This window comes from Monodelphis domestica, chromosome 3 (genome assembly GCF_027887165.1).
Source record: "Monodelphis domestica isolate mMonDom1 chromosome 3, mMonDom1.pri, whole genome shotgun sequence".
NCBI lineage: Eukaryota > Metazoa > Chordata > Mammalia > Didelphimorphia > Didelphidae > Monodelphis > Monodelphis domestica.
In genome coordinates, this window is record NC_077229.1 from 143,794,493 (window position 1) to 143,938,671 (window position 144,179).

At 36.8% G+C, this 144,179-nt stretch overlaps 1 protein-coding gene across 2 annotated transcripts; it reads right to left on the reverse strand.

Moving 5' to 3' along the window:
* Positions 1 to 13,337: 13,337 nt before the first annotated feature.
* On the reverse strand, positions 13,338 to 83,981 carry COLEC10 (collectin subfamily member 10). 2 transcript variants are annotated; one of them, XM_001380969.4, is made up of 6 exons: positions 83,498 to 83,981; positions 50,110 to 50,181; positions 46,769 to 46,840; positions 29,576 to 29,629; positions 25,533 to 25,628; positions 13,338 to 16,899 (listed from the first exon to the last, which is right to left on the reverse strand). In XM_001380969.4, the coding sequence occupies exons 1-6, from the start codon at positions 83,643 to 83,645 to the stop codon at positions 16,511 to 16,513; spliced, it is 831 nt and encodes a 276-aa protein (XP_001381006.1). In that variant the 5' UTR covers positions 83,646 to 83,981; the 3' UTR covers positions 13,338 to 16,510. The 2 variants fall into 2 exon arrangements, with proteins under 2 accessions (XP_001381006.1, XP_007488315.1); XM_007488253.3 differs by lacking the exon at positions 25,533 to 25,628 and having other exon boundaries at positions 83,498 to 83,778.
* Positions 83,982 to 144,179: the final 60,198 nt, after the last annotated feature.

Consider the following 144,179-nt stretch of genomic DNA (forward strand, 5'->3'; position numbering starts at 1 on the left):
TCACCAAAATTTATATACCACCTATTACAGCAATCCACTGGGTAGGTGTTATAAAATAGCCTCCTGAGAGAGCATTGGTCAAAGACCTAACCATGGCATGAATCTAAAAAAATCATTATTAGGCATTATAACATCATATTTGACAGTATCTGAGACAAGTCATAATTTCTAAAAAGATCATAACTTTTTGCCTTCAAACCTTCCTGCCACCCCACCCTCACTTAGCTATGACTACTGGGTAAGATTTAAGTCACAAACTAAGCTTTTAAATGGGATTCAACGTAACTAAAATGTCCATATTTTAGAACCATAGATTCTAGTAGTAGGCATTTGCTCTAAGGAAATCAAAGACAGAAAGGTCTCGTGGACCAAGATAGTCATAGCAGCACTTTTTGTATAAGCTTCTGATGGAAAACACAGTATATACTCATTGTGGGATGGGAAAGAATTGTGATATAGTAATGTCATCTTATCCATGTTTTTGCTTTCCACAATTTCAGTTGCTCATGATCTGGGAGGGTGGGAAGGGGCAAAGGTCTCCTCTCTCTCTGCCTAGTAGCCATCTTCCCAGAGGTTGAGCATATAAGTTATCTGCTTTCACTTGGAGAAATTATTTTTAAATTATTATTATTATTATTATTATTATTATTTTGGTGAAGAGGCTGCATAGTGCCTAGTGAAGGGACAAGAGCAGGGAGAGTGATCACAGTACTCTACAGTAAAAGTCAACATAGATGTTAAAAAGTTAAAACAAGGGGCAGCTGGGTAGCTCAGTGGATTAAGAGCCAGCCCTAGAGATGGGAGGTCCTAGGTTCAAATCTGGCCTCAGCCACTTCCTAGTTGTGTGACCCTGGGCAAGTCACTTGACCCCCATTACCTAGCCCTTACCACTCTTCTGCCTTGGAGCCAATACACAGTATTGACTCTAAGATGGAAGGTAAGGGTTTAAAAAAAAAAAGTTAAAACAATACCTTTAAAGAAATGGGTTCAAGCTGTGGTTTCAGACATCCCATGGAGGTCTTGGAATAGATTGCCCACTGATAAGGAGGGGCTACTGCACACTAATATAATGGGATATTTCTGTGCTGTATGAAATATGGATATGAAGAAAATCAAATAATGCAAAAGAAAATAAGCAGAAGGATATGCCACAACTATACAGATGCAAATGTGATTAACATTGGCAAATTGAAAATGTATGCAGGGAAAGTAGGTGGTTCTGTGGATAGAGATAGGAGGTCCTGGATTCAAATTTGACTCAGACACTTCCTGACTTTGTGACCCTGGGCAAGTCACTTAGCCCCAGCTGCATAGCCCTTACTACTTTGGAACCAATATTTAGTATTATTTCCAAGACAGATAGTAAGGTTTTTTTTTTTTTTTAAAGAAACCTAATGCAATGGAATTAGAATGATAGAGCACATCTGGTTAAGATATTGACTTGAAAAGTCATAGAGAAGCCAAGCTTTCCTGACTAACCCCTTAGTAACTCTCTGAAAGGGCAACAGATGGAAGAATTATGAGGAAAGTTAAGGAGAACCACCAGTTAGATCATCTACCCAAACCAGAATTATACAAGAAGAACCAAAGCTCCTGAGTGCGAGGAACAGGGATATACAAAGGAGGTGGAAAGCAACACGAGCTCTGCTAAATGAGGCTCCACACCACTGGAATCTTGTTTCTGGTCCCCTGGAAGAGCAGCAGAGGACAGATCCAGTCCCCATAGGTCACAGAGCAGGAGACAGGCCTGGGAAGAATATGTAATTATTGAGGCTCTCCAAGATTCCTGGAGTTCCCCTAAGAGACAGAATCAGTACAGCATTCAGACCACCTGCACCTGGAGAGGCAGTCCTCCAGGAGGCCTGAAACCATGAAAATCAAAGACATCTGTTTGGGACTTTTCTGGATTACAGCAGGGAACAGAGTCAATTCTTCTTTTGGCAAGGAAGAGGCAGAGAAAGGGTCAAGGCAAGCACCATGGAGGGCTACCAGGAGACAGATGCAGGAGGTACAGGCAAGGATCATAGAAGAGAGGGGAAACTTGTCCTGTCTACCTTTTATAGAAATGCAGTAGCAGAGATGTTCAAAGTATGGATGGGAAAGGCCAAACAAGGCCTGTCTGCTATCCAGTGATGTGAGAGGGGGGTTAAACCTGTTTCTGGTCCAAAGTATCAGTCCAGGGACTCAGAGCTAGAGACATGAACAAACAGAAGATTCAGTATGATGAGGAAATTCTATGGGTTAAACACAGTCCAAGAAATAAACCTGGGAGAAGAGAGCATGTCTAAAATAAGTGCAAGCCAAGCTTTAGAGAAAAGACTGACTAGTTCACAAGAACTCCAAGAGTAGCTAAATAAAACAAGAAATTTTAAAAAATGGAATTGGAACTATTGCGAAAATAAGGAATAAATAACTTAAAACATAACCTATGAAACAAATGGCGGAAAAATATTTTTTCCAAGAAACACTTGAAACAAAGATTCACATGGAGCTACTATGTACTATACTTTAGACAATGTAGCAGTAAATTAGACAGCAATTAATGTAGTTGGGTGCAGTCAGGTGGTCCAGAGGATAGAGTGCTCAGACTGAAGTCAGTAAGACATCTTTCTGAGCTGAAGTCTGACCCCAGACAACAGCTATGTGACCCTGAGCAAATCAGTTAACCTTGGTTTGCCTCAGTTTCCTCATCTCTATAATGAGCAGGAGAAGGAAATAGCAAACTACTCCCATATCTCTGTCAAGAAAATCCAAAATGGAATTGGACACAACTGAAACAACTAAACAATAGCAACAACAGGGTAACCAAAAAATTAATTCAAAGAAACAAAAACAATTATATTATGCTAAAAAGCACCATAGCCAAGGAAATGCTACCACAACTTTATATATTTGTACTGAATTACATAGAACCTAAATACTTAAAGGAAAAGCTAATAGAATTGCAGGAAGAAATAGTAAAACTATTTTAGTTCAAAACTGATTGCTTCCTTTTAGAACTAGATAAAATTAAAGAAAAGACAAACAAGAAGGAAGTTAAGGTCCTGAACAGACTTTTTAAAAAGTAAGAGATGATAGATATTTAAAGATTACTGAATAAACAATAAGGACACATTTTTGACAATGCAAATTCACATGTATGACATTTGTAAAAATTCAACATGTATATTAAACACTTTTTAATCTACATGACAATAAATATAATGAAGAACTCCAGGTAGACTTTACAATTCCCCACAGGATATGTAGACCTTAGTACCTTTTCTGTAGCAAATCATTTGTATATCAGAGAGAAAGATTTGGCAAATGTATTGTGTAATCACCATAAGTTAGTGCAATGTCCTTAAATGAGGGAACTCTATTCTTAACCAGGAAGACTAGTCATAAAGACCATACCTGTCTTACTTTTTGCCTACTAAATGATAAAGCTTAGAAACAAGAGCTTGTTGAAAGATAACTAGAGTGTCTCTATAATTTCTTTAAAAACAGAATAGGAACCTAGTTAAAAAAAAGCCTAAAACCAGGGGTTGTAGAGACTAGCTTCCCATCAAAGAGCCAGCCCAGAGAGACTAGCATCTCAACTCATCCAGTGAAGAGGAAATGCCCTGTGTGGACTGGCCAACCCAAGAACCAGAGGAGCTGTTTATCCAAACTCAGTAGTGAATTTTCCCATCTAGCATGAATATATTTTACTTTATTACTTTATATGATAGGTTGAAGCCAGAAATATTTACATAATGATTGGCATTTATGCAATGCTTTCAATTCTGTGAAGTATTTTACATATATTATTTGGTTTGAACCTTACAACAACCTCATGAAATAAGTGACATGGATATTATTTTCCCAGAAAACTGAGGCTTAGAGAGGTTAATCGATTTACCCAGGATTAAAGGTAGTAAACACCAGAGTTGAGATTTGAATTCAGGTGTTTCTGTTTCCAAGTTCAAAGAATTATCCATGATGCCTCACAGGAGGAGGTAGCTCAGTAACATAGCAAGAACAAGACTCACAGATGCCCCATTATGGGTATTACACTGCTAAATAAGAAATAGTATTAAAAGAACCAGAAGACCCTCACAAGTACATCAGATCTACCTAATATTGATTATCATCATCATCATTAAAACCCTTACCCCATATCTTAGAATCAATACTATGTATTGGTTAAGTGACTTGCCCAGGGTCACATGGCTAGGAAATGTCTGAGGCTAGATTTGAACCTAGGAACTCCCATCTCTAGACCTGGTTCTCAATTTGCTGAGCCACTTAGCTACCCCTCCCCTCCTATAGATTATTTATGAGAGACAAGAAAGGAATTTTATGAGAGGATATGAATGGGTTGCAATCTGTGTCAGTAGAGGGACTCATTATGGATGCATCAAAACATTCAAGCATAATTATTTGTTATTGCCTAATACATAGTATCATGTACATATATAAATTTTCTAAAAATAATGTTGCAGGAGCCTAAGCAATGTCTTATCTAGAACTTCTTAATGAACTTATTGTTTTTTTAAACTCTTATCTTCCATCTTGGAATCAATACTTGGTATTGGTTCTAAGGCAAAAGAGTGGTAAGGGCTAGGCAATGGGGGTTAAGTGACTTACCCAGGGTCATACAGCTAGTGTCTGAGGTCAAATTTGAACCCAGGACCTCCTATCTCTGGGCCTGGCTCTCAATCCACTGAGCCATCCAGGTTCCCCCCCCCCCCCAACAAACTTTTAATGCTTATCATGTTCATCAACTCTACTACAGCAGATGCTTTCACTCTGCTCCAATCCTCAGCACAGAAGGAAAGTGAGAGCACAGGCTCTCATAATCTATGGCAGGGGCACTCAGTTCTATCAGGCTTTACCAGACTGGAAAGGCTTTGAGCCCATATACATGGACAAACTTTTGCTGGAGAACCATATTTGGTAGTTTAGGAGAGTCTCATCACCAGTTTGGTTGCAAGGTGATACATTGCTTTGTTTTGGTTTTGGCCATAGCAATACCCAAAGTTACTGAGAGTATCAGTCAATGGATGGAATTATAGATCATTGAAATGTTGAAGAAGTCACAAATGGCCTCATTTAAAATAAAAATCAGACAATGCTTCAAAAGCAGAGTGGATTTTTAAAATTAATGCTAGTGAAGGTGTATTTGTTCGATTCTTTTGGCATGGGGACAAACTAGATTCCCAAGCATCTTTTCTCAATCAATCAAGCAATCAATTCATGATGATTAAATAGAACTCACAATGGGCCAAGAACTGTGTTAAGCACTGGGGATACAAGGAAAGCAAAAAACAATCTTTGTTCTCAAGAAGCTCATAGTTAAATGGAAGAGACAAGTTTATATAACTATGTATAAAAAAGATATAGGCAGGATTCATTGGAGATATCAATAGAGAGAAGGCATTAAAATTAAGGATTTAAATTAATTTCCCTGAGCAAAATGGACTGCAGATTGAAAATGTCTTAGGACCATTACTTTAAAATATTTGATATCTTTCCTTGATCAAATCAAAGAAAAAATTCTAAAGCTATTTCCAGCCAAGAACTGTTTGTTAGTTTGAGGTACAGATCTATGATTTATTGACGTAGTGGACCCCTGGTATGGGATCTCCTTCTTCTTTAGGATTTTCCAGTTCATTCTACTTTCAATTTATTTGCAACTTCAGTTTCACAATTATAGGGGTCACTGAAGGATTACATGACTCATTCCCTGTCACCTAGCTAGTGTGTAGCATTCAGAACTTCAATCTAGGTCTTCTGGATGCTAAGGCAAGGGTTCTTTCTACTACTTCAGCCTATCCCTTAAAATTGTCCAGCAATAATTTGATCAAGTTTTGTATTGTTCAGCCTGGTATTTCCACAGCAGAGGGAGCTGAACACATTCAGAATCCCAAGTGGAAAAGCAGGTCTCCTTCCCTCTTGGTAATACATTCATTTATATTTTTCCCTGAGAGCACAAAAGGTGCCCTCAGAAAGGAGATTGTACTCTTTTATTTTCCTTTCACATTTCGCTCCCTAAATCACAAAAGCTGGGAGCCAAGAGTCTAAATTGCACAATCTTTCCTGTCTACACCAGGGCACAATTATTTTTCATCGGTTATTCCTCAGCCTTCCCAGTGAGTGCCCCTATATTGTGTGCAGTGTTTGGACTTCCACAAGTTTCCCTGTCAAGCTCTTTTATCAGTATTAGTATTATTTCCCATTCTCAGACTTCATTTTCCTTGTCTTCTTGAAAAGACAGAATGCAACAGTGATCTCAATTTCCTAAATGTCTAAACCTTTCTTCCCTCTTTGAGGACAGTCCAAACTGCTCTCTGGTTTTAAGGCTATCCAGCAGCCCTGGAAGTGCTTTATAGCAGCATGATTTAGGTGGTCCCATTTTTCTTCTTCCCCACACAATTGTATTTATGGATGTTGGCTTTAGAAGAATTCAGAGAAATTAAATGACTCACTGGAGACCAAATAGCAAGATGGAAGCAAAATCAAAGCTGAAATTTTGAGTTTCTTCTTTACCCATAAAATCACCCTTAACCTCCATTGAGTTCTCTTGTCTTAAATAGTCATTCCTAAATGACCAGGGCCAAAGAAATGCCCCAGTAAAGGAAACCACAAGCCATCTTTACAACATTGTGCCACTAGACTTGTCAACCACGTTGGAATCCTCAAATGATGCTCATCAAAAAATGCAGTGAATCAAGACCAATATTATTTCATACCTTGAGTTCTAGAGAAATAACTCAAATCAGCCATATGGAAATTAAATGCCAAATTTTGTGAGCTATGCTAATATGTAAAATCATTTAACGATCCAGAATGCTTATGTTTTAAAACTTGATTATTTCCAGTATTTTCTGTAATATTGACTATAACAATTAACATTTAGATGCCTACTAGCTCTGTGACCTTGGACAAGTCACTTATCCCCATTTGACTTGATTTCCTCAGCTGTAAAATGAGCTGGAGAAGGCAGTGGGAGACCACTTCCTTTTCTTTGACAAGAAGACTCTGAATAGGAAGCAGCTAGGTGGCACAGTAGACATAGGGCTTTGCCTGAAATCAGGAAAACCTGGGTTCAAATCTGGCATCAGACATTTCCTAGCTGTGTGACCCTGACAAGTCAAATAGTTTGACTTTCCCTTCTGTCTTAGAGGTATTACTAAGATTAAAGTAAGAGTTTAAAAAAAGAAGAAAAAGAGTTGGAGATGACTGAAATGACCAAACAACAAGAATAACAATTATTATGGAGATATTTGTTGAGTTAAGGATACAGCTTGGTGGCATAGTGGATAGAACACTGGTCCTGTAGTCAGGAAGACCTGAGTTCAAATTTGACCTTAAAACATTTATTTGATATGTGACCTTGAGCCAGTCATTTAACTTTATTTGCTTCATCTATAAAATGAGCTAGAGAAAGAAATGGCAAACTACTCCAGTATTTTTGCCAATAAACCCCCAAATGGTGTTATGGAGAGTGGGGCACAATTGAAATAACTGAACAACAGCAAGAAAACACTGGTGAAGAACAAAAAAAAAACTGTGACAAACAATTTTCCATGAAGAATTTATCTTCCAAAAGAGCAAATGAATGAATGAACGAATGAATGAATGAAAAAGCATATGTTAAGCATTGACTAAGCACCAAGACCTGGGCTAGTTGCTGAATACACACATAAGAGAGCAAAGACAATTCCTCTTGTCAAGGAATTTATATTTTAATATGCTTTAATTTTAATTAGTTTGCTAGGAAAGTGGGGGCCAGTGAGGGGTAGGTTCTATTGGAAATTTGTAAGGATGATGAATGGAGTAGAAGAGTAGCATAGCATGTCCTTGATAGTGGCAATTACAGTACTGATTTCATTCTGATTCAAGAACTGGAAGAGTGGATCACATGAAGATTTCACCAGTTAGGAAGGAAATTAGGGGTTGTATTTTATAGCTGAAAGGGCCAAGTTACTCTTACACATTGCCTCATGTGTGAGGGAGGGCAATACCACTATAGGTTCCCAAGAACTGCTAAATAAAATATCTGCTCTGTGACAAAAAGTACTTGGGTACATTCCTCAGTTGTATCCTGCTCTCAAGGAGCTTATATTTTACATAGAAACAAGTACAAATGAGGTTCTTAGAGGAAGGAGAGAGCAATGATGAATGGGGGAGGTATAAGAAAGGCATTCTAGGGTAACTAGTGTCTAATTCCATGATTTTTTAAAGGGAGATACGAACTCTAAGAGGTAAAGTTTAAGAGGATAATTCTAGGCTAATGTGGGCACTCTTTACAATGCACAGAGGTTAGACATAGAGCAGTGAGTTTGGGAAATAACAATTAGACTAGTTTGGATGGAGCACAAGATGTATAAAGAAAATGTGGGGAAAAAAGTTTTGACCCTTTTTATTTCTTGATCATGATAAAGGACTACTGTAAGCCTCCTGGCAGGGGAAGAAGGCCCACTTTCCTCAGCTAAGGCAAATATTTGGCCATGAGCATATATTGGAGCTGTTTTTCCATCTCTTCTTGTGATTCCACTTTCCTGCTCTGAGTTGAAGGAGCACTGGGGGTGGCTATTACCTTGTGAGCTTTTTAGGTTGGAAAAATGAGCTTCCTGAGGTGTAGGAACAGTAGTTCAAACTAATGTTTGCTGGAAGCCTAGCCTAAGGTGTGTTCCTGGCCTTGAGATGGCTATTGGACTCAGCCCAGCAACAGATCAACACTGAGACTAGAAAACTAGGAGTGAGCCTCGATTTGGATGGAATTTGGTGGGGTACTTTCTTTGTAGTAATGACTTTAAATTGACCCCACCTCCTCCAGGGACTAAAATGATAGAGATGGTTGGAGTATATACCCCTGGTGTTGAGGAGAAATGCTTTGCAATTTCAGTTCTTGTTTTACCTTTTCAGCAAATTCACCTCTGCAAAATATAAAACAAAGGAAAACTATTTTAAAGCGTGGAAAAAAAAACTAGAACCAGATTATGGAGAACCTTATTTATTTATTTAAAAAACTCTTACCTTCTGTTTTAGTGTCAATTCTAAGAGGGAAAAGCCCCAAAGGTTAAGCAATCAGGGTTAAGTGAATTGCCTAGGGTTACATAGATAGGAGGTGTCTGAGATAACATTTGAACCCAGGTCCTTTCAAATCCAGGTCTGGCACTCTATTCACCGTGCTAACTACTTTATCTATGGAGAATTTTAAATGCTAAGTTGAATTTATATTTTATTCTAGAGATAATAGGGAGTTACTGAAAGTATTTGAGCAAGGGTGCTATGTCAAGAGAATCTTTGACTTCAGGTGGTGATTTTGACTTCTGTGTGGAGAATAGATTAGAGAAGGGAGAGACTGTAGAGGGCCCAGTTAGGAGGTTGTTGGGATAGTTTAGGCAAGAGGTGATAAAGGCTTGATTTGGGTGGGAGGTCCTCAAGGCATTAAATATACTTTGGGGGAGTGGTATTTGTTACCTCAGAAGTAATGTGACAGAGTAGGAAGCCTGAACCTATCATTTACTACCTATGAGAAGAGTTTCATTGCAAATTGTGTTTTACTATTCAGGCCCTTGTCCCCTTTTCCTATTGCTTGCTTACATAGCTTGCTAAGGCAAATCCCTGTAATATTCCCACCATCTGCTTCCTCTGTTATATTCATGGGCTGCTTAACACCAAACTGTACTAATTGGCTCCATTTCAATTTATGTTATCTAATCTCAACTGGGTACTCACTGTAGCAAGGCCATCTTTTTATTTCTCCCTAACCAATATCCTACTCACTCTGGTGTCTTTTTCAGAGGTCCTCTTTGCTCCACATGCCTCTAACATAATTATTTCTCCATATTCTCTCAGTTGAGCACCTTATCTACTAGTTCACTGAAAAAAATGAGCCCATTCTTAGAAAACTCACATCCACTTGCCATCATGCCTCAGTATCTCCCCTTTTACTCTAATCTCTAATAAAGAGGTGACTCATTTCTTATAGTTAGAAAATCTTGAACCCCTAAAACTACATTACCCAGAGTGCTTTTCCCTTTGTGCATTTTGTGTGGTCACAGTATTGTTATATAAGTTCTGTAGCTCTTCCCTCTTCCTCTCTTCCCTAGAGACTGGGCTGGGTTTAGGTAGGTACTTTAGTTTTTAGTAATAAACTTTTAAAAATATAATACTTAGTTTTTGTATATCAATTTTATTCTTTACATCTCCGTTCCAAGTCTAACCTTGTATTTGAACTTTTGTTCTCATTTCTTCTGGTCTTCTCCAGTAGACTGTGCTTACTACAATCTTTTCTATTGTGATCGTTTTCAGTCTTCCCTGTGTACTGTTTTCTTTCCTGTTACTTAAGAATATGACTGGATCTCTATAAACCTTTTAAAAAAAACTCATTAGATCCTATCTGATAGACAGAAGATATTCTGACAACTATCAGTCAATATCTAGCATTTCCTTCTTAACTAAATGGGCGGGTGGGGGGGGTCTTCTACATTTGGTGATTCCATTTCTTCTCATCTCAGTGTCTTCTTAATTGAAAACTAATTTCTGGCCTCATCAATACACTGGAACTATTCTCTCTCAAGATTCTCATAATTCCTTAATTAGCAGGTTTAACCACCTGGCCTCAGTCCTCATCCTCTTTGCAGCACTTTACACTATGGATTACATTCTCTTGGATAGTCACTGTTCTATAGCTTTTACAACTACACTCTTTCTGGCTCTTCTTTTACTTGCTGACTGGTTTTCTTTTTTGGACCTTCATCGGTGTTATATCCATTAATTGTAAGTATCCACCAAGACTCTGTCCTGGTGTAACCTCTCACTTGATGATCTGTCCCATTGGTTCAATCATTGTCTTTGTGTAGACAACTCCCAGATCTATTAATTCAGCTTGAGTCTCTTTCCTGAGCTCAGTTGTACATCTCCAACTGCCTATTGGACATTTCACATTGGATATTCTGTAAAATTCAACAAGACCAAACCAAAACATGCTCTCTTTTTCTCTAAACCTATCCCTTTTTTGGATGTTCCTAGTGCTGTTAAGGGTACCATTTTCCTTCCAATTACTCAGGTTCACAACCTTTATGTCATCTTTGATTCGTCACTCTCCCTCACCCCACATATTCAATCCATTTTCAAAACTTGTTTATTTTTTCCTCTTTCCATGACATTTCTTATATATCACCTTCTTTCCTCTTACAGAGCCACCTCCCTGGTTCAGAGTCTCATCACTCTCAGGTGAACTAATGCAACTGCCTCAAGGTCCTCCTCTCTCCAATTCATCCTCCCTTCAGGCAGCCAAAGTGATTTTTGCTAAAGTTCCCCTGACCACATAATCTTCCCCACCTGCACACAATAAACTCCACTGACTCTGTTTAACTTTAGGATCAAATGTAAAATTTTCTCTTTGGCATTCTAATATCTTCACCACCTGCCTTCTTCCTACCACTCCAATCTCATACTCATCTTACTTCCCCACTCAGGTTCTATGGTGCAGATATAGGGTTAATTGCTGTTCCTCACAAGTGAAACTCCAGTTCTCATCTCTGTCCCTTTGTAATGGCTGCTCATTCTAGAACACTCTTCATCCTCACCTCTAGTTTCTAGAATCCTAGGCTTTTTTCCAGTTCAAATATCACTTTTTCTAGGAAGTCTTCCCTATTCTGCCCACCTGCCCTCCCTAAACTGTTTCTACGCCCCCCCCCACATAACTTTATCTATGTTCTATTTATCTTGGATATATCCAAAGAAGTGTATGCTGTCTCATTTTTTAGGATGTAAATTCCCTTACATGCTCTGAAGCTCAGGAAAGAGACTCAGGCTGAATAAATGAATCTGGGAATCATCTGTATAGAGACGATGATTGAAAGATCACCATGGGAGTGATCTCCAAGAAGACAGAGACCATATAACACAGCATCTGGGACATAGTAAACAATGAATAAATGGTTATTGATTGATTACTTGGTCTTGGGCAAGTTACCTAACACCTCTGAGCCTCAGTTTCCATATCAGTAATGAAAGAGTTTGTATAGAAACTATCCCTTCAAGCTCTAAATCTCTGATTACTCATTTTTCAGTGTTGGAGTAATACTCAGAAGTAACCATCTGTGAATATATTCCATGTTCCAGATAACAAAGTCTTTTACAGAAAAGATGCCTTTTTTTTTATTCTACAGCAGAAATCAGGTCTGGCCTGCTGTCTGTTTTAATATGGTCTGAGAGCTAAGAATATTTTATTTATATTTTTCAATAAATAAAACTTTAAAATTTTTATATTTCAAAATAAAATATTATTTATTTAAAAATATAAAAATAACTATGCTGAGCTGGCAGGTGATTAAAAAAAAGGTTGCAGGTGGGTTGTTGTTTGCCTGTAACTGCTATACAGTCTTTACTTCATGATGATCATTGATTTCTTTTTCCTTTTTAAAAACTTCTGTCCCTTTTGCCAGATATCTCTATGCTAGCATGATCAGACAAGCCATTCTGATGGATTAGCCTGATTTTGTTTAGTGTCTTTAAAAATTCCTTTATCCTTCCTTTGACCATTTATCAAATTATCGGTCACTTTTTATAGAGTTCTGCTAACATTTCCCTAATTTGATGATTGACAAAATGAACTCTTGACTATGGCATGGGTTTAGCTTGTGCCAGAGTTTTTTGTTATATATTTTAATTTTCTAACAATGAGGCTCATGCCTCTCCATATCTCACTTGGTTGTTCTACCTTGGGATTTCTCTGACTCCACTATGTCCCAAGAAGTTAATCTTGGAATAACCTCATTATCTTGTAAAAAAAAAAATTAAACAACCAAGAAACTTTTAAAAATCTGCTTTGATACTCTCTCTATATCATCACTACCCTCTGCTTCTTTGATTAGACAGTGTTACCAACAAATTCCAAATTGCCATTTAAAGAGAGATCTCAGCTCAGAAATCCCATTTCTAATCTGTTTGCACTACCTTGAGATTCCTCTGACTGACATATCTACCAATGATTGCATCTCTTATCCCCTTCAGCTTCTTTTTATGCTTTGTTTCCCTCATTATATTATAAAACTTCTTGAGGGTAAGAACTATCTTTTTTTGGTATTTGTATCCTTCAGTGCTTAGCACAGTGCTTGACTCATAGTAGTAAGTGCTTAACAAATGTTTATCACTATTGACTATACCTGTACACCAAAGCATGTTGACATAATAGAATAAAAATCTTATGAATTTTTCTGGCATAGCCTCTCTTGGCTAGTGATTGGAGACGTGAGTCACAAACTCAGATGAGCTAGATGTGGCTATGCCCCTAGCTGTTTTTCTTTCTTTCCAACTTTAACTTTTACTCTCTAATAAATAATTATAAATTACTATATAGTCTCCAGAGTATTTTAATCTTAATAAAACAATAACACAAAAAATGTCATATGATTATGAGGACTATGTCAAGAAAGTGAAATCAGAATATGAACCTGTCAATAAACAAAGAGTGATGATTATTTTAAAAGTTTTTCAGATATATTCAAATGGATTAAAGTAGACGGTATATAAAAGTTGTTGGGCAACTAGGTGGAGCAGTGGATCTAGTGCTTGGTCTAGAATTAAATCTGACTTCAGATGCTTATTAGTTGTGTGACCTTGGGCAAATCACTTAACGTTGCTTCATCTGTAAAATGATCTAGAGAAGCAAATGGCAGACTACTAACATCTTTGCCAAGAAAACTCCAAATGGGGTCACAGAGTTTGGGGCATAACTAAAATGACTAAACGACACTTCTGGGTACAGCTGGGTAGCTCAGTGGATAGAAAGCCAGGTCTAGAGACAGGACGTCCTAGGTTCAAATCTGGCATCTGACACTTCCTAGTTGTGTGACCCTGGGCAAGTCACTTAACCCCCATTGCCTAGCTCTTACCATTCTTCTGCCTTAGAACCAACACAAAGTATTGATTCTAAGGTGGAAGGTAAGGGTTATTTAAAAACAACAAAAACAAAACAACACTTCTATGTAATTAAGGAAGCAATGAAAACAAGTTAAAAATGTTAACTATAAATAAATTTCATTTCTTTTTTCCCTCCTCACCTGGGTGATGCATTTTGGTGAAACTGGCACATAGGCATCACTAAATGAGAACATAGCTGTATCTTTCTAATATGTAGTCCTACTCTGATGTCTTATTAAGCATGGAGGTGACCCACAGGGTTTGAAGACTTGACTTGCAGAGTATATACTTTGCAGGATGGGCAGGCTATGAGGATGGATGGTCCAGTGATAGACTAGGTTGTCCAAGAACCAGCTCATCAAAGAAGCATCACCAGGAGTTGGGTCTCCTCCTGGTGAATATTTTCTGCTACAGCATGGAGGGTATAAATTGAGAGGGATCAGGGTCATTCATGATCTATACCATCAGAGGGAGGGTCCACACTGATGGAATAATAAGCCTTTAAAGTACTGAACAAAAACAATTGAATCATCAACTCCTACAACTGGAAGAGAACTCAGGGGACATCTAGACAACCCTATACCCCCCCACCCCCCAAAAAAACCATCCCTCCAAACGGTCAATCAATCTTTGCTTCAAATTCTCAATTAAAGTAAAATTTGCTACATCTAAGTCATTCGCTACATCAGCTTGCTTATCTAATCATATCTTATAACCAGGTTTTGTATCCTTAACTATAGCCAAATGGTTTAAACTTAACATAGGGTATCCCTGGTACTGCATATCTGATTAGCCTATAGAAATGTCACTGACATTGGTTTTAGTCAAAGATTACAAGACTTAAGGTACAGTTTAATTGTGCTTTCTGTGTCTATGTTCCATATGAAAGTGTTTTACTTATTTGCTTTCTATTTCAAAGCATAATTTCCAAGATTCAATAAATCATGTTCAGACTCTCTCCAGGTATATTTTTGTGATGCAGCTTTGATTAGGAGGGCTATTTGTTAGAAGATAAAACATTCCATAGTCATAAATTAAAAACCAAGACATTCTATTTGTTTTAATGGGGATTAGGTTAAAGGAATGAAGGAGGAGGCTTGGTCACTGTTTGCTATTCCTTTACTCTTGGCATGGGGCATCTCTTTTTTTTTTTTTTACTAGAATATAAACTCATTGAGGGTATAGATTGTCTTTTTTTTTTTACATACAAAGAATTACAAATCAATTTTCCTCATCAGGAAAATGAAGGGATCAGGACTCCTTGACTTTGATGATTCTTTTCTGCTCTGGATAAATGGTCCTATGAATTTCAAGAGAAGGAAAGTGATCTTCTGAAAGTACAGGTATGACCATGTTACCCCTACTCAATACATTCCAGGGGCTCCTTCTGTCCTTTAGGATCAAATATAAAATCCTCTCTTTGTCATTCAAAGCCCTTGCTAACCTGTCCTCTCCTCCCAGTTTTCCAGTCTTTACTCCCCCAGGTACTCTATGATCTGAACATGATAACTTCTGACTATGGGCATTTTCACTGGCTATCTCTCCCCATGCTTGGAATTTTCTTCCTCCTTATCCTTGCCTTTTGACTTTTCTGGCTTACTGATATAATCCAACCTTCGAAAGGAAACCTTTTTTGATCACCCTTCATTATACTGCCTTATTGCTGGTGATTATTGAAAACTTATCCTATATTTAGCTTGCGTGCCACCTGCATGTCAGTTCGCCACCCCACCCCATTAAATTTAGAAGCAGTCTATGTTTCTTTGTATTCCTAGCACTTAGCACAGTGTTCAGCATATAGTAGGCATTTAATAAATGTCCATTGATTGACTAACAAGTCATTACAGGGATCAAGAGAGAATTTGTATAAAACATGGCACCTGAGCTTAGCTTTGAAGGAAACTATGGATGTAATGAGTCAGAGGTGAGGAGAGGATTCATTCCAGACCAGGAGACTGAATTTCAAAGCCAGTGTGACTAGAGGTATAATATGATATTAAGCTATTTTGACTGCATTGAAGAGAGTGAAGGGAAGTAATAGGAAAGGAATGATTTGTAGAGGGTCATTTAATGATGGTCTGAGAATTTTGGATTTTATCCGAGAGAAAACAGGGACTTCAAAGTAAAATAACAAAAAAAAAATCAGTTTGCCCCCTATTTGGAGAATGGATTGGTGAGGAAAGAGTGAAAAAAGATAAATCAATTAGGAAGCTATTGCAACAGTCTAAGTGAGGGGTGACAGGAGCCTGAACTTTGGTTGAGTCAGAGTGAGTTAATGAATACTTGGAAGTTCACTGAGCATTTGCTCAATTTCCCATGAGACTCCTCTAAACCCCCTGGAAGGATAAAATGACAAGAGAAATTCTAACCTAAAATTATAGATATACAGGAGCCCTCCTTCCCCCCCCCCCCCGCCATCCCCTGCAGATGCCCATGTTATCTGGTGAATGTTTTTATTTAATAACAACAATTTTTTAAGCACTGTAGAATATCCCAGACTTCAACTTGACATTGCTTACAATTGGGAGATCAAAATATATAGAGGCAAAAGGTTATTAAAAATGTTTAGTCATAATCACAATCATGAGGAAGTGGCATCAGAGGATCACTTTTTTTTCACAAATTCACAGACAAAATACATGGTGAGGTGGCATTCTGTGTCATTCCAGTGGCCAGAGCTCAACATCTCTACGCAGTCCTCGTGGCCATTGGGGTCATTGGGCTCACCCTCCTTCCAGTTGCTGTAGTTCTGCAGCGGAGTGTTGTCTGTGAACACATACTGCCCTTCTCGCTCTAGGTCATTCACCCCAATGAACACCCTGAAGAAACCGCTGTCTGAGACATACTTAGCAATCACTTGATTGGCCCTCTCATCCTTGGGCATAGCTAGCATCCCTCCACGGATTCGGCAATGGGTCAGAGACTCCCTGTAGCTCTTCTCCTCTTGAACAATGTAATAGAATTTTTCATCTGTTTCCTTAATCCCAGCTATGACTTTGGAGGGAAGAAACATTAAGAGGGTTTACTCATGGTGATAAGAAACAACAACAAACACTGCTAACAATAATGACAAAATCATAGTGGTAGTTTTGTTCAGCTCAGAATTTGCTAATTTGACTTAAGAAATAAAGAGAATACTACTATATTTTCCTCTTTATGTCCTCCTGCCCTCCAACTCTCCCACTGAGCTCCAGCTGTGAACCTTCCATCTAGCCTTATAGCTATGAGCCCTCTCATCTAGTATTCCAGCCACAAGCCCTCCCATCAAGAATTCCAGCTGTGAGCTAAGACCAAATGAATGAATGAAACAATAGAGTGTAATGAGGCACATGACTGATCACCTGGGGTGTCCACTTCTGGCCAGACACAAGAATATTGATCTGGATTTAGGCAAGCCATGACCATACACTTAGAGATGATTATTCTCTTTCAACACAGTCATTTTCTGACCTGCTTTTGTTAATGTTGTTGTTGCTGCTACTTTAGCCTCCGATGAGATTTGCAGAAAAAAGCTAAGTATAAGCAGGAAATAGTGTCTGTGAAGAGCAGGTCATGTTCTTCCTGAAGAGAGCAACTTAACAGAGTTAATCCATATCTGAAGTGCAAATGCGACAAACAAGCAAAAATACCAACTCTTCTGTGAACTAAATGCTTTTAACTTCCCTAATTTCATCACTTAATTCTAAGTTTATGAAATAAGAGAGTCACTAGGGAACATAAAAAAAAAAAAAACACCTTTACCTTCTGCCTTAGGTATTGATTTTAAGGCAGAAAGAAGAGTGGTTAGGGCTAGGCAATGGGGGTTATCTGACTTGTCCAGAGTCACACAGCTAGGAAGTGTTAGAGACCAGATTTGAACCTAGGACATCTCATCTCTAGGCCTGGCTCTCTATCTATTGAGTTACCCAGCTGTCCCCTCCCCCCACTAGGATTTTCTTAGGCAGATCCCTATCCATATTTACCCTGTGGGCCAAATTATTACCCCATGGCACAGAATCAAAGGATTCTAGAATTTGGAACTGGAAGGGACCAATTGTGTATCAAATGAGTTAATAAGTATAAAATGCAGACATTAAATTTCTATATAAATGTTAGCTATTGTTATTATCATTATCTAGTAGTATAACATTGGAAGCCTATAACAAATGTGAAGAAAACTTAAGTACCCCTACTTAGTACCTTACTAGTCACTAATTATGAGAGTTCACAAGTCACTTGCTAGAGTGGGTGACAACTCCTGAGCCCACTGCCCCACCCGTCCCAGCAGTGCTAGGCAAATTGAAAGACTGTGATTGGTTCCCGTAAAGTGGGGAAGGGACAGGAAGTGACTTGGAAAAAGGACTATAAAAAGTTCTAAACTTCCTGTCCAGGGAATTTTTCCTTTGGAGGCTCTGTTCCTTGGTACTTCTCCTTTGGAGTTCCTCTTTGGAGTCTCTGCTCCTAGGGAGAAGACTCCTTTGGACTTCTTTGGAGGATGGCTCCTTGGGGTTTTAAGACATTGTCTTTTACTTGGAGCTTTGGACCTTTCAACTGGAGTTTTCAGCTGTGGGACTTCAAGTTTTGGCTTTGGAGTTTCTTAGAGTTGGGGACTTTCTTGTTGGGTTCACTGCTGTCTCAGTGAGCTTAACGCGCAAGGGTTTTTCTGCATTGGGACCTTATGCCTGATTTGCTGGTAAAAACTAAGATTCCCTCATGGAGACTGGAACTCTATCAGGGAGCAAGCTTCACTTCATCAGATCAGCATTTAGGGTAGGCTAGGCAGTCTCCTTACCTCTTTCCCTCCACATTTCCTACTTTTTTAAAATTAATATTCCAATTAAACAAAAATTTTAAAAGGTGCTAATAGTTTTCCTGACTTACGGTATAATTACAGTGACCACTTTTTTATAACTCTCTTATTTAGTCAAAATCCCAATTTAACCATTATATGAAGTTGTTACTCTGTTTTTTTTTCTCTATCATTGATATAATAATGATTCTACTGCATTTTGAACTGAATTCTCTGCAGTGCATAAATCCCTGCTCTTTAAAAAGTTAGGCATGTGAAGGAAGCTCATTAACTTTTCCAGTCCACTAGGGAACAATTACTGGGTTGTAGATTTAACAGTTTCTCTGTAAGTACCTAACTTGATGTCAGGAGGTACTGTACTCTCCAGAACAATAGAAACCATTTGTAGGTCTTTTAATAAAGTGCCTTGGAAGTTGGAGTCAGGAGTTCTGGGGAAGAAGGAAGGAGGCATTAATTTCCCCAATTTTATAGGAGGACATAATAAGGCATTAAATATTTAAAAGACTTGCCAAAGGCTAGATAACTAGTCCATGCTAGAGTTGAGTTCAAGGCCCAGACTTCCTAATTCCTAGATCTCCAGTTCTTTGTACACTTAAGAAGGCTTTTAAAAGACCTTTCCATAGAACTATGATGTTCTATGAAATGATTGGACTTTTTCACAAGTGAAATTAGTCCTCAGGTGCTTCTGTAAAATTGCTGATGATTTTCATTTTCTTAGAGAATATTATTTCTGAAACCAGTTCCTTCCTATTTGATCCCCAAATTAAAGTCATGTCTTCACCTTGCAGAATTGTGTTATGTTTCCAGGTATAACCGGGGCTGAGCCAGAAAGAGGCCAAAGATGAAAATAAATGACATTTGTTTCATACTGATCCAGACAAAGAACATCATAAAAAGTAAAGAGAAACACATGATTATATTTCCCATAGCCTCCAGCCTTAACCCCTTAACCACTTCAATAGTCATTATTAGCCCATCATTTCCATTATTTCAATACTTTTGCAAATTTTCAATATTAATATTACATCATATTATTATTCTCTATTTTTTCCTCTTAGAATTTTTAACTTCTTTTGTGACTCAGCTAAAACACCACGAACTATAGGAAGTTTTCTCTAATAACCCAATTAAAAAAGTATTCTCTTAACTCTCATATTTATTGTTTTTACTTATGTGTTCTATATCCAGTAGGGAAAATTCCTCAAGCCCCTTAAGAGTAAGTAATTTTTCATTCTTTGTCTTTGTTTCCCTAGTGTCTTCCACATAGTAGGTGCTTTAGTAAATGATTGTGGAAGTATATTAATTACTCCAAGGATCCATTACATCATTCACAGACTAATTCCATCATTGTTATAGATCATGATACTCTTTTCACTTTGCTGTTTTTCTATGATCAAGAAATTTTATCACTTGGTGGCACAATTTCTGGTGATAACTTTCCTTAAACTTACTTATACTGATTCTTGGACAACAGACAAGCTCAGTCAATTCAAGTTTCAATTCAATAAACTTTTATTAAGCACTTACTATGTGTCAGGCACTATGCTAGGCACTGGGGGACACATAGGAAAAAAGAAAGATAGACCATGCCCTCAATAAATTTAAAATCTAATCAGGGAAGACAAAACAAAAAGGAAGCTGAAAGGGAGGAGGGATAGGAAAAGGTACTAGATGAAAGGGTCAATCACCAGGGCTTTCTGGCTTGGTAAACAACCACAGCTTGTGCTTCACTAGCATAAACTTTGAGAACACAAGATTGACCCTATGCCAGGATGGATTATTTAATATTGGAAAATAGTTATGATTATTTCATATTTCTTTCAATGTTATTCATTAATTCCAAAGTGATAGAAATTATTTTACCATTCATCCTACACGTCACTAACATTTTACCTGCCTGATAAAAGATTTCCTCTGCTAATAATAGCTCACATTTAAGATTTTTGAAGTGCTTTGCATACTCTATATTATCTCATTTGATCCACACAACTGTGGAAGGGTAATTTCAATTATTATTCCTATTTCACAGAGGAGGAAACTGAGGCTATAAGAGTATAAATGACTTGCCCATGGTCACAGAGCTAGTAAATATCTGAAAATGTATTTGAACTCAGGTCTTCTTGACTCCAAGTCCAACACTGTATCTACTACTAGAAAAACCAAAATCAGGTCTGTTATCAAAGACTGTGCTTTCTACTATAGCAAATGAGCAGCATCAGACTGAAATTGTATTTTCTGGTCATACCAGTGATTTCTCAATTACTGAACCAAATAACCTTTTCTTAGTCCTCTTTCTTCTTGATTCATCTTCTACTTTTGACCTTGTCAATCAATGTGTCCTCCTTGCCACTCTCTCATCCGCAGGTTTCCATGACATCATTCTCTTCGGGTTCTCCCACTAGCCTACTTTGCTGGTAGATCTTCATCCAGACCATATCTACCAATAATGGATGTCCCTTTTGAATCTGTCCTGGCTCATTTTCTCTTTTCATTTGATACAATCTCACTTGTAGATTTAATCAAATTACATGGGTTCAATTATCATTTCTGCACAGATAATCCACCAGGCTATATATATATCCAGTCTCAATCTCTTACTGGAGGTTCAGTTTCACATCACCAACTGTCTATTAGATACCTTAAAAATCTCATAAACATCTGAAAATTAATTTGTCCGAAAAGGAATTACTTTCCACCCCAAATCTTCCTTTCTCTCCAATTTTTCTATAATGAATTAGGGACCACCATCCTCACAGACAACTAGGTTTGCAATCTAGGTTTCACCTCTCCTCCCTCCCCCCACTCCTAAATTGCATTTACTATCCATATCCAATTTGTTGTCAATCTTTTTCCATCTACCTTCAAAATGTTTCTTATAAATGTTTCCATTTTTCTCCCCACATATAGTTAGCATTCTAGCATAGACCCTCATTTCCTCTTGTCTGAATTGTTACAATAGCCTTCTAATTGGACACACTACCTCAATTTCTACTGCCTTAGTGATTTTCCTAAGCCACAGGGCTGAATATGTCATTCACCCCCTTTCTTTCCCACCAAAATATCAATGGATCCCTATTACTCTAGGTTTGAATTTAAAATTTTCTGTTTGGCATTTGAAGGCCTTCACAACCTTGTCCCTTCCTATCTCTCCAGTATTTTTACACTTTATATACCATATTGTCTAGCCACTCACCCTGCATGGGGGAGTCAGTGGCAGAATTATTGATTGCCATGCAGGAGGACTAGGTTCTATTCCAGTCCATCCAGATATATATATATATATATATATATATATATATATATATATATATATATATATATATATATATATCCACAGTTAGGCACAGTGGATAGAATGCCAGACCTGGATTCAGGAAGATTCTTTTTCCTGAGTTCAACTCTTACCTCAGACAGGTACTAGCTAGAGGATCCTGGGCAAGCCACTTAACCCTGTTTACTTTGGTTTCTTCCTTCATAAAATGATCTAGAAAGTGTGACAGAGGCTGGCACTAAAAAAAAAATGTCAGGCTGAAGAGTGCATGAAATTGATCACCTTGACAGGGGAGGGGCCCAGGAGTTTGGAATCATGAGGAGGAGAAGACTCAGGCTGGTAGAGGAGTTGGTGGCTCTTGGTCTTGAGAAGCCAAAGACAGAAAGTAGGAAAAAGACTTTCTCCTGAGGATTACCCACTTTTCCTGCTGGTGACTGGAAATCTTTCCCCCACCCAACACTTACCAATTGAAGGGACTTCTGAAGAGAAACCTAAGCAGACTTACCTCAGCTCCTGTTGCCCAGGGGTGAGTCAACCTGACTTTCTCTCTGAGGACTCAGGCTGCCAAGGCCTGAGTTTCCCTCAAACTCAAGGAGGGAGGGGAAAAGGTTTATATAGAGAAAGGGACCCCCTTTTCCCACTTTCCTTTTCCCATTCTTCCCTGCCCATTATTCCTTTTATATCACCTGATTGAGTTGATGTTAAAAGTTATCTGTTCCCCAAGCTCAGTGTGAGGGAAGAGATAAAGGGGAGACCCTTTGGTCTCGAGTAGTGGAGGGAGAACAAGAGGGATAAGAGTGAATTGGGGAGAGCAGCTTTAGCTAAGGAGGGAAGGCAGAAGGTGGAAAATCTTCAAACCCCCTCTTCTATCTCTGAGCCAACCCTGAAAATCAGCTGTCTCCCCTGAACCCCACTTTGAGAAGGGAGGTTCTCCTCTCTTTCCCCCTCTCTATACTGAAAGTCTTAACTCCTCTAGTACAACTTAATCTTCTCTACCTTCTGTCTTCAGCTTCTCAAGACCAAGAGCCACCAACTCCTCTACCAGCCTGAGTCTTCTCCTCCTCAAGATTCTAAAATCCTGGGACCCCTCCCCCATCAAGGTGATCAATTTCACACACTCTTTAGTCTGGCACTTTTTCTTTAGAGCCAGCCTCTGTCACAAGAGGGAAAAGGAAAACCACTCCAGTATTTTTGCCAAGAAAACACCAAATAGGGACACAAAGAGTTGGACCTGACTGAAAATGAGTAAACAAAAACTAGCAATACTGGTCACATTTTTTCCATCTCCTTGCTCCATATATTTACAATGTATATTCCCCATTTCTTCAATGTTTTTCCTCCTGTTCTCTGCCTTATAGTTTTTCTGACTTCCCTTAAGAATAAGTTGAAGCCTCTGTAGGAGGCCTTTCCTCATTCCTGTTGCTGCTAGTGCCTTCAGTATGAGATTACCTTCCATTTATATGGTATATAAATCATATACTTCGTGATCCTGACCATTAGAAAGTATTCTTGAGAGGGAAAAATAACAACTATGTTTTTGCCTTTCTTTGCTTAGCAAAACTACCCTCACATATAGTAAGTACTTAATAAATGCTTGCTAACTGCCTGTCTAAATATGTCTCATGTTTTGCTAGGTGAATAAACAAGCTTGCCACCTGACTTAATTGTAGGCTATTTATCCATCAGTTTCTAGTGTTGCAACCTTTTCTGTCCACTAATATCCCAATCTGATGCTTCATTTATTTTTTTTGGAAGAGATCTTAATGCTATTTATTTTTTTGAAACCATTGTCTTTTGTCTCAGAATCAAAATTTAGTGTTGGTTCCAAGGCAGAAGAGCAGTAATGGCTAGGCAATTGGAGTTAAGTGACTTGCCTAGAATCACACAGGTAGGAAGTCATATTTGAACCTAGGACCTCCCATCTCCAGGCCTGGATTTCTATGCACTAAGCCTCTTAACTGCCCTGACTTTAATATTATTCAGTTAATCCTCCCTTTTATTCAGGAGGCAACAATGGCAAATAATCATCCATTCTTCCATTTGAACAATTCCAAGGTGTTCTGGGTACTTATTAGATCTCTAGGAAAACCACTTCATATTTATATTTATATAACAACTCCAGTTGTACAATGTTTTTCTTTATATTGAACCAAGAACTTTATAGTTTGTAAGAACACTGTAAATTTACCCATTTAGCCCAAATTCTGTCTTATGGGATAATACTTCATTGTCTTGGATGCTGTTCTGACTCTTGTTTGAAATATTTGCAGAATGACAAAGGAAACTTGATAATCTAGCTGAATCCACTACCATAAAAGATTTCCCACAATAACATACCTCAAAAGTGGTTATCCAGTCTTTGGTTGAAGACCACTAAAAAGAGGGAGCCTATCAATAAATTTTACTTTTTTTAAACCCTTACCTTCCATATTATAATCAATACTTTGTATTTGTTCCAAGGCAGAAGAGTGGTGAGGGCTAGGCAATGGGGGTTAAGTGACTTGCCCAGGGTCACCCAACTGGGAAGTGTCTGAGGCCAGATTTGAACCAGGACCTCCCACCTCTGGGCCTGGCTCTTAATCCACTGAGCCTCTTATCTGCCCCAATATTTTATTTTTTGATAGCTCTAATTGTTAGGAAATTTTTCCTGTTATCAAGTCTGACTAGACCTTTTTTTTTTTTCAACTTCTATACTTTCTAATAGTATGGAGGCACCATTGGATCCTAGACAACCATTTCTGTGGACCCAAACTCTGGCAGTTTTTCATCAAAATGGAAAATATTCAAGAATGGAACCAGAAAGGAAATCTCAACAGAGAAATAGCCTTGTGAGGCTCAGAGGCTCAGAACCAAATTTAGCATCAGTTGCTAAATTTAGTTTGAACACAAAAGTTCATAAACCACCTATCTATGGAAGAATAATGTATATATTGAAGGAGGGATTCCCCACATTATTGATAAAATACAGGTGTTTTGAAATTGGGAAATGTCCTAATATTTCAGTGATAATGGTTGTCCATAGCTATTGCCCAAGAAGCCCTTGCTTTATTGCGACCCATAGAAGGAGAGTATCTTTTGCGATGCTGTGGGAGTTCATTTTGGGAGCATTAGTCTTGAGGGGGTCCACTCTGCAAAATAAATATGCTGAGGCATACATAATTTCACCTTTTGCTACTGCAAAATCATGACAATTGAAAATTTTGAAGATCTCAGGATGGATACCTAAGCATTTCCTTTAGGCACTGTTAGTGAGTTGAATGTATTCAAATTACTCCAGCTTTTAAGGGCTGTATAGCAAGTAGGCAATAAAAGTATGGTGCATTCAAAAGTATATAAAACACTCACCATCGGGGAAAAAAAAAACCCTTACCTTCTGTCTTAGAATCAGTACTGTGTATTGATTGGTTCCAAGGCAGAAGAACAGTAAGGACTAGGCAATGAGGGTTAAATGACTTGCCCAGGGTCACACAGCTAGGAAGTGTCTGAGGTCAGATTTGAACCAAGGATTTCCCATCTCTAGGTCTGGCTCTTAATCCACCGAGTCACCTAACTGCCCCCTACACTCACCATTTTTAACAAATTTCATGGATGTCTTGAGTCGTGCAACACTGATATCCAGCTGTCCTACAACCTTACGATATCTTCCACAATCACAGACGGTACCTGAGTCATTTACAGGGAATTGTGAATAAAGAGGGAAGAGAAAAATAGATATATTAAGGCAAAACTATTGTTTTATACGAATATTATCTCTTATTTAAGCTTAATCATCCTGATCACTAATTTCCACAGGAAAAATTTTAAAACCCTTATCTTTCATCTTAGAATCCATACTAAGTAGCAGTTCCAAGGCAGAAATGTTGTAAGTGTTAGGCAATTGGGCTTAAGTGACTTGCACAGGGTCATATGGCTAGGAAGTATCTGAGGCCAAATTTGAAGACCTTCTATCTCCAGGCCTGGTTCTATACACTGAACTACCTAGCTGCCTCTTCACAGGGATTATTACTTACATTTACAGCTAAAAAACCTGAGGCTTAGGTTGAATGGCTTTGTTTCTGATCACATAGTTAACAGGTGATTCCACTTTTGACAATTTTTCGTCTACACCCTAGTTTAATCTGTTTTGGCTTCCATCACCTCTTGAGATAGCCCATTCTGGTTTTGCCACTTCTAATTTTTATGAGTTTTTCAGTTCCTTGAATATCAATTCTCTTCCCTGCTTTTAGTTATACCCTTTGTGGCCAAGAAAAAATCTAAAACCTTTTCCCTGTTTGCCAACCTTCCAACTAGTGGGAGAAAGATCATATGTCCCACTTAAGTACTCTTTTCTTGGATATAAATATTCCCAAGGTTTTTTTTTTTTTCAAATGATTTTTATATGAGTCTTTTCACCATCTGAATTTGTTGCTGTCTGGATCGGTTAAGTTTCTTAATGCTCTTCCTAAAATGTGGTTGTGGTGTTTCTAGAGGAAAGTAAATATGCTGAGTGAGGCATATTACTTGTCTTATTCAGTACATGATGCTTCCATCAATGAATTGAAATCGCATCAGCTCATTCGGCTGTCTTGTCACACTGATGACCTGTACCGAGCTTGTATAAGCACTAGAAAACCCTATTTTAGCTCACTGTTGCCAAGCTATGATTCCTATGCTTGTGCAGTTTTTTTTTAATTTAAATATAGGCTTTATATTGTCAAAATGTACTTATAAGATGCAGCTCAATAATTCATAAGATTGTTTTAGCTTGCTGAGGAAAACTATTCTGTCTATTGTTCAGTGCATTACCTCTCTTCTAGATTTGTGTCATCTGCAAATCTAATAAGGAAGACATCTCTTCTTTCACCAAAGTCATTGACATAAATGCTAACCATGTGAATGAAACGCAAAGTTCTTATCCAATTTAGACCTTACCTAAACTTCTGAATTGTTCCTGTGGTTTATATTGAATAGTTCTTTGGCTAGAAGACACTCAACTCAAAATACAGATTTGTTTTAATAGCTTAAAATTGCTTGGAGACATCTGGGACGTGTTGTTTTATATCATTGTTCAATCACATGTGATTCTTCGTGACCTTGTGGACAATAACATGTCAATATTGTCCATGACTTTTTCTTGACAAAGATATAGGAGTGATTTTGTTTTGTTTTTCCTTCTGCAATGGATGAAGGCAAACTGAGGTTAAGTGACTTACCAAAGGTCATCCAGCTAGTGAAGACAAATTTGAACTCAGGTCTTCCTGACTCCAAGTGCAGTGCTCTATCCACTAAGCCATCTAGCTCCTTTATAATGGCTTTAAGATTTGGGGCTACTAGTTGGCACAGTGGATAAAACACTGGACCTAGAATCAGGAAGACCTGAGTTCAAATTCAGTCTCAAATACTTACTGGTTGGGTAACCCTGGGCAAGTCACTTAACCCTGTTTGCCCCAGTTTCCTCATATGTAAAATGAGAAGGAAATGACAAACTATTCTAGAATTTTTGCCAACAAAACCCTAAATGGGGTCACGAAGAGCTGGAGAAAACTGAACAACAACCATTAAGATTTTAATAAAGCTATGCCTTTTGGGGCATTTAAGGAATTTGAAAATGTATAACTCTTCAGGTGAATTAAGGTCAGATACTTGGAGTGTGAACTCTTTGTGCCATTTTTTTCTTCTATATCTCCTTTATTTCTCATGGGAGCCTGAAACCTTTGCTCCTAGGCAGAGGAGAAAGTCTATTTATCTTTCTTTAAAAAAATGTTTACTTTGTCTTTATCAACAGTGTTTACCATAGGCATATGCTAGTCTGAGAATTTTAGCTGGGAATGAAATTAGGAAAAGGCAATTGCTGAGAGGGATTTTACATGGAGGTATTTCATCATTAGTGCTGTCTCTGACTGGGGGAAGGGTTGTGGGGCTAAAGTTAAAACTAGAGGAAGTTGAAAATTCTTTGGTTAAAACGTTTAGAGCAAAAAAGAATGTTTCTACCTATCTAGCAATTAACTCAGGTGTAGGGTGATGAGGTCAGATTAGATTCTTTGAACTTCTGCAAAAGAAGGAACAAGCAGCGACATAAATCTTAGTGGAGTCAGAGTTCAACCAGCAATGCTTGTTGAGTTGGCTTAAATACTCTGACCCTCTTCCATATCCCAAAGCTTTTTCTATATCTACCAATCCCATCTAAACATATCAATCTCTGGGGCAGCTAAATAGTTCAATGGATTGGGAGCCAGGCTTAAAGGTGGGAGGTCTTGGGTTCAAATGTGTCCTCAGATCCTTCCTGGCTATGTGACTGTCCTTGGGCAAGTCTCTTAACCCCAATTGCCTAGCCTTTATCTATCTTCTGCTTTGGAATTAATACTTAGTATTGATCCTAAGATGGAAGGTAAGTGTCTTAAGAAATTAAAAACATACCTACTTCCTGACCTATTGCCTCACTACTCATCTCTGCTAAATAATGAGTAGTAATCTCGTACCATAAAGAAATTCTGATCAATGGATGTGAAATAACTTACATATGATTATGTTAATGCCAGTTAATGGCAAAGTTGTAACTAATAGCAGCTTCTACTAGGAATCTCTGATTCCCAATCTAAAGTCCTTTGCATTAGCCATCTCAAACTGGAGGGGATTTCAATGACTACATTTTGGCTCTTTGAAGGGTTTTCAATTAGATAGCCTTTTTAATAAAATCAATTTGGGGCATGGCAAGAGAGACTAGTAGAGCAGAGGCAAAATTATTGACTAAAATGATTTGTCAAATTTGTTTATTAATGCCCACAGGTAACCCAGATAATTAAATGCTGTCTTTAGTCTGAATTAAATTTTTCATTAGTCTCCCATGAGAAGGAAAAGATGAAGCTACAATGAAGCAATTCAAATACCTTTCATTAAAAATACTGCCAATGAAATCATCCCCTTGAAGGAGATCTTTTTGAGAAAAGTGGGCATTTTCCAAATAGGTAAAGGCTTGATTTAAGTAAGTGGCAATTCATATTTGTAAAAGATCTGGTGAGTCTGGAAGCCAGGGAGACTTGGGTTCAAATTCTACCTCTGTCAAAATCTGGCTAAATGACCTGGACAGGTTACTTAATGATACCAACTTGCAATGGTAAAAGTCATTTCTTCCAATGGAAGTTCTCAATATCAATGAAATCATAGTTCTAGTACTTATTGCTTAAGAATCTGGAAATCAGAAGGTCAAAGAAAAACAAATTTAAAATATAATTTTGTTCTTAAATTGAAATAAAGTCTGGCAGGCCTTTGGATGAAAAGTCCTTGAGGTATATGAGGGATGCTCAAAAAAGTGCTGCTGGAATACTTTGGCACTTTCTTCCCCAATATCTTTATTCAAATGTGTCTGGGATGGCTTCTTTTACAGTTTACTTGACAGGTGTGGATTGCACTGCTCTATTTCACCTGCCTGGAAAATCAAGTAATGGTCTAAGAGGAAAGTTTCCATTTCTCCCACTGGCTAATAAAACTCACTGACCCAGTCTAAGGAAAGTGTTACTTTTAGAAATATGCTACCGTATCCTTTTAAAATCCTATTTAGTAATGAATTATCAGCATCAAATTGAGGGGATCTGGAAAGTTGGTGAGAATGAAGAGAAGGAAATATACCATACCTGCTCTGCCCTTTCCCCCTGAGGCACCAGGCAAGCCTTTCTGCCCTTTGTCACCTGCATGAAAGTGAAACAAAATCCCAAACTAAGTGAAAAACATAGACGTGAATTATTTCAAGACAGCCATTGAAGAAAGGGAAAGGGAAAGAAAAAATATTTAAGAAGACAGCTAATTTCTTGGCTCTGTATTCTTGAATCATTCCTAGTTGACAGTGCATACAGGTGTGACTTATTGAGCATTTCACTATTTTTTATTCTGTAATGGAGTATTAAAAAGATGGCGAAGGGATGGGTTGGACACTTTGTAGCTCTATGGCTTTTATTTCATCAGATGCCAATACTCAGGGCAGTATATATGGTACAAGATCTATTATTAAGTTTTAAAAGGGTCCAAAATTTTCCCAATTAGGAATCAGTTAGGGAGTGAATGCTTGTGGTTCAGAATTCCACCTGCCTCATGGTACCAGTGAATTCATTAAACCCCTGGATTTGCTGGGTGTGGCCTTGCCTTTGCCAACTACCAAACCACATTCTAGGATTTTATATCATAACCAAAACCAGTGGAAGTAGTTTGGCAAAAATGAATATCCTTTGGTCTTTTGTCTTTTATTTATACTTTCTGAAAATAGGGAAGAATCGTTGAGGGTCAAAGCTGGTCCTAGAGCCAGGAATACCTGGGTTCAAGTCCTGAATCTGAAATATTTTGACTGACTCTATATAAGCAAGTCACTCAACTTTTTGGTCCTCTAGGCAGCTCTCTAAGACTCAATGTTGTAGGGAAAGTCCCAGATTGCACTGTTAGAAGGAAATTTCTTCATGTGTAAGTTCTCTGTATCAATGAAATCACAGGTCCAGTTTCCATCTCAATATGAATTGAAATGTCTGAAAATGTTTAGTAAGAACAAAGAGCTCTGCAGATAGATATGTGATTAATGCAAGCTGCTATTAATAAGTGAAAGGCAAAAATATTCAATATATTGCCAAAGGGCTCCATTAACATTATTGCTTCTTTCTTTTTAACATGTAAAAAAATTCAAGTTCCAGTCCCCCCTACTGAAAAATCTCCTCCCCCTACTGAGAAAGCAAGCAATATATCAATCATACATGAAAATTCATGCAAAACATATTCCATATTAGTCACGTCACAAAAAAACAAGAAAAAAACAAAGAAAGTTTAAAAAAAGTTGAATTCAATTTTCACTCAGTTTATCAGTTGTCTTTTTGGAAGTGGATAATATTTTCATCCCGAATTTTTCATCCCCAATTCTTTGTAATTGTCTATGTGTGTGTGTGTGTGTGTGTGTGTATGTGTTTTGTGTCTTTTTTTATAATTGTCTTAAGTTGTGGAGGAACTGGTCAGAAGAGCTAAAAATTTTCAATGGTGATCATCATTACTATATTGCTATTACTGTGTATAATGATTTCCTGGTTGTGTTCACTTCATTCTGTGTCAGTTCATATAGATCTTCCCAGGTTTTTCTGAAACTATTCCCTTTGCCATTCCTTGTTGTTGGTTAGTTATTTTTTAGTTTCATCTGACTCTTTGTGACCTCCATTTGGGATTTTCTTGGCAAAGATACTAGAGTAGCTTGCCATTTCCTTCTCCAGCTAACTTTATAGATTAGGAAACTGAGGCAAACAGGATTTAGTGACTTGCCCAGGGAGACCCAGCTAGTTAAGTGACTGAGGCTGGATTTGAAATCAGGAAGATGAGTCTTCCTGACTCTTAGACCAGCACTCTATCCATCTAGTAAGGCCTGTCCATGAGAATCATATAACAGCTTATTCAGTCATTCTGCAATTGATGGTCATTCCCTCAATTCTTTGTCACCACAAACACTACTGTTTCTAAATTTAATCCTTTGTTTTAAAATCACATTCACTTCCTGAAACTAATCCTTCCCCATTCCCCACTCAGTGGGTCTTTTCTTAGAAAATTCTCTTTTTAAAGGAAAACAGTAATATTTACCATACATTAACTGTATCTGGCTACAGTTACATCTACAGTCCCCAGCCACTGTTGGAGGTATTGTCACTTGCTTTATTAAAGATATCATGGACTTTGGAGTTTCATGTCCAAGGTCAGGATAGAACTGAACCTACCCTTTAAATATGCTCAATTCCCGTCTTCTTCTTCTTTTGAATTTTTTAAATCCTTATCTTCTGTCTTAGAATTGATAGTGAGTATTGCTTTTAAGTCAGAACAATGGCATGGGCTAGGTAACTGGAGTCCATGATTTCCAAGTTAAGTTTAACCAAACTACTGGCTGATAGTATCAAGAGAAAAGTCACAAACCACCTCTCCAGATAGTCAGTTTCCAGAGTCGTCAAGTTCTCTAATTCTCTTCCCACAAATCCAATCTTCCTTAAATAGCCCATGGTGATTTCCCCCCTGGCCTTGCATTAAAAGGGGGTGCATCTCTACTTCTAATTATGCTATATAACTAATTAAACCTTACACCAGTGAAACACAATTAGGAAGTATCTAAGGCCAAATTTGAACCCACAGCCTCCCATCTCCAGGGCTGGTGCTCTATCCACTGAGTCACCTACCTGCCCCAATTCCTCTCCTCTTTAGCTGCAATTATAATTTATGGATTACTCATGCAATTAGAATTTATGTGTGTCCAGTGTGTCTAGCATTGGGTTAGGTGTCATGGAGGATACAAAAGAAATAGATGATGCCTTTGACCTTAAGATATCTCTTCATATTCTCATTTGGAAGACAAGATGTATACACCTGGAAGACAGATGAATCAGAGGGTGCAGCACATGACAAAGTGGACTGAACACATATTGAGTGTTACAGAATTGGAGATGATGGAAAATAATTGAACAAATAGTTTATGAGGGAAGAGGGATTTGATCTGCTCTTGGAAGGTAGTGTCTTAAACTCAAATAGGACTTTTCTTCTGAGGCCCTACAATTAGTCTGATTATGGCCCTGGAATTTCTAACTAATTTTTCGGACCTTTTCCTGTTCTGATTGATAGGCAAATTAAAGCCAAGCTGAGATTAAGAGTAACCTGTGAAGTCACCTAGTGACTCGATAATGAATTTAGTATCAGTTCTCTCTCTTCAGAAACCCAAGCTTAGGTTACACCATTCTCACAATTTTTTCACAAATTCCCAATTTACTGAAAAAAGAAACAGAATGAGAGAGATTATGTGACTTCAGAATACCTACATAGTTAGTGATATTTATCCTGCTCTTTATAGTTTACAAAAGACTTTTACTTACATTATCTCCTTTGAGTCTAAAAATACCTTGTGAGAAAAGTGCTGCATGTATTGTTATTCCCATTTTATAGATGAGAAAACTATTAGATCATAGAGGGTAAATAATTTGCCCATGTTCACATAACTAGTAATTTCAGAGGCAGGATTGGAACCTAGGGATGCTTGATTTAGAGGCAGCTGGTGGTACTATGGCTAAGGGGCTGGGCCTGGAGTCAAAAAGACATGAATTCAAATTTGGTGTCAGATACTTATTAGTTTTATGATAATGGGCAAGTTTCAGAAAGACCAGAGTTCAGCTCTGGTCTCAGATACTTAATGGTTGTATAATAATGGGCAAGTTACTTAACTTTAATTTGCCTTAGTTTCCACAACTGAAAAATGAGGACAATAACAGCACATACTTCATAGAGTCATAAAATCAAATGAGAAAATATTTGTAAGAAGCACTTGGCATACTACCTGGCACATAGTAAAGGAAATATAAATGTTTATTCCCATCCCTCTCCCATCCTCTTCTTTTCTTGACTTCCTGGTCATATAATTCTCTTAAATCTAACATACCTATAATATACTGGATCTCCCAAATCTATGAGGGGGAGATAGAGAAAAAGAAAGAGATGGAAGAAAGTGACAGCATATTTAGCATTATTTACACTAAATAATAGCATTCATTTTCCATGCTGTTGTGACTATTTGTAGTAAATCAGACCCCCCCATCCACTCTTAAAATGAAATATTAATGTCCAGAAAGCTACCTTGCCATGGGAAGTGGCAATACTAAGGTCAGCCCTGAAAGGTGAGATTAATTCGAGTTAATGAAAAATTTAGGAGGGCCATGGAGAAAATGATGGTAATAAATTTCAAAGAACAGATTAAAAATGAAGTTGGCATAGGAAGAGATAGAACCGTGTTTCTCATCCTTTTGCATTCCAACACACACTCATAAATTTCATTGGCATGTCTTAAAGGGATGAATTCTCTTGCCCACTGATGAAAATTGATGTGGGTGGGACTGACACAGAGGGAAGAACCAGAGACCTTTGAAAAGAGAATGTATGACTATTATAATGAAGAAGGCTTGAGAGGACAGGAAGTACAAACCCCAGATTAGTAATTCATTGACTTCTGGTGGGGGAAGATTAGATATTCTTGACTCGATTCCATTTCAGGAGAATGGGGAGAAATCCTCCAGAACCACTGATTTTTTGAGTTATGGAATGGCCCTCATAAGCCTTTAAGTTCAACCTACACCTGGGAAGAAATCTGCATCATTACATTTTGTTGTTGTTATCCTTCATTTTCCAAGGTGAAAGGTGCCTTCATGGGGTGATGTCTTGATTTGAATGAGTTAGATTTAAGTGGGGCAGAGTTGCACAAAGCTATTAGCCTCACTCTTCTAGAATCATTGAAGTCCAATGGCAGAACAAAAGTAAAGATGACTGACAATGGTCCAGGATGCAGTAGATGCTCTTGACATCTTTAATGTCTGACCAAGCTCTAAGTGCTTCTCAGCATGTGCTTCTTCTGCTTTCATGGCTGCTGGAATAAATTGTTCTCATCCATTCCTTCTGCTAGAGGAAGGCTTCACATGCTTAGGGTAGACATTGCACTAACTCAACAGGTGTGAAGTATCTGGGTTACTCTTGTCTTGGTTTGTCTGTCTGTCTGCTAAGGTTTTACCAAAGTGTGGCCACTGTGCAGCCTACAACTTCTTGGAGCCACGGATGACTAGTGGACATCAAGACACTGCTCAAACACTTCCAGTCTGGAGGAACCCACCAGTGTGGCAGTGTGAAGGGAGCCCTGACTTTAGAATTAGAGAAACCCTTTTCAAAACTCCCTTTTAACACTTGATTACCTAGATAACTTTAGGTAATTCACAACCTCACCAGGACTCCATTTTCTCAGTTCTAGAGTGAAAGGGTTATATTAGGTGGCTTTAAATCTAGGTCTCTGATTCTGTAACCTCATGTACAAATCTTTCTATTTTTGAGCAGTCCTAATTTGCCTAAATTTACCTCTTTGCAGCTTCTACACACTTTTCCTAGTTTGTCCTTAGGTGGTCAAATAGAATAAGCCAGATCCCTCTTTGCTCAGGAGAGTCCTTCACATACTTCACAGTTATCATATCATCTTCCCTGAGTCTTCTCTTCTTCAGGCTATACATCCCAAGTCCCTTTAATCCATCTTTATATGACATAGACTCAAGGATCTTCACTATCCTGGTTGCTCTCCTCTGGATGTCCTGTGGCTTATTAAGACCCTTCCTAACCTCTCACCTCCAGAAATGAATTAGATTCTCTAACCACAGCTTGCTAATTTTCCATTTCTACTCCTTTGCTCATCCATATTAAATCTACTCTTAAATCTTATACTGTCCCTTGAAAAATTTCTATCCTCCAAATGTATCACCCTCATTTTTGATTCACTTAGCATAGTCCCCAGCATATAATAGAAAATTAATACATATTCATTGACTATTGATAATTCATTGTAGTTTGAAAAGTTCATCGACTATTTATACTTCATGCCCAGGCTTGAGGAAATGGTCTACCATTTTAACATTTCACTAGTTACTATTTCAGTATCTATTGCCCCCAGCATTCTGATATTCTTGATCTGAAAAATCCCTGTCCTTTGGTACTACTCTTTCAAAACAATTTCTCCATTCTTTTTGCTGAGCATCACTGGAAAAAGGAACAAAATCAAGATTATTTTGCCCGCTAAAAGTGTATATTTCACTCTTTTTTATGCCTAAGCTGCTGTCTAACTATACTATCCTAACTTTTTTAACTCTCTATTTCATTCCATTAGCAAATTCACTGACCCATTTTCATTTCTATGGTCTGAAGAGTAGAGCTAGAAAAGATTTGGGTAATGTCAAGACCATGCCCCCCCCCCTCCATTATTTGAAAAAATGAGGAAACTAAGACCCAGAAAGCTTATGAAGTTCATCAAAGTCACATGGGTAATGAGTAGAAGAACTGGGATTCAAATTCACAACATCTGTCTGAAAATCTAGTACAATCTAATTCTATAACCATAATGTAATCCCCTGTAACGAGTACTTCAAGTTTTTCCCTCCCTCCTTTAGTCTCCAACTTTACCCCTAACCCCCACATTTATATCAGCTGACTTAACCTCTTTAACGAGAAGTTTCCTATATATTTTCTTTCTTTCTCCTTTGGTCATAGAAGTGGTAATTTCCCAGCTTTAATACTTACTAGCTGTGTGACTGTGGGCAAGCAATGAGCTCTCTGAACCTCACAGTCCTCATATGAAAAATGGGAGTAATTATACTTAAACTAGCCATCTCAAATTGTTATGAGAAACATACTTTGTAAACTTTAAAACATTAGAGAAATGTAGACTATTATTGTTACTTCTCACTGATATGAATTCTTTTCCCCTGAAATCTTATTCCTAGACCCTTTTGTTTCCTCCAGGATCTTGTTTATTAGTCATCTCCTATCTCTTAAATTTCTCTAATGGCTCTTTCTCTTATATGAATAAACATTTTCATGTTCCTCTAGTCCTTAAAAAAGAACCTTTTCTTTATGCTTCAACTCCATCAAGCTGCATCTCTCTTGTTTCCCTTCAGTGCTAAACTTGAAATGTTGTCTATGTCTGATTCCTTGACTTCTTATAGCTCTTCAGTTCCTCCTCAGGACTTAGTCTACTGGCCTTTGTCCTTTGCATTTTCCTGAAATATTCTCCAAGGCCATCAGTGATCTCCTATTTGTCAATTCCAATGGCCTTTTTCAGCTTTAGGATTATTTAGAGATGGAAAGAAACTTTGAGTTCATTTAGAGTTAGATAGGACCTTAGTGATCATTCAAAGTTTCCTTACTTTTTGTTTAGTCATTTTCAGTTATTTCTAACTCTTCAAGACCCATTTGGGGTTTTCTTTGCATCAATACTAGAAGGATTTCCCATGTTCTTCTACAGCTCATTTTACTGATTAGGGAACTGAGGCAAACATGTTTAAGTGATTTGTCCAGAGCTACACATCTAGTAACTGAGACAAGATTTGAACTCACTAGACTCAGCACTCTATCCACTGTACCACTTAGTTGACATATAATTAGCAAATAACAGAGCCAAATTTTGAACCCTGGATTTCAGATTCTAAATCAATACTCATTTTTGTTGCACCACAAATTCAAAATCTTTTGACTGGAAATCATAATACAATCTTATCTAACACTATCCCCAATTATGTAATCTAAATTTCAACCAAAATTAACTGCTGGTTGTCTTTCTGTACAGGCTACAAACTTTCCCTTTGTTCATAATAATCTTTGTTGTGTCTTTGTTCACATTATTCCCAGTGAGCACCCAGTATGGGGTGCTCAGGGAGGGGTAGTATCTCTGGTATGGAGGGCTTGTCATGCCCTCTTAGGGCAGCTCTCCAGTCTCTGACACCCAGCTCTCACTTGTGGCTCCCAGTAGCTGCTAGCATGTGACAGCAGCCACACCCCGGGCAACGACTTTGACAGGCCGGCTAAACCTTGTGAGGGTAGCCATTGGGTCATAGACCCCTGGTGAACCAGGGCTTTGCTCACCCAGCATGTGAAGACTGCTTCAGCTGAACAGATGGAAGAAACCAATAAGAAGGTTCAAAGGCCGAGATGGCAATGCAGCAAAGCACTATGGAGTGCTTAGGGCGTGTTGGAGCACAAAAGACAATATGGCCATCCAATGCAGCTGAGGAAGTCTCCAGGTGTAAGGACTTTTCGTGCCACTGGACCCAGGCTTCCAACGCTGAGAGAGTGGGACTGTCTCTGTGCATCGACTCTTCCACTTAAATCTCCTTCAAGCATAAGTGTCTTTGTGCACTCATCTATACACCATAGATGAAAACGCACAAAGACAATCGTCATCCTCGGTTACCGAGAGACTACTAATCCCAGTGACTCAATTGACCAATATCAGCACTACTGAATTTCTTCCTATCTTTACGAATCCAACTCAAATGCTCTCTTCCTCATGTAGACTTTTCCAGTTCCCTCAACTGGTAATGACCTTTCTTTCATCAAAGCATCACATAGCACCTTTATTTGCATTTCTTTCTTAATTTTATATCATTTTGATTACTGATTTGTATATGTACTATATCCCTGTAATAGACTGTAACCTCTATGAAGGCAGGAACTGTGTCTTACCTAAACTTTGTATCTTACTTCACTATCATTAGGCATTATAAATGGTAGGTGATTAGTAAAGGCTTATTGAATTCAATGAACAGTGGTAGGCTGGGAAGTAGAGATTATGTCTTCTTATATGCAGTAATCATATTGTAACAGAGACAAATAATTAAATTTAATGTTAAAAGATCTGATTAAAATGATTATAAAACTTACTAATCTCAATGTACAGTATTAGGCTAAGCCTTCATTGATCAATCAGTCAGTCAATTAGAATTTATTAAGAACTTACCATGTGTCAGGCACTGTGCTAAGTTTCAGGAACTCAAAGAAAGGAAAGACAGTTCTTGCCCTCAAGGAACTCACAGTCTAATGGAGAGGCAACATATAAACAACTATGTACAAATAAAATATATGAAGGATACATTTGAGATAATCAAAAAAGGGAAAGTACTAAAGAAGAATTAGAAGAGACTTTCTAAAAAAGTTGGGATTTTAGCTGGGACTTTAAGGAAGCCAACGAATTCTGGAGGCAGAGATGAGAATGGAGAGCATTTAAGGCATGGGAGAAAATAGCCAGTGAAAATTCATTTTAGAAATTGATTGTTTTGTGGGAGGAACAGCAAAGAAATTCAGTGTTACTGGATCATAGAATACACTGAGGAGAATAGGATGTAGGAAGACTAGAAAAAAGTAGAAGGGAGTCAGGTTATGAAGAATTCTAAAAGTTAAGCAAAGATTTTTATATTTGGATCTTCTAAAACTGGAGATGTTATGGAACCACTAGAATTAGTTGAATGCAGGAGAATTATATGGTCATATCCTTGCTTTAAGAAGGTTAATTTGGCAACTGAGTGGAGAGTTGGAAGACATTGGAGGCAGGGAGATCTCTCAAAAGGCTATAGTAATAGTATAGGTGTGAGTTGGTGAGGGTCTACACCAGAGTGGTAACACCACCAGAGGAGAGAAAGGAGCATATATACAATATGTTATTAAGATCAAATCAAGAGAACTTGCCAACAGACTGGATGGAAGAGTATGGGAGAATGAGGTATCAAAGATGATGACACCTATGTTGTGAACCTGGAATGACTGGGTAACTGGGAGAATAATGATGCCTTGGACGACAGAGAAATCCAGAAGGGTTAAGCGGGAAAAGATGAAGAGTTCTGTTTGAGCTTTGTTGAGCTCGAGATATTTATGACATATTCAATTGGGAATGTCCATAATGCAGTAAGATCTATGAGTCTGGAGTTTAGGAGAGAGGTTATGGTTGGATAAATAGGTCTAGGAATCAGCATTAACATAGAGATGATAGTTTAATCCATGGAAACTAATGAGATCATCAAGTGAGATAGTGTATATATAGAGAAGAGGACCAAGGAGAGATCCTTGGGGGAACATTTCACTATGAGCAGTTATGGCTTGGATGAAGATCCAGGAAAGTAGTCTGAGAAGAAATGGTTAGACAGGCACAAGGAAAACCAGGATAGAATATTGTCAGTGAAACCTATGGAGAAGAGAGTATCAAAGAGAAAAAGGTGATTGATAGTATCAAAGGCTACTGAAATTTTGAGAAGAATAAAGAATGAGAAAATATTAGTAAATTTGGCAATTAAAAGATCGTTAGTAATTTTGGAGAGAAGTTTTTATTGAATGATGAAATCTAAAGTCAACTGTGGAAAATTAAGAAAAGAGTAAAAGGAAATGAAGTGGAGGCATTAATTATAGATGACATTTTCAAGCTACAAAAGAGAGGAAAGTTATGGGGCAATAGCTAGTGAGGATGAATGGATGAAGTGGGGATTTTTTAAGGATGGAGCAGACAAAGGAATATTTGTAGGTCTTAGAGGAGGAGTCAGTAGACAGGGAGAGATTGAAGATAAGCAAGTAAATAGGAATCATAGAGAGGGCAATCTATAGGAAAAAATAGATTGAAGTGGGATCACCTGTGCATATACATATACATACATATATAGACAGATAGATAGATGTTTCTTCTCTCCCCATTATCAAGAAAGACCAGCTCTTAATGTAAGATAGACGTGTAAGAGAAGGCAGAGGTAGAAGACAACTGAGTGATTGATGTGCAACAAAGAGTAAGGTAGAAGAGGGAGCTCTCAGAGAATGGTGTGGAAAGGAAACAGGACTGACAGTTGATGGGGGAAAAGGTAACTGGGAGTGGCAGTTGGGTCTTGTGACTAGCACTTCCTTCCTGATGGGTTTACTTCTTTCCTGGTGTTGGAGGAGGGAGGACCTCATTCTTCCCAGTCTGGAGTAGAGTGCTTCTACTTGGTTCAGCCCGAAGAGATGGCCCAATAAGCTCTGAAGGTTAGAACTTTCCTTGGTTGCTTGCTGTCTACTGCTAAGATTCTGAAAATGACAAAGTTAGCACAGATATAGAGTAGATGGGAGTGGGAGAAACCCTCCACCAGCCTGTGAGGTCTGACCTCAGCTCTGAAGCTGAGGAAAAACTCCAACCTTATTTAGGGACATCCCTTGCCCATCTTTCCTGATACCTCTCCAATCCAAACTGGTTATTAAACTTGATCTTATTTGAATTCACAGTCAGATAAGTGGACTATATTTTCTGGGGCATAGAGGGAGCTGAACATCAGTTCAGTCATTCAATGGCAAGCAGTCTTTATTAGACCCCTGCTGCTTCCTCTCAGCAGGGGCCATCTCTCTCCTTTCCTTCACTGAGCAATATTCTCTCTCTCCCTTCAACTCCTCCATTCCCTGCAACAAACCTTCCATTTTCCCCTGTTTTCCCAATCCCCCATGTCTCCCAATAAATATTCATTTTTGGCAGAGCCAGATAGGTTTTCCAACCTATTTTGTCAAGAATTTGGGAAAAAGAAGACAGTTGGAGGGTCAGAGAAGTTTCAGAGAAATTGGGCCTATGTACATTTCAAAAGCCTGTGTGACTGTGGAAAGTAGCCATTTTGAGAGCAGTGTTGAGTGCAACTAATCTGCCTAGTGACACCACACCCCAAAGAAACCACTCTTTATGAAGGGAGGAGGCAATTCTTAAAAGGCAAGACTTAAAAACATTTTTTTCTGTTGCAAAAGGCTTTTCAAGATACAAGACGTCAAAGAAACTATTATTTGCCATGGGTTATCTAGCCTGGATTGTACTTTTTTTTAAATTTTTACAATTGATTTTTTTGTCATGATTCCAGATTATATTTATTTTCTGCTCAAGATCTGTGAAAGTTTGCAATAGCTGAATATAAGTTTTGCTTGATTTCATTCATTCCTACATATGCTGGAGCATTATTCTTCTTAATCCAATTATACTATGCCCTAAGAAAAGGTGTGCATCTAATTTATGGGAAAAAAAGTAAAAGACAATGAAATGGCTGTGATGATTTTAGCTATGAGGGAGGAGATGATACAACAAAAGCAAATGATTAAGCAACTGACTGAAGAGAAACAATGTGGCAAATGTATCAACACACAACATGACATACCTAAAAATAACAATGTTGTTAAGCAAGAAAATACAGATGGGGCTGAAGGTGAAATACCAATATTTCCACTAAGAGATCAAACAAGCCTACAACCAGAAAGCAGCATAATTCATATTAAAACACATAAACCATTTACAAAAGCTAACCTTGAAAGTCTGAAAAAATGGATGCCTTCCTGGTTTTCAGAACTGGTGAGATGTTTGAAAGAATTTAAAGAGCAATTAGGCTTTATGATCCAGATTTCCAGGACACTGAAATTCTTCTCTCAGAATTATTTTCAAAAAGGGAAAAACAACAATTCATTGATTAAAGTAGAAACAATCCAAATTTAACATCATGGTCGGAGGAAGGAACAGACTTAGAGTTATCTAATAATGAAAATCTATTTACCTAAGAAAGGCCAGAGAAGATCTTTTAGTGGCAATGAAAAGTTTTTCAAAAAGACCAGATACTTGGGGACAATTTGAGAAATTGAGACAGGAAAGTGGGGAACATCCATCAAAGTTCCTTGATAGTGATTGAAGTAGCAGAGGATGTGCTTGGATTTGAAAATTTAACTGAACAAAATCTCCAACACATAAGGAGACAATTTGTGAAAGGCAGTAACACACCTATAAGATCATATTTTAAACTTCAGTGCCCAGACTGGGAAACACTAAGTCTGGAAGATTTAAGAAAAACTGCAACTTACATATTTTGAGGTCTTAAAGAAATCCTAGAGGAAAAGGATGAAATAATCAAAGAGCTTAAATCCAAGCTCAAGGAGGCAAATAGCTCAAGTAAACATAAAGAAATTGAAGAAATAAAAAAATCTAGCCATTCTGCAATCATACAAACCCACAAGAAATTACATACAAAGCAATCAAAGGAGAAATTTATCCAAATGTTTCCTATGTGGAAAAATGGGTCACATGGTTCGAGACTGTTATTTAAAGGCACAATTAGTCCAAACTAATAACAAACCGAGGTCCTGGAAAAGCGACATAAAGTATAGCAGCAACAATACACAAACAAATACAAAATGCTATAATTGTAATTGCAAGAATTCATTGCAAACACAAAGTTTAGAAACCATGGAGAGATACATCCAACATGGAGCAAAACCACGTAATTTGCAAGTAGTCTCAGTTGCTACCAAGCAAAGTCAGTTATGAAGCCAGGTCCATGGGGTAACGTCAAAAAGGAAAGATGGGAAAGGAAACGGGGAAAATGAAAAGGAAGAAGACTGCATGCAAATAGAATTTGGGATTCCCAAAGCACAAAATAAAACTAAAGAACAGATAGAAGAAATCCAATTAGATAATGATGTAACAGAGATTAAAGGGAAAATTTTTTGGAACAGTGGAACAAGCTACAAAGAAAGAGGAAGGAACAGAATTGGCAACGGTCTGTAATACACAAACTGCAAATTAATTAATTGAAGCACATGAGCAAACAACAGAAGGGTCCAATGGTAAGGGAAATGCAATAACAGATAACATTCAAATTAGCAGACCTCCTGGAGACAATGACACTGAAAGCAGGGATGATATTACAAAAGAAAATACCAATGACATAATAGAAAAGTCAACTTTAAATATTTATGCAGAAGAATTCCAACCAATAGTAACTGCACAAGAAAAAGCAAACACAAATATTATTATGACATCCTTAAGTCTTCATGATAATGCAATTGCATTGCAAACTGATCATGGATTGCAAAATGAATGTTCAAAGCAATTAGAGAAATCTGTTGCTGAAGAACAAAACTAGGATATGATAGCAGATCCACAGGAAGGAACAAGCACACAAGAACCAAATTTATCAACACATAACACAGAATTACAGCATATTAATAGGCAAGAGCTTGCAAAAGACTTGGGGGAATATAGAAATCACCAAGCAAGAGTTAGTGCAAGACACGAATCACACAGAATCACTACATTGAGTTATTTTTGATTCAGAAAATGAAGAAGACCAAGAACCTTATGAATATAGCAAACTTTACAATCAAGATCACAAAGATTTACAAGAGGGGGAGACAGATAATTACATTAACAACTCAAATCAAGAACAAATGATCCTTTCAGAAGAGTTAGTTCAAGACATAAAATACACAATCTAATCTGAAGAAATGCTGGCAACATTGGGAGTCAAGAATTACCAAGAACTTTGTGAAAAGTACAAGGAAGAGGAAAAAGACACTAAATTAGCAGTGCAACAAAATCATATACCTGATAGAAAACAAAGAGAAGAATAAGCAAACAACTTAATGATCCTATCACATCTTCTTTTCTCTGAGGTAGAACTTCTCACAAAGTAGACTGTCAATTAACAAAATATATACAAGCTTTACAAACAAGAATAACAGAGTTGCATGAAAGGGGCTTTATACAACAAACAGTACTCCTGGATTACAATGTGCAAAACATCAAACCAGGAGACATAGTATACTTAAAAATTTTCAACAGAAAATTGGCTACAGACATAAAATGAACTGGACCACATTAAGTATTGCTTACTATCCCAATAGCTATAAAAATTGCTGAGAAAGACTCATGGTTCCACTGTTCCCATGTAAAACCAGAAAAATTCAACATCACTGTAACAGACATAGAAGACAATTAGACAAAAAAAATGGTGCTGAGAATGAAAACAAAAACTGATTAACATCAAAAAGTACACCACGAAGAAATAATAGTGACACATAATGTTCAAGACAACTTTCCAGCCTAGAGGAAAAGCATCCCAGAGGAAAAGCAACCCAGAGGAAAAGCATGCCAGAGGAAAAGCATCCCAGAGGAAAAGCATCCCAGACAAAAAGATTTTAAACCAGCCCAGAGGTAAAGATTTTAAACCAGTCCAGAGGGAAAGCATCAAGAAAAGCTGCTGAAGAGAAGAAACAAAGAGGGAAAGCTGACATGGATAGCTAAGACTTTGAACTTTGTAAATTTGTTTATATAAGAAGAGGACAGATGGAAAATAAGATTTATATGTAAGACAGTGTGTTGAAATAATAAAAACAAAAGTAATTTCACATATTAGGGAAATTAGCATGCATCAATACATAACTTGGAAGAAAGAAGAGATCCATCAGTCAACATGAGAAGTGGAAATCTGAAGAAACTTGATAAGAATTAATTCAACACAATACTATTAGACACAAAACACAAAATCACAAACTGACATATTGAGAGACCTTGTTTAAATAAACAAGTGTCTGAAATTGTATTTATTGCAAAATTTAAATATGTATATAATTCATTCCATAACGTCTTAGGCAAATAGAATGATCAATAGATATTTCTATTTCACTGACGTCAGGATGTGGAACAATGTATATTATTGTATTATATGTAAATAATCTCTATAAATAATATATATATTATAATGAGATTAGTAACATAGTGATAGAGTCTGTAAATATTTAGCATAGCATGTATATATGTCATACATAAGATTAGGTTATAGATTAGACTAGATTCTTAAATAATAGTTATAATAAGTAGGGAATAGATTAGGAGTAAGTTAAGCTAAACATTGCATAGACGATTAGTTATACATAGGAATAGGCAAGCTGTATTTGCAGACAGTAAACTTTTAATTGTTTATTATAAAGCTGATGCTGAAATTGTCTTTAATGGAAATATATATAGATAAGATAGTCTGCAAATAAAAATATATATATATATATATATATAAAATAGGAAAACTGTTTTAGTTAACTTAGTAAAAGTAGTATTAATACTAAGATTCAAATTTCTTTGTAATGGTTTTGTTTAAACATTTATTGTACTGAATTTATTGTAAAACCCTAAAACTACTCTTACCCAAACTTTCCTGCATAGAATTCCTTAGAGTAGATTTAGTAAATTGGTAACTATAATATAAATAAGTGACCTTGGGAAGGTCACAACAAAAAAGGGGACAATTGTGGAAAGGGAACAAGACTGACAGTTGGTGGGGGAAAGGGTAACTGGAATGGCAGTTGGGTCTTGTGACTAGCACTTCCTTCCTGCTGGGTTTACTTCCTTCCTGGTGTTGGAGGAGGGAGAACTTCATTCTTCCCAGTCTGTAGTAGAGTGCCTCTACTTGGTTCAGCACAAAAAAGTTGGCCCAATAAGATCTGAAGGTTAGAACTTTCCTTGGTTGCTTGCTGTCTACTGCTAAGATTCTGAAAATGACAAAGCTAGCACAGATATAGAGTAGACGGGAGTGGGAGAAACCCTCCACCAGCTTGTGAGGTCTGACCTCAGCTCTGAAGCTGAGGAAAAACTCCAACCTTATTTAGGGACATCCCTCGCCTGTCTTTCCTGATACCTCTCCAATCCAAACTGGTTATTAAACTTGATCTTATTTGAATTCGTAGTCAGATAAGTGGACTATCTTTTCTGGGGCATAGAGGGAGCTGAACATCAGTTTAGTAATTCAATGATAAGCAGTCCTTATCCAACCCCTGCTGCTTCCTCTCAGCAGGGGCCATCTCTCTTCTTTCCTTCACTGAGCAATATTCCCTCTCTTTCTTCAACTCCTCCATTCCCTACGACAAACCTTCCATTATTCCCCGTTTTCCCAATCCCCCCATCTCTCCCAATAAATATTACAATGGTCTTCTTTTTTCAGTGAATATGAGGCAAGGTCCTCAGCTGAGAGGATGAGAGGAGGAGTGGCTATAGGGGTAAGTTTGAAGAAGGATAAAGAAGGTTTGGAAGAGTTGCAGTGGTGAGTAGGATTGGGAGTCAATTAGGAATGCAAATATGAACAATTTCCTATTTCTGAATAGTTTACCACCGAGTGAATGAATATGAATAAGGAGCATGCTGTAGTGGAAAAGAGATATGATTTGCTGTTGAAAGACTGGTTCTAGTTCCAGCTGTGCTACTAAACTCATTTATATGCCCTTGACCATGTCTCATTTCCTCTCTGGACTTTAATATCCTTAAGTACCAAATGAAAAGTTTGGACTAACTGATCTCTAAAGTTACTTTTAGCTTTAAATCCTATAATCCTAAACATATTTAAATAATTATGACCAATGTTAAAAATTGATGAGATTATTAAGTGTACAGTTACTTCTAGTTGGGATAACATGTAGATTCTTGAATCTTTGTTTCTGGCTTGATTCCTGACTAGACCAAATCAAGAATTTTCAGAGATCATGTAATACAATTCATACATGGAAAAGACACTGAGATACAACCAATATTAAAAAAAATTATAAATGTTTATTTTTTAAATGTGATTTTAATGACTAATGATCATAAAAATAAGCAAGCAAAGAAAACCTTTCAGCAGATAATTACATTTTCGTTTAATTTGCTTTGAAATGGCAATAGGAAATAAGTCAATGTAGCTCACCCTTTCCACCAATTGGTCCAGTTTTGCCAAGGATGCCTTGTTCTCCTACCTCACCCAGGTCTCCTTTCATTCCTGAAAATCAAACCATGTTATATATGCTATTTGAAAAAATAAAACTTGGGGCATATGTGTTATTTCTATAAAGAATAAATAAAAACACTTGGAGAAGATACCAAAAATGTGTTCTTTTATATATGCTATATAATTGGAAATATCATGTTACATTAATTTATATGTAATTATAATTCATAGCTAAATGTTATAAACAGAATATAGTGACCTAGTAGTTTTAAAAAGCTTGTTTTATTTGTGATCTAAATAGATAAATAAAATAAACATTAACTTTTATTACAAAATGGGAGCATCAACAGAGATTAATTTTCATCTAATTACCAAAGTAGGGTGCTTTGCCTTAGAATTTGCATGTTCTATTATGATCTAGTTTCTATGACTTGTTTGAGGTCTAGACACTGAGTCAACTTCACTTAGTGATTTTATTGCCTCTCCCCTTTAAAATGAATTCTGAAAATATCTACAACTATTACATATAACAATATTATATACTACATATTAAAAATGTGAATTATTATTTACAACTATTGCACTAGAGGGTTATAGGAATACAATCAGATAATTTTATCCCTAAATAGCTTTAAGCTGTAGAGGCCAATTATTCTAACCCCAATTTTTGCAGATAAGAAAGAGGAAGCCTGGAGAGATTAACCGTTTTGCCCAGAGTCACACAGACAATTCATTTACAAGGTACTTGATGGGATCATTTTTTTTTCAGTATGGCAGTTCCTTCTTAAGAAAATGTAGCCTTCTGGTAGAGATTTAGTAATGATCTGTTAAAGATTGGCCAAGAGAATGTGTGAGAAAGCACTGGTCTCTCCCAAAAGAGACCACTGGGCATGGGCCATGAGTGGGGACAAGAAGTGAGTATAACAAGGGAAAAGTATTCCATTGCTTCTTTGATGGCTTATATAATATTCTCTTGCTGCTTATGAAGATGGCTTCAACAAAAATCATCCCTCTGCTAAAACTAATAAAGTCACCAGCATGAAAACTTGCCTTTATCCCCTACTTCCTTTTTTGACTGACTGCTGGAATATCAGTGCCTTGATGAATTCAATACCCTCTCAACACCCAACCACCTTCTCTGAGAGACCTTTGTATTTTAGAGTTACGAGATTTGGGTTCAAATCCTAACTCTGACACAGGATAGGTTACTTCTTATCTCCGGGCTCAATTTTCTCATTTCTAGGCTCAAATACTAAATAATCTCTAAAGTTCCTTCAAACTCTTATGATTCTACACAACAATTAAATCTATTTTCTAGAGAAAAAGTCATGTCAAGAAGGATATCAGTAAGAAGAAGTTTTCTGCCTACACACCATCACCAGAAGAATGATGGAAATCATAGGTTATTTCACTCCTCATACCCACCCCACACAGATACTTACCCAATTCCCAGATGCCAAAGAAGGGGCAGCAACTGAAACCTTAAAACTAAGATCTAAGGGAAACACAGCATTCTAGAAAGGCCACGAGTGCTGAAAAACTTCCATGCTAGGTTTTCACATAGGGACCAACTTGTCAGAAAGATGCATGTATAACGTGCACATATTTGGGTCTGAGGGATGGGGACCAGGATGGTTTTTGAACTAATCTAAGATGACTGAGAAAGATTTTTATACAGCTCCCTGTTTCAATTCATAAGAACTCAGACTCTTTTCCCTTTCCCTACACATTCAAGCCCTAGGAAGTGTGAAATTATATGCAGCCAAGGGAACAACCTGGGGATGAGACTGTAGCCTAAAGGTTTATGATTGGAATCCATCAGGCTGGGGTGACAGTATCAACTTATTATGGTGACAAAGTTTTAACTAAAGGGCATGGATGTTCCAACTCAACACCTGTGCCTGTATCAATAAGCAGGCTAGTGCTGAAAGCCACCAAAGCTTTTGTCCTTATTACTTATCTTGGATCTTTTTGGCCTGGACCCATGAAAACATAAGGAAGCTTTTAAAAAGGGGTGCTTTTAAAAAGCACAATGATTTGGTTCATAGTTGTCTACTTTGAGTAATTGGATTACTTCTCTTCTCCAAAGGTATGTAAGAATAGAAACGTGAAAAATCCATGCTTCCAAGAATTTGAATCGCCCTCTTCTAACTTTCTCTTTCCTCTTTCACTGTTTTCTCTCTCCTCACCTCTTTCCTTACCTCTATTTTATCTGCCTTTCCTTTTTCTTCTCTCTCCCACATTTCCCTTTCCCCCTCTCTCTTGCCCCATATCTTCTCTCCTCTTCTCTCCTTCTCCCTTTCTTTTTCCTCCCTCTTTCTTCTCTTTCCCTCTCTTTCTACCCTCTCCCTTTCCTTTCTTCTTCCCTCTCCCCTCTTCCTTTTCTCTCATTCCATCTCTGTCTCACTTCTCTCCCTCTGTCTCATATATATGCATATGTAATAGATATGTATCATATAGTTATATGTATGCATATATGTATATATAATATATTTATATCTGTACATATGCATGTGTATGTAGAACACATTGATTGCTATCTATATTAATCACTTACCATGTTCACACACATACAGACATGCATATACCTTATATACATATATGTACACACTGAATATAGTTATACAGAAATATATTTATTTAAAGATTAAATATTTATATGCATACATATGTATACACATATGCACATACACACATAATATACATACATATATCCTGGGATTTTGCTACTTAAGCTCCCCCCCCAGGATCCCCATCACCCCAGTAAACCCTATAGTACCAGGTGGATAAACATTTCAGAGGAAGGGGGGACAGTGTTCCTTATTCTGCTACTGATCTTATATTTGCAGGAGGAGCAGAGGAAACTGCTTGTTCTGATGATAGACAAAGAAATACAGGGAGACCTATTCATTCACCCCATTGTTTCTAAGCTCATAAACTGGGTAGTGGAGAAGAGCTGGGCTTTCGGATTTCTGAGGAGAGCTGATGGGGGTAGAGATATGCTTCCCAAGCCCATCTCTCCTCAGGGATTCTAAGGTCTCTGTGCCCCATAGAAAGCCCCGGGGGGAGTTTCGCTCATGCCATCACCAAGGATACAGGTGGAGGAATAGATTGGAGCCCTGTTGATAGGAAGTCTCTCAGGGAGCCTGGATGGTGAGTTAATTCATGTTAGTAACACATTTTAGGCATCTCTGTGGTAAAGTACTTCATGAAAGCAATTAATTTCCCATACAAAGGACAGGCTGTTTGACATGCCCAGCAGGAAAAAAGAGCAGCTCTCAGGAAGGTACAGTGTAAATCTAAATGAGCTTCTTACCTACCTTTTGGCCCCATGGGACCCACTTTTCCATGCTTTCCCTCTTCTCCCTTTTCTCCTTTCTCACCGTCATCCCCTTTGGAAACAGAAAACAAGACATAGAGAAGCCGTTAAAGTAGCAACACAATCAATTGTGTTTCAAATTGACATATTATTCACTTTTGGAAGGTGTTCAGCATCAATGAAACACGTGTACATATGTGTGTGTGTGTGTGTGTGTGTGTGTGTGTGCACTCATGCCTATGAGGGACCAAGAGGAAGGAAACTTTTGTACCTTTCCCCTTCAGCTATAATATCCCCTTTATACCTCCATCATGGCACAGGAAAAGCTAAGGAGTGAAAAAATACACAAACTGCTAAACCTCATGGTAGAAAGAAAGTTTGTTGTTGAGCCTGGTCTCATTCCCTCCCTAAAAGTCAACATTTTAACAAGGGAGATAAAGTAACAGGATACTCTTAGAGATAGCAGGTGATTAATAAATGCACACACTTTGGGGTAGGAATGGGTTTAGAACTCAGGCCTTTAGCCTCTGAAACCTCTGGACCTCTGCCCTTCCAGGCTGATTTAATTAATAATGGTGTCATTTCTTCATCAAGAAAACAAGGGAGTTGGACTTAATCAGTTCTAAATTCTGTCTAAATTGATGATCCTGTGATCTCTATGAAGGAGGTGTCTATGGAAAACTCTTGAAAATCGACTTCTTTTTGCCATAGACAGAACAAAGATAATATATTCATTTAAATTGTATCACTAGAGATTGTTTTATCTCACACTGAGGTTAGTTTTGGAGAATGATTTAAAATTATGCTCAAAGAATTGTAAAATCATAGTAACTCTTTGTGGTGGCAAATGAAATTGAAGAGATACCCGTCAATTAGGGAAAGACTAAGCAAGTTGTGATATATGATTGTGATGGAAACTACTGAGCCATAAGAAATAAAGAACAGGTTTATTTGGAAAAAAACATGGAAAGACCTGCATGAAAGTATAAAGAATACAATGAGCAGAACCAAGAGAACATTATATATGGCAACAGAAATATTGTTTGAAGAATGACTTGTGTATGTCCACTGCTAGAGAAATAACTAATAAATAGAAATGACAGTTTTATCTATGTCTTTTGGTCAAATGATGTCTTTTTTTTAATGGGAGGAGGAGAGGGACAGAATTAACTGGATATTTTAATGTAACAAACAAGTAAATTCATTTTAAAAATTAAAGAAGATATCTGTATAGGTATAATATATAGTGAATATATAATGAATATATACATTTTTACTCTAGTACATTATGTAAGACTAAAAATGAATTAATATTTCAAGTATTTAAATTTATAGGATTTAAAAATAACAAAAATGAGAGAGAGGCATTAATTCAGCAAATGAGCAGAGCACAGAGCCCAAAGACCCACACCTGAAGTGCTTTACCAAGGCAAAAGTCCAAAAGCCCCTCAACGTGGGTTTCAGCAAAATCTATATCCAAAATGTCAGGATGCAAAGTCAGGACGTAACTGAAAAGGATGCTGGGTAAATGTAGTTCAGGTGTTTCAAATTTCTATTTGTACAATATATTATATACATATATGTATTCATGTATACATAATACCCATATATAAATATTGATCTACCTATGTATCTTGATATACTATATATATATATATATAATATACACATATATTGTTTTTATTCAGTCATTCGGTCATGTATAAATATGTGACTCCATAGACTTTGTCCATAGGATTTTCTTAGCAAAGATACTGGAGCGGTTTGCCATTTCCTTCTTCAGCGTATCTGCATTTTACAGAGGAGGAATAGAGGTAAATAAAGGTTAATAGACTTGTTACATAGCAAGTCAGTTTTGGATGCTGGATTCAAACTTGGATCTTCCTGACTTCAGGCTCAGTGCTCTATCCACTATACAACCTAGCTGCCCCTATACACACACACACATATATATATATATATATATATATATATATATATATATATATGTCTGTATTAATGTGTATTCATATAGCTATATCACATATATGCATTATGTATGTATGTGTTGATGAACATGCATGTAATGCAAAATATTTAGGTTGGGAAGGCTCTAGCAATTGAATTTAAGAAAGATTTCAAGTAGATGGCAGTACTTGAAACAGATTTCAAAGATGATATTCTATAAAGCAAAGAAGAGAAGGGAAAGCCTTCTAGGAAGCCAGTGTAAAGGTTCAGAGATGGGAGGAATAGTATTCTTAGTAGGCTTAAGATTGTCTCACTACTGGTTACTAGTTATTGTTTAGGGGGAAAAACCACCCTATGTATGGTATGTATATATTGGACGCAGGGACCAGATTTTCTCTTGGTTCATCTTCCATATGGCAAAAAAGGTGATTAAGAATGATGTTAATACAAATCCTTCCTGCCACACACATAAGAGCATTCCTAAGTACTCTGCCTTTTCCTTCTCTTCCTATACCTTCATGCCACAGCAGGTGTGAAGTTATGCGCAGCCAAGTGAGCCACCTGGGGATGAGGCTGCACCCTGGTGGTTTATGATTGGAATTCGTCAGCATGGGGTGACAGCACAAGCTTATTATGGTGACAAAGATTTTTTGGTTTTGTTGTTTTAAAAAACAAGTAGAGATGCTGTAGTGGAGTTCTTAATCTTGTGTCAAAAAAAGGGCCATGATCCAGAGCCAACAGATTCTTTGTTTTTGCACTGAATCCTGGATCATTTTGATCTGGACATTTGAAAATCCAGAGAAACTATAAAATATTCTTTGAAAAAGCATAGATGTATGATTCACAGTGGTCCTATTTTTTTCCTTTGGATAATATATTTGGGGAGCTTTGTGGCACAGTGAGTAGAGAAATTGGGCTTGGAATTAGGAAGACTCACCTTTATGAGTTAAAATCTAGTCTCAGATATTTATTAGCTGAGTGACTCTGGGTAAGTCATTTATGCCATGTTTCCATCATCTTTAAAATGAGCTAGAGAAGGAAATAGTAAATCATTCTAGGGCCAAGAAAGTCCCAAATAGGGTCATGGAGAGTTAGATACAAACCACTGAACCATTAATAACAATGTCTCATTGCATTGCTTCTTTATTTTTCCTCTTTTGAAAATAGCCACTAGAGTAAAAAAAAATTAAATGAAAAACTGTAAAGTAGGATGAGCTCATTTTAATATATACATACACATACACATACACACATCTTCCCTCCCTCAGGCTAAGAACCTGCAGTAATGATTTACTTCTAAGAATCCAGCAGAGAGAATAGCTAACTTATCCTTTCTTCTTGGATAATTTTCTCCAAACTCAAAACTCTTTATTAAATTAACTTAGCACATGAAGGGCTGACAAGGATTCTCATTATATCGTTTTGAGTTAGGACTTATATCTATTTTATTTCATTGTAAATGAGGGATTTTTCTTAATATCAGCTCACATTTTAAAAGCCTTTCCAGGCCTGCAAAACAATGTATCTAAATAATCCTATTTGATCTTCCTATTACCTTAAGAGAGAGATACTATTATTATCCCCATTTTATAGATGAAGAAACTGAATCTCAGAATGTTTAAGTGATGTGTCTATGATCACACAGCTAGTAAAGTGTCTTGCATGTAGAATTTGAAGACAAGTCATCTTGATTCCACATTCAGCACTATCCTCTAAGATGTATTGTTTCTTTTTGAAAGGCTATTTAAAAAGATTGATCATTGTCTCTCTTCTGTCTTCTTGACACTTAGATAGAATATAATTTCATGAAAGATTTAAAAAAAGCCTTCTGTGGTTATTGAGAAAGCTAGACAATAGACTATGGGATGATCTGAGAAACCAGCTAAGATTCCATAACTAATATTTTTTTTCCCTGACAGTGACACCATTCTTGAAATTTCCTGATTAGAGATTCATTCTTTTGGATCTTGAAGACTTTAGATTGAATGCTCCCATTTATTATGGCAGTTGATAGATTTAAAATATGACCATGTGGTTGAATAAGTTAAAATGCATATACCTCAGGATAGGAAAAAATACGTAATCCAAGAAAAGGAAGTGGACTCTAATTATGTTAGAATAAATATTGCTGATATAAAATTGTTCCTGAAATATAAATAATACTCTTTGAATTCTATGTACAATTTGATGACTCACCATAGACATCAGATCAGAATATTCAGATTAGAAAGGCCTTAGAGGTCATCTAAATCAGTATCTATGTGACTTTGGCCAAGGTACAATCTTCCTGGGCTTCATTTTTGAGGGATTGGACTAGAAGTTCTCTCTAGCCTCTTCTAGCCCTAAATCTGTCATCTTATGATTCTAGCCAAACTCCATATTTTCATAGGTATAGAAATGAAGACCAAGGCACAAACAGCATAGTTAAGATTGGAAATATGGGTAGGAATGAGCTATAGACCCTGAAATGAATATAGTAGGATAAGTAAAAAACAAATCTGTCTACTTCTAATTTTTGCTAAGGATAGGCTCTAATAAACATCAAGAGACATGGATTTAACTTGTATAACTCACAGAAAAAAATATCTGAGTACAGACAGCAGAGAATTAGTACTTCTAGCTTACAGTGTAATAATGAAGTCTGACAATCAGAAGTTAGGACTTCCTAATTAAAATGTCAGAGAGTTTGTGGGGAATTCTGTTCCCCTTTTTTTCTTTCATTACTGGGCCTCCAAAGTGGCAATGGTAACTCTGCAGTTATCATTTCCAGACTATTGAAATGCCATTACTTTGCTTCACATCATTGACAGTCTTTGCCACTCACTGTTGTTAATTTCTTTTCAAGAGAACACATGACATCAGAGAGTGATGTTTATTTGAAGGTGATTTGAGTTTAAATGAAGCAGATTTGCACAAAATCATCATCCTCCATTACACAACATCATCAACCTCTCCAGAAGAAAGAACTCTTCTAGAATCATCAAAGTCCATTGTTGTTGAAAAGTCACACTGACTACCCATTAGGACCCTTATTAGGACATTCTTATTCCCTTTTGGTTCCAAGAAGTACTAAGAAGAACCAAGAAGGAACACATTTATCCAATGATCTACATCAGCCACGTAGAAACAAAATAGAATCTTGAGCCTGACTGGAACCTCTAGTTGCTATACCCTTTCCAGTTCACTCTGTTGATGCATTTTATTTTATTTATTCTTAAACTCTTACCTTCATCTTAGAATCAACACTGTGTATTGGTACCAAGTGTGAAGATATTAAATTTAACTCTCCCCTGATTGTAAAAATAAAATTAACTCTCCCCTGATTGTGAAAATTAAATTATAACCCCTTCCCATTATTAGATTTAACCACTCAAAGTGTAAACACCCTACTTAAAAGTTGAGTTTGGAGATCTGCCAGTTTTTAGATCTAATTACCAAAAGTGTAAACATCCCACTTAATCATTAAGTGGGAGGTCTCTGACCCAAGTGAGTGACGAATCAGAATCAACTGACTGCTTCCTGGGCAATCCTAAGCAAGGCTTTAGACTATGATTTGTCCACTTAAAAATTAGTGGAAGGCACAGGAAGTGACACAGACTTTAAAAGGGAATGACAACTTCCCAAGTTCAGTTCTACACAGTCCTTCATTCTTTGGAGTGGAGACTGGTGGAGAATCTGGTGACTGGACCAGAGACTCTGTTCCTGGTGAGGCTGTTCTAAAATCTCTTCCTTTGGACTGACATGGGGTGAGGGAAAAAAAAAAGACTCTTAACTGCTGGATTTTCTGAAAAACAAAACAAAACAAAACAAAAAACAAACAAAAAAATCTAGCCTCAGGAGAGACTTACATCTTGAGAGACTTCCCCAGGTCCTTGGCTTTGCGGAGACTGAAGGACTAACTCTCCTTACCCAGGTTGAGTCAGAAGCCGGGTGTAAATTACTTAATGCTTAAGCTAGATATTTTACCCTAACCTCTCTCTGATTTTCTTACTTCATTGTTTCTATATTTTGTAAATAAATTGTAAATAAATCTCTTTGGAATTAATATAAATTCCTGGCGACCCTATTTTAAATACAATCCAGTCCAAACCTTTTTTTATAATTAACCTCTTTTCTACTTTACTCAAGACAAAAGAAGTTTGAGGGCTAGGTGATAGAGGTTAAGTGACTTGTCCAAGATTACACAGCAATGAAGTATGTGAAGCTAGATTTTAACCCAGGACCTCTCATCTCTAGGCTTGGGTCTCAATCTACTGAGCCACTTAGCTACCTCCAATGCATTTTTAAAAGCTTGGATTAGAGACTAAACATTTATTTAAATGCTCCTCTCATTAATACCTTAGATTCCTTTGCTCCTTTCATCTTCAACTGAGTCACCCCAAATACTAGATGACTCTCAACTTACTCTTGGGCTTTCTGTAGTAATTATGGTGGGTTGATCACAAAAACATGCTGATGTGTTTGACTAAAATTTTTGGTCACTCAATAATGCTTATATTTATGGCTACCCATTAGAATACTCATTAGCCTTTTTTTTTAACTTCTTGCATCCAAGAAGTACTAAGAAGAAGCAAGAAGGAATGTACCTGTCCAATGGTTCACATCAGCTATATGGAAACTAAACAGGATCTTGGCTGTGATTGGAGCAAATTCCCTAAATTATTTTACATAATGCCAATAAAAATTACTACTTTCCTTAAGTACCAATTCCTCTTTTTATATTTCTGAGGTCATTAAGCATGAACTCATGCTTCATTTATTCATTCAAAATATCTTGACTCCTTAGTACTTCACTCCATCTCTGGGACCAGTTAAGATGAGATCCTAGCCATGTTTCATCTCATTCTCTCCTTGAATCTCTACAGACTCCATCTAGCACATTGCCAGTGGGAAATCTTAGCCTTTGGACTCTCCTCCCCTATCCTCACTGGAACACCATTGTGGACATGCCCTCAGCTATACTTTTTACCTCATTTTTTCCTCTTGTACCTCCTCTTGCCGACTGTGGCAGCTATTCTTTCTCCTCCCTAACATTAATTTTTTTTAACTCAACATTTGTTTTTTTTCACTTATTAGAATGTAAGCTCCTTAAGGGTAGGGATCAAGGGGCATGCTGGTAAATGTGTGAAAATTGGCTCTCTGAAAAGGAAGTATGCATGACACTTTAAATAAATTAGCATTTCCCCATCACTTTTTTAAAATCCAGAAATAAACAGAACAACAAATCAAATCCTGATTTGTAGCATTTGAGATTTCCAAGGTGTAAATGTTGATACAGAAAATTTTAACACTTGGCTCTCAAAACCCTGTATAAGCTGGCCTTAGCATACCTCTGGTAGGAATGGTCCTGCTTGCTTATATGTGTAAGGGCTTACTAAATGCTCTACCTATCTACCTACCTACCTACCTACCTACCTATCTATCTATCTATCTATCTATCTATCTATCTATCTATCTATCTATCTATCTATCTATCTCTGTCTTTCTCTGTAAGTCTGTCTGTCTGTCTGTCTGCCCCTCCCTCCCTCCTTCCCTCCCTCCCTCCCTTGTTCTCTCTCTCTCTCTCTCTCTCTCTCTCTCTCTCTCTCTCTCTCTCTCTCTCTCTCTCTCTCTCTCTCTCTCTCTCTCCTCTGAACTTCACTTTCAGGGTTACCATGGATCTACTAATCAATCAAGTAATTTTTCATTTCTTATTTTCCACGATTTCTCCGAATCATTAACTCTAAAGGCCACCCTGTCATTCTTGAAATTCTCTCCTTTTGTTATAAACTGTCAAACTACTGTCATAGTTCTCTAACAATCTGAACCAGATTTAAATGTCTTATTTAATTAGTTTCTTTTTTCCCCTCCATTATGTTGGTCAGAATTCAGCTCTAGATGTCTTTTCTCCTTATACATATTCAGCAGTTATTTATGTTAGAAGCTGCAGGGAATAAAAAGATGTATTAGATCTTGTAATTTACAGTCTACTATGAGGATATATGGCACACACACCTATAATAAAAGACAGTAAATAATTAAAGTAAACCAAATGGCAAAAGATGGAACTTATTCTTCCTTGGAGGTCTCATCATAAAATCATAAAACCTCAGAGTTTGAAGGGATCTCAAAGCTTAACTATCCCTACCCCTGTCTGAACAAGAATTTCCTCCATAACAATGATGGCAAACCTTTTAGAGATGGAGTGCCAGGCCCTGCCCCCACCTCACCTCCCCAGATCAAGTGTCATACCCCTCTCTCCCACTGAGTGTCAGACACACCCTGCCTTCCCCTTTACCCCACACACTGGAGAAAAAAAGGGTTCCCATTGGACTCCTGGATGTAGGGGTGGTTGAAGTGAGGAATGCCCACAGCAAGTGTAGAGAGGGGGAGGGGAATGGCTCTAGCACTCCACTCCCTTCCAGCTCTACCACCTGTGAGTTGCTCACCTTAACCGCCTGTGCTGCCATTGGGCTTTTGGGAAAAGGGGCAAGGGTTGTGAAAAAAATGTCATCAGGGACAATGGAGAGGGGGAAGGGAGCAGCTGTGCCTAAGTTCCTCTGTCTTTCTAGTAATGAACTCCAGTGGGAGGGGGGGGTACAGCTGAGTGCCCACAGAGAGCTCTCTGCATGCCAGCTTTGGCACTCATGCTATAGGTTCATTATCACTGCCTTATCACTGATAACCTCCCTTATCAATTACCATCTAATATTTGTTTGATGATCTTCTAGACAAGGACCCATCTCCCAAAGCAATCTTTTCCAATTTGGGATGATTTTATTAGAAAGTTTTTCCTTACGTTGAGTCTAAATTTTTCCTATTGTAATTTCCATTCATTGCCCTACTTTTTCTTCTGGGTCCAAGAAAAAAGAAAACCTCTAGGGTCTCTTGAGTATTCCTTCAAATATTTAAAAACTCCACTCACATCCCTCTGAAATTTCTGTCATTAGAATAAAACTCAAATAGAAACAGGACCAATAAATCATACATAAGGATCCCCACATGCTGCTTATTGACTTCAAAACTACATATTATCTATCACATTTTAATTTATTTTGTTAAATATTTCTCAATTACATTTTAATCTGGTTGAGCCCTTCCTGCTGCATAGATCCATGGCTTATATTTGAAGCCTCTGCTCTAGGGCAAACATTCCTAGTTCTTTCAACAAAACATTTTAAGATAAACTTCAATCATTTTACTATATTGTTTGATTTCCTCCAGGCTCCACATTTTAAAACTATTTTTCTAAAAATATGCTTCCCAGAAATAGAGATATTTTAATAAATCTATCCTCACACAGATCATGAATAGTAAGCCTAGGATTTGAACCCAGTTCTACAGGCTCCAAATTCAGTCTTTTTCTGGAGACATTATATGTTGAGGCCAATTGGCCAATTTGTGAAGGGTCTTAAATTCCAGAGTCTTAAAGATATTGAGTGTTATTCTACAGGTAATGGAGAATTTATTTTTCAGTCATTTCAGTCATGTGAATGATTAATCATGATCCCATTGGGAATTTTTGTGGCAAAGATGCTGGAGTTGTTTGTCATTTTTTTCTCCAGTTCATTTTACAGATGGGTAAACCAAGGTAAGTAGGGTTAAGTGACTTGCTAAGAGTCATACAGTGAAGTGTCTTTGGCTAGATGTAAACTGAGGTAGAAGAGCCTTCCTGACTCCATGTCCAACATTCTATCAACTGTGCCACCTAGCTGTCCAGTGGAGAATTACTGAAAACTTTTGTATAGTAGAAGTATGGAATAACCACAGCAGTAATTCAGAAAGATAAATATATAGAATAGGTGTCAAGGAGAGACAGAGAATTTAGAGCATTTTCAGAAAGCTAAAGGACTGAAATAGAGAAGTAGCATTGGAACTAGAAAGGTAGTTACTGGCACAAAACATAGCTCTAAGGTAGAATCAAGAGGCTTTGGTATTAGATAGGATATAGAAGGTGAGGGAAAGAAGAAAGTTAAGAATGGCTTGGGTTTCAAGACTGAGAGATGGGAGAATGGCAGTACCACTAATAGAAACAGAAGAACTAAAACGTGAGCCAATTTAAGAAGTTAAGATGGATAGTAGAGTTTTTGACGTGTTTGAGGTGAAGGTGGACCGTCCAAGTAGAAATATTTAGTAAATGGATGGAAATATGGAACTGGAGCCAGAGAGAGAAGTCAATGCAAGGGAATAGGTTTTGGAGTGATATATAGCAGTAATTATTGAAGCCATGGAAGTAACTGGACCCAAAGAATAGTAATTGATCAATGTCAACCTGGAGGGAGGCCTCCATTTGAGTGCTCTACCACCTGGAGTCTGATTTCATAGAGGCAATGTATCCAGAAAGAGGCATGTGATATCCCCCCCAAATGTTTCTCTGGTAAGACTACATCTGTAGTATTGCATTCAGTTCTTATCAAAGAGGACCATTGACAAGCTTATGCATATTCAAAACATCTAAAGATGATTAGAAGAGCTCAAGATATCAATCAATCAACCAACAGACATTTATTAAGTGTCTACTATCTTCCTGGCACTGTGCTGGTGATGCAAAGGCAAAAATGGAATAGTTCTTGTCCTTAAGGAACTTGCACTGTACTGGGTTTGGGGGAGGCAATAAAAAAATTGGTTGAAAAAACTGGAAATGCTTAACATGGAAAGAGAAGACTTAGAGGAGTGTATCACAACTGTTTCCAAGTGTTTGGCATGATGTCCTGTGAAAGAGGAATTAGAGATGCCCTACTTGGCCCCAGAAAGCAGAACTATAAGCAGTAGGTAAAAGTTTCAGAGAGGCAGATTTCAGCTCAATTTAAAGTAAAACCTTCCTAGAATTAGTCCAAGAGTAGAATGAAGTGCCTTGGGAGATAGTGGGTTATTCTGAACTCCCATAGTATTTACTGCCTGTATCATTAACTTGGTTATAAATCATGTGCTCCCTTCTGACGTTCCTTCAATTGCCTTGAGCTATTATTTAAATTTTATATTATTATTTAATCTCTCACTTACTTATATCTTATTTCTTCAACTCAATTGTAGGATTCTTGAGGATTGTTTACATTTCCTGGGATGTTCAGTTCCATACTAGCCCTTGAGGCTGGGGAGGTCATTTATTCAGCCTCAGACTCAGTTTCCTCATCTATAAGGGAAAGAGAAGCATACTCTGTGCATAACATAATGTTGTTTTGAAAATGGAAAAGCTATTGAAAAAAATTCTTTGTCAACTATAATGAGCTATACAAATTGAGAGATTATTATTATATATTTGGCTGGTAGTACAGTGGACTGATTACCAGTCTTAGATGAGGGAGACCTGAAATCAATTCCAGCCTTAGATGCTTCCAGTTTTTTATCTTGACCACTTAACTAAACCTCTGTTTGCCTCAGTTTCCTCAACACTAAAATGAGGATAATAATAGCCCTACTTTATTAAAATATTTGATTTTTATTATAAAGATGTATAGATATCATTATACATTATATAGGGATGTAAAAATCCATTTAAATATTATAAAATATATGTGTTTAAATATAGTATTATATTAAGTATGTAACATTTATTATATGGGAAAATATCCATATATGTCCATATTTATATTTTAGAGGGATAATCAAACCTCCCAAAATTGTTGTGAGGATTAACAGTGATAATATTTGTAAAAAAACACAACACATTGATTGTCACATGGTAGGTACTATTTAAATGCCTAACCTCTTCCTTCTCCTAATTTTACATTTTAAATTAATCCCTCCCACAGAATTTTGATTATATATTTCAATGACATATGAGCTATCTGAGAGACATTGTGGCATACTGGATAGAGAACTAGCCTTGGATTCAGAGGTCATTGTCTCTATCTGTGACAATATTGGTGGCCTTGTACAAGTCACCAATGAATATCGGTAAAGGATATTGGTAAACTTACCAATGGAATACCAAAAAATTGGTAAATTTCTTCAGTAGAAACTCCTCTTTTGAAAAAGTCCAGTCCAAAAACCACAACCTATATCAATGATATTCTGGGCTCAGTAGTTGGGTTATGTAGCCCACAGTTAAGCTATATAACCTGATCAAAAAAGCTGAGTATTGTTGGCCTTCTACATTCTCTTCTACGTGATCCACTATGTAGCTACTTTTGTAGTTTCAAGGCTCATTCAGCTGAACATGAATTATTTCTCAGAGGCCACAAGTCCTTTGTAGTCAGACCATGTCTGAAGAGAAAAGCTAATATTGTGTTAAGGAAAAATACAGAATTAGTTGCTTTTCCCTCCCCTTCAGGTATCATTCATTATTCAAGTGCATCATCAGCCAAGCTGCTAGAAACACATATAAGGAGCAATGCAATAATTCTGAGGCTAGAAGGGATGCTTCTGTTTTCCCCAAATGTTCCAGATTAAACAATTGTGGTTATTCTTAGAAGATACATAGGTGAATATTAAAAAGGAAGTGGGGTATCTTTCCCTATGTCCTGGCCATGGGAGCTGACTTTGTCTCACTTCACTGAGCTTTTTGTTTTCATTTTGTTTTCATATCATGCATTCATTTCCTTGAGAGAAGGGGCTGACTAGTGCTAAATCATATCTAGGCTGCAACATGATGCAGTAGAAACACCATAATGCACTGGAACTGGAATGAGAAGAGCTATAGGTCTACCATTTGTGTGATCTGGGTTAAGTTACTTACTCTTCCTGGGTCCAGAGTTGTGCTGCAAAATGTTTAACAATTTGTTTTGCAGAGGAAACAAGTTCGATAACACATGTTTAAATTTAATTCATATTATTAGCATTTTCTTCATCACTTTCTTAAATCTAGATAAGCAACAAAATAATAAATCAAACCTCAATTTTTAGCTTTTACCAATTTCCAAAATGTAAATGTTCATAGTGAAAATTTAACAATCAGCCCTTAAAAGCCAATTGGAACCAGCTCCAATACAACACAAACACCTCCTGGGTCTCTTGCTTTCTAATTTATGAGAGTGAATAGAGTAGCTTAAATGATCTCTAATATTGTTGAGGGAAAAAAGGAGTATTTTAAGCTTGTGAAGATTGGATTTAGCTATCTCCTGATTGTGACAATGAAGATACTTAGCTCTTCCTTTATTGGGAAGATTAAATTGTAATCCCCTGATTGTAACAATGAAGGCACTTAGCTATTCCTTTATTGGGAAAGTTGAATTGTAATCCACAATCTATTTTTAGATTTTAATCCCCAAAAGGTGATAACTCAGCATTTTAAACAGATCTACCCATTTTAACTACAAAAACATATTAAGTAACTACAAAAGGTGAACTAACCAAAAAATGTGTTAAGTAACCCCAAAACATAATCTGACCAAAGAAGGTGTGAACTAAGAGTGGGCAGTCCTGGAGAAAAGTATCTGTTGTGATTGGTAGAAGTGAAATTTAGGGGAGGTTACACAAGAGAAAAAGACCTTTAAAAAGAGGATCAGAGGCCAGAAGAAGGGCAATATTTCGAATATCTGATCCTCTTTTTCTCTTTTCTCCTCTAAATTTCACATCTATCAATTTCAGGAGACACTTTTCTCCAGGACTGCCCACTCTTAGTTCACACCTTCTTTGGCTAGATTATATGTTTTTGGGTTACTTAACACCTTTTTTTTGGTTAGTTCACCTTTTGTAATTACTTAATATGTTTTTGTAGTTAAAATGGGTAGATCTGTTTAAAATGCTGAGTTATCACCTTTTGGGGATTAAAATCTAAAAATAGATTGTGGATTACAATTCAACCTTCCCAATAAAGGAATAGCTAAGTGCCTTCATTGTTACAATCAGGGGATTACAATTTAATCTTCCCAATAAAGGAAGAGCTAAGTATCTTCATTGTCACAATCAGGAGATAGCTAAATCCAATCTTCACAAGCTTTTCCTTGTTTCCTTAGAGTTTAGATCAGGGTATGCTACATAATAAGTGTTTAATAAATGTTTTCTTTTTTAATTGACTTTCCAGTTCTATCTATGATCCAATTTTTGAGCAAACATAAAAATCAATTTACTTCAAATAGTTGGTTTGGTCCAAAAATCCAATCACAAATCTGAGTTTAAAAAGTTGATACTACAAATACAAGATAGGGGTGAAGGGTGGCTAGATGGCAAGCCATATTAAAAATACATGTATGTTTTAAGAAGCTGAAAGCTCTATATGAACCAATGGGGCAATATTACTGTCAAAAATTAATAGGAACTTCCTCAATATTTTAGAGACTTCTGCTTCTGTTGGAACAGGAACTGCCTCCAGCAATGCAAACATACTCCCTCTCCAACTTTGTAGACCCACTTGGTAGCTGGTCTTTGTAAAGTTTCTGTGGACAGAAAGTTTTACCTTGTGGTCCAAAATGTCCTGAGTACCTTAATATGGAGCCAAGCGTGGCCTTAAACAAAAGAAACATAGGGCATTTCAGATCTGGACATGGAATCTTTTAACCTTTGTGCAATGTTTGCATACATAAATGAATGTAAGAATGAATATGTGCATTCTTGAATGCATGAATGGAAATCTTCATGCATGAATGCATGCATAAGTGAAAAAGACATTTATAAGACATTTGCTATGTGCAAACACTATGCTAAGTGCTGAGGGTACAAATAGAAAAGTAAGAAGATTCTCCTTTAATGGAAGAGACAAGACATATGGGAGGTTTCAGCTTCACGTCTTATGAAAAGGTCCCAATGCTTTTAGGCAGGATCCAGCTGAATTTACACTCCACTGGCATGATGTTTGAAAACCCAGGGTCACCTCCATACCATGATGAGACTTGGCAGTAGGACTTTTGACCATGTTCAGTATTCAGAATGAGGAATGTGAGTCTTGTTCTACTCAACCCCAGTAAGCAGCTTACATGATCAATAACTGAGCATATTAAGCACCTAGTAGATACTTGCCCCTACTGTAAGTGCTATAAAAGTCTGTAAGGCAATGATAGAAACACAGGAGCACCATAGCTACCAGAAAATTAGTTGTCTTAAACATTTTTTATTCTTACAAAAACTTATTGCTCTTTTTCTAACCCCTAGACACCTTCAAGGAAAAACCATCTGGAAAGTGTGCTTGTACCTATGAGATCACTGAGGTCTCAAGATGTTTTAAAATAACTTACAAACACAAGTTTTATTTACAAACAGTTGCTTTACTTAGGACTGCTCTGCTTTGAAACAAAGAGTAGAGAGTATTTGGGGGGCTTGGAATAAGAGAAAATTGGAAGCTCAAGTTTTCCCTGTAACTTTACTATTTGCTACCTGAGTCCTTGGCCAAGTCATTTCTGGACCTCTTTTTCTTTATTTGTAAAATTAGTGTGGTTAATTGATTGAGTTCTGAGGTCTCTTCTACCTCCAAGTCTTCGTATCTTTACCTACTATGATGATTAGGTATCTTCATTCCTCTCCCTTACTATTGTTGGAGATCCTTCTGCATTAACATCTACTCTTTCCATCAGTAAAGACTGATGATAGCAACAGGATGAGATATTTGTCAACCATTACAATCTATTGAAGCCACCATAAGTACTGCCATATATGACTACTTGGATTCAGGTCAGAAATCCATATGATATGTCTCTGTTCCATAGGAAGTCTCTCCGTGAGAGAAGTTTCTAGTTAAGTCTTGGATCTTAAAGGGCACAATCTGAGCAATAATTCAGCTTACACTTCAACATCTAATGCTTCAAGGCTGATCTCAGTCCTCCATGGGCAGGGAAAGGCTATTCACTGGGGAGCAGAGAGACTTTAAATCGATACTTTATTTTCCTTCCTGGAACTCTGATATCAGCTACTGGATGCTTTTCCCTTAGCCCTCATGACCAACCTTCTACTGGGGCTTTCCCTTCTGTATGTTTCTAGAACCTCTATACTCAGTCACATAAATGGCTATCAGGTGCTTAGAACTCTAGAGTCCTTATTTCTGCTGTTCAGTCTTGAAAGGAAGGGGAGGAGAGAAATTATTGCTTTTGTTGCCAAAGATGCAGAAGGACAAGTTCATAGGATGATAGATTTAGAGTTGGAAGGAATTTTAGAAGCCATTGAGTCTAACCCTCCCATTTTTCAGATGTAGAAACCAAAGCCCAGAGAAGTGACTTGCTTTCCTAGTGGAAAGCAATAGTGGTGGGATTTGAACCCAGGGTCTTTGGTTCTAAATTCAGAGCACTTTTTGTCACACTGCATTATATTTTTCCCATCAAACACTGGGATTGTGAAATTATTTTCCTATAGAATATTGCTGCAGACAGTAGGTAGGTTCCATACTATTTTTTAAATTATAGTTGCTCTGCTACATTTCTGTTGTGTTTTTACAGACTGTCCTAGAAACCCAACCACCATATACAACATTGTTTCTATGGTATATTTTGTTCCAGATTCCAAACAAATGACTTACCATGACCTTTTGGAATAGAACTATTCTTAAAGTAAGGGATGGACTATGCTATGTTTATTTTGCTTCCTTTAGCTGACTAACTATATATTGTTGCCCTGAAGTTTCCTCTCTGTATCCAGAGATATGTGGCTCATGAAGTAGAAAAATTATTCATTAAAATGCTGAGAAACATGACTTCCCTATAACATTATTCTTAGTGGAAACTCAAATGAATTCTCATGGAACCTTACAATGACTCTGCAAGATTGGGGTGTCATGCATTATTGTTGCCTTTAATGGAGGGAGAGATAACCCAGCATAGAGGATGGAATATTGGATTCAGAGTCAACAAGACCTCGATGGGGCAAATTATTTAACATGCCCATTTCCTGAACAACTTCTTAGGGTATATGTAAGTCCTAGGTGGGGGATGTCATCTGTACTGAAGGAGGGAATTACCATACCCATAGTTCCTCACATTGGTCAAATTATAGAGTTTGAAAAGAGCAGACATTCAAAGTGATACATGGGGTCTCTAGAACTAGTACAACCCACCTCCCCCAAGAGTCCATGTAATACCAAAAAATAATATTCTATTTTCTGTTTCCTCCATCATTCCCTTTCTGTCTTCCTCTGTTTCTGTCTCTCTCTGTGAATCTTTCTATCATTCTCTCTCGGTCTCTCTCACTATGTTTTCATCTCTGTATCTCTCTGCCTCTGTCAGTTTGTCATTTTTTTAAACTGGATTTAAAATTTTATTGGTTTTGAGAACTTCAAGGAAACTTATACAGATCTGCACTTACTGTAAAATTTAGAGTATTAGAGAGTTGTCTATAAAATTAAAGTCTCATAGAAATTTTTTAGAGCAAAATGATATCTGAGAGATCAACCCAATATAACCTCTACATTTTAAAGAAAATTAAGGTCCAGACATCCTAAGTGATTAAATGAATGAATATTTGGAAAGGGCTTTGCAAACCTTAAAGTACTATGTCAATATTAACTATTATAAATACTGACTTACTTAAAATCATATTGTAATTTATATTAATCAATCAGAGTATATTCATTAAGAGTCTGGCATATGCTAAGCACCAAGGATACAAAGAGAAAGTAAAGACAGTATCTTCCCTCAAGAAGTTTACATTCATCCAAATGGAGGCAATACCTAGTACATAACTACGAATATACAGTATAAATACAGAGGAGATGGAAGGTAATCTTAGAGGGGAACGTAGCTAGAGAAGGAGGAGGGGCAAGGAAATTTGGCAGAATATTTGACTTTGAAATGAATCAGAAAATGATTTTTAGAGAAGATCTGACATCTTAACATTTAGGCCCTATCTGATGAGGTTTTCATTTCCTGAGGGTAAACTAAGTGATAGCAGATAAGGTAGTCCCATAGAGTTTACAAGAGTTAATATTAGTAGCTCATATTCATAGTGCACATGGAATTTTACAAGTCTTTGCCTACAGTGTATGGGAAATTTTACTCTCATATTCTAGGGCAGCCAAGAGGGCAAGTATTTTTATCTCCATTTTATAGATGAGGAAAGTGGATACTAGTATATGGTACAGGGCTCCACATCTGATGCATAAAGGATTCTCTATCCACAACATTGTATTGCCTCCTAAAATTTATTAACTGGATTTAAAATTTTATTGGTTTCGGGAACTTCAAGGAAACCTTATACAGATCTGCACTTACTGTAAAATTTAGAGTATTAGAGATTAAATAACTAAAAAATAAAATGGAAATAGTATTTATATATATTTATAATATATTATATTATATACATATAATAAATAAATAATATAGATAAATAAATAAAATTAGTTCCTGTTTCCATAACATAACTATCTTTGTACAGCATGATCCTCCCAGTGATCCTGTTAAATTAGCAGAAAGTACCAGTATCAGAATGTTACAGAGCAGGAAAATGAGGAACTAAGAAGCTAAGGAACTTGTCTATAATCATCCAACTGGTATGTGTGATAACAAGGATTTAACCCTGTGTCTTTTGACTCATACCTGTGTCCATCCACTGCTTGCCTCACTATACCATAATACCTCTCAAGACACTTTTATTTACATGTCATAGTCCTTGCCATATGGTGCTTTTTCTTTTCCAAGTCTCTTTTTTTTTCTTTCTAATACTCTCTCTTTTCCCTTTCTCCTTTAGCTGACTTAGTTCTGTCTGCCAAGTGTACTTCCAAACATTGTACCCATAAACATTATTTGGTGTGACGAACCCTAACTTGAATAATTTATCTTCTGAATAAAAGCAGCAATTTATTAGCAAGGGATTCATGTTTTTATGGCATTTGGAAGTTTTGTTCTGGATTCAGAAAATGTCATTGCTCAGGGAGAAGGGCAGAATTACAGAATATTAGAACTGAAAAAGAACCTTAAAGATCATCCAGCAGAGGGGTTTTTTTTAATGTTTTGTTATGGTTTTTTTTTGTTTTTTTTTTTTTTGTATGGGTCATGGATCCCTTTGGCACTTTGATAAAGCCTATGGTCCTCTCCTCAGAAGAATATTTTTAAATATTCAAAGGAATTGCTAAATTTCATTTAGAGGTTGGTGAAAAGCATCCCTCTAATGCTAACAAATTATATGTCCACCATGTTGCTGAGGATTTTTAGTACTTATCTGAAACTGATTAAGCTGATCAAGAAGCCTATTAAGGAATCCACTATTTAGAAGCTTGCACAGTTCCATCTAATGGTGACCTTTATTTTGGTTTGGGACTAAAGGCCACCTGTATGCCATGCTTGTGTGCCAACCTCCCTCTCACCACTGAAGGTAATGGGGCATAATGGATAGAGTGTTGGATCTGGATTCAGGAAGACATGGGTTTGAATCTTAACTCTGATGTTAAGTAGTTAGGCGACCATAGCCCAGACACATCATTTCTCTGAATCTGTTTCATCATCTATAAAATGATGAGTTGGACTAAATGCCCTTACCTTTTCCAACCAGTTTTAAATCTATAATCTTATGAACATTGTGTTAGCCTCCTTCATTAGGCTGCTATGACTTTGGACCCTGGCAGACTATCTGATTAAAAAAAAAAGAAGCAGAATCTCATGATGATTTTCAACTCTCTTATTAACGATGTTGTTCAGCTGTATCTGACTCTTCATGATCCCATTTGGGGTTTTCTTGGCAGATACTGGAATGGTTCGCCTTTACCTTCTCCAGCTCATTCTACAAATGGGGAAACTGAGGAAAACAGGGTTAAGTTTTAGTCTCTTACTATGTATAGATTTGCACTAAAGAAGTCTTAAAACTCTTGTCCTTGACACTGTTGAACACCCAAGTATCATAATCTTGTGCACATTTCCTGTTTGTCTTTAAAAAATGCAATTAGCAGCACTCAGGCATTCCTAGAGTATAAGAAACAACATACTTGACCTTATCAAAGCATCAGAACAATAGGCTTCTGGATGCTAATGGGAACATTTGACTGCCTACAGCTATGTTCCAGAGGTGATAGTCATGACAGAGTAGATGATAGCCTGTCTGATTCAGCCTCAAATTGCAATAATCATTTTTATAGGTTCACTTATCTTTGAGACATAACAAGGGTCTAGAATTTTTTTCTTAGACTGGGCTTTTATGTTTCTTCTGTGAGATTTTAGGTATCATATTAAAAAAAATCTCATGCAGTATCAGTTAAATCATCTAAGTATCATTGAACTCAAGCATATGAATGTTAGATTATTTATTTTTACTGTGTGTATCCAGCAATCTCTCATCTTTATGAAAAGTCAGAAAAATCAATGTAAAAGGGAAATTTCAAGAACTTTTCCCAGTGGTAGAACAGTGCAGACCAAGCATGTGGTGCACAGAATAGAAGGAGTGTTTATGGGTTGGAACATCCTGTGAAATGTGGGAAGGACTGTCATATTTTCGGTAGAATGTGCCAAAGAGCCATCAGGTTGAGTTTCTATTCTCACAGAGACAGAGATTTTCCAGAAGCAGAATTTTGTAAACATGATTATTAAAAATGAAAGATGAATAGCAATCATATTTCCCCTTAATCAGAGGGGTCCAGAACAAGTCAGAGATGACAGGGTTGACTTAGCAAGCAATCTAAGTTACAGTAACATAAGGAAACCCCTCCAGAAAGAATTCAAGCTGGGGAAAAATGGCCTTGTTTTTTTCTTTCTTCTTATTCCTCCCAATCTCTTTTTTGAAGTTATATTTTTAATAGAAAAAAAGAAAAGACTGAGGAATGTATTACTTGTTTTAAAATTAGATGGTGGCAGGGCTATGTATAGCGTGTGGCAAATAGGACTTTACTCATATGGTCATTGAGCTAAAAGGAATCTTGGACACCATCAAGTCCAACATGTCATTTTATGCATGAGGGAACTGAACAGAGTGATTCGCCCCCATGTCACATAGCTAGAAAGTATCTGAGGCCAAAAATGAAAACATCTTCACTTATTTTTTTTTAGTCCAAATTGAGCACACCACCACCTAGTATACTATTCTGCCTATCTGTAGGTGATAATACTGTGCAGTTGGAAGCACTCGTGTTAAGAGTCAGAGAATCTGGGTTCAACCCCACACTTTAAGGTTCAGTATCTGTATAATTTGGGGGAATTTAACCTCCTTTAACTTCTTTGTCGATAAAATGGGAGGTTGGACTCAGCAGTCTCTGAGGTCCTTTTTAGCTTTTGGTCTATGATTATATGATCACTTCCTTTTGGTAGAACCCCTGCCACACACCCACATGCCCCTGACAAGAATGAACTCTCCTCGGCATGTCCCTTTTCCCCCCAACTAAATTCTCTCTAGTTGTTAGAAATCCTCCATACGGTGATCATTTGTATTATATAAAACTGTCTTGCTTTATGCCTATCTACTCATTTTTTAATCTTTCACTGTTCCACACTGTTGAGTGGTGCCAGTGGTCTGGCTTTGAAAAAAAGTCTTTGGGAATATTTTTGATTAGTTTCTTTTTTCCTTCCTCTCTAGTGCTATATATCCTGGGGGGACTAAAGAGGAGGAGGAAGGAACGAATTCAAACTGTTTCTCCAAATGAATTTTCTGTGGTCCTAAATATAGGTTTACCTCAAATGCTTGTGGTAAGGTTCAGATAAGATAATTTTTATAAAGCATTTAGTAGAATGCCTGACATATGGTAGGTGTTATATGAATGCTTATTCCCACCACCCCTGCTCCCCAGGTTGATATAAAAATTCTCAGGCCATTCAAAGCTATCCTACCTAAATATAGGCAGGATAAAAGTGGCAAGGTTAGAACAAGGAAGTATTTCCCTGGAGCATCCTTCTTGCAGTCTCTCTTTAGAAGTGTGTGTGTGTGTGTGTGTGTGTGTGTGTGTGTGTGTGTGTGTGTGTGTGTGTTTTGGTGGGGGAGGGTATAGAAGAATCTTTTCTTTTTTTCTTCTCATATTGTTTATTCCCAATGTTGGTGATTGTTTCTATGGGAAAATGCATTTAGAGTTCAAGACAACCAACTTAATATGACCCCTTGGAATGCAATCTATTTTTAAGTTGGGAACTGCCTGTGTTCCTTTTTTCATTTCACTGCATATGGGAAATTGAATTTTAAAAAGACAAGCTAAATTTGTTTTATCATTACGTAGTAATTGCTGTTTTGTGACTTGGAAGAAAATCTTTTGTAAGAAGCAATTGTTAGGAACTTTCTTTTCATTTTGCAAATACTTTAAGGTATTTCAATATGGTAGTATTAAGTAGGAATTCCTTTATTAAACAAATTAAAAAGATATTGATGTTTATCTCAGTGCAGAAGGCACTTTAAAGAGACCTGCATTAGTCCATCTATGAAAATTCAGCTGATCTACCAGCTGGTTGCTAGATGTCTCCACCTGGATTTCATGGAGATATCTCAAACTCAGAACATCCAGAATGGAACACATTATATTTTACCACTCTAACCTCCCCCCAAACTATCCTTTCTCCAACCTGGAATAGTTATATTGATGGTATCAGTATTCTTCTAGCCATATTGCTTTAAAACTTGAATCATCCTCAATTCTTCCCTTTTCCTTACTTTCCATCTCACCATCCAATAGTCAGGTATTGATTCTATCCATCTCCCATGTCCATATCCTTTTCTCCATTCTAACCTCTACCTTATCACCTGGTCTCATCATTACAGTAGCCTTATTATTGGTCTTCTTGTTGAGTTATTTCAGTTATGTCTGACTTTTCTGTGACCCCCATTTGAGGTTTCCTTGGCAAAGATACTGGAGCAGTTTGCCATTTCCTTTCCCAGATCATTTTATAGATGGGGAAACTAAGGTAAACAGGGTTAAGTGATTTCTCCAAGGTCACACTACTAGTAAATACCTGAGGCTGGATTTGAACTTATGAAGATGAGTCTTCCTGATTCCAAACCCAGCACTCTACCACTGCCTCACCTAGTTGCCCTATCATTGGTCTACTTGTATCTGTTTTCTACTCTTGTGCATTCATCTTTAAATGGGCTGCTGTGACAGAGGCTGGCACATAAGAAAAGTGTCAGGCTGAAGAATGTGTGGAACTGATCACCTCAATGGGGGAGGGGCCCTAGGAGATTGAAATCTGGAGGAGGTGAAGAAGATTCTGGCTGGAAGAGCAGTTGCTCTCTCAGTTGGGAGAAGCTAAAGAGAGAAGGTTGAATAAGACTTTCTCCTGAGGGTTACCCACTTTTTCCTGTTTGTGACTGGAAATCCTTCCCCCCAACATTTCCCAATTGAAAACGACTATTGAAGGAAAAACCTGAGAAAGGCATTTTGAATCTCTGTCAGACTTTACCTCAGCTCCTGTTGCCCTGGGTCTGAACTATGGCCAAGGGGCCAAACCCAGGGTGAGTCAACCTGACTTTCTTTCAGGGGGCTCAGGCTGTCAAAATCTGAGTTTCCCCCAAACTTGAGGATGGAGGGAAAAGGGTTTTAGATAGGGACAGGGACCCCCTTTTCTGAATTTCCTTTCCCATTCTTTTCCCTGCCAGTTATTCTTTGTATTACCCTGATTTAAAGAAGTTATCTTTTCCCCAAGCTGTGAATCAAGTGTGAGTGAACAGATTAAGGGAGAGACCCTTTGGTCTTGAGTAGTGGAGGGGGGACAAGAGGGACAAAAGCAAATCTGGGAGAGCAGCCATAGCTAAGGGAGGAAGGCAGAAAGGGGGAAAATCTTCAAACCCCCTCTCCTCTCTCTGAGCCAACCCTAAACATCAGTTGTCTCCCCTGAACCCCACTTTGAGGAGGGAAGTCTCCACTCTTTCCTCTCTCTCTGTTCTGAAAGATTGAACCCCTTGACTTCACTGCCAAATTGATATGCCAAAATTACAAGATCTGAATCTATCACTTCTTTGCTCAAAAGTCATTGGTACCTCCATCTAGGATAGAAGCAACTAGGGGAGTGCTGGGCCTAGAGTCAGTGATATCCAAGGTCAAATCTGCTCTCAGACACTTTCTAACTGTATGGTTCTAGTTAAATCGCCTAACCTTTCTTTTTGCTCCAGTTTCTTCAACTATAAAGTGGAGGTAGTAACAGCATATACCTCAAAGGCTTTTAGTAAGGACCAGATAAGATTATATTTATAAATCACTTCATATAACACTTGGCAAACTGTAGGTGATTTATAAATGCTTATTCTCTTCCTTTTCCCTACAGATTGATTTACAAAATTTTCAGTTATTCAAAGTCCTCTAAGATATGACTCTACTACCTTTTCAATCTTTTCATATTGCTCCCATTCATACTATTTTTTGCTCAATAGTGAAATTGTCTTCATTTAGTCAGTGTAACATAAATTAGGTTGCTGATTATTTGTTTGTTGTTCATCCTTCATTTTCAAAGAGGATCAATGACCCATCACAGCGAGAATCAGGGCACAGTGTGTTTGACTCTGCCTAATGAGTCCTATAAAGGAGCAGAAGGCTCTGCCAAAGGTCAGGCACAAATGGTCCATTTGAAAAATTTGGATGGATATGTTGCTATATTTGTGCATTTTATCTTTCCTTTGTGTTATTATAATTTTGCTTTGCTCATGGAGCACAGTGCCTTCTTTGATGCAGACATGCCATGCTGGACAGTCCTGTGTTGGTATCACCCATGTCTCACAATTGATACTGAAGTTCTTCAGAGAGACCTTGAGAGTTTCCTTCTACTGCTCCTTCTGACCTCTGTGTAAGTTCCTGCCTTATGTGAGTTCTCCATAAAATAGTCTTTTAGGTAAATGTATATTTGGCATTTGGGCTATGTGGTAAGCCCATCAAAGTTGCAAACCCTGAAGTAAAGTTTGAATGCCTGGCAGTTCAGCTCAGTATCTGGTCCCATACCTTGCTAGGCAATCTTCAGAGCCTTCCTAAGATAATTCAAATGGAAAAGATTCTATTTTCTAACAACAGCACTGGTAGAATATCCAAATTTCACAGGCATACAATAGCAAAGTCAACAGATTGGCTCTATAGACCTTCAGTTCTCTGTGCAGTCAAATACCTCTTTTCTCTCGCACTTTCTTCAGAACTTCTCAAATGCTGAACTATCTTTGTCAAAGCTGTCTTTGATAGCTAAGTCTTCATGGAACAGTGTTAAGCACACACTGAGTGCTTAATTCATGCTCATTCATTCATTCATTCATTCATAGCACCACAGTGCCTTGTACATTGTAAGCACATAATTAATGTTTGTTGAATTGAATGTTAATGATGAAAATGCCTAAGAAAATGATTACACATGGAGATCTAGCATTTTCATGGAGGTGGTGACAGGACTATATATATACATATACCTATATATACATATACATATATATGTATATAAAATATTCACTTGGATTAATTGTCAAGAAGAATTGGAATCATTAGCTCTACCAAAGGTTGGTGGCTAGGATTTGACATGTTAAGGAAGAAGCAGTAAACTACAGTGTATCAAGCCTTGGATTTAGCATCAGAGGATCTAGGTTTGAACATCAGAAACAAGACTATTGCTACAAATCAGATCCTAGTTTACTGTTCTGCTGATTGACTAGATATAAGAAAGTGTCAGTAATGAAGATCAAACTTAAAAGTGTGTGCATATATCTTCCCCCCCTCCCCAGTCCATTTCCTAGCACTCCATTACATTATTCTCTAAATAGTGCCTAATCTCAGGAGTCGTGCAGTGGAAAACTGATAGAATAAAGCCCTCACCATACTGGAAGCTTGGTAACACTAGGTTAATAATAATAATAATAATAATAACTATTATTTTCATAGCATTATAAAGTTTGCAAAGTTCTCATTATATAATTTGAGCCTCCTAACATAACTAGGAGGAGCTATTGGTGGACTACAGTTCTGATCAAAATATCAGTGTAATACACATTTCTACAGTCATAGAGGGACTCAGTGCCAATAGAGAGGAATGAACTCCACTATCCCCTTTGCCAGGGAAATATTACAAATCACTGATATGGTGCAAGTTTCTGGGGAGAGGTAAGCTCTCTATATCTTGATATCTTTTTGGTGTAACACTTGGCTGTCTGAGGCTTAAGATATGAGTCTTTCCTATGTTCTTTAATAAAAAAATAAAACTTTTATGTTTTGGGTCTTATGGGTCATAGTGCTTGTAAGGTAAACTATTGATTACCCTTGGGTGAATATAAAGCATTGAGTTTTCCAATTTCTAATCTGGTGATGGTAATGAGCTATAGAAAATCAAGGCTTTGAAAGTTTACTCAGGTGGGTCTCTCCAACTGCAATATATTGCTACTAGTTGTAATATCTAAGAACAATCCTGATCCCCCTTCTACCTGAAATCCAGCATCTTTATTCCCATTTTTCAGATGAGGATACTAATGATGAGATTCCTTATATGATTAAATGCAAGGTTTCATGGCTAGTAAGTAGTAATAAGACTTAAGTATGTCTTTAGTTCCGCCCCCCCTTTACCACATTATATTGCTAATTTCTAAATGAGCCAAACATAAGCAGAGAAGTCAAAAGAGAGAACAAGATGCACGACTCTTTGAATGCATCAGCATTTAAAACAATGAGAAGCATTGTAGCTTTTTGTACTCAGTGCTCTGCTTATTAAGTCAGACCAAATGGTGTATCTGTGCTAAGTCTAGAACCAAAAAGGTAAGTCCCTGGGAATGGAGTCACCAGACTATCTAAGGAGCAGCCTACTGGCCTAGGTAATAAAAATATGGCAGGATAAAACTTCCCTGAGAAAGGTAAGGAGGGGAGACATATATAGTGACAGAGAGGGAAAGAGATATAAATACAGGCACAAGATGCTAGAGAATCAGTGACAGAGAACAAAGATTTCAGATCATAGGCTTATATACTAAAAACTGCTTCATCCTGTGCCCTGAACATCAAAAAGAGAGAGTGGGACACAATATAGTGCCTGCCTGCCTGCCTGCCTGCCTTCCTTCCTTCCTTCCTTCCTTCCTTCCTTCCTTCCTTCCTTCCTTCCTTCCTTCCCTCCTTCCTTCCTTCCTTCCTTCCTTCCTTCCTTCCTTCCTTCCTTCCTTCCTTCCTTCCTTCCTTCCTTCCTTCCTTCCTTTCCTTCCTTTCCTTCCTTCCTTCCTCTCTCTCTTTCTCTCTCTTTCTTCCTCCTCTCACTACATCTCTTCCTACCCCCCCCCCCAAGAAAACCTCTTACCTTCCACCTTAGAATCAATACTGTGTATTGGTTCTAAGGTAGAAGAGTGGCAAAGGCTAAATAATGAGGGTTAATTGATTTGCCCAGGATCATATAGCTAGGAAGTATCTGAATCAGATTTGAATCTAGGACCTTCCAACTTGGGACTTGGCTCTCAATCCCCTCAACCACCTAGCTGCCGCCTAATGCCATTCTTTCTAACAGTCATTAAGTATTTTTTGACTCTGAAACCTAATTTGGACCAGTGAGCTACACATTTTACCTTTCCCATATTTTTTTTCTTTAAAAAAAAAAAATCTCTATTTTTTTTAGCAGCTGTGTGGTTTCAATTTTGACCACTAGAGGTCAGACTTATACATGAATTGTTACCAGATACACTACCTAGGGGAAACCACCTTCATTTCTCTCACAAAAAGCAGGGAGTACAACTTCAGAATTTGGCTTACACAGTAAGACAAAGAAGGAGTGACAGACAATTCAAATATGAAAATCCTAATGGCATGGACTAACGTTTTTCATGAATGTTCTATTCAAGGGACTTAAATAATTAAAGGAAAGAATTTTTTTCTCTTATGAAAACTATAGAGTTGTGGTTCAATAGAATGAGGATTCGAGTTTATAATCAGAGGACCTGATTCAAATCCCATCTCTGCTATTTGCCATTTTAGCAAGTTACTTATTTCCTTGGCATTTCCTTATTTATATAATGCGGGTTTGGACTAGATGACCTCTAAAGTGCCTTCTATCTCTCACCCTCTGCTTCCATGATTTTATGACAGTTTTTCCAAAACTTGTTTTAGATGGCTCCAAATGCCTTTGTCTTCTTCCCATTCTACAATACCAGAAAATAAAAAAAAAGACAATTTAGCAAAATGCATTGTAGCTGGATGTTTCTCAAAGAGGCGATAAAAGGCATAATTTTGATCCAAATTGATTTACAATGTATTTTTCTTACAATAACCCTGTGAATGGGATTGTGCAAGTATTTTTATGGCCATTTTAAAGATGGAGGAACTGAAGTCCATGAAAAGAGTGCTGAATCTGAACTTGTAGGATTTGTGTTCTAATTCTGCTATTTATCATCTAGGTGGTCTTTGGTAAATTATGGAAGCCTCAGTTTCCTTTTCTGTAAAATGAGAAGCTTGTATTAGAAGACTCTGAAGGTTCCCTTTAGAACTTAAATGATGATCCCAATGTGATTTTCTAGGTTAAATCACTTGCTAAAGATTTCACAGTATGTGGTAGAATTTTCAATACTGAAAATTTCTGATAAATGTGGCAGTGACACAATTATTAATATAGGAAAAGGAAGTTATTTTTAATCTTAGGGGAAAGTGTATTAAACCATTGCTTGGAGCTAAAAGACATTTTAGGTTACTAATCCAACAACTATCAATTTGTAATATTGGAGATTATAGATAGGAAATGAAAAAGAGGATGCCATTTTTTGGTGTTGAGAAAAATAGGCAAAAAATGTATAGTAATTCAGTCAGAGGAGGGAAAGAAGCCCTCCAAAAATTAGTTAAATGTTGCTCTTTGCCCAGGCAAAAGGATAACCCCTACATGAGAGCTGTCTTCAAATGTTTAAAGGGCTCTCTTGTGGATGAGGAATTAACTTTGTTCTGTTTGGCCCTAGTGGGCAGAACCAGGATCCATGTGGGTGGAGGAGGGAAGTGGCAGAGAGGTAAATCTGGGTTTGATGTCAAGAAACACTTCCTAACAGTGAGAGCTGCCCAAAAGTAGGATGGGCTGCCTCAAGAGGTAAAGGCGGGACAACCACTTGTCAGTTATGTTATAATGAGCATTCCTTCATGTTATGGATTGGAGTAGTTGGCCACTGAGGTCTCTTTCAGCTTTCAAATTCTGTGATTCTATCATACATTTTAGAAGGTTTTTCACTAAGTGATTAAAATGTAAAATGAATTCTATTGTTAAAAGGGGGGAAAAGAGGATAACTCCTGCCTATGAGTTTACAAAGACCAAGCTCAAAATCTAAAAGTGGTAAAATGAACAATTCAGTTAGTATATTGGGGTGCCTTCCAGAGGTGTTGGGTTCTGACTTTTTGGAAGCCTTCAAGCAGATCTGTTGGGTATGTTCGAGTATAATCTGCACCATCTTTGGAAATGCTTACAACTCCATTCTTTCTATAAGGAAGATCATCATAGACATAGACAATCTTTTTTTACTTTCATAAAGGGATAAAAAGAGAGGAAGATAACAAAGTGATATACTCTGGCCAGAGGCATAAGGAGAAATCATTGTCATTGGCCCTTGCCCTATTCTCTGAGATACATGCCCTGGTTTAAGCAGACCTCTCATTTTGGGCAAGAAAGAGAAGGCTGCTGATGCAAGCTTCTGAGGGATGGCTATTTCCCTCAACTAAATTGCCTCCACAAAGCTCACAATCCAATCTCTAAGGCTTTTGAATTTTAGAATTGCCTGTTATCTTCAACATTAACTTAAAATATAACTTCCATAATTTCTTTTTCAAATAAAATGACTTTGGTACTATGCTTTAGAGAAGTGAATGGGGGAGAGGGGAATGAAAGTAAAATAAATAAACATTTATTTTTATATTTTATTTTTTCCAATTATACATAATAAATATTTATTAGGTACCTACTATGTTCCAGGCACTGTGTGCTCCATCAGAGTATAGTAGTTCTAGATCTAAAAGAGACCTTAGAAGCTATCCAGTCCAGCACTTTCTACCAATACCTCATTTTACAGATGAAAGCCCAGAAAGATTAAGTGACTCACGAAAAGGTAGTAAGTAGGAGAGCTGGGATTTGATGCTAGGACCTCTGCACTTTCACCGTGAGCATGCACAGGATTTTCAAACAGCAGCATATATTGTCTGCATGCTCCCAAGCCCTTGGAGTATATTTTCAGATGCCAATATTTACTGGGGAGCTCTTTCTAAAGTCTAAATACCTCATTTCTAATTACTTCAGAGAGTGAAAATGGTTGTTGTATTGCCCTCCAAAGTAAGAATCATTGACTGCCCCCAACACCAAATAGAAAATACTAGAACTATAATCAAGTCACTAAATCTTTATAGAGAGAGATTTGCTTCCCAAATTTTGTTGTTTGCTCATTTCCCTGAAGGGATAGCTAGAGTCTCAAGGAAAAGATCTGTTCTTACAACTCTGAGTCCTCAGGGTTAATAAACTCTAGTGCTTCCCCATCTTCCTTTTTAGCTAAGCATAGGGTTATGATGGGGGCATAAGCTAATAGGAGGACTGGAAAGAATAAAACAGTGGAGTAATGTTTTCTCTCATCTCTGCTATTTCCTCTCTGAAATGTTCTCTTCCAAACACACCTTTCTCTTCTAAAAAAAGTAGATAAACTATAGAGAGCTCAGCCAACGCCTGGTTTTTCCCTAAGGAGTGAAGTAAAGGACCCACATCAGAACTATTCTATAACCAGATCACACAGGCTTCTGAGACTCTATAGTTAAATTTTTCAATGTGAGCATTGTCACCTCAGAAATCCACCAGTGCTACAAATTGGGAGCTGGTCTACTGCTTTGTTGGTTGGCTAGATCTAAGACAGGGATGCAAAAAATGTTAACTTAAATGTATATCATGGCTTTTTGTTTATGTCATGCTGGTTATTATGCATGCATCAACACCCTATAGCCCAAGGCCACAGCATGATAGGAGTGGAGTCTGGTATTAAGGATGCACTTATCTCCAAAAGAAGTTAATTCCTTACTGAAATAATTTCAAGGTAGTACCTCTTAAAGCCCATTTTTTTTTTTGTTGTTAGAATGATAAGAATCCACTGGGCCATAAGAAACAATGAGCAGGATAATTAAAAAGCAAACAAACTTGGGAAGACCTACATGAAATTATGAAAAGTGAAATGAGTAGAACGAAGAGATCATTATATACAGCTACAGAAATGACTAGCTTGTGAATGTTCACCTCCAGAGCAAGAATTGATAAACAGAAACACAAAAGATGTAATTCATACACACATTTTTGTTGTTGTCAGGTGATGCCTTCTATGGTGCAGGAAGGAGAGGGATGGGGTGAGAAAGCTGGGAATAAATATTTAATTTGAAAAAATGATAAGAATCTGCATGTTCTGAACAGAAAAGCAGAAAAGACTAGTTCTGGGGAGATTTGAGTTTTATTTACTGGTCTGCCAATGATTTAATCAACCATCAGTCAATGAACATTTATCATTTGCTAGCAAAGGGCCAGGCATTTCACTAATCACTTGGGAAAGAAAGGCAAAGAATGGTCTCCAAGCTCAAGAAGTTCATGTTGTGAATGGGGGGGTGGAGTAGGAGTAGAGTCATGAGAATATGAGTAAAAAACTAGCTGTTTGGGTAAACATTTAAACCATTTAAACCTGTTTATCCATCTGAAAATGCTTATACATTACCCACCTACCTTGTAAACTTAAATATACCTTAATGGATATGAATGTGCCAAGAGGCAAAAGAGCAAGATGTTATTTACAATGGATTTTTACAACACTGTAAAGTGAATTAAAGACTAGTATTGGAAATAGAAAAACTTGGATCTAAATCCCACCTCTGGCAAATAGGGTCTGCTTTACTATGGTCAAAGTCACTTACTCTCTCTCTCTCTCTCTCTCTCTCTCTCTCTCTCTCTCTCTCTCTCTCTCTCTCTCTCTCTCTCTCTCTCTCTCTCTCTCTCTTTTAAATGAGTGAAGAAAAATGACACATCAGTGGTGGAGGGAGTTCCTACATTGGCAGTTCTCTATATGCTTGAAAGAAATCAAGGTCTGTTTGTCTCTTTCTTTATCCCACACAAAAATTTTAAAAACAAACAAAAACCCCTTTCAGTCCATTATCATTTCTTCTTCCCATTTCAAAGACCCTGTCCTACCATCATTTTTCTGTGCAAAGAGAGACTGTTTGGCCATGCTCTTTCTAAGCTGATTCAGGCTCACATGAAGACCTGGGGAAAATACCCTCTAAACCTCCCAGCTACAATATAGTTCCGGAGCTCCTACTGGCAGCCCAGCAAGAGTTCCAAATGAATCTTTTATTTCGGGTCCAAACTTTCTTTTGTGAACATTTACCCTCCTATTATTCATTTATTCACCAAACAAACTCCTCAGCAGCCTGAGGTCTCATTGTGTCTCCATGCATTTATTCTATGGTATCAAAGGTTAAAACTTGGATTGCAATCTGAGGAGGAAATTAATTCACTGATTAAAAAAAAATACTGCAGTTTAAGCAACACACATTTAAATAACTGACAAGCATGAGGAGATGTATTTCTGATAAAAAAAATCCCCTTTTTCCCATTTAAAATTTAAAACAGCTGCAATTTCTTCCACCCTATAGAGCCAAGGGAAACAACATGAATTCTTAATCAGGGAGCTGGGCTCTGCACTGCAGTGACCACTTCCAGAACAAAAGAATAAGAGCTCTGCCCTGGGAAAACACCAGCCTGTCAACTGGTCACTTAAGGCACAGCTGTACCTTGTTTCTGTTGGAAACCGGAGTGGGGGTAGGGCTGGGGGGAGGGGGTTGTCTGCTAGGTTTTTGCTTTTAGGAACTTAGTCCCTCCTAAATGGGTCTTCTTCTAAAGAAGGAATTCTATATATTCCTTCCTGAATAACCTTCCAGCCAAGAAATAAAAACAAACACAAATAGCAATCACTACAACAACAAATACCCACTCAACTCACAAATTAATTAGTGCCCAGAAGCTCTGATGCTCTAACGCAATGACCTATGGAACATCCGAAAGATTTAATTTTCAGTTTAATAGGCTTTCATATAATCTCATTGTTCAGCATTAGATGGAGGGATATGAGAGGGGAGCAACCCCTGGATGGAAGATGCCCCATCTTCTGTCCTCTTACTCTCCCCTTCCTTCCAACAACCCTCAGAAAGGGATCCCAGCCCACCAGAAAGGGGAGATGGAGGCAGAGGTGGGGAGCAACCCCTGGGTGGGAGATGCCCCATCTTCTGTCCTCTTACTCTCCCCTTCCTTCCAACAACCCTCAGAAAGGGATCCCAGCCCACCAGAAAGGGGAGATGGAGGCAGAGGTGGGGAGCAACCCCTGGGTGGGAGATGCCCCATCTTCTGTACTCTTACTCTCCCCTTCCTTCCAACAACCCTCAGAAAGGGATCCCAGCCCACCAGAAAGGGGAGATGGAGGCAGAGGTGGGAGGGGGCAATCAGTAGGAAAATGGCATCTTTGTCCTTACTGAGTAAGTTCAACTTTGTTTCTGCTTCAGATTCTACTGAGATCACATGCAAGTGGTATATGACCTTAACACTAGATGTCCTGCATAAAGAAAGCAACATGAACTTTTTTGCTTTTCAAAAACTGGAGGAAATAGGGGGCTTAAGAGAAGAGAGGAAAGGAAGATATTAAGTGGGTTTGGGACAAGTAGGAGAGGGCCTCCCTCAGGCATCATTCTGGATTTACTGATTTATTTATTTATTTATTTATTTTGCTCTCCTCACCTTTTGGTCCAGGTAAAACTGTGTGCGTGGAGCAGACATCAGGAGGAGGGCGACTGTCAGCGTTGAGACAGAGGATGTGAATTTGGAAAAGCAGTAGCAGGAGGAGAGTGAGTGTATGCCTTCCCAGCTGGGCTCCCAAGCCATTCATCTCTGTGGTCTCTCAAGAAGCACTGCTCAGATGTTCCAAACAAACAGCTTTATTTTAAAAATAAAACCTTCTGCTTTCGGGAAGAAAATGAAGTATTTGGAGCTTGCATTCCCAAGGGGCTCAAGGAAACAAGAAACTGGGATATCCCGGATTGTTTACTTTCTCAGTTTTCCACAGAGATGATACATTGTCCAGACTGTTTGTTTTAAAGTGACAACTGTTTATTGTAATCTATCTTGAAACTATAAGATAATAGCCCTGGTCAGAAGAAATGTTTCTGGGGAATATAGGCCCTGGTTTTGCTGTCTGTTAGGCTGAGATCTTAGAGGCTGCAATAAGGGGAGAGAAAGAGTTATTCCAGCAATTGTATTTTTCTTGTTTGTGTTTAAGCAAATGAACTTGTGTCCTCTAAAATAGTTTATGGATGTGTCATTGCCAAGAGGAGAGAACACATAATTTATTTCATTTAACCACCCGTCATAGCATATTTGCCTTGTTGATTACTATTGCTCATTCTTAACTTAATTCCATATGGCATCTTGGTGCTGGACTGGAAGACTAGAATCCTGGGTTCTAATCTTAGCTTTGTTCCTCACCAGCTATGTGACCTTGGGTACCTAAAAATGAAGACTGCGGGCAAATATTACAGACACAGTTAGAAGGGAACTTAAATACCATCTCGTCCTACCATGTTATTTTATGGATGATCAAACTGAGGTATAGAGAACTTAAATACAAAGTCACCCAGGAAGTAAATGACGGATCTGGGATTTGAACTCCAGTTCTCTGACTCCAAATTCAGTGCTCTTTCCACTTGCTACTCTCATGGATGACGTCCTGCCCTGAGCCCAAATGGAGAACTTTGTAAATGGTGAAGTCCTATTCATGATCATTTTTCCAGATGGCATTGTGCTAATTGCATTTAGCCCCAGAATACCTTAGAGGCAGGGACAGTCGAAACTGTGATGTCAAAAATCAATCATCAATGCCTTAATCAATGCTTTGAATGTGTTTAGATTACTATGTAACTATGATCTATATAGTAAGAGTATAATCTCAAGCAGAAGTCTATGTACGTAATCAGATTAAGAATGTAGTCCCAAGGATAGTACCTGAAGAATAGTTTTAAGTGTGTGTCCCTATCAGTGTGTTATGATATTATTAATTATCTATTCTTTATATTAAATTTATTAATGTAGTAGTTCAGTAAGCCATGAAAGTCTGGCCGTATGGGGACTACCCAGATTGGGTGGGGGGAAGGTGGAACAATCATGAAACTATAAAAGAATGTGTATTTTGGGATCTCAGATCTAACTAAGGAATCTATAGTCCTCTGACTTATGCAATTATTTTGCTCACAAATAAAATTCTGATCTTTATCCAGAAGGGTCTCCCAATCTCTTTTCTTTAAAAATTAATAATTTCTTTCACTTAGAAGGTGAAATGCTATCTTCTCCCCATTTATTACATCCTCAAAAGGTTTTTATTTTGTTTTGTTTGTCTCCTACACTACACAGGCTGCCAACTGGGTCATTCCATGAGGACAAAAACTGACACAGGGCGTTGGAAACAATCACTGACCTGAGAATCAGAACCATAACTAGGGCAGGCCAACTTGGGTACCAAAATGTATAGGATGCTGACAGCACTTGATGTCCTCTTTCATAGGCACAACTGATCGTAGCACCTGAATTAAAAGAATAATTAATAAAGTTATAGAGCTACTGACTTCCTCCCTACCAACAGCTTCACCCAGGTTAGCTTCTCTTTAGGCTTCCATACCCTGTCTTTCATCTTCATCTCCACCAACTATTTTCCCTAGTAGTAAACCTGAACTACTCTTAGATTCTACCCCTGCCCCACCCAAAAGCATATTCCATGACCCTTGTTCCTGGCTCCTTTGATGCATCTTGTCATGGTTACAAAATTTATTTGTTAAGCCTCTGATCAAAAGATCTGAGTTCTTGTCCCAGCTTTTCCATTAAGTAATCAGGTGTCTTTTGACAACTACGATCATTTAACTCAGAAGTGTCAAACTCAAATAGAAACAAGGAACCATTAATCCACACATAAGGATCCCTTTGGGCTGCATATTGACTTAGTTTAAAAAAAAACATATTATCTGATTTTTTGTATTTTTATTTATTTTGTTAACTATTTTGCAATTTAATTCCAATCTGTTTCTACCTCTACCTGGGAATGTTGTGGGCTGCATATAGTCCAGCCTGCATGCTTGATACATGTGATTTAGATTCTGGCTCTCAGTTACCAAATATGAGTTGAGCTGAATCAAAATAACTGATGTGTTAGGGAGCTACTCTATACAGGACAATGCGCTTTGTTGGAGGGGAAATAAGATTTGGACTCTGTCAGTTTTTGTCCTCATGGAATGACCCAGTTGGCAGCCCCCATGCGTAAGAGACAAACAAAACAAAATAAAAATCTTTTGAGGATGTAACAAATGGGGAGAAGATAGCATGTCTATACAACATTAGCTCTCTGCCTCAGGTCAAAGCCAAAATAAAGGTTATCACATATCTTGAAGAATACTCAAAAGAGTATATAGTGTCTTTTGATGTGGAACCACCAAATGAGAGAATTTTAATTTGGAAGTGATTTCAATGACCATCTAGTCCCACTGAAATATGAAACGGAAAGATTGGAACATCCTCATTCTGGAGGATATGAATCCTTAATGCAGCCCAAGATTGCCTTAGCTTTTTTGGCTGCCAGACTATGTTGAGCTTGCAGTCTACTGAAAACCTCAGATCTTTATCAGACTAACCACCATCTAACCATTGTCAAAGCCATTCCTTTTTTTCCCTTGTGAAGCTAATTTTCTTTATCCATCATTATGATATTTCATCTGTTCCCTCTGAAACTCATTAAATGAAGTCCCGTGCTCCAGTTTATTGGGATTTTCTTGGATCTCACTTCTGTCCTTTAGTGTGTTCTCTCTGCCTCATGGCTTTGTGACATCTTCAAATGCCATGAATATACCATCCCTTCATCCAAATCATTGATAAAAATGCTAAATAGGACAGGGCCAACCGCAGATCTCAGGAGCATTTCATTGGCAACATCCTTCCAAGATGACATCGAACCATAATTGACTATTCTTTGAGTCAGACCATTCAATGTAGTATGAGCCTATCTAACACTATTTCTTCCTTTAGATACTTCCATATACTAAGAGTAGTGATATACCATCAAATATTTTTCTGGAATCCAGGCATATCATATTTATTGAAATCTATAGATCACTATTTTAATTACTTAAAAAAAAAGAAATGCTATTCCAGTATGACCAATCTAATGAGGTTATGCTGGCTCTTCTTAATCATGAGTTTCAATTTTTTAATGATCTATTCTGGGATTTTCCCAGGAGTCTAAGATAAGTTCACTGGCCTATTGTTTGCAGAGACTATTCTAATTGCTTTTACAAAAATCAGGATAGCATTTGCTGTTCTCTAGTCTTGTGGTACCCTTTATCTTTTATTCAATATTTCATGTATCATTGACAATGTTTTAGTAATTGAATCTGCCAGAACCAAAGGGTGTGCTTATTCTGGGTTAGGTGAATTCAATTCACGAAAGGCAACTTCTGGAGTATCAACTCCCAGCATTTTCACCAGAATGAAAGGCTGATGGCACCTTCATCAAATTTATTGATGACACAAAGTTTAGAAGAATAGTTAACACACAGAGTGGGAGAATAAGGATGCATATAGATCATGACAATTTAAGTCATGGGGCCTAATATAATATGATCAAATTCAATAAAGTTAAATTTAAAATCTTATTCAAATACCGAAGATGTTTGTGATACGTGGGGATTATCTCCAGTGTTGCAGACATTGCATTAACTATTTAGACCTGTCTGTCTTGTGTCCTTTTTGTTCATATCTTCTTATAACTTTTGGTTATGAAACAAAACAACAGAGTTAACCCAAACAAAGTCTAATCCTTAATTTAAAACAAAACCAACTTCACAATTTTAATATAGAGCTTGCTTAATTATTTAGGAGTTTTTGAAAAAGAGCTGGGTGTTTTAGTGCTCAATAGAAGATAAGACAGACAAGTTAAGGCAGTTTGAAGTTGCTTTGAGAGAGACATCACTTCCAGGAATAAGGAGACTTTATTTTATCAGTCACCCAATTGCTACCTGGGTCTGATTCTCCTTGAAGATCCGTGTTCCATTTATAAATATTCTTAGGGCAGAGAACCAGCAGGTGATACATGTAGAGAGGATGATCTATTGAAATCTATCCAAGTAGCTCTTCTATGATGTGTTAAAGGGGCTTGGTTACAAGCATGGTGATCCCATTAAATATTCCAAGAAACTTGAAATTACAGCTAGATACTACTGTCAAATAACCAGAGAGAGAGAGAGAGAGAGAGAGAGAGAGAGAGAGAGAGAGAGAGAGAGAGAGAGAGAGAGGAGTCTAGCTCTTTTCTTTAGATCTTAAGGTTTTTGAGGGGAGGGAATGACATTAAATGCTAGGAATATATTTAAATGGCAACCTACCATGTCTTTTTATCCTATAGCATTTTTACCATATATTTTTATAACTGCTCCGTACAAGATCATAGGACTATAAATTAGAGCTGGGACAGCCTCAGGGGCAATCCAGAATGACCATCTGTTTTAACATATGAGCCTGAGAGTCGATATAACCTCTCTAGTTAGTCATTTTCCAAAACAGATTTTAAACTCAGGTTTTCCTGACTCCAAGACTAGTATTCCAACCACCTTACTGGGCTTTCTCATATGTATTGTACCCAACATACTAGAGATCTTCCCTCCAGTTCTTTTTATTACCTCATTGTACTTGATGTAGGGTAGCTATCCATCTGTTACAGCCTGCCATTTTCACTTCAGTTTCCAGGGATATTTAGGATCATAGAGATCATTGAGCCCATCATTTGCAGATGACGAAGCAGAGAAATTTCACTCCAGCCTTGGAATTCACAAATTAGAAATACCCTCTCCTCTTGATTAGATGACTCTTCTCAGAACCTCCAGGGGCCCCAAATCAGCCATATCTTATCCTCTTCAGGTCATATCCAGAATTTCTTCTACTCTGAAACCTCACCAAATCCCAACTCTTCTTTTGAAAGCCTCATTCCAGTTTTGCAATTCACACAGAGGTAGTAACCTCTGTTTCTGCAGCATCTTCCTTTGATGGGGTGGAAGAAGTTAGGTGGTCCAGTGGATATAACACTTGGCTTAGAACATCAGAAGAACTTGAGTTCAAATCTGGTCTTCGATGCTAGTTATGTGCCTTGAGAAAATCATCGAACTGTACTGCTATCTGCCTCAGTTTCTTCAACTGTAAATGGCATATTGATAGCATTTTCCTTCTAGAGTTCTTAAATGTGAATTAAGTATTAAATATGACTGAGCTCTTAGAATAGTGCCTGATGCATAGTAGGTACTTAATAAATCTTGTTTCCTTCCTTCTCCAAACTTCCATTTAAAGAGGACAATTCAGTCAGCCATGTCTCATTCTTCTCCAGGCTGTGCTCCAGTTTCTTCTTCTAGGTCCCTGCACAGATCCTTATGATTTTTCAACATCCTTCACATATTATCTTCTTCTATTAGGATGTGTTTTGGGGACAAGGGCTGCAGTTTTATCTTCTTTTATTTGTATTCCTACAGTTTATCAGTGAGGGCATATAGAAAGTACGTAAATGCTTATCAACTGACTAGTTGAAATAAAATTATTTATCCAAGGTCACAGCAAATAGCAGAGTAGGCTAGGTCTTATATCACTAAAATCTAGTGATCTTCCCATCCTATCATCCTGCCTCTATGATATCTTATGCTGTCTCTCGCCTTCAAATAGAATTTGTATTAGAAAGCAACTCACATATTCCCCGCCCATCTTTTTGCTGCCCCTTGAGTCATGGGCAATTTTGATTCTACAGAGATCACATTATTTGATGATTCCTAGTCATATAGCATTAGTGGGAAAATATTCATATTGAAGATATGGGCTTTTGCAGCAGCAAGCAGCCATGAAACATTCATATTATGTTTTTATTGATTACTGGATAAAAGGTACAGGCAAACAGAAGTAAAAAAATAAAAATAAAGGCGATATAAAGTGCTTGGCTCTGTTCATCATAAGAATAATGATGACATTTCAGTCCTTCAAGGATCCATGGTCTTTTTTTTTTTAGGGAGAGGGGGAGTAGGGTACTTTCTCTCTTGATACAAATAAAGACTAATGATGTGGATAAAATTATAAATATCATGCTTATCTAATTTTCAGGGATACAAAGCTAGAATATATAGTTAACATAACAGATAAGAAAGACCATCTCCCTTTACCACCCCCCCCACCATTTTTTTAATGGTAAGAATAATGAGCCAAAGTTAGTAAGATGAAATTCAGTAGGGATAAATGTAAATTCTGACATTTACGTTCAAAATCAACTCTATAGGACTGGAGAACCAGGACCAGATTATGGCCAGTTAGTCAGCCAGTCAGTAAGCATTTATTAAGCACTGACTATATGTTAAATCCTTGGGATTCAAATTCAAGTAGAAAGAAAGAAAGACCTTCCACTAAAGAAACTTACACTCTAATGGGAGAATATAACACATGAATAGAAGCTGAGAATTGGGGCATGACATGGAGATAAGAAAGATACCAAGTGTGGGGAAGTGCTGAATAATGAGACATAACTGACTCGGGTATTATCCTGAAGTGGAGGTTCTTGGAAGAGCCATCCAATCTGAAGGCAAGGTCATGGGGGCAAAGAGTACTGCCAATGTGTGACTCCCAAGACTAGAATGAAGATTAAGGATGAAGAGCTAGGGCATGGAAGAAATCCAAAGTGTAGCCCACAATAGAAACACTTCTGCAAGGGTCTGTGTGTTTCCTTGGTGTGTACTAGTCAGGGACCTGGCAGTGATCAATGTTGTGACAGAACCTACCAATAATGAGAAAAATCGTTTTGCCACCATGATAGTATTTATTTATTTAATCCTCCCTCAAAACAATACTTGTATCCTTATCAGAATATTATTTCTTAGATGTCTGACCTCATTTCTAGGGCCTGGAGCTACGTACAGATAACTTGCATCCTTCTTTTCTACCTAATCCATTCATACTAAGTTTTCTCCCCAAATATGATATTACATATGTGTGTGCATGTATCTATGTGTATACACACATACAGCAATTACTAGTGGAGTCATTGCTTAGCACAATAAAACTTCCTGAAATCCAATTGGAGTTTAGAAGTCAATGAAGACACCTTAAAGAATTAACACTATCAGATGCTGCTATGAATACCCATTATTTGCCTGTAATTTTGAAAACAAAACAAAACAAAACAAAACAGCCCGACTTCAATGTTTTAATGACTATATTCCAAATGTCCACAAGATGGTGATGTTTTCTGATAAAAAAGAAAACTGGTGAAATGAGCCAGGGAAGAAATCGGGAGCTGTAAAATGTTACAACCCTGCAAGAAACTGACAAAGAATATATATACAAAAAAAAATCCTATACTAATAAAAGTCTAGACTGAAACAATAGCAACAAATTTAAATACAATAGTTCTTCATCATGTGGTTTTTAATTTATTCATTTATTTATGTATCTATTTATTTTTGGCCACAGCAGCTAATAAATCCACCTACAACGACATAGAGATTTTGCAATCCTATGTCAATGGAGGTAGTATCTTCTTTCAATGCAATCATGGATATTTTGAAATTGAATTTTAAAAATCAATTAGGCAAAGACTGATGTAGCTTGAGTTCAACAATTAATTATAGGCAATAACTTGCTCTCTCCCCACCCTCCTTTCCCTTTTGGTCCCTACCCCTTCCTCTGCAGTCATGACATCAGCCAGACCAATGTCATTTTACAAAGATATTGTTCAATTGGTGTCACCAGACTTTAGTGAATATTTTAGCAATCTCAAGTGACCTTGTAGCCAGAGGATTGCACCTCCCACACTTGCCAGCTGTGTGACCTTAGGAAAGTCTTTTAATTTCTATCTGCTTCAGATTCCTCAACTATAAAATGGGGATCATAATAATAGAGCCTACTTCCCAATGTTGTTGTGAGAATAAAATAATATTTGTAAAGCATTTTGCAAACCTTAAAATCTATATAAATGCTAGCTATGATTATTATTTGACCCTTCACCTATTAAGAACATCATTATTCTGGTGAATTTGGCCCATGGAAGGGTGTTTGACCTAATAATGTTTTGTCAGGATAAATTAATTGATCTAAGTTCATACTGGAGAACCTATGGCACACATGCTAAAGGGGGCTGCTCCCTCTCACTTTCCATGCATGCCTGAAGACATTTCTTACTTCACCAGACCTTCTGCCCAGCAGCACAATGGGAGCACTTCCTCCCTCCCCTGTGTGGGGGTACATGGGGCATGAGATTACAGTTTGGGCACTCAGTATCTAAAAGGTCTACAATTACAGATCTAGGTATTCTTTACACTGCTGCATGCTCTACACTCCATTTTCATGGAAAAGAACAAATTAATAAGGAAGGAATTGAATATAAGGAAGGAATTCTTTAAAGAGCAAGAAAAAGTTCAGGATATACTCTGGGTTTAATGCTGGTTTAGGTAATATTTGACACTATCCATACCTAGAGTAATTTTATATAATTACAGAATTAGGAGACTTTATAAAGGCTTAAGGTAGATAGAGTGATAAGCATAGAGTTAGGAGGACCTGAGTTCAAATCCTTCTTCTGACCAAAGACAAGTCACTTTTCTGAGCCTCAGTTTTCTCATCTATAAATGGAAGAAATAATACTTATAGTTAACTTATGATGCTTGAGTGAAAAAAGTATATAAAATGTTATAAAATGTTTGTCATTGCTGTTATTATGTTATTATCATAATTATTATTAAGAGAGTCACATGAAAACAAGTCGAACATCTTCTAATATACAGATCTGTGCCACCCACAGATGAAGGATTAATTATACTCAGCCTATTTTTTGTTAATCAGGCAAATATAATATATTTTAGAAATATTTCTCTTGAGAACTTGGTATTTCAAGGACAATTCTTTGGTAATGAAGTTACCAAAATCACTAAAGTGTTATCGTATTTTTTTAAATTTTTAGTAATTCTGAAAAAAGAAATTGATTTAATTAAATTCACAGAGGACTCCAAATCAGTAGGTGGTGACCAGTAACTGATGAAACAGGAACAGAAATCTAATTACTTGAACAGGTTGACATAATAATAACCTTTCAAAAAGCTGCTGAGACCATGGACTTGAGGCAAATCAATGAAGAGATCTTGTGTTTTGTACACCATATTTTCTTGAATAAAAAACCAACTAATTTCTCAGAGCACTAAAGTTCTTGGTTTATTGTTATGCTTGTACAAAAAAGAATGCTAGCTAAATGAATAATGACATGATTTCTCCCCCTTACACCCTTGTTTATTTCATTATTCTTTTCCCCCATTTTTATCCAAAATTAATGGGGGGAAATGATATGTCCAAACATTTGCTGAGTGGCTGACAGCCACTTTATAACATCTGCTCTTCTGCATTTTAATTTTCATAAAACTGGCTTCCAAGTGATATCTTGAGGCAAAATACAATCCAAACTTTCCTACTACTAGACATAATATATTAAACTTCTGCAGAAGTGTCTTAATAGAATACCAAGAAAGTTAAAAAGGGGGAAAAAGCCTTTAACTACATAGGGTAGTTGTGAGCAAGCAAATAGAATATGTCAACACAGTAACTGACTCTTCTGGGTAAGAATGTAGTAGATGGAAAGGGGTATTGAGTGTGGAATGGTCTCTACAATCAGCCTTACCCACACTGACAGCAATAATCAATCAAAACATTTTTTTTTCTTCTGAGGTACTGATTTTTTTCAAGATGCTACATGTATTTGTGTATTTTACCAGTAATATGAAATAATGAACAACATAAGATATTTGATATACACACATCTGACTCAATATTAACAGTTTAACTTATCAATAAGGACATCCAAGTATATTCACATATCAACCTAATATTTTGGTATATGAATGTAGAACATTAGCCAGTGTGGCATCTAATCTCAGAATTAGTCAATTTAGGAACACTAGTATATAATATATAATATGATATGATATGTCACGGCATGATATGACATGGCATATGACATGGCATGATATGACATGACACAGCACGATATAATATAATATAATATAATATAATATAATATAATATAATATAATATAATATAATATAATATAATATAATATAATATAATATAATATAATATAATATAATATAATATAATATAATATAATATAATATAGCATAATATAATATAGCATAATATAATATAGCATAATATAATATAGCATAATATAATATAGCATAATATAATATAGCATAATATAATATAGCATAATGTAATATAATATAGCATAATATAACATTATAATACAATAATGTAATGATATAATATAGTAATGTAATGTATTGTAATGTAATAATATAAAGATATGATATATGATAGGATATGATGTAATATGATATGATATAACAGAATTTCTGAGTTGTTGGGAGGATTCTTTGTGGCTGTTGAATCCAACCCTCATTCCTACACATTCAGCTTGTGTTTGAAGACATACATTCAGAGGGAACCTACCCTAAGTTCTAGAAAGCAGTCCATTCTACTATTGACAGTCCTATTGTGAGGAAATGTTCTCTTATGTTGAGTTCCATCAGTTTTCTGGCAACTTCACCTCACTGTTCCTAATCCTAGCCTCTTGGACAAAGCAGAGTAATTTAATACCACTTCTATATGATGGACCTTCAAATACTTGACCTTTTTTTTTTTAAAGACTAAAGATTTCCTAGCTGTGCGATCCTGAACAAGTCACTTAACTCCTATTGCCTAGCCCTTGCTGCTATTCTGCCTTTGAAAATACTGGTTCCAAGATGAAAAGTAAGGGTTTAAAATACAAAAACTAATACTTCCCAAATTGCGCAGGCCGGAAGTTCAGAGGCTACTTTTGGACCCAGTCCCACTACTAATTAGCATGGAATTAGTACAAATAGCTGATCTGCAAAGCCCACTACGGCTCAGAATTCTCCAGCTTAAGAAATCCTCTAGGCTTGGCCAACTAGGTAGCTAGGATCAACAGGCATGGTACTTCTGAATAGTTGAGGATTAAATTAATGTCAGCCAAATGAATGAGACGATTTCTCCCTCCATCCCTCTCTAATTTATTCTCTCCTCCAGCCTAACATTCCCCATGGTCTCCAACCAATCTTCAAGTAGAGTAGCCTAAAGGGTCTTAACCATCCTGGTTGCCTTCCTCTGGGGATTCTTATTTGTCAATGTCCTTCCTAAAAATCTGTCACCCAGAATTGAATATAGTTGTAGTCCAGCCACAAAAAGTGCATGTTAGGACTACCATGATTGCTTTCCTCAAAGTTATGCCAGAAGACTTACCAGAAGACTCCAAAGCTTTCTCAGGTTCCTCATTACAGTCTTGATTCATATTTGGTTTGCTGACCATTAACCTCCCCCCCCCAAAGTTTTTAGAAGAATTGCTAATTCTTTCTCTCCAATCTCATACTTGTGAAGTCTATTTTTTAAACTCAAGTGTAAAATTCAACACCTATCCCTATTTAATTTAATTTTGGTTAATTTAGTCCAAGCTTCTTGTTTGTTGAGAATGCCAGTGGTGTCAATTTCAGAAATAAATGGGCTGGGGCTCTAAATTGTACATAAGGATCCCTGCTGGACAGATAACTTAGAAAACTATGTTTTAATATTATCTATTTTCTTTTGTGTTTTTTCTTTTGTCAACTATTTCGCAATTGCAGTTAATGCAGTATAAGTGTTGTGAGCCACAATGCATCCCATTTGTAGACCATAACCAACAATCATTTTGAGTTTGATAGATACTTGCCCATATTGGGCCATCTGAAATTTGATAAACATGCTGCTGCTTCCCTTATCTATTGTTGTTGCTATTGTTTAGTCATTTTTCAGTCATGTCTGACTTTTTGTGACCCCATTTTGGGTTTGCTTGGCAGAGATATTGGGGTAATTTACCATTTCCTTCTCTAGCTCATTTTAAAGAAGAGGAAACTGAAACTAGCAGGGTGAAGTGACTTTCTCGGGATCGCACATTTAATAAATGACTGAGGCCAGATTTAAACTGAAAAAGAGGGGTCTTTTGGACCCCAAGCCTAGCATTCATTACAATATGCTACCTAGCTCCCCTTATCAGAGGTACTGATAAAAATTTAAAATCCATAGAACCAAACACACTGAGCCCCTAAGTTGACGTGGAACCATTAATGACCAGTCTTTGGGTTTATCCACATAATGAGCTCCAAATCCACCTAATATTATTATCTAATTAAAATCTGTCCCTTTCCCCGCTCCATCATAATTTCAGATTGAGTTTATCAAAGTCATGTTGGAGTCTAAACAACTCTACCTATTATATTCTTCTTCTTTCATTTTAGTGATCCTGTAAAAAAAAACAAATATATATATGAATATATATATATGTGTGTGTATATATATATATATAATACACTGGTATATGCTATGTTTTAAGATACAATAATAATTATAATAGCTAATATTTATATAGTGTCTACTATATGCCAGGAACTGCATTAAATACTTTATAAATGTAATCTCATTTTATCCTCACAACAACCAAAGAGGATAGGTGCCATTATTAGGCTCATTTTACATTTTACATGTGAGGAAACTGAGGCAACCAAAGCTTTTTTAACTTACCCAGGTTCACAGAGTAAATATCTGGGCTTTCCTTATTCCAGGCCTGGAACTCTATCCACCGTGTCAACTACCTGCCCCAGATTGAATGTTATAAATGAGAAAAATCTTAGAGATGATTTAGTCAATCACTTCATTTTATATTGAAAATAATTATAGTCTAGAGAGTTATTTATGAAAGTATATGTGAGGAATTGGCACATTAGAAGCCTAACCAAATATATATATATATATATATATATATATCACCTCCCCTATTACATCTTGTGGTCAATTTATTTCTGGTCTTTACAATCAAATAGTCAAGCACCCAAGAATTGTGAATCCCAAATATGAAGAAATTGAAACTTCTCTGAAATTTATGAATCTTTTCTGACTCAAAAATAAATCCCCTAGAAATTTTGTGGTATTCAAAACATCGATAGGTTCCCACCTTAATACGAACAGGCAATCCATGAGTTGCAGGAGGACTTTTATGGATACCACAATCATGAAGTATTCAGCCTTATCATGAAGTATTCAGCCTTAATGTTACCCAACTGTCTTTTTCCTAGAATTTCTGAGAACAAATTAACAGTCATTGAATGGGATTCAGGAAAGGTCGCCATCTGTTCCCAGAGTTACTAGACTCATTATATAGAGAAAATTTATGTGAAATCCAGATGCAGACCATGACAGACCCTAAGTCAGAGCTTTCTCACTAGTATCAATATTATCTGGATATGGTTAGAGTAGGTGAGACAGAAAAAATGGTCCTCCAAGAAATTTCAATTTTACAAACAATCCAGTTCTAGGAGTTCTGAATCTAATTGGTCAAAAATACTTTTTGGTCAATTTGCAGGTCTTTGTGACCCCATAGAAATTCTTAGAAAAGAACTTTCAAAATGGTTCATCTATGTTTCTACTTAACCAAATTGAGAAAATCACTTGTCATTGATGCCCATATACACTGATATAGTCTACATGTTAATATATGCCTCTGATTTGGTATTATGCCCAAAGGGTTTTTTAAAAACTGGCTATCCTTTAATCCAGCACTACCTCTACTAGTTCTGTATCAGAAAGAGATTTTTTCTAAAAGGGAAAAGGACCCATCTATAAAAAATGTTTATAGAAGTTCTTTTATTTGTGGAAGAGAAGAATTGGAAATTGAAGAGATGCCCCCGATGGTGAGTGGCTGAACAAATTATGGCATAATCATTGTAATGGAATACAATTGTGTTATGAGAAATGACAAGTGGGATGATTTTAGAAATTCTGGAAAACCTTCCATGAACTGATGCAAAGTGAAGTGAGAAGAATCAGGAGAAATTTGTCCAAGATAATAGCAGTATTATAAGATGAACACCTGCGAAAAACTTAGTTGTTTTCAGCAATACAGTGATCCAAGACAATTCCCAAAGACTAATGATGAAAAATGCTATCTGCCTCCAAAGAAAGAATTGATGGAGTCTGAATGTGACCCAAAATATACTGTATTTCATTTTCTCTACTTTTTTATTGAGTTCTTTGCCACAAAATTACTACTATGGAAAAATGTTTTATATGTTCTAATATGTAAAATCTATGTCAGAATTCTTACCATCTTATGGGGGAGGTAAAGGAGGAAGGTAGAGAATTTGGAATTCAAATTTTTTATAATAATAATTAAAGAAGGTTATATGCTTCTGGTACCTAGGTGCTATACATTAACAAAAAGAAGTGAAGAATTATGACTCTCATTACTATAGACTCCTGAATGCTATTATTTTCATATTTTCTTTATCATTCAAAGCATACTTTCATATTAGCAATTATAGTAAGAGCATACTCACATAAAACCAAAACCCCAAAATAAAACTGTTGTGATATGAAAAACAGTATGCTTTGATCTGCATCCATTTGACTCGACAGTTTTCTCTGGAGGTGAACAGCATTCCCCATCATAAATCTTTCAGAATTGTATCAGGTCATTGCATTGCTGAGAGTAGCCAAGTTTTATAGTAAATTTCATAGTATAATATTGCTGTTACTGTGTACAACATTCTCCTAGTTTTGTTTATTTCCCTCTGTTCATGCAAATCTTTCCAGCTTTTCCCTTTAATCATCTTGCTTATCATTTCTTAAAGCACAAAAGTTTTCCATCATCAACATATATAAGAATTTCTTCAGCCATTCCCCAACTGATGGACTTTCCCTCAATTTCCAATTCTTTATTACCATAAAAGAGGTGCTATAAATATTTTTCTATAAGTAGTTCCTTTCAACTTTTTTTTATTATCAAATTTAGATACAGACCCAGTAGTGACATTACATGGGTACAATGGGTATGCAGTTTTATAGCCCTTTGGGGGATAGTTCCAGATTGCCCTCCAGAATGGTTGAATCAGTTCACAACTCCACCAATAATGCCTTACTGTTCCAATTTTGTCACATCCCCTCCAGCATTAATAACTTTCCTTTATTATCATATTGGCCAATCTGATAGATGTGAGGTGGGACCTCAGAGTTGTTTTAATTTGCATTTCTCTAATCAAGAGTGATTTACAACATTTTTCTATGGTTATTGATAGCTTTGATTCTTCATCTGAAAACTGCTTGTTCATATCCTTTGACCATTAGTAAATTGGAGAATGGCTTGTATTCTTATAAATTTGACTTTATTCCCCATAGATTTGAGAAATGAGACTTTTATCAGAGAATGGTTATAAAGGTTTCCCCCCAGTTTGTTGTTTTACTTCTAATCTTGGTTACATTAGTTTTGTTTGCACAAAACTTTTTAATTTAACACAAAAATATTCATTTTACATCTTATAATGTTCCCTTTCTCTTGTTTATGAATTCTTCCCTTCTCTATAGATCTGACATTTAAACTATTCTCTATATTTTCCTGATTTACTTATGGCATTACTCATTATATCTAAATTATATATCTATTTGGACTCTATCTGGATTAGGGTGTAAGATATTGGTCATACCTAGTTTTAGCCATGCTGTTGTCCAATTTCAATTTTCTGAGCAGTTTTTGTTAAATAGTGAGCTCTCATCTAAAAAGCTGGGGTCTTTGGGTTCATTAAACACTAAGTTGCTAAGTTCAGTTATCCCTATATATTGGATAATTAATCTGTTCCCTTGATCTACCATTCTATTTCTTAGCCAGTACCAGACTGTTTAGATGATTACTGCTTTATAGTACAGTTTGAGATCTGGTACTGCTAGCTCACCTTCCTTCATATTTTTCTCCATTAATTTCTTTACTATTCTTGACCTTTTATACTTCAAGATTAATTTTATCATACTATAAAATAGTTATTCAGTAGTTTTATTGGTATTGGCACTGAATAAGCTAATTATTGAAGATAGAATTGTCATTTTTATTTAATTAGCTCAGAATATCCATGAGTAATTAATATTTTTTCCAATTGTTTAGATAGGACTTTGTATGAAAAATATTCCATAATTGTGTTCATATAATTACTGGATTTGTCTTGGCAAGGAAATTCCTAGGTATTTTATAATGTCTAGAGTTCTTTTAAATGGAATTTCTCTTTTTTATCTTTTGCTGCTGAACTTTGTTGATAATACATAGAGATGCTGATGATTTATGTGGATTTATGTGGATTGTAGCCTGCAACTTTACTAAAGTTATTATTTTAACTAGTTTGTCAGTTGATTCTCTAAGATTTTTGAAGTGTATCATCATATCATTTTCCAAGAGTGATAGTTTAGTTTTCTCATTGCCTACTTTAATTCCTTCAATTTCTTTTTTCTTTTCTTATTGCTAAAGCTAGCATTTCTAATACAATATTAAATAATAATGGTGATAATTGGCATCCTTGCTTCATTTCTGATCTTATTGGAAAGGCTTCTAATTTATCACCACTGCAGATGATACTTGCTGATTTTAGGTAGATACCAATCATTTTAAGGAATGACTATTTCATTTCTATGCTTTCTAGTGTTTCTAAGAGGTATTATATTTTGTTGAAGGCTTTTCTGCATCTATTGAGATAATCACATGATTTCTGCTAGTTTGGCTAATGCTGTTATCAATTATGATGATAGTTTTTCTAATATCAAACCAGCCCTGCATTCTTATATCAATCCCATTTGGTCATAGTGAATTATCCTTGTGATATATTGCTATACTCTCCTTGCTAGCATTTTATTTAAACATTTTGCATTGATATTCATGAATAAAATTGACCTATAATTTTCTTTCTCTGTTTTTGCTCTTCCTGGCTTAGATAACAGTATCATATTTGTGTCATAGAAAAATTCTGCATAATTCCTTTCCTGTCTATTTCCCTAAATAGTTTATATAGAATTGGGTGTTGGGATTAATTGTTCTTTAAATGATTTATAGAATTCATTTGCAAATCCATCTGTCCTTGGGGATTTTTCTTAGGGATTTCACTGGCAGTTTGTTAAATTTCTTTTTCTGAGATGGAATAATTTAGTATCATGTTTTCTCTTTTGTTAATCAGGGCAATTTATATTTTTGTAAATAGTCATCCATTTCTACTTAGATTGTCAGATTTATTGGCATATAATTGGGCAAAATATGTCCTAATGATTGCTTTAATTTCCTCTTCATTGTCAGTGCATTTTCCCTTTTTATTTTCGATACTGATTATTTGATTTTCTTCTTTCCTTTTTTAAATCAAATTAAGCTATGCTCTATTTTATTTGTCTTTCCCCCATAAAACCAAATCCTAGTCTTATCTATTACTTTAATGGTTCTTTTACTTTTAGTTTTATTAATTTATCCTTTAATTTTTTACCATTTCCAGTTTAGTCTTTATTTGGGGATTTTTTATTTGCTCTTTTTCTGGTATTTTAGTTGCACAACCAATTAATTGATCTACCTTTTTTCTGTATTTTATCAATGTAAACATTTAGAGATATAAATTTCCCCTAAGTATTGCTTTGGCTTTACTCCATAAATTTGATATGTTGTCTCCTCATTCTCACTCATTAATAAGACTATTGATTGTTTCTATAATATGTTCTATGACAACCCTTTTCAGCATTATATTATTTAGTTTACAATTAATTTTTGATTGTCTTTCCATGAACTCTTATTGATTATAATTTTTATTGGATTATGATGTATAAAGAATGCATTTATTATTTCTACTTTTCTGCATCTGAGTGTGACATTTTTATATCCTAATAAATGATTAATTTTTGTGTAGGAGTCCTATGCTCGTGCAAAGAAGATATATTCCTTTCTGTCCCTAATCAAGTTTCTCCAGGGATCTATTAGTTCTACTTTTTCATAAATTTCATTCACTTCCTTTACTTCTTTCTTATATATTATTTGGTTTGTTTTAACTAGATCTGAGAGGGGAAATTTGAAGTTACCCATCAGTATAGTTAATTTCTATTTTGCACTGAAGCTCATTTAAGTTCTCCTTAAAATTTTTGAGGCTATACTATGGTGCATATATATTTGGTATTGATATTACTTTATTGTGTATAATACCTTTTAGCAAGATGTAATTTTCTTCCTTCTCTCTCTTAATCAGATCTACTTTTACTCAGATCATGATTGCTATTCCTGCTTTTTTTTAAAAAAATTCAGATAATGTACAATAAATTCTACTCTAGCCCATTATCTTTACTCTGTGTGTCTCCTTGCCTCAAATGTATTTCTTGTTAAAAAAAAAAAAACAATAGTATAGGATTCTGGTTTTTAATCCACTATGCTATCCACTTCTGTTTTATTGGTTAGTTCATACCATTCATATTCACAATTACAATGACCAACTGTGTATTTCCCTCCATCTTATTTTCACTTTTGGATCCTGCTCTTTCTCCTTTCACTCTGTCCCTCCTCCCACGTGTTTTGCTTTTTATCACCTCTTCCATTTCCCTCTCCTTTTTATTACTCCCTCAACTTTGTCAGAACTAGGACCAATAGGTAGAAGTTGTAAAAAGACAAATTTAGGCTTGATATTATGAAAAACTTCCAAATAAGCAGAGGTAGTTAATTGTGGAATGGGCTTGCTCAAGAGGTAGTGGCTTTTTCTACCATAGAGTTCTTCAAAGAGCCAGGTAAACATACCATTTAGTTCCTAAAAGGATTACTTTCAGGTATTAGTTGGAGTAAATAAATAGTTATTGAGATCTCTCCAAACTCTCAAATGTTGTGTGCCAGGTACTGAACTTTAGAAACTGAAATAATACAGTTTGATAGACATTGGACCTCAAGGCAGGATGATCTGAGTTCAAATATAGTTTTAGATACTTCAGTTAATAAACACTTATTAAGGATCTACTGGTTTATAAGCCAGACATTGTACTAAGTACTTGAAACACAAAAAGAAGGGAAAAATAATCAGCCCTTGCTTTCATTATGCTTAAAATATGTTATATGACCCTGGGCAAGTCACTTACCCCCTGTTTGTTTCAGTTTCATCAACTATAAAATGAGGATAGTAAAAGCACCCATCTTAAAGATAATATTTGTAAAATATACATTATAATATCTGGCATATTGTAGGCAGGATATAAATATTTATTCCTTTCATTCATGATTGTATACAGAAGATTAGTATTTGGAAGGGAGTCTAACCTTCACATAGAGTCATTATGGGCTTTAAGAATATTGGGCTTTGTATAATAACCATGCAGTCTTTCAAGCTTTCATAAATTCCATGTTTCTAAATCTACTGAAAATGATATAATGGTTTATCTCATGCATATACCCTTGACATAATAGTTGCTATAGGCAAATGCTTGCTGAGAGATTTCGATGTCAGGCTGATTTGCAAGACCCACTTTGAACAGCCAAATAGGCAGGTGAAGAGAGGGCTTAATACCTAAAGGCAGGTAGGTAGTTCATTGGATAAGGCACAAGGCCTGGAGTTAGGAAGATCTGAGTTCAAATTCAGATTCAGATACTTACTAGCCTCTCTCTCTCTCTCTTCTCTCTCTCTCTCTCTCTCTCTCTCTCTCTCTCACACACACACACACACACACACACACAGCTGTGTGACCTTGGGCAAGTCACTTAACCTTTATTTGTCTAGTTTCCTCAATTATAAGATGAGGATAATAATAGCACTTACCTTTCAGGGTAGCTATGATTATAAAATGAGCTAATATTTGTAGAGAATATAACACAGTATAGTAGGCACATAAAATTCTTATTTTTTTCATTCTTTCTTCAATAGTCATCATAATCCTGGGGAGTCCTTGGCCTTAAAGGATCTCATCACAAAATACCCATATAGATTTTCTCTCTAAAATATTCCACTAGCCTTTCTCATTACAAATCTGTTCAACTTTCTGAAAATCTATAATTCAATTGGTAATTCCAGTCTTTTCCTACCACTCCTAATTGTTGGGAAAATGGATTGTTCATGCTGTTCTCAATTCATAAAGCCTCAGGAACCATCTATAGTTTCCTTATGGACTTGCACATGTGTGGGTAGGAAATCAAACATGGAAGCTACTTAAAACTTGTAGATATCTTCCTTCCACTAGAGCAATCCTTGAAAGCCAGAGCCATGATGTTGGTGGATGCATTCTGAGAGGAGTTATAGTTTCCAAGCCACACTGACAGGATTGAGCCAAGAAAAGTCATGTTGGACCCAGAAAAATCTCTGTTGGATGTCTATTACCAGGTCAGGTCCAGGGAAAGTATGCATTTACCATAGAAAGCCAGAACTTTAAAAAATGGTTGAGTCAGAAAAATAGTCAAATCCCTGGGACTTCCTTATACCCTGTTAAATGATTTACTTCCAACCTTCCTAACCTGAATGTCTAGCCTGACAACTTGTATCTGCTTTCCATCTATGCTTAAAAGGATGGGTTCAAGGAACTAAGTGTTTTGCCTGGAGTAGAGAAGCCATAAGTTGGAAACAATAGCAGTTTTAAATATTTGAGAAATGATGATCCTATTTACGCTTTTCATCTCCAGGCTAAACATACTCTGCTCCTTCAAACAAGCCTTTTATGGAATAATATACCATCCTAGTTGCTATCCTCGGGCCATGTTTCTGTTGATCAAAGTGTTTCCTATAACATGGTCCTCAGAGCTAGGCATGATACCTCTGCTAGGGTGCCTCTGTTTTTAGTCATATTTCACCACTTTAATGGAACCATGGTCTTGTTAGTCTGGGCATGCCTGGCATAAATCAGTAACTATACCACACACTGTCTTAAGGACTAGGGATATAAAGAACACAATGAAATAGGCTTTGCCCTCAAGGAGCTTACATTTCATACTCTAACAAAGGGAATTCACCCAAGTCTTCTCATCCTGGGTGATTACTGTCAAGGTAGTTCCACAAATCCTTCACTAAAGATATATCTATTGCCTTGAAGGTCTTTTAAAGTCTGTATTTCAGAGCACCACTTGGACTCTACTATCCATCACTCTTAACTTGACTACATGACTGACTCAATTCTCAATCTAGCTATATATGTACTGGATGATATGCCATTTCTTGAGTAATTGACAGTTAGGAAGACACTCCAGGCAGCTTACTCCCACCATACGTCCTTCCTATGTCTTTTAAGTTTATATAACATAGACTCGATACTTCAAAATTCACACATATTTCATGGTGATTGTATCATATCTTTCATTACTCTCTTGACACACAATCAAGGATTCAATCAACAAGCATTTTAAAGTACCCATTATGTTCCAGAAACTATGATAAGTGCTAGGGATTAAAAATAAAGCCAATAAAGTCCCTGCCCTTAAGAGACTTACATTCTGAAAGGGTCATGGGGAATGTAACATAAACACAATTAAATATAAATAATGTAATTTTGGGAAGGGAAGCCCGAGCACCTAGGGACATGGCAGAGGGAATACTTGAAGTAAGTTTTAAAGGGAGCTGAGGAGTCTAAGAAAAATATTGAAAGAGTTTTTTAAAACCCACAACTCTGGTTTTTACTAACCTAATGCAATAGTGAATATGCTTCAGTCCTGGGAAAATATTTCCTGCTTTATGGAGATAAATATTTATGTCATTATTTCTGGGAAGCATGTCTTCCATAAACGAGATGTTCCTTTTTCTAACTGAATGTTTATATTCAGCCAACTTCGAACTATAATCTATTGTCAGTTATAAAGCACATGATTTGATTTTTAAACTATTTTTATAGAATACTTTAAACATTATGTAATTCTCCAGAAGTGTTATAGTTTGGAATCCAATCTCACATTCTAATTTCACACAAATAACGCTAGAACCATTACACTAGGGATTGTAAGGGCCTCATCATAATACCACCCTCACTTAGATTTTCCTTCTAAAATCTGAAAATCCTTGTCAGTGAAGGTATTGAGCTCTTCTGTACAGGAACCTTGATAAAGGAGGTTGCATTCTTTAAGTGAAAGAAGAAAAGGAAGGAACTTTCTTACTCATCTTTATGGCCTCAGAGGAAAAGATAGATTAATGTTCAGTCAGACCATGAGAAAAAAATGAATTCTGCAGTCAATATCCATCACAGGAGTCATACCAGCCTAACATCCTTAAGTTTTAAGCTAGAAAATGCCTTTAGAAAGGGGTTGCCTAATCTCAATTCAGTTCCCTAAAGTTATTAAGTTTGCCCTCTGCACAAATCTGTGACACACACATACACACATATTCTGATCCATGGTTTAATTGATATGGAAAAATTCCTGATATCAATCTGTGATTGATCTGTACCTTAGAGTCTTAGAGTATTGACTAGGACAACTGAGGGAAGTCACTTTGATCAAAAAGCTAGTAGTAATTTGTCATCTGAGTTCTGTGATTTTGTTATTTTTTTAAAAAGATTCTGATAGTCTAATTGGTTTTCTTTGTAATCCAATGTATTTGGATTTGTGCATTTAAAGGCATTTTTTTTATGAAATTGTCAAAGGAGTCCATGATACAAAAATAAAAGTTAACAAACCCCACTCTAATGCTATCCCCCTATCCACTATGACATGAAATATTATGAGAGATAAAATTCAGTTTAATGGTAGTAGGTATTTGCAAATTTAAGACACGGTTTCTGCCACTAAATGGCATATAATAAAGGTGCCAAAGGATTTAGAATTGGAAGAAACTATAGTGGTTAGCTAGTCCAACCTCATCATTTTATGGATGAGGGAACTGAAGCCCAGGTGACCTATTTGTCAGTAGTTCAGTCTTCCTATTATAGTATGTAGGGGATGAATAGTTAAACGTCTATCTTAACTAAATGAAAAAAATACTTTTAATAATTAAGAGCTATTTATAAGTGAAAATGGCCCAGTGGAATTGCTCATTGGCTATGGGAGGTGGGTGGGAGGAGGGTTAGGAAAAGAACATAATTTATGTAACTATGGAAAAATATTCAAAATTAATTAAATAAACTAAAAAAAGAAAAAAAGAAAATGGCAGCCTCTTGGGGGTAGTGACTTTTTCTTCACTGAAGATTTTTAAGTGGAAGCTGATCACTTGTCAGTAATTTTATAAAAAGAGTTCTTACTCAGATATGGGCTAGATAAGATGACTTCTGAAAGTCCTTCCTCTTAGAAAATCCAGTGATAATTATGTGTAACCTCTCTATTTGAATACTTCTTTTAAGAGCCTTCTAATAGCTCTTTTTTTTTACCTACAGCTTCTCCTGCCCCAGATCTAACAATCGCCAAAGCAAATTTCAAAGGATTTGTGTTTGAACATTCCCTTATCCAGGTCAAAAACCTTTATTGATGGACTATTTTCTTTATGATAAAATAAAAATTTCCTTAGTCTGGAATATAAGACATTCCAAAATCTATATACATGTGTATAAATATATGTATGTATATAATATAAAGCATTTTGTAACAATAATGCTTGGGGCAGCTAGATGGTGCAGTGGGAAGAGTGCCAAGCCTGAAGTCAGGAACTCATTTTCCTGAGTTTAAATCTGTCCTTAGACAGTTACTAGCTTTGTGACCCTGGGCAAATCAATTAACCTAGTTTTCTTTCATTCCTCATCTGTAAAAATGAGCTGGAGAAGGAAATGACAAACTACTTTAGTATCTCTGCCAAGAAATTCCCAAGTAGGATCACAAAGAGTCATCTATGACTGAAATGACTGACCGACAGTTAGGCTCTAAATTAATTGCTACAATTCAATACTTTTGTTGTGCAAGGCACTGTGATTAGCACTAGGGCCACAAAGACAAATATGAAATAGTCCCTGTCCTTGAGGAGTTTGCATTTTATTTTTAAGTATGTATTTAAATATAATAAGAGGAGGTATTAATGGGATAAAACAGTCTTAAACAAACTATTCCAGGATTATTTGAGGAGAAAGAAAGTTTTAACATCTGGGAGGATCACAGCCACAATGAGACTTGAACAGAGCCTTAAAGGAAGAAAAGGAATCTGAAAGGCAGAGACAAGGAGGGAAACACGTGCTCCACGTCCAGCCTCCTATCAGATAGAAATGGTGACTGACTTGCTTTGTTTATTGAAAAAGCCCTGGATAAAGCTTTTGGACACATAAGAATTGATCAATCAAAATCATTTTCTCATGTAATTATCCAATATCCACTCAGCATGCAAATATAATTTCAATCCACCTTAACCTGTATACCAAGTCTAAACACTGTTTCCCTCTTTTATAATCCTCTATTTCTCAATAAGAAAACATAAATCTAAGGGGGATATAACAAATCATAAGTTGATATCTCTAATATGTCACTTTTAATGTACTAATTAAATCAGAAATTATGAACAAACTTAAAAAATAGGAAATTTTTGGGGAAAAATTCTCATTCAAGTGCAAGCAAATTAAGATACTGTGCCATCTTTTTTATAAACCTTGAATGGAAGTTTCACTAAGTCTTAGTTCATTTGATTCACACTATTCCTCAAGGACTCTGTAGACTGGAAGCAACAAAGGCATCTTCTCAAAATAGTCACCCAGTCATCCATTAGTTCCTATAATTCAGCCTTTTTTCCATCTTTGCTCCCACTTATAATATTTCTTGACTTGGAGTTCTTAACTTAACTTATGTAGCATATACAACATTTCTTGACTTGATCTAAATTTGTGGGTTGGATAGATATATTGACATGTAACCAACTTAAAGGTGAAAATCTAGTTTCGTTCAACATATTTAAATGCTAGAGAACAAATGCTAACCCCCAGATCTTTTCCCTAGACCTATCTGTTCATTTACAATGGGAGTTTTCTAAGTTTCTAACATCATCTGGGGGAAAAGCATCCAGTTAGAAATTTGGGGCTAGAAAGACTGAATCACTGAAGACTTTTCTAAGGATATTCCAGAGCTCACAACATATCTGAATCTTTGAGCGGAAAAGAACCTGAGAGTTAAAGAACATCTTTAGCTGAAAAGAAAGATGATTTATGTAGTACAATGTGACAAAAAAGGAGAAATTTAGTGATAATAGAGGGTAATGTTAAGAGATGTGACGACAAATTCTGAGAGACTAGGATTTGGTTAAGAAAAATCAATTTATTGATCAGGATAGCAATAACCAACAAATTAATTGGTCAGTGATCTTTCTCAGTAATCAAAGACGACTTTCATTCAGCATCTTGATCATTAAATACAATTTTAGAAGCCCATTATTCAGCCTTTCTCAAGACATCTCTAATTGGTGGATAACTAATGAGGCGGTAGGCTAATAATTTCTAGTCCCTCCCTTATTCCTTCAAAATGATGGGAAAAGTCAAATGCCTGATTATAGGATTCCAATATCTTCAATGATTTAGATGAAGAAATCAGGTCAAACCTCACTAGAATTAACTTTTCCCCATCCCCCATCAGGAGACTCAAGGATGTTGCCATACTGTCCTCTGGAATTACTTGGCCAAAACTAGTTTCTCTTTACTAGTTAAGATGCATTCTCAATCTTAATTGTCCTGATTTTAGAAGCTGTTTCAGGACAGAGGAAGTGAAAGCATTCCTAGGATTATTAGGACAAAGAAATGAAAGAGTCTTGAAAAAATGTACAAAACCCTATTAGAAATCAAATAACACAGAGAGTTATTTACAAATAAAACCACGCAGCATTAGGAATAAATCCTTTTCAGAGAAGAATAAACAAACTAAACTGCAGAGTGGCAAACAGTCAAATTAAAGGCCTAAATTGCATTTCTGTGGAAACCAACACTTTTTTATCTTTTACAGATGAAAAAAATGTCTATCTATGATATGAAGCCTGAATTTGGGCTACAACTTGTCTCAACTTTACATTTTTTTTATGAAGTAGCACTGAATAACAACAATAACAATATTAATATTTATATTATGCTTTAAAGTTTCCAAAACATTTTGCATATAATACCTTTTTTGAGCCTTACAACAGCTCTGAGAATTTGGTGCTTTTTAAAACCCCATTTAAGAGATGGGAAAACCAAGGCTAAGAAAGGTTAAGTAAGTTTCCAATGTCACAAAGCTACTAAATATTAGAGATGGGATATAAACCTAGTTCTTTCTGATTCCAAGTTCAGTGTTCTATCTTCTTAACCACACTGCCGGATTGGAGATAATGTGAAAGGACAATCAAATAGTATAAATATAGATTGAACAATGGAGATAATCTAGAATTATCTATCTATCTATCTATCTATCTATCTATCTATCTGTCTGTCTGTCTGTCTGTCTGTCTGTCTGTCTGTTTGTCTGTCTGACTGTATATCTGTCTGTCTGTCTATCTATCTATCTATCTATCTATCTATCTATCTATCTATTTATCTATCTATCTATCTATCTATCTATCTATCTATTTATCCATATAATCCAGAATTCATCCAGATGTCTCAAATTCTAATTTTTTTCTGATCCTCTATGCAGTGATGATCTCCACCATTAATCATGGGATACTCCATTAAAATCTACATATTGGCACCTATCACAGAAAACAAGAACAGGTTTCTATGACAAAGTGACAACAATGAGGATTCCAAACATAGATGAGTGACCCACACTGAGCAGCTGGCAGTTTAGACAGGCTAAATCCACAAATAGACTTAGGGCTAGACATCAGACATTATTTAAAATGACAAACTTCATGCTCACTGAGAGAACATCACAGATATAGATAGACAAGGCTGCTACGAGTTATACAATTCCATGATTCATTTCCAGAAGAAATCAATGTTGAGATGTGTGTGTGTGTGTGTGTGTGTGTGTGTTTGCCCTGCTTCAGAACCAATAATGCAGCTGTCTATAATTAGGTAAACTTTCTCTACCCTATCAAAATAAACACCCAAGTCATAGCGAGACCACGACACAGCTCTGTCTCTAGGCAAAGCTATAGTATTTTAAACTAAGTACAATGCAAAGTTACATGAGTCAATCTACCGTAAATTTTCAGCAAATAGTATGTGTCATAGGAAATAACTTCTGCTTTTCTAAGGATCATAGATTTATTCAGTTGGATTTTTAGAAACAAGTGACAATAATTTTAGCTAAAGCAATTCCCTGTATTCACTAAACCATAGCTGTCTGAGACTAGTTATTTCTAGAATTACACAAACCTAAAATAGCAAACATGTAAACAAAAACTATGGGCTAGAATTCATCAAATGAAAAAATAAAAAAAATCAGAATTTTAAGAAAGAAAATATCACATCTGTTATTTATTTATAGATTCCACATTTTAATGAATGATACACGCACTAATTTTTTAATGTCATGACACTATAAATAGACACTGTCATGAAAAGAATGATAAAAACTGGCCCTCATTAAGCACCAGTTTTCTCACTGAGATGACGAGGATGTGGATTTCTCATTAATACTCAGACATGGAAACAGGAAGAGTAACAATATATTTGTGGCTACCAAATTGGACTGCACCATTCCTAATTTCACATCTTCACAATCAATACTATCTACTGCTTTAGTTTGTCAGGTGGTAAGACTGCTAAATCGAATTCTTGAGCTCCACTACCGTCTATTCATTTCGCTTGTAAAGACATGGCTGACACGTATGGCTTAGTTGTCAAAATAACAAAATGCTATTCTGTCTGCAAGAGATGGACCAGTGGTCTCACAGAACAGTCATATCTTGTTGACCCATAGAATAATTATGCAGAGTTTGCCATGGCGCCTAAGTAAGCTGGCTATGGCCCCATTGTAAAATAGGTTTCTTAAGGCTAGGTTATACATTGCTTTCATCCTCTGGGAAGCCCTGGAAATGCAGGTGAGGGTGGTGTGAGGGTGAGAACAGTTGGACTAAGGGAGGATGATGTGTCTTCTGTTCATTCAGCTAAAAGGGATGTGAAATGTGATACCTACAATCCCTTTGCCATTTTACTCTGTCTGTCTCTCTCTGCCTCTGTCTCTCTGTCTCCATCTCTCTTTGTTTTTGTCTCTGTCTCTCTATGTCTGTCTGTCTCTGCCTCTGTCTCTCTGTCTCTGTCTCTCTTTGTCTCTGTCCCTCTGGCTCTGTCTTTGTCTGTCTGTCTGTCTCTGTTTCTGTCTCTCTGTCTCCATCTCTCTTTATCTTTGTCTCTGACTCTCTATTTTTCTCTTTATGTCTATGCCTCTGTCCCTCTGTCTCTGTCTCTGCTTCTGTCTCTCTGTCTCCATCTCTCTTTATCTTTGTCTCTGACTCTCTATTTTTCTCTTTATGTCTATGCCTCTGTCCCTCTGTCTCTGCTTCTGTCTCTGTCTCTCTGTCCCTCCGTCTCTCTCTCTGTCTCTCTATCCCTCTGTCTCTGTCTTTCTTGGTCTCTGTCTCTGTCTCTAACTTCCTAGGCACTTTTAGAAGGAAAGTCTGCAATCTGGAAGGCAAATGTAATGGGAAAGAAAGTATGCCAAACCACCATTGTGCCCAGCATCATTTTTACATATTGTTGCTTAGGCCCAACATTAAGGATGGCACTTAGAATTGTAATTGCATTTACATATATTATAACTATATTAATGTATTTTTCCTCTAGTCCTAAGTAGTTATGGTGTACTGGATGTGTGTAGATACCGAGATACACATATGCCTATGGACTTGGACATATGCATGCACATCTAAATATTCATATAAGTACAAATATGGAAAATATTTCCCAATTCCATTCAGATGCCTTGTGAAGAAAATCAGTAACTTTGTTCATAATAAGGTCTGTTTCTAGGGGGGAAAGTGTTCATTATTCAAATTGGACTTTCATGTTTCCAATCATCACAATAATGGTGACTTTGTACTTTAAATTCAAACATTAGTATCTGAAGAGTTTTTCCCTCTAGTATTGGAGAGGAGCAGCATTGCTAAATTCAGGCCAGAACAAGATTATATATGTCAGAGTGGGTACAGCAGTGAAATGGGGTCAGGATTGCAGGGCTTTAGCTTGCTTTTATTTTAAACTTACTTTCTGTCTTAGTAACAATTTTAAAACAGAAGGTAAAGGTCAGGCAAATGGGGTTAAGTGACTTGTCCAGGATAACACAGCTAGGAAGTGTCTGTGGCCAGATTTGAACACATGTCCTCCTGACTCTAGACCTGCCACTCTATTCATGAAGCCACTGAACTGTCCCTGCCGGGTTTTACTTTCATCCCTGCCACTATCCATAGGAGGTTAGACAAATTTCTTAATCTCTCTGGGTCTCAGTTTCTTTCCCTAAAAAACTGAGAGGAGCGGGCATCACGTAGCGTCCAGGTCTGACAGCCTTATGATTCTATAGTTACATAGATCACTTATAGACAGACACAAGCCTTGGGCCAGATGGCAGTCATATTACTTAGACAGATTTCTTTCCTTTTGTGTTTCTGGCAACATTTTACAGCCACACATGCCTTTGGTGGTTTTGGTACCTTGGATACAAGGCCTTTGATGTGGAGAAGTCACATAGATGCTGTCTGGTTGCCATGGGTAACCCTTTTCCTATTTTACTCACCTTCAATTTTGAGGAGCATTCTCTAACTTCCTGACATTGCTTGTGGGTGTCTGAGAATTCTTTCTGACTCTTGCTTTTATTTGTCCTCTAAAAGGGAAGAGTAAGAGAGTGATGAAAGATAGATTCATGAACCTTGCAACTTTGGAGGCACAAATTATTAAAAATATAAATGTATTCTGATAAGAAAGAGAGACAGAATTCAATCATAACTTCTTGATCCTAATCTAGTTTAATAAATCTCCCCCTTTAAATGATAGATGATAAGAGTTTATCTTTTCTCTGCATGTGGAGCAGCCACTGTTCAGGCTTTGTCTTTTGAAAGAGCTTCTCTGAACACCATAAAACTTCTGAAAGCCTTTTGTGGTGTTGAGAGAGAGAGAGACAGAGACAGAGACAGAGAGAGACAGAGACAGAGAGACAGAAAGAGAGAGACAGAGACAGAGAGACAGAAAGAGTGAGAGAGAGAGAGACAGAGAGAGAGAGAGAGAGACAGAGAGAGACAGAAAGAGAGAGACAGAGACAGAGAGACAGAAAGAGAGAGAGAGACAGAGACAGAGACAGAGAGAGACAGAGAGAGACAGAGACAGAGACAGAGAGACAGAAAGAGAGAGACAGAGACAGAGAGACAGAAAGAGAGAGAGAGAGACAGAGAGAGAGAGAGAGAGAGAGAGAGAGAGAGAGAGAGAGAGACAGAGAGAGAGAGAGAGAGACAGAGAGAGAGAGAGAGAGACAGAGAGAGAGAGAGAGACAGAGAGAGAGAGACAGAGAGAGAGAGACAGAGAGAGAGGGCAATAATAAAATGTTGCACTTCATTCTTCCCCTTTATACTCCCAGGTGTAAAAGATGAGGGAGAAAGAACATTGTTTCTCATTGGATCATTGAAGTAATTTTGGTCAAAGCTGTTGAAATGAGGGATTTAAATATTTTTTTGTTGTTATTTGTCTTAGCATTCTTGCCCTATTCTTGGTAACCTCATATGGGGTTTTCTTGGCAAAGATACTGGAGTGGTTTGCCTGTCCTTCTCCAGCTCATTTTACACATGAGGAAACTCAAGAAAACAGGTAAGTGACCTATACAGGGTATCACAGCTATTGTCTGAAATCAGATTTCAACTCAGAAAGATGATTTTTCCTGACTCCAAACCCAGAAGTCTATTCATCATATCACCTAACTACTCTCATTTAGTGACTAAAGTAATGGAAAAGAATGCTATATAAAAGGTTCCCCTCTACCCTCTGGTTGTAAATTAGGACTCCTATTGCTTTGTTCATATCTTAGTCAGCCAACACACTTTTATGAAGGGTCTAAACCCTGAGGTGCCATGAGGTTAAAAAGAAAGGCAAAAAAAAATTGTTCTCAAGGAGTTCACAATCTAAAGGAGGAGATTATGTGCAAACAACTATACACACATAAGCTATACATAAAATAAATTGGAGACAATCAACAGATGGAAGACACTAATATTAAGAGGGAAGCAGTAAAGTGTCTTACAGATGGGATTTTAGCTGACATTTGAAGAAAGCCATGAAGGTGAGAAGAGGTAGATGAGGAGGGAAATAATTATAGACATGGGGGACAGCCAGAGAAAATGCTCAGAGGTGAGAGAGGGAACGTCTTCTTCGAGGAACAGCAAGGAAGCCAGTGCCACAGGATCATAGTAGAGAATGTGGAGGGGAGTAAGATAAAAGAAGACTGAGGGCTGGGTAGGTAGCTGAGTGGATTGAGAGCCAGACCTGGAGATGGGAAGTCCTCAGTTCAAATTTGACCTCAGATATTTCCTAGCTATGTTATTCTGGGCAAATCACTTAACTCTCATTGTCTAACTCTTCTTCTGCCTTGGAATTAACACACAGGTTTTTTTTTAAAGGAAAAAGCACTTTAATTTTTTTTTGTCAATCAATGAAGGACCTGAAATATGAAAACTTCCACTGCAGAATGCTGTTTCACTGCATAAAAATATATTCCAAAAAGTATATTAACCTGGGATATTTTCATTTACATGTATCTAAAAAACTCCTTCACACTCAAAATCTTCTGGCCTTCTACAATTCTAAACCTTAAAGCATAATCCTTATTCAGATAGGTAAATCTACTTTTAAACAAGGCAAAGGAATCTATCTAGCACCATAACCTTTATTTTATAGCCGAATTTTAAGTTACTAAAAGTTACTCAAAATGTGTACAGACTAGCATTATCAAATGATCTCATATTTGGTATGTTTTCTCCCATATTTCCCCAAATTCTATCTGAAATTTAGATTCTCTAACAAGTAGGAAAATGCCACATTTCATATGCTACCATTTAATAATTTATATCTGGTTATTTAAAGGTCACCCACATCTTTCAACAAAGTTTCAGAACATTTCAGTAAAATGGGAGGTAAGGGTTTAAAAAACAAAAACAAAAAGATAGCCTAAAAGGTAGGAAGGAATTATATCATGAAAGACTTTTTATATTAAATGGAGAATTTTATATTTGATCTGAGAAGTGATAAGAAACAACTGGAAGTTATTGAAAGGGGGTAATATGGCTAAACATGTTTTAGTAGAATCAGTATGATGCTGAGCAGAGAATGGATGGTAGAGACTCGAGGTAGAGTGACCAACCAGAAGGCTACTTCAGTAATTCAGATGCTAATTAAAAGGGCCTAAACCAAGGTGTGGCAATGTTAGCAGAGAGAAAGAGACATGTGTAAAAGACGTTATGAGGGTAAAATTGACAGATGTTGGCAAAAGATTGAATATGGCACCTAAAGAGAGTGAGGTGTTAAGAATTCCATTTTGGATGCAAGTCTGAGTGGGAGAATTGTGGCACCATCAATATTAATATATTTTTCCTATTTCCTATTTTTATTTATTTTTTACCAATAACATATAATAACAAATTTCCACACAAGTTTTCCTAAGTTATATGAATGAAATTATTTCCCTCCATCTCTTCCATTCCCTCTCCCAGTGCTGGCAGGAGAATCCATCTGGGTTATACATGTATTATCATGCAAATCATATTTCCACCTCACTGTTAATAGAAAATTTTGAATAGAGGAGAATTTATGGGGAAAGATAAAAAGGTCAATCTTGGCATATTGAGTTTAGGATGTCTATAGCACATCCTATTAGATTTGTCCACTAGGCAACTGCAATCCTAGATTAAAGATCAGAAAGGAGATTAGGTCTGGATAGGTAGATCTGGGAATCATCAGCATAAAGATGACAGTTGAAAATAGAGGAGATAAGAGAACACTAAGTGCAATAGCATATAGCGAGAGAAGAGAAGAGAGTCCAAGAATGAATATTGGGGAATACTCATGTGAAAATATAACAAAAACTGAGAAGGAGCAGTAAAACAGTTAAGAGGAAGACCAGAAGAATATTGTCATGAAAACCTCAAGAAAAGATAATATCAAGAAAAGGGTGTTTGACAAGGCAGAAGCACTAGAGAGTTCAAGAAAAATTACTATTGTGAAAAGGTCACAAGAGCTGACAACTAAGGAATAATCAAGGCAGTTGGGTAGTTCAGTGGATAGAGTTTGGCCTGGACATAGGAGGTCCTCGCCCCAAATATGGCCTCAAACACTTCCTAAATGTGTGACTTCAGGCAAGTTACTTAATCTCTATTGCCTTTATTGAACTTCTGCCTTGAAACCAATACAGGGTATTGATGCTAAAGAAGAAAGTGAGAGTTTTTAAAAAAGTGAGATAACCGGTAACTGTGGTGGGGCAAGTTTCTGTTGAATGATAAGATCTGAAGCCAAACTGTGAATAACTAACAAGAAAATGAAAGAAAGAGGAAGAGAAGTTAATATTTACAGACAGGTTTTTCCAAAAGTTAACTACAAAAAGGAGGAGAAATATAGGTGATAGCTAGTGCAAATAGATATATTAACTGAGGATTTAAGAGGATGGGGGAAACAAGGCCATCTTTATAGGTAGCAGAAAAGCAGTCAGTAGACCAGGAGAGACTAAAGATAACAGAGAAATGAAATAATAGATGGGGCTATCTGCTGGAGAAGATGAAATTGAATGGAATCACTTTTGCAAATAGAGGAATTTTTTTGTGTTATGTATAAGGGCCAACTAGACTTAAGAAACAGTGGTGAATGAGAAAACAGTGGTAGACTACATCTGTGTGATGTGATATGAAGAGGGTGAATGTCTTTAGTTTTTTCAGAGAAATATGAGGCAAGATTCTCCACTGAGAAGATGGGAGGAAGAGAAGCTATGAGAGCTTGGAGCAGGAATAAAAAAAACTGGAAAAGTCACTGCAGTACCTGGGATAGTGAGTTAAAAGAAAGATATAAAAAGATTGCCTTGTAACAGAGAGTGCTCAGTTAAAATTACATAATATAAATTCATAGTGAATTCAATCAGTCCAATTTTATAATTTTCTCCAACTTTGTTCAGCATCATCTGAATGAGGCACCACTTGGTAGGAACCTGGAGAAAGATGAGGCTTGGCAGGGTAGGACTGATGATAGAATTAGAAGCAAGAAGCAAGAGAGGAAGCTAGTGTAGAACTGAATTGGTTCACCAAGGGTTCATGACAGGGAAAGGTGGAGAGTGTATTTAGTTCAAGGGTGATGGCCTGAGAAAGAATTGAGGAATCAAAGAATTGGATGTCCCATTAAGGATGAAGAACAGAGTTCGAGATTTCAAGACACAGAGATAAATGGAGTGACAAAAAGTTATCAGTTGATCTAATGAAATACAATTCACAACACAAGAGAATGTAAGACTTTGAGTTGGGAAAATTTTGGTTCAGATCCTGCCTCCAATATTTATTAATTATATAACCCTGGACTAGTAACTTAACCTCTAATGAACCTCTATTTTCTCATCAGTGTGTATATGTGTGTGTGTATATATATATACGTATATATATATATGTGTGTGTGTGTGTGTGTGTATGTGTAATTATACTGGAAATATTTAACAGGATTTTTATATTAATGCATGTAAAATATGTTGTAAACTTTAGAGTAGTGTATAGATGTAAGATGCGGACTCTTTTAGATATAACCAATTTTATTTATGGAAAGGGGGACATATATAATTCTGTGAGGACCTGAGAGAAAGGAGATTTTAGAAAAAAAGTAGTAATTGAAGGCAAATATGACTAACATGTCTTTTCCCCCAAAATGAATATTTATATTACTATTATGAAGGTTTTGGGGTTGATAGCTAAGGAACCATGATAACTGAAATTTTAGGGTTGGATCACCACAAATCAATTGCATGTTGGTTATTTATGCCAAATCAAACAGAAATATGAATTTTTGTTTCTCACCCTAAGATAGAAGTGAGTCTCTTCTTATAGTGAGATCCTAATTTGAGGTAAGAAAGACAGAAGAACTGCAACAGAAACAGAGGTCTGAAACAAGGAAGACAGTCAATAACCCAAACACCATATACCCCAGTATCAGAGGTAATCATTAAGGCATATAAGGGGTTGGTGGGGGTATGAAATCAAGATGGTAGAGTAAGAGGAAGCAGGACAGCCAAGTTCCCTTTCATAAAACTCCCCTAAAAAATATCTACAAAGTGCACTAGTTTGAATCCTGATAGGGAAATACAGAAAAGTCACAATGAGTCCTTTGTCCAACCTTCTTCAGCACAGGAGGACAGAGAGAAAGGTCTATGGACTCTGGGGCAAGAGCACTTCAGGGACCAGGGAAAGGCTATGCTTTCAGGCAAGAGGAATTCCCAGATCTATGCTAGAATATCACCAGATTCATACTGCAGTACCACAATTGAGACAGGGAAGAACTAGAAAATTTGTTGCCCCCTATTCAGTTCTGGGTTATAGATCCAAAAAAGACAAAGGAGAGGATGTGTACATGGATGTAGCATTCCCAGGTATGTAGGTCTTGAGTGCTATACTGAGAGAAGGAATGGTCAAAAACATGCATATAGAAGTAATAATGCAGAAGCAAGTATGTCTTAGATCCCAGAAGCAGAGCAGAGTCACAATTTCAACATCTAGCTGATCCTACAGAAGAATAAGCAGGGCAGGAATCCCACACCAAAAGGAAGCCTATAATTCTATGACTTGGAACCAGCAGAACTACAACTGAGTGCAGCAGCAATCTCATTGTTCCTCAAGATCCGAGCTCAGATCAAGAACTTGGAGCAGGCAGATTAGTTGGGAAACAATCAGACCCTCAGACAGACCACTTTGAGAACACTAATTATAGGTCTCCATCTTGTCCCTGACTAACCCAAGAAAACAGCAGCAAGATCAGGCCAGACATTTTCTTCAGAATTATCTGTAGAGCCTAACCCTAACAACAAGTCTGATATCAGGAAGTAGACTGAAAAAATGAGCAAACAAATAAACAAAAAAGAATCCCACCATAAAAAACTACTATGGCGACACAGAAACTCAAGACACAGACACAGAAAAACAGAATGATTCCAAAACATTTACAAGAAAAGCCTCAAAAAACATAGCTTTACATAGCTTTGGCATAAAATAAATTTGAATAACTGGAAGAGAATAGGTAAATTTAAAAATATTTTCATAAATGAAATAAGAGCAATTGAGGGAAAAAATGGAAAAGAAATGAGAACTACAGAAAGAAGAATTGGAAAGAGAATTAGTATCTTTGCAGGAGAGGTAAAAACACTGTCCAAACAACAAATTCCCTAAAAATTTGAGTACACCACAGAGAAGGCAATTACTCCATGATGCAAACAAGAAATATTAAAACAAAGTTAATAGATTATAAATATAGAAAAAAATATATGCATTTCATAGTAAAAAAACTGACTTGGAAAAATGATAGAGGAGAAAAAATTAAGAATCTTTGTACTAGCTGAAATCCATGACCATCCTGCCTCAAGAAATCATAAAAGAAACCTGTCCAAGTCTCTTAGAGCAACAGAACAAAATAGAAATCACAAAATCCACATTACTTCCTGAATGAAATATTTAAGGGAAAATTTCCAGGAATACCATAACAAAAATTAAGGACTTTCATGTCAAAGAAAAAATATGGCATATAACCAGAAAGAAAGAATTCAGGTACTGAGTTGTCACAGTTGGGATGACACATGATTTAGAAGTCACTACTGTTATCTTTAAAAAAGTAATTTTAATGAAGGGCAGAACTCAGAGTACAATATTTCATAAGGCAGTAGATTTGGGCTTACAGACTAGAATAACTAAGTATAATGCAAGAGGAAACTATTTTTTTCTCTTGAAATAGAGGACTTCTTAGCATTTATGATGGAAAGACAAGAACTGAATAGAAACTTTGAAGTTCAAAACCAGGAATGAACAAAAACATTTTTAAAAAGTAAATATGAATTAACAAAGATGAAGGACTAAACAAGGAAAAACTGCTTACATTTAGATTTATGGAGATGATACATGTGTCTCCAATAAATCCTGCCATCAACTAAAATCATAGGAGTCTTATTAATTAGATAAAGCCTGATATGTCTTGATGGACTTCAAAACTGAGTGGGGAGAAAGAATAACCTGGGATGCAGAGGGAGGACAGGGAAAGGAAAGTAAGGGAAAAGTGTCCCATCTAATTTGAGAATAAGGTAAACATCTATACAAACAAAGAAGGAAGTGTAGGACTGATACTCATAGCCTATTCTCATCTAACTGTTGGAAAGAATGAAAAATATACAGATATAAACACATGCATTTGGGTTCCCTCAAGAGGCTAGTAGGAAGAAAAGGAGAAAAGGAGGGAATAGGAATTAGGAGGGTAGAATAAGAGAGGAATTAGCCACAATTAAAAAAAATTTCAAAGATGTACTGAAATATTTATAACTTTTTGAAATGTCAAAAATGAAAATCTACATTGGTACACATAAAATGGAGAATGTTATGGTATATAAATATGACGGGATACTATTATGCTGCAATAAAAGATGGAGAAAGTTTTAGGAAAACCTAGAAGATTTGTATGAACTGATGTAGAATAAAGTCAATAAAACCAGGAAAGCAATACAATTACACAATAACAACAATATGATAAAGACAAACAATTTATAAAGAATTAGGTACTCTTACTGATATATTAGAATCCATGATTCCAGAGCAATGATGATGAAATATGCCACCCACCTCCTGAAAGAGAAGTAAAGGATTCAGAGTGCTGTCACAAGTGTAACAAATGGTAAACTGAGGCACATTTCTCTGAGCAAGATATTTTATTAACCAGTCAATTAAAAGGTCAATGACTCTGACTCTAGCCAAAGACCTCTATCAAAAGGACTGTTCCCTTTTTATAGGTTTTGGGGGGTACAAAAGAAAGAACAGAATAGGGTAAGTGACATCAAAGGGTTGAAAGCAGCATCATTCATTACAGAGCGAGGGCATAGTGAACATTATGATTGGTTGGAAGTTTGGTAATGAGAGGCTAGCAGTGATCTCTTTCTCTCTTGACACTAAGAATTGCTCATTGTTTGAGTCCAGCTGCAAGGACAAAAGGAAACAAACTAGCTTTTTTTTGCACAACAAAGTAGATAGCATTGAAGGATAGTTTGGAAGTGTAAAGATATTAGACTGGACCCCCTTATGTTCATGCACATATACCGAGGTTTAAGTGGAATTCTTTAAGTCAAGAATAGAAGAGTGATTAGCTGGAGAGTCAGATTTTTAAACTTAATCCATTACAGACCAGCTGAATTCTGAACCATGTTTAGAGATAAAGAATCATGACTTTTGCAGTTACAGGACAAATACAGTTTCAGGACTGATACTGTTTCTGAGAAGTAGCTAGTGGCACAATAGATAAAGTACTTGATACAGAGACAGGAAAACATGAATTCAAATCCAATCTCAGATACTTCCTAGCTGTGGGACCCTGGGATCATCACTTATTTAGCCAAATTTCATCAACTGTAAAATAGAGATAATAATAGCACCTAAATTTTATGGTGGTTGTAAGGATCAAAAAAGATATTTGTGCTTGGAATAACATTTTGCACATAGTGGGCACTAAATAAATATGTATTCCCTTCCTATTCTTTTTCTTTGCATGCTTAGCACCTGGCATTATACTTGGCACATAGTATATATATATAATTAATTTTAGTTAAATTGTTGATGAAGATCATGAGTGTATAATAGACAGTGGGAGTTAATTTTTTTTTGCACTTAGTCACTCATTTATCTTATTACTCATCTAAGGAATGTCTCCTTCATCCTTGCACTTTATAGGTTGTTAAGTTTTCCAGGGGGGACACAGAGATCATAAGAGCTGTCTATTCAGCAGTCCAAGCAGTTTTAGGAATACTATTGGCCTCCTTGGAATAAGGGTATTGATTTAGAGGTTTTTGCTTTTGGTTTTCTAGTCTCCAGGTGATGAGACCCCATTGAGGCCTCTTATAGGTCTACTACCTTTTAGAATCTCCTTTCTGGGATTACCTGTCATTTATACTACTATATGTACAAAGTTATTTGCATCTTCCTTCTTCCATCAGAACATGAAGTCCTTGTGGGCATGCATCCTTGTCTTTCTTTGTATCCTCAGCACTTAGAACAGTGCCTGGTATATTATAATCTCTTAATAGATGACTATTGACAAATTAACTGGTGATTGAAGTCAATCCATCTCAGCAAAATGTATGACTAAATGGGGTCCAGCACAGTAATCATCTTCCCAAGTTAACACACTAGATCTTGTCTATTCTCTGATTATGTCCATAACCTATGAACTGGTGATTAGATGGACAAAAGTGATTGGTTGGTTATAAAGAAGCATTTTCTGCATAATATGCTGTTATCTATATGTACACAACATCTATATGTATGCACATATATGTATACATATATACACATGATGATGGCTTACTGAAGGAGTATGCATAATTTCCTTATCTAGAGCTCTTTAAAAATTGAATAAAGGTTGGTCTTTCTTTATAGCCAATAGATAAGCCCTCTTATGGTCCTTTCTAGATCTAAAATTCTAATATGACTTGGCATATAAGATCAGTGGTTATTCAGTTAAGTTAAAAGAAACTCTGAAAACAAACTTACTAGAAAACAAATCAACACACCCAATATAGTTATCTTGGGATTCTTTCAATGGAAGTACTTTCTCCCCTTTCTTTCACGAGAAAGTCCATCAAAATCCACTTCAAAGACAGAACCACATGCCCTTGACAGTCACCAGGGAACTATTAACATAACCTCTGCTTGTTTTCTCTCTTATTATTCTTGCAATACAAGCACAGCTGGAAGGAGAAGAAACATGTAATTGTCAACTCATTTTTGGAAAATGCAAATGCTTGAATGAGAATTGAGAATTTAAATGGAAGATCTCCTCCTTCCTTCTGTCTGAACTTTGTGGTGGTCTCTTGATACAATACTGAAAGATGAGCTGAGAAGGATAATAATTATTTTCCAGGGAAATTTTCTCCCAAACATCAAAGGTCTCTTAGAGATGATCTGCCATAATACCACTCTTCCGAGAATTTGCATGGCATTCATCCAAGGTTGGTCACTAGAAATTAACATTCTCACATAGACAGATAAGTCTGGTATCTTCTGTATCTAGATCTGATTATTTTAGTGAAAGCATATTAACACGCTCTCAGTGCCTAAGGCAAATTTTACCAGTCCAATCCAGTTTCAGATTTCTTTTGATTCTGCCTTCTTTTCACAAATTATTATGATCAAGCACAAACATCAGCAATCACAGATACAGCTCAAAATTATAGTAGTCACATGTATTGACAAAAAACAGATGAAAGTTTCCACAAATAATTATTTCATGATTTCTAAGAGAAACCCCTATGCAAGTAAATGTATTTATTTCATTATTATTCCATTCTTTTGTTTATTGAAGTAACACACATGACATAGTTTTGAAGAATTTTATAAGAAGAAAATGTTGAAACATGGTGAAAAAGATCACTAGTGAGGGTGAAGATAGTAAACAATTACTCCTAAGAAGAAATGATTTTGTTTTAATTACCGTGTGAAAAGAGGATTTATTTGTTCAGAGTTCTGATTCATGTTTTGTCATTCACTTTTCTAAAATATAAGTACTTAATTCAGAGCTGATAATTTCAAATCACAGTTATAAAAATTATGGCTCTTATATGGAACTCTTCTTTTCCTATAAGAAAATTAAGGCACAAAAAGGTCTGCAATTTTTTAGCAATCATTACAAGAGGAGTATCATATTTGACTAACAGTTTTATGAACTATTTGCTATCACCCTGGTACTTAGAAAAAGAAACTCACTCGTGGGTTTCCCTGGAAATGTTCATGCCTGTCAAATGTCTTCTTAGAAACTGAAACATGACTACAAAGTGGATTTGGTTATTTTTGTTTTTAAAATGGTTAATTATATGAATCATTGTCCAAATGCTAAGACAAAAGGATTCTCTTAAAAATCTACCTTGGCAAGCAGAAATTTTAAAAAAATTCTATAAAACTTTTAGAGAACAAGGAATATCTATACAACACAACTTTTTATTAAGTTACACCAGAGATATAAGGATGTTTCAGCATTATGTATATTATAGTAAACATAATTAATAATTTTTAAAAACAAATTTTTTAAATTTAAAAATATTTATATATTTATATATATATTATTCATATATATATAAATATATATTTATATTTTAAAATATATTTTTTTAAAACAAGAACATCCATATCTAAGGGACTTACCTTCTAAAGGGGGAAACATGCACCTATATGAGGATATATAGAAAGAAGGTTAACGGGAGACCCTGATAGATGTGGAGATCAAGAATGGTTTCACAATGAAGGTAGTGATTGTACTAAGAAAACCAAGGAAGGAAACGTCCTCTAGGTACTTCACAAGACAGATGTAGTCTTCAATGGAGATTAGCTCTTGGGTTGCCTTCTCTAGCTTCTTAATTCTTTCCTTCAGCCAGTTCTTTGCAGCTTGTTCCATAATGAAGATGAAACTTAAATATTTTGACCACATGATGATGAGAAGACAGAAGCCCCAATGTTGAGAAATATGGAAGGCAAAAATGAGAGGGGGCCAGGAAAGGATAAGATGGATAGATAGTGTCATGGAAACAATGACCATGAGCTTAGACAGACTCTGGGAGGTAGTGGAGTACAGAAGGGCCAGGCATGCTCTGGTCCATGGAGTCACTAAGAGTCAGATAAAACTGAACAAATAAACAACTTCTTTTTCTAGGGGGTTCCACCCTCTTCTTTCTGAGAGACTCTCCTCTCACTGGTAAGGCTGCTCACAGGAACAGCAGGGACACTTGCCAGATGCGGTTCTCTAGCGTGAGCAGCGACAGCCCTCTGTGCATCCATAGAGCACTCCACTCTGGCTTTGGCTTCTCCAGACATGGGTCCCTGATGCTGTCCTGCTATCTGCCCTCTGCCTGGTCCCACTCTGGTCTGTATCCCCTGCCCCCAAAAATGGTACAGAAACTTGGCAGACTGATGTTTGGGGAGCTAGATGGACTCAAAGAAAGGAAGTTTTGAGTTCAAATTCTCTCAGACCCTTATTACTTATGTGACTCTGGGTAAGCCCCCTAACACTTAACTTGAATTCTTTCATCTCTAAAGTGGAAATAATAATAGCATCTACCTTATAGTAAGGATTGAATTAGATAATAATTATGAAGTACTTCATACATTTTAAGGCAATGAATGCTAATTATTATTAATATAATCATTTTATCACATTATAAGAAGAATATCATGAAACATTATCATAGCAAATGGGTGTTGCAGATCTAAAAAAAATCAGGACCATACATACCCTCACTGGTATTTTAATTCTCTCCAGAGCCTTCCTCAAGACCTTGATCATCTATATCTTAGTCAACTGTTAAATGTCAGTAGGGAAGCTTAAAGGTAGGGACTGTATTTGTCTCTCCTTGTGCCTGGACAATGCCCAATGCCTATTCATGCTCAGTAAATGTTGAATAATAACACATGAGCCTGGGTGAATATAGTCTCCTGTCTTGGGAATCTGAGGTTCTCAAGAGAGAATTCTTGTATCCCACGCTGTGATGTGGTAGAGTCATGAGATTAGTCATTTGGTACTGGGTGTCCACACTGTGGAATTTTTGAAAGCTGGTGGCCCTTTCTTACAGGAGCTTTCCTAGAACAAGAAATAACTCAAGGAATTGCTTCAGGAAAGAAGGTGCCAGTCTCCCTACTCCCCACTCCCACTCTCACCCTGAGGAAGGTGACACAAGGGAATCGATCACATAAAGCATCCCCCATGTGCCCACAGCATGCAGGTCAGTGGCATACGATAATGGCATTTTCCTCTGCTTCTTTGTTGATTCTCAGTGGGTTTCAGCACCAAACATCATGTAAGAAAAGCCATCATAACAGGCCCTGAAAAAGTAATCTCTGTGGTAAATTCAAAAGCCCAAAGCTGAAGGCTGGACTACTTCGGATTTTTCACTCAAAGGATCAGAATCACTGTGCTCTTTAGTATCAGTTCCTCTCACTGTTATTTTGAAAAGTCAAGATCAAAGGCATAAATAGGCAGATAATTCCAGCAGGCTGAACATGATCACCACAGCCCATCTTGCCAGAAGGCACAACAGGTAAAGGTGCCTTTCAGAGATAGTGAGTGTGTCGCTGTGTACTTTATAAACAGTTACCAACAGGAGAATCTTTCCTTTTAATGATGATACTCATAGTAAGTCTATAGTTGACTCTCATTATGATTATGGCCATTATTAATATGACTATTATGGTTACAATTATCATTATGATATGTTGATAGGTGGAAGGGTGGGATGAGGTCACTATATGGAGGTCTCTCCAAACTCCAAATTTCTGTGATTCTCTAAAAGCTTGAGACTTAAGTGATGATTGTCATCACTAAATGTTTACATGAAATGCGAATATGCAAATAATCTGAAAGTTCTTCATTAATGGTTGGCTTAAAAGACATTTCAACTGTTCTATTTAATGTAAATCACAGATTTTGAGCTTGAAGGGACATGAGATGTCATTTGTTCATTTGACCTATTTGCTTCTTTTTTTGTGGCAATGAGAGTTTAAGTGACTGCTAACTTAAGTGATTTGTATCTCTCACACATCTTTATCAGTATCTTAGTTTACTAGATAGATTCCATGCTTCACAAGTTTGTGTATGAGGTCAAACTGGAAGGGTAGCTAAGACAGCAGATGCCTTTGCCTTGAATCTCATAAATGATCTCCACTTACTATGTGATGATTAGTAAATCATTTAAAAATAAAAACTGACATTTAAATACTGCTTTAGCATTTTTGAATAACCTTACAGACATTATCTCATTGGATTCTCTCAATAACTGCAAGATAGATACTATAGATTTTAAAAAAATTTTACAGATGCAAAAACTGAGGATTAAGAAAAGTCAACCAGTCATAGTTATAAATCAAAAACAATAGCTATCGTTTATATAGTGCTTTTAGGCTTCTCTCATTCAATATTTACTGCATTCCTATGAGGAGAGCAATATTATTATCTTTGTTTTAGAGATGAAGAAATTAAAGTTTAAGGAGTTTACCTGACTTACCCAGGATCATTCGACTAGTATAACAATTAGAATTAGTTTCTCTGCTAAAAGTATGATATTTTATGAGGTTTATTAAAGATTTTTAGAATTAAGAAATAAGGAAATACAAAATAAGAAAGCAAGTGCAACCTACATCTTGCCTGCTAGGTAGAGAACCGCATGTGCATGGAAGAGGAAGCAGAAAAAGAGAGAGAGAGAGAGAGAGAGAGAGAGAGAGAGAGAGAGAGAGAGAGAGAGAGAGAGAGAGAGAGAGAGAGAGAGAGAGAGAGAGAAAGAGCCAAGTAGGGGTATAGTCAGTTTAAATACCATTTTGTTCTTGGCCCAGGTAGGTATCTCCAGTGGGATTATAGGGAATTCTGGGAGCTACCACAGACTTCTGGGAATTGAAGTCTGGGGTTCAAATCTCCATTTTTACACTAGTAAATATCAGTGTCAGGATTTGAGCTAAAATCTTCCAAATTCCAAGTTGAATATTCTGCTCACAATTTCATTCTAGTTCTCTTAACCTTTTTGAACCTCAATTTCCTCATCTATAAAATGGAGATACACTTGTAGTACCTCCTGTACTAGTTGGTTGTAAGGGTTAATAGATATAAATATAGATTTGAAAGTAAGGGATATTTTATATGAATTATTTTATAAAGCTTAAAGTGGTATTTAAAAGTCTGCTATGATGATGAAGATATTAAGAATTTAGAAGTTAAAAAAATTATGAAAGGCTAAACTGAAGCCCGGAAATTGAAATTTAGTTTAGAGGAATATAAAATCTTGTACTTGGGTTCAAAAGATCACATATTTAGCTCTAGAAAGGACATTAGTTTAATTTAGTTTTAAACTTTTCAATTTACACATAAGAAAGTTGAATTCCAAAAGGAAAAATTGACTTACCCAAGGTCACACAAATAGTGAGAGGAAAGATTTGAATTCAGACCTATTAGTTACAAATTCAATATGAAACAAAAGCATTATAAAAAAATTGAGGGCATGTTCAGGGAAGAGACTGAAGGGAAATTCAAAGCTTTCCACCTCAACAATTTTTTTCACATTATTCCTTCCTACATATCCTACAATTCATAATTCATTGCTGTTCCTCACATAAGACGTTTGACCTGCCATTTCTCTGTCTTTCTACAACTGCCTTCATTGCCCGTCTCCACTCCCTCATGCTCTCCTTTTATGTTTCCACCTCTTAGACTCCCCAGTTTCCTAGAAGATTTGGTTCAAACAGGGCTTTCTGTAGGATATCATTCCTGGTCCCTCCTGGTGGCTCCTGTCTTCCCATCCAAGGTTCCCTTTATCCTGTTTTGCATGTGTTCTGGAAATCTCTCCTTGCCATCTCTGCTATTAGAATATAAACTCCACGAGGGCAGGAACTATTTAATGCTTTGCATAGTTCCACTTATATTAAGCACTTATTAATGTTTGCTTATTGATTGACTGGGGGTAGTGTGAATTTTAGATTTTCCCCATCTTGCTTATTCTAGCACCCAGGAATGTACACACCCACACTACACTGGCATGTGCTAGAAAATGACAAATCAGAAATGACTGACTATTCCCTGGGCTGTCCTAAGCCAAGCTTGAGCCACCATTGACACATGTGAGATGCTGGAAGTGATGTAGAGAACTCCTTTGAAGTTCTTGTGACTTCCTGTGGAGAGGGCGAGAAGTGAGTTTGATCCAGGAACTCGAGCGTGGAGGAACTCCCACAGACAGCTTTCCTTCAATTGGTCATGTGAGTGAAAGGACTGACTCCCTTTTCCCTTGGCTCTCAGGGGAAGGTCACCCTTGGCCAAAGCCTTGAACTCCTGCCTGGCTCAGCCTGAGCCAGGGCAGTTTGCGTTAACTCTCTCTCTTTCTTAATTTCTTCCTCGTGTTGTAATTAAATCACCATAAAACTCCATTCTGACTTGAGTGTTTCATTTAGGATTTAAAAAATTAAATCCTTGGTGACCAATAATTATTATATTCAGTTTCAATCATAAATTTAACCTTTATAGTAAGTTACTTAGAGAGAAGGCAGGAGGTTTAAAGCCTTAAGATTGCCCAGAATACAGAGTATTATCATTGGAATCACGAAGATCAGCATTGAAATCTCACCTTAGACACTGATTGTGTGATCATCAGACACTTGTTTTTGTTGTTCAATCATTTTTCAATTGTTTTCTTGGTAAAGATACTGGAGAGTAGTTTGTCATTTCCTTCTCGAACTCATTTTATTGATGAGGAAGCTGAGGCAAGCAGGTCAAGTTTTTATAAGGACCAAGTTAGGTAACATATAAAGTGCTTTGTACAATATAAATCCTACCTATTATCATATTTCAAAAAACCCTTTCCTTCAGTCTTAGAACCAATACAAGTACAATTCCAAGTCAGAAGAGTAGAAACACTGAGGTAATTGAAGTTAAGTGACTTGCCCAGGGTCACACAGCTAGGAAGTGTCAGAGGCCAAATCTTTGTCTCTAGGCTTGGCTCTCTATCCACTGAACCCCTGAGCTGCCCTACTACCTATTATTTTAATGGTGAGGTGGCATGACATATTAGATAAAGGGATAAACCAGAAGACTTGATTTCAAGTTCCACATGCTGACTATGTGACCCTGGACAAGCCACCAAAATTTTCACTGCTCTGGGAAATTCTCTAGACTCCAAATTGCAGAGATGTTGGCCTGCATTGGTAGGAGTTTCTTCATCCAGGAGGTCTTTATACCAAATGAATAACTAGTTCCTATCAATTATAATTTTATTTTTATTTTTTACATGTCATTAATTTAATGATAATTTTCTGACCTGCAATCTGTGTTTTCTTCTTCTGTCCCCCTTCATCCCCCTCCTTAATGATGTCAGGTAAAATGATATAGGTTATACATGTATTATCATAGAATACATATTTTCATGTTTGTTATTTCAAGAAAACATATTACTTACACTAGAGAAAATTTCAAAGAGGAAATAAAGTGTAGACTGATATGCTCCTATATGCTTTCAGATTCTGTCAGTTGTTTCTATGGCAGTGCCTATCCAATTATAATTAATAGAGGAAAGCTTCAAGAAGGTTTTCTTAAAAGGTTAACACTTTATTTGCCACTTGCACCCATCAACTTGCATCTTTGCCACTTAATGCTTAAAAAAAAGACAATAATTGTGGCTCTTAGGAATTTCTCACATGACCTGGCCCTCTGCCCAGAAGCCCAATGGAAGCTCTTCCTCCCCTCCCCCTTCCCATCACACCTGAAGACATTTCTCACATTATCCACCCTTCTGCCCAGCAGTTCAATAGGAGTGTTTCCACCTTCCCCTATTTGGGCTAAGGGAATGGCTCACATGAGGCATGAGGGTGCCATTTGGGCACTCAGGCTCTAAAAGGTTCACCATCACTACTCTATAGCATGCTTCAAGGACCAGTTAAAAGGGATGAGAGGTCAACCAAACAACAACTTTGCCTAATGTGTCATAGCACGGCCAAGGCCTGACTCCATCAGAGACTCAACTTCAGTGTTAGCCACCAATCTGACATCCAGACTTTGACATGAGGCCTGTAATTCAGGCCAGAAAGTTGTTTGGCATCTCAGTTTCTGTAGGTTCTGAATATTATTTTTGACAAGTATATATTCCAACAATAGTAATTTCTGTCTAAGCATCTCTCTTTTTTCTCCTATTGTAAAAGTCATTCATTTCCTGCCCATAAACCACTCCATAGTCTTACTAACTTTGATATAATTGCTGTAATAATTCACTTCCACAGGGCCTATAGGTAAGTGATGGATGAAAGGATCTATTTGTGAAGCTTGAAATTCCATAATTCCCTTTAACACATGTTAAATGTGCTCATATCTATCTAAAAGTTGAAAAGCCATAGTCTGCCCCAGAATTATTTTTACTACAAATTAAGAGGATGAGCTGAAACCACAAATACAAATGTCTCCCAGGCAGCATCTGATCTGAAGGACAGGCAAGAGGAGAGAAGCTGTCCTTGGTCACCAGAGGCTTGTCCTTGGAGCTGTCACTGGAGTGGTGCTATCAGAGCTTTGCCTCAGGGTGCTGAATTTTGAGGGAGTTTAAAGCATTTTCAGGTCTTTAGGAGCATGGAAATAAGAATTTAGAACCTAAGTCAAAATGAATATTTAGTTAAAATGGGAAGCTACCAGATGGTAGATTTGGGGCAGTGGTGTGTTGGAGCCAGCTAGAATTGTAAAATTTTCATTGTGAGTATTTATATCTTGGAAATGGGTACTACAGTTCAATGTTTGATTTATTGCTTTGTGTTTGTCTGTATTTAAGAAAGTGATGGAGAAAATGTTAATAATGCTGATTAAATTTCCACATCTTCTCTCCACCCCCAGTCTGGTTGTTAAATATTTACCAGCACACCCTTCAGGGAAACTACTACACCATTAACCTTCTTTGCTTTCTACACACTAAATGGCCTCCTCTACAGTGTCTAATGTTCCATGGTTTCCCCACCTGCACTCTCTAGTTGGTCCTTTTCAGAATTTGTTTCATTTCCCAGTGTGAGGAAAATTCTTGTTTAATGGTTCTTCCTACTTAGTAATTAGCTTTAGCAGTTGGCAACCTATGGCAGCTGGCCATTGTGATTCAAATGCTTGTCCCAGGGATTACACAAAAGCCCATCTCTGCTGCTGGGGTCTTGCTATCTACCTGAAATCACTATGTGCCAACTATAACCCACTGTTTTAAAAGCACAGACAATGGGTGGGTCTCTGCATTTAAACACCTCCCCACTAGGGCTGTCCTGTGCAATGTACAAAGACTTCAAAACCCTTGGGGGGGGGGCAATATGGAGTGTCTCCACTGCTGTGACTAGTTTGCCTGATCTGCACTTCTTCTCCAACTGCTTCCCCACCGCCTGTGTTTGACGCTCTCAGACTGTCACAGCTTTTCTCACAAGGAACTCACTCTAGACTAGCACCCTTGCCTGCCCAGCAGTTCCAGGTACCACTGGAGGCCCAGCACTCTAGGTGGGGAAAGGGTCCTGGGACCTTCCTTCTTCTTTCCCCTAAACCTGAGTGTTCTCTAATTCAAGCTTTGGGGGTGTGGGGGGTGTGTCTTTTAAGTTGAGTCCAGCATGAGGGTTCCTTGGCTCTATCCTGTTGTCAGGTTTGATTTTCAATCCCCTAGGAGCATTTAGTTTGTATTTGGTAAGGAAGGGTTTTCAGAGGTCTGAACTTTCACATTCTCTATGCTGCCATCTTGACTCCACCTCCGATTAATTTTTTAAGCCACTTAAACGCATAAAGATCATCTACTCAGATATGAGGAGACAAGGGCTTCTATTGGGAAAGGAAACTAGCAGTAACAAATCACTCCATGGATTCTTGTGTTTTGTCTTTAAATATTCTAGCCCTGGTTGGCTGGCTGTTGTCTTTCATACTCAAAGAAGACCAAACTGACATCACTATGTCAGATTTAATGTCCTGTGTGTCCAGTTGTGACTGATCAGACCAAAAACAAGCTTGGAAGGCTCTATTAGCCTATATGAACTTTTGGGATGGAACCTACAGCTATAATGCCTCATAGTAACTGGAAAGCTATAGCTCAGTAAATTATCATTTTTTAAAAATGAAATCAAATTGCATGTATAACCCAGTGGAATTGCTTGTCTGATTCGGGAGTGGGGAGGAAAGAGTGGGGTAGCAGGGGCAGATCATGAATCATGCAACCATGGAAAAATATTCTAAATAAAAAAAGGAAAAAATAAAATAAAAATGAAATCAAATGTTGAATAGGATAAACTAACAATAAATTTCACATATTTAATGTATATATTATATATAGTTGTCATTCTAAGAAAAACTAGATCCATTTTTCTTTGAAGTGAAAATTAATTAAGTACAATTTTAAGGACCATTCTAAGGCAGAGAAGCTTTCTGCTTTCAGCATATTTTCATGGTAGCTTATAATGGAAATGCTGATAGAGCCTTCCCAATTGCCATGCTATCAGAACCTATAGTAGCTGCCTGAAATTAGTTGCTAGCTCAGCTTTTTTCTTGTATTTTTCTTAGAGTAAAAAATTATCCCTGTGGTTTTAACCCTTAATCATGACATGTGAGGCAAGTGTAAAGACCCAGCTCTAAGTGAGGTGACATTCCATTAGGATAATGAGCATACCTGTTAAAATAGACCAAATTAGACATGTAGAGATGCTTACTTCAAAATGACTTCTGAAAGCAAAATTTTCCCAATAACTTAACCCCAAAGTAATATCTTTGTATTTCCATAACAAAAAAGTGTTTTATGAGACATGCCTCATATCCCAACTCTCTTCCCAGGCTATTATCATCTATATATGTTGTTTTCCTCTTTTAGAAAGCAACCCTTTTCATGGCAAGTGATGGGGTTTGGTCTGACTTATACTAGTTTCTTTATAGTTTAGGTTCTATATTGGAAGGAGAAATAACCATTTAATGGTTCATGAAAAGAGATTGACCTAGCCAAAGCAGGAGAAGGATATTCATCATTAAGGATACATCGGTTTGATGTAACTGTGTCAAGCTCCTTTCCCTGAATTGCCCATTGAAATTCACTTAGTACTTGGTACTCCACATGGCTCTTTTGTACACAGTTTACCATAGAGTAATGTCAGCAGTTTGAGTTTGTTAAGTCTTAAGCTTGGTTTCAATGCCTTTTAAGGAAAAACTGGTTTAATGTGCATGGGAGCAGAGGTTAGATTACTGTCCTATTTTTTATTTGCATCACTAGAACTTAGCATAAGTTGCTTAAACACAGTAAGTAGTATATGTGATTTCATTCAGTACTTTATTAATTCATTTATAATTGGGTTTAGGCACATGCACAAATCACTCAAGATGGTGACAAACATGTGGAGGATGCTATGGACCTATTGCTGAGAGAGATGTTCTGCATTGTTTAGGAGCAGCCTCTTTATATTGACTGCTTAGCTAGAACTGGCTTCATCTTTAAATCTATCTGACTGAGGCACAGTTTCTCTCTCTAGGGGCTTCCAGGGGTAAAAGACTAATTTATTCAATGGGGACAATGTTCACTTGTTTTTTGTGCTTTATTTTTGAAGAGAACCAATGATATCATGAAAGTGACATCTTGACTTGTACATGAATTGGAGATAAGTGAGAGAGAATTGCACAAAGTTATTGGCATCACTTTCTTCTACAGAATCATTGAAATCCAATGGCAAGAAAGAAGTCAGGATATCAGGTGTTGGTTGGGATGAAGTGGAAAACCTTGGTGTCTTGGATGTCTGATCAAATTTTAAGCACTCCATAGTGCCTACTTCAGCTACCTTCATGATCATTGCAACAAATTATTCTCATCTACTCATTTCACTAGAGGAAGTCTTCACATGCTTGGGGCAGACATCCCCCTAACACATTGATGGGTTTGAGACTGATGGGATGGTTTTACCAAAGTATGGCCACCATGCATGCTACAACTTCTTGGATCCATAGGTGAGAGTTGGGAAAAGATGGACCCTAAAAAGTGGATAAACAGTCTTCAAAAGGGATCAGCAACCTCTCCTACCAGAAGTGCTGGTCCTCTCTGAATACCCTATATATCCCACATCATGTGCTAAGCTAGCCAAGGGAGATGGGCTACCTACCAATTCCCCTTAAGTCCTCTGACCTTGAGAAACAGATTTGAGGTTTTGATCTTATTTCATTCATCCTTGTCAGCTCTAGGTGCAATGATACATAAGAATGGAGTCCTGAGTCTAGGACCTCAAGTCATGACGATCTTGGAAACCAAGATTCTAGGCAGACTGTTTCTATCATCTGAGAAAGGAAGTCTTAAAAGCCAGGGCCCCTAGATTCCAGTTCAGGGGGACTTGGAAATTGGTGGAATGTAGGAAATGTAGGAAATGAATTAAATTCAGTTAATCAGGATTAAGCCAAATTCTCCTCCCCTCTTCAGAGATAGGGCAATTTAGGGAATTATGTCCCAAGTTGTTCACGGTGATTTGGGGAAAGGGGTGGACTTCGTATATTTTTTCTTACTATACTTTTGAAGTAAATATTCTTTTGTAAAAGTGATGATATAAGTGGTTAAGTGGAACTGAAATACTTGAGCCCCTAAAACTGGAAAAGCACAATTAGTGACAGAAGTTTAAAATCAATGACTGAGATGAGAGACTCCTCCTCAAAACCCCTAAAGATAGCAGAAAACCCTGGGAGGGAGTGAAAAATAACAGATCTGTCCTTCAGGCCAGAGTAATCACTATTTTGACTAGTTAGGGGAGTGGCTAGAGCACTGGGCTTGGAATCAGGAGGACTCATATTCTTGAGTCCAAATCTGGCCTCAAATATTTACTAGCTGTGTGACCCTGGACAAGTCACTTAATTCTGATTACCTGCATTCTTCCATCATGAATTGGAGAAAGAAATGGCTAACTACCCCAATATCTTTTCCAAGAAAATAACAAATGGGGTCATGAAGAGTAGGGCATGACTGAACTATCATACATTCAACAGAGGTTGGGACCAGTGATCAAAGAGGACTTCCAATCCAATCCAACAAACGTAGTGTGTTACTACTATGTTATAGGCAATGCACAAAAGATTGAAAGTAGAGATGCAAAGCAAAGAACAATCTCTACTTTCTTACATTTTACAAAATACAAATAGATAAGAATATACATGATCAATAAAGGAGGAAGAGAAACATCTGCATCTATCTGTAAGGTTCAGGAAAGATTTCTGTTAGAATATGGAACCTTATGGCAGAGAACAGAAGGAACCAAAAAATATACTTTTCCTTAATAAGTATTTTTATTGTACTTCAGTATTATTTATTATTTGATAAAATATATTAGCTAGATATTATTTAATGATATTTAACATATAACATTATAATATTATATAATAATATATTTAATATAGTTTAGTTCTATAGTTTATTATTTGCTGCTAAATGCAACATTGTTTATATTTAATAATATTCATCACATCTCACCTACTTCATGAACAGGATAAGATATAAAAAGTCACCGGCTGCCCCAGAATTATTTTATTGCCAATTAGGAGGAGTTGTTAAAATCACAGTCAAAATAAAATTATTCTGAAAGCACAAAATGTGCCCCTGAATGGGGAAGAGGCAACAATAGTTGGGTTTGGGAACCAAAGGTAAGTTTCTTATGACTAATTAAAATAAAACTAAGTAGTGGCTTCCAAAGCAAATGGAAAGACAGAGTTTCCTCTCACCCTGAGCAGCCACATAGCCAGAGCTGGCAGTAAGCATGAAAGGAAGGTTTTCCAGTATTCCCCACCCACTGACCTAGAAGCTGAAAGCCACAAGGTTCTTGGAATCAAGAATATTGTTTGAACTCAAGCTAAAACTGTAGAGCAGAAATGATGTTTTTGAGTCACATTACTCATGTGTATTTATATCATCTGTTTATAACATTTACAGGTGGATACTATGATTCACTACACACATACACATACACACTTTCACACACACACATATACACACATTCTAAATATAGAAAGCTGGAAAATCCCAAATGAAATGACAAAAGATGAAGCTAATATTTTTTTTTGGAGGGAGGATGGGGATATGAGGTCAGGGGACCTACTGGAAAAAATCCCTTGTGTGTCAGGATGCATAGAGTATCGGTCTTGAAGTCTGAAATTCTGGGTTCAAATCCTGACTCAGATAATTATTTGTTTTGTGATTCTGGACAAGTCCTTTAACCTCTCAGACTGCCAGTTTCTTTGTAAATGAGAGCAAGTCCTTGCAGCTTTCTACTTTAAGAACTATTGGGAGGAAAATGCTGAAAATATTGGAATGAAGGGATAGGAAATGGACCTATGATTTCATAGTATGAATTTCCAAGTAAGGAAATTCCCACTACTAATGTAGGTTGTCTTCTATTCTTGCCCAGGAGTCACATAGCTAGGAAATATGTGAAGTCAGATTTGAACTCATGTCTTCCTAACTCCAGGTCTGGTACTCTGTCTGCTGTTCTCCAACTGCCCTTGTTTTATATTCTTGGAGAATTGCCTGAATCACAGAGAGACAGTGACTTGTCTGAGGTCACAGAGCCAGTGTGTGTCAGAGGTGGGTCTTGAACTTAGTTTTCCTGTCTTGGAGGCTAGCTCTCTATTCACTATAACAACATGCTACATTTCTATCTTAAAGTACTATTCACTTATGAACTATCATTTTTGATAATTATAAGTCTTGAAATGAAATTTTAATATAAATTTCTTCATCAAGTCCTTTGACATTACAAAGGATAGTCATAAACCTAGAGATGGCATATTTGGATAGTTCCCTTTTCTAGAATTACATTTGACCACTTCATGGCTTTTTGGCTAAGATCAAGTGTAGTACTACATGTGCAAGATATAGGAGAAATAAAGTCAGAAACACATCGTAGGGAACCTGCTGGGATGAATTTTGTCCTCTTCAAATGGATCTCTTTACCCCCTAGAAGTGCTTCTCTCAGTGCCTCCAAAAAACTCTCTAGGACAACAAATTTTGGATCGGTATCAATGAAAGAAGTTGGCACACCAAGAGTTCCCTGCATAAATGAAAGACTCTCTCCAGAAAAGAAAGATAAAGGCTTCTATGAAGAAGCAGAGTGACTTGTGTTGAAGCCTCTGACACTAGCTTTATAGCTAGGAGTATACCTCTCAACTTCTTGGAGCCCTGCATAATTCTCCAAGGCTCTGATATGGATATAGAAAGGGAGTTCCAATAGCAGAGAGACCCTTGATAAAAATGTTTTTACCTTCATGCATTTGAGCTTGCTATTTGGGATTGATTCTCTTGCTCTTTGGGTCTAATAAAAAGTTCCATGGAAATTTAATGAACTACCAACTAAAGATCCCTCCAGTTGAGTGTGAATTCAGTTAAACTACAACAATTCAATAGATTCAGAATCTCATCAGTATGGGTACTCATTCCTATAATGCAGAGAGGGAAAAAAATACAAAAGAGAAAGAAATTGCTTATAGTCATCCATTTTTCTTGAAATTATCACCATCCATTTCCAGTGGGGATTAGTGTTATACCAAAGATGAGTATCATTCTATCCCGTGTATTTGTACCTGAATATACAAACTTTTTATTTCCCCATAAATAACAATAATCTTAAAGTAGGTCCAATAAGCAAGAATCTCATCTAAATCATCTAAAGGGGATTCTGTCTGTGGGGGCAAGAACTATAGAAACATTCAAAATAGCCAAGTAAGAATTCATTCACTACTGGGTTCAATTAGTAGAGAAACTATCAAAGTAAATAAGATAGTACCTTCCAGAACACAAAGAGGGACTAACTAGTGAAGTAGAACAGATTAAAAGAGAAAGAGAGAGGAAATCTATTTCAGAAGACCCGGTGACACAGAGGGGGAAGAATAATTTCTTTTTCAGGATAATTTTAGTTTGGTTTGTTATCAAGTTGTCTGCACAAAAGCTATTTCTTGTGATGCCCGTAGGAGACAAATGAAATTTGCACAAATAAATAGTAGTAGAATTCAAATCAATTTTCAGTAGAGGTCAACTTGAAAGTTTAAATTTAGGAAGTTTTTTTTTTTAATGAGAACAGTGATTCCTTTGAAGTTTTTACTATCCTGAAGTAAGATTTCTTTTAAGCTGAAGAATTAGATGTGGCCTTGAAAGGTCTTTATACTCTAAGAAAATATTTTCTTCCCTCTTAGGAAAGCAGATTTTCAGTTGTCTCAACATTGAGTCTATACTAGTCTTTAGGTGTGGGATATTAAGCAAGATTTCTCAGGTATACCAAGGGTTTTCTGATCCCTCATAAGAATGCACCCCAACTTTCTCTTCTAAATCAGTACAGTACAGTACTCCCCCTTATCTGCAGTTTTGCTTTCCTTGATTTCAGTTGCCAGAGGTCAGCCTTGAATCAGGGGAAGGCAAGAGGCAGGAAGGGGGCTGCCTTGAATGAGGAGGGGACCAGCACACAGTTCATAGATATGTGGAGGCTGGAGATGGACACCAATACCTGAATGCTTATAGATGGGCAGAGTGAGGCAAAGATTCTCCTCTCTCTGCATTGGACATCCACCTGTCTCTGATTGTCTTCTGCTTCACTTGGAGGTTTTTTGGTTTTTTTGGGGGAGAAGTGGGAGACCCACCAAGCAGAAGGGCAAGAACAGGACAAGAGATCACATATATCATTTTTACCTATTTCTGTGGTCTAAGTCATCCAGGAAAGGTCTTGGAATATATTTCCTAAGGATACAGGGGTTCTTCTGTATGGAAAAGCCCCAGGAGTCAAACAAATTGACATTTATTATTACATTAAGATGTTTTAATAGGTCTGTCTATCTCTTTGAAGTAAACTTCATATATATATATAATATGTTCATATATATACATAAAATCATATCTATATGTATATGCACACATATGATTTTCTATTATTATATAATATTGATATGTGATACCAATATATTAATCTATGCATTCTATTAATCTGACAAGAATATTAATATACTTTACTATTATGTAAATGTTTGTTGCAAGTGGAATTTATCAAGGGATAGACAGGCAACTCTCCAAGCAAGAGATCCTTTACTACCTGAGGCATACAGCCTGCTAACATAACTGACTCTTTGGGGGACATTTAGCTTAATTAAATATGACAAAGCAACATATCATTGGGAAATTGCTTTCTTTATATGTGAAATTTATAATATATGTGAAATAGTACATATGTTGTTCATTATGAACATCAAAGGGGTGTCATTAAATGTGCATTATTGACTATTTGGAAAAAATGTTTATCTTAATAAAACATGACAATGTATATTTATTGTTGAGGAATTTGATTTCAAATGACACATCCTACAAATTCAGTCATGCATATATTCATGCAAAATGGATATCATAATAGTGGTGATTTTGGTGGTGGTAGGTGGTAGATTACAATGAACTGCCCAAGGTTACCAAGCTAGTCAGCATTAAAACCAGAACTTGAATCCAAGTCTACTGGTGTACTGAAAAGAGAATTGGATTTGATGTAGAAGATTGATTTTAGAAGATTTGATTTAGTTCCTAATCTGAATTAGGTCCTGATTTAGGACCTAATCTTGTTTAGGTCTCTTAAACTTCGATGGTCCTCAATTTACTTCACAATGAAAGACTGCTCGTAATTGATATCTAATGATCCTTCATAACTATAAATGGGATGAAACAAAGACTCATGGTTCAGCTTGAATTACCCATATGTGAATATAGATTCATCTCCCTTTGTTTTTGTACACCCTAGATTCTATGACTGGAATAAACTCCCTTATTCTCTACCTCTATCACCATTTTTTAAAAGTCCTAAATAGAGGGGAGATCCAGAAAATGGGAATTGACTGAACAAATAGTGGTACATGTTGGCAATGGAATAGTATGCTACATAAAATGATAAACAAGATAAAAAGTTGAAAAGATTTTTATGAACTGATGCCCAGCAAAAGAATCAGAGCCAGAACATTATACACAGTAATAGCAATATTGTATGATGATCAACTGTGAAAACTGTAGCAGTCCAGCCCATGGGCATTATGGAGAGACAAGGTTTGTGAATGGGCACATGGTCATTCTGCGCATGGCAATGAACTCTTTCCCAGCGTGGCTGAACTTAGGGCGCGAAACCCTGCTTCCTTTTGTCTCACTCACCTGAGGATAAACACTCCACCCTTCACCTTGTCGTAATTGGCAATATACTATGTAACTCATCTATATGTATTGAGGCATCATGTAACTTATCAATATGTATTGAGTTCATTTGTGTATCAAAAGACAATAAATTGGGGAGCCCCAGCAAGCTCCTCCCTCTTCTTCCCTCTCTCTCTTTTCCTTTTCCTCCTTCTTGGACGAGCTACCTGTTTGCTATCTCCACCTTTCTCTCTTCTCTCTATCTTCACCTGAGGCCTGGCCTTCAGCCAGGGGTCTCTCTTTCTTTTCCAATGCTAATACCTAGCATTCTATTTTCCTACCATAAAGCTTCTTGCTGGCGAGAGGCTTTAAAAACTTGACTACTCTAAGCAATGCAATGATCTGGGACAATCCTGAAAGATTTATGACGGGGAATGCTATTCATCTCCAGAGAAAGAACTGAGTCAGTTGCAGATCAAAGCATTTATGATTTTATTTGGGGGTTTTGGTTTTGTATGACTGTCTGATGCTGGATTTGAACTTTCATAAATACACACACATACACATACCACATAGAATAGATATTTCACTTTGAGTGGGAGTACTCCTTACTATCTCCTTACTTCAGGTCCAGCATGCTATGAATTGTACCATTTAACTAAATGCATAAAGCACTTTTAATTTCTGGAATCCCTACATGAATTTGACTGTGGCTATGAGAGTTTGTGATAATAATTATTATAAATAATATAAAATACAATATAATAAGAGCTTAAGAGCAGTATAGATAAGGTACTATAGAAGCTCTATATAATATGTATATTATATATATAAAATATTTAAATAAAACATATAAAATAAGCTTAGAATAGATATATGATCTAAATGCTAAAGGTAATACCATAAAAATAGATAATGACAAAATCAGGTACCTCTTATGCCTATGGCTAAGAGAATAACAAATCATGATTTAAAACATTTCATTTATTATTAAATTATTATTAATCTTAAAATATATTATTATAAAAGATAAAATTGCTAATTTCTACTTCATAAAACTTATGTAAATAAAAACCAAATAATGACAATAATAATAGCTAGCATTTATATAGCACTTTAAGGTTTGCAAACTACTTTATGTATATTCTGTTTTTCCTCACAACAACCCTGGGATGTAGAAGCTATCCCTATTTGAACAGATAAAAACAGAGATTAAGAGACTTGCCTAAGATCACATAGCTAATTAAATGTCTGAGGCCAATTTTTAATTCATTTCCCTTAAAGCAGTTCCAAAAACCTGAATTAGAAGAGAAATTGTAGAATGAGAAGGTTTTTATAGTTATGGTTTCCTTTTTCAGTAGTGTCCTACTTTTTGTGACCCATGGACTGTAGCTATCCATGAGGTTTTCTTGGCAAAGATAATGGAGTGATTTGAAATTTTTTCCCCCAAAATCCAGTGAATTCCTTTTGTCAAACATTCAGTGGTTGACTTGCCCAAGGTCACACAGCTAGGAAGTGCCTGAGCCCAGATTTGAACTATGTTCTGACTCCAGACCCAGCACTCTACCCACAGAAAACTGTACCAAATGTCTCTACTATATAGAGCATTGGCACAAATAAGCTACACTAAAAGGCCCTCTTTCAATAGATATATGACCAAAGGACAGGATAGTTTTCAAAAGAAGTATCAAGAGTTAGTAAGTTTCTAATGGCTTTTGTGAGCTCATAATTTTTTATGAATATTAGGATTAATATGATAAGGCAGTAACCATTCCTTAGAAATAATTTTGCAATGTTCTGGCACAAAAAAAATGTCAGTGTATCTTGAATGAGTGCCTCCACTTTCCTTTTATCTTATCTGAGTCTGAGACTGAGGACATTCCAAAAGGTTGACCACATCTCCTGTGCTGGGCAGAAATTTCCCATATTGCACAACCACAAAGACCCTCCCCCCCTTCTCTTTTTTGAAACACTATAAAGGCCTGTAATGTCCAGTCTCTCCTGAACTTGGTTCTATCCCAGCCCCCACCTGTGGATTCTTCTTTGAATTCTCTCTATGAAAAGAAACTTCTTTGCTATAGAAAAACCTGTTTCCTCCTTGGTTAATCTGGAGTTAACAATTGTGGCTCTTGGTTAAAAGGTTGACAGAAGATATGCACACAAGAAAAGATCACAAGAAAAACTTCGCCATCACTAAAAGTAAAAGAGGTGTAAATTAAAACAAAATTCTGAACTTTCTTTTCCCATCATGCAAACTGGCAGAGATGAAACTAGATAGAAATAGTCTATGTTGGGGGAGTTTGTGAAAGGCAGACACATTGATGTTAGGTGAAGTTGTCCAGCTTGCTGTATTTCAAATTTGAAATTATTCAAGAAAAGGGAACCTTTCACACAGCAAACAAACCCCTCGGTCTTCTCTATATCCCCCTCCAAAAGTTAAATACAGAAATAAAGGCCCAATATAAGCTGAAATATTCAGAGCAATATGTTTTTGGTGGTAGAAAAAAAAAACTGGAAACAAAATATTTCCTCCCTTTACCTTTTAAATCTTCCAGTTCTCTGAGGTTCCCTCCACCTTTTTGAGGAAAATATTATTAAAGCCAAGTCAAGAAGTTACTAATTGCTCTGATTTTAGTCCATGGAAAGCTCTTATATATATCTGAATAACTGAAATCTCCCATCATTATTTCATCATGCTTCCACACCCAGCTTGGAATATGTATTCTAAATTCCTCTGTGATTTCCTCTTTCTGTCCGTGTAGTCTATGCAGAGTTGTATTGAAATTGTGTCTTGTCTTGGTCCCTCTGACCACTTTCTGGTCAGTATA

Bases quoted from the DNA above. Each gene is read 5' to 3' on its own strand.
- COLEC10 (XM_001380969.4), bottom strand. From the start codon at position 83,645: ATGAATGGCTTGGGAGCCCAGCTGGGAAGGCATACACTCACTCTCCTC. The intron at 50,182-83,497 runs GTGAGGAGAGCA...CTGTTTCCAAAG, and splicing joins AGTTTTACCTGGACCAAAAG to GGGATGACGGTGAGAAAGGA. The intron at 16,900-25,532 runs GTGAGTGTAGGG...TTCCCTCCAAAG, and splicing joins CATGAAATTTGTTAAAAATG to TCATAGCTGGGATTAAGGAA.